A 121,828-nucleotide genomic window follows, 5' to 3' on the forward strand; every position below is an offset into this window, starting at 1 on the left:
GTCTCGTTGTCCTGATTTTTTCACACTAAAAATAATAATAATAATAAAAACTAGAACACATTTTAAAACTGTTAGCATTAAAGTAAAAGTCATTTATTTGAATTCAAATACAAACAGTCTCATCATTAAAAACATGGAAAGTTAAAAAAAAAAAAAAAACTGTGTTAACTTGAGGCTAGCTCCAAAAGCGGCTAATGAATGTCAGTCAAAGTGCTGTGTTAGTATTTTTAAATATTTCTAAACTTTTTAAGACTGGAAAATACCTGTATTCTGCAAACTGACTGTGAAACTCATAAAAACTAAGCTAAAATGAAGTATTTCCAGTCAAAAATTCAGTGGAAATCAGCAAATGTACTTTAATTTAACACAATAACTTAATCACATTTTTAAAAGCTGATTACGAAATACAACTGCAATAACTGTGCTTCAGTTGTGCGCCAGTGCTTATACAATTTAACACAATATTAATACTGTATCTGTGCATGCCCATATGGAAAAGATATATATAAATCTTATAAAGTTTGTATCTGTCTTGTGTGAAACTTGTATGAAAAGCATACAAGAGTGAAAACAGATATAAGATCCCTTGAAAAATTATATAATGAAATTTGTATGTTTTGTATACTTACTAAAAAAATATATGAAAGTAATGAGAAAGTGGCCACTTTCATGAGTAAATCATATATGTTTTTACTATTTCTTTTCCATATGGGTGCACCTTGGTAACCACACTTATCAGTGTTACTGAGCTTAGCACTCCACCCACAATCTAAATATGGCCACATTTAGATGTGTTTAAAGTTTTAGTCAGTGGTTTCATATGACAGCACAAAAACCTCTGGATGTTGTCATGGTGGCCATGTTTGTTACATTAGGTAACACAAAAAGCACTTCCATGTGACTAGTAACTCTATAGCATCAAAGCAATTTTCCAAAAAATTTGGTATTGTAGAAGTTTTCCTTCTTTTTCTCACTTGGATTCAGAAAATGAAGCATTTAATAATTTGTTTAGGTGAATCAAGTCTATAAAGTCATCAAGGCTTTATATACGGTGTATAAAAACTGATCTTAGACAGAACATCAGCTGCCTTTATTTACTTTGTTTCTTTATGTACAGCTATGTACAGGTTGTATACAACAGTTTGTACAAATTATGCATTTTGTTGACTTACTAAATACTAAATACAAGTTCTTAAAATAATATTTTTTTCATTAAAAAATGTTACTAAAATCAGTCTTCTTTTTCTTATCGTTGTTGTTGTTCTTGTTGTTTGGGCCTTGATGAAATATGAGGTTGATTAAGTCGCTCATTGAAATTGTTAAACTGATGACAACTCGTGAGCTGATGAATGCTTTTACTCTTCAAACTTTGTGGTGATACTCAGCAACTAAGGGCTCTTTACGGCAGCTGACTGGATATGAAAGCTAATTGAAGCCTGCAAAGCAGAGGAAGTCTATAAAAAGAAATCAAAGCTTCCAGCTTGCAATTTCCACTGACTAACCCGTCATTAAGAAATGGCAGTTTAGGGGATTTATGGAAGTTGAAACGAAATCTGGAACACCAAGAAAACTTGAAGGCATGACTGTATGCCTGCTGAGCAGGAAGTTACAGCAGCACCATGTGACTGCAGAGGTGCTGCAGGAAAGCTAAAGTGACACGAATGCTTACAAGTATGTTCATTGTAGCCTTGATATGATTTGTAAACAGGGTTTATTCTACCAAATAAAATATTATTTAAAATACGCACTAGAGATGGCATGATACCACTTTTTTATGTCCGATACCGATATCATAAATTTGGATATCGGCCGATACCGATATGAATCTATAGTGTGTTTTTAATCAATAAAACTGTTTTTTAAATATCTTGCTGCATTTTGTATAAGTTCATACTCAAGTTTAAAAAACAAAACAAAACACTAAAGCTATTCTGTTATACCTGTATGCAAAAAATACACTGCACCCAAAATATTTCATAGTTCAGCAAAACTGATCAATCTAATAAACTTAAACCTACTCCATCCTCCCTATTCTGGTATTTTACAGAGTACTTAGCAGAAATATTAAGCAACCTAACTAATAGGGTTGCAAATTCCCAGCAAAAAAAAAAAAAAAAAGGGAACCACCCCCCACCTCATGATGCTTAATCGATGTAATCAACTTTAATTTGATGTAGTGTGAAAAAAAATGCACAGAAATCAATTCTTTTTCAAGAATAATTAAAAAGATTCAACATCTTTTTTCAACAGAACTGCACAGATGGTATCTTCCCAAAGGAAAAAGTACTATAGCTTACTAGGGTATATTAGACTTAACAGTTACTATATACAGTAATGGACTTCTATACATTTTACATCAGATTAAAACTTTGGGTGTAAGATTCAGATAATTATTTATTAAACGCTAGATATTTTAAATGAGAATAAGAAAGAAAAGTATATCTTTGTGCCCCCCTTTTCCCTGTTAATGCCCTATCGGCCCCCCTGGCTAAACTTGCTAGATCCGCCCCTGCACAGTTACCAGCCGTCAGCTACGTAGAAAAAGATCCTGGTGTAGAAAGTAATATCAAATAAATTCTAACAACAGCTTATCAAGCTTAAACGTGCTGCTGTTGTTCAGCCGCTGGTTTCCTCTTTCTGGCGTGAAGTGGGCCAAAAACAAAGAAGAGAGACGGACTCGCGACAGAAAAGGCGATCAGCTGATCATTGAGCAGTTTCATGACTGAAGTAGCAACAGGAGAGGGAGGGAGAGAGAAGAGGCAGTCGCTCCATATATCGGTTGTTAAGCTTAACGCGGGAACGCTTTACAAACATTCAGAGATGAACTTACACACTTGCTTTACTTCTCTCTGGGATCACTTCCTCGGAGATGAAATGCCGGTTTGGTTGCCAAATACTCAACCAGACCACTGACAGGTCTCACACACCACAGCCGCTCTATCACGTGGTGCATACTGCTCGGTTATGAGCCGAGTTAGGCCATGTCGCAAGTTTTGTGAGGTGCTTGTTTGATATTTAATGGATCGGATTACATTTTTTATTTCTCTCCAATATCCGATCTAGTAATTTAGGTCAGTATCGGACCGATACCAATACGTAATATCTGATCGGTCCATCTCTAATATGCACCTCATTACCTCCCCCTAATACCATTGCCTAATTTTTGTGCCCTTTTTAAACTTTATATTTATTTTTATTGCTGGATCTTAACATACTCACTGTCCTTTAGAATATACTCAAATTGCAGTTTTACTTACTTAGAAGGTGTTACCTTACCGATTTGGCTGCCATTGATAAGGAATAATTTTCAAACAATTTTCAAACATAGCCAATGTTCATAATAACTGCTTCCAGCATGAAGCTGAATCCATACTGTTCATTACCACAATTCCTATACTTTCATTTAAAGAATCGATAGATAGTATTGTAATATAAATTTACAGTAAACTTTTATGCAACAGTTTGCAAAGCATTTGCAGTAATGGATGTTCATCTGCTAAATGTTCCTTGAGCAGCTTACATTTTATTTTAAACTGAATTTTCTGAAACTCAGAGCCTGGAGAACAAAAACTGTGTAACTGTCCAAATGCTTACCCACTGGACTGTACATTACGTAACAACGCTGATTTCTTTTTACTTTGTGTTTTTTGATTTTCCTACTTTTTTCCACTTAGACCACCTTTGACATTTTCACGCTGAGGTGTTGCCCACATCTCTTAGTGTTTTTTTTTTCTTCACAGCACAGATCCAAAGTGCACCAATGAAACAAAGTGTTATTCTCGCCAGTGGATGTTGTTATACCTCCAACTTTAGAGAACTGGCAGAAACAACAATGGGAGCAGTATACTCTATGCTGCCAAGCCTGGAGCTTGAAAGAAAAAAAAGCCTTCTCTCAGTCAAAGCTGTATATGTCTCTGGGAAGAAGTGGACACCTTCAGGTAATTTTCATCTTTCTCATAACTTTTCCCTTGTTTTTTATCTTTCCAGTTTCTTTCCTCGTGGTGCCCATTCAGAAGGTCATTGTTAAGTATCAAAACAGCGAGAATGTGCAAAGCACCAGGAGACCTTCAAAATTATACATTTTCTTTCCATGTGCACTCCCTGCTCGGGGGTCAGGGGAGCACAGCAGCATTAGACTCAATGTTATGTTCATAGAGGAGCTGCTTGATGATTCCCAGCCTTCTGACCTCTTTTTAAGAATTTTATAACACTAATTTGCATATATTTATACCAACATATGGCTTCTTGGAGAATCCCTAATTTAGTGCATCAGCCCCAGTCGACCCCAGTTTTTAGAAGAATCCTCAATTGGAGTAATTTAAAACATTTATTTTCCCGTAGTGTAACCTTCAGTTATTTTTTGGACTTGCCTATAGTGCACACAGATATTATATGCTAGTGACGTGTGTACTGTGTGACATGCAGCATTTCTCCTTACTAGCAGCAGCGCCTGCAGATTCATCAGAACATGGTCCAACATTCTGAATTAATAAACATTATGTCTGTCACACAAAAGCTAATATAGAATAGTGACAATTCAAATGAAAAACTGTGAAGGCTCACTGGTTCAAAGGTTCAAAGTTTACATATGAAAAAGCCCATATTAATCGCCATTTTGGGGCCTGGCATGGCTGCAGTAGTCACTGTTAGGTGGTGAAAGCAGAAAGCCTGATAGAAGAGATATTTCCTTGGTTATCTCTTTTTTTTTGGAAAGTTGTTTTTTTTTTTTGTTATTACTAATAGTGTGCTTTAAAATTACATGCCGGAACTCAATTTGGAGCATTGGAGGGATGATTGAGAAGAGTTATTCATTAAAAGACACAAGGCAACAGCGGAGTTAGTTTTTGCAGTGAGTGGAGCATTAACCAGTACTTTCTGCTCCCCCTACATTTTTCTATAAAGACTTTTACAAAATGCCGAAATGAAAACTGTAGAGCATACCAAAGCCCCAGTCTGTCTCTGTAGTGTGCAGCATACTGTAACAGCATGCTGTCAGCTTTTGTGTTTTAGTTCGTTCTTATTTTCACAAATTAAAAGAAGACACTGAAATCTATATAAAAATGCAGCTAGTAATGTTACTTAACTAACAATGTACATTTTGTGTAATAAATAAAGATAATAATGTTGTGTCAGGTGATGCTGTTTGGGGTTCTGAAGGTCTATATTTTTAGGATAACTCCTGTTAGTTACCCGCATCTGACTATGTGTCAAATACCTGCATCATCACACTGCAACAGAAACTTCAAAGTGAACTATAAAACCGAGAATGAACTGTGGCAGTTTAGGCAATGCACAGTAGCAATAGGTTTATATATGTTGGACTGGTCTGAATCTTATTCAGTTACTGCCCTGGCATTCATTCAATAAAAAAACTAAACTAAACTAAATAAAAAACAGATCAAATTCAACTCTGGTCATGTCCCAACTCCTGTCTGGATCAGTTTGGATCTCTTTGTAGTTATTTTTTCCAACACAATCTGTTTTCCTTATTTCAAATGGCCTATCCCCCAAAAGCTTTATTGAAACATTTAAAAAAATATACAAAATCCCAGATATTTGTTATGACATGTTTGCTTTTGCTAATAAAACTTTATATTCGTTAAAGACTTTGAAAAGGTCCCTGTTTGTTTTGTTTTTTTAAATATTATTAAGCATGTGAATCTCATTAAAAATAATTTGTCTAGTAATGACAAATAATTAAATTCTCTGTGAAACAGTCATGTTTCTACATAAATAGATTACATTTTTACTGAACAATTACTGAAACAAACAAAATAAAAAACTGTAGCAATAAAAACATTTTTTTAAGTATTGATTTTTTTTTACCCTGTATTTGATGATGACAGAATGGCTCTACTTGAACAATAATAAATATCTTCTTTCTTTTAATATTTTAAGATAAATATCATGGTCCATGATGACATATATGCATATTCCTCAGTCCAAAATGAAGGCTCTTCTCTTTATTTACCTGTTGCCATGGCGAATCAGAGTATCAGCGCTCCACTGATGATGGCCGTCTTTCTCTACTCGTGCACATGCCTAACTCAGGCTGACCATACTCGGAGCTGACTGAACTATCCTAACCAAAAACTGAACGTTACCTGGCAAAGGCGCAGGCGTACAGCATTAACTGACAACCTGCCTTATCAGTGAGCAGAGGCCAAAACTCCCTTGGAGACAGTGGGAGGGATGTCAGGAACTGAAAAGGCATAATAAAAAATAACTGCAGACTGTAGTTTTTGCATCACACCATCAGGATTTAAATGACATTTCACAAGGTATTAAAAAGATTTCAAATGTAACTTGGTAATTGCTTTAATCACACTCCAAACAGTACAGTTATGCAATGTGCTTTCAACTGAATGTGAAAATGTGATATTCTCACTGAGTCATATTTTATGTATAATTCTATTGTCCAATGAATGAAATCTTTTTTAGAAACTTCATGGTTGTACATTTTCTGTAAAAAATTAAATAAAATAAGAGAGAGACACCTAACAATGTTAAGAGCACATATATAAAAGAAGTGCAAACCATATAACCAGGAATAAGCAAAACATTTCTATACATTTCTAAAATGATAAATTCTAGAATAAAATACTATTTCTTAATATTTCCTGACACCATTTCTTTCTTAGGTTCAAAAATACAGCACATCGGGGTGTCAGGGTTGGGAAATAACTGGAGGTTTTAAAAGAAAGACAAGGTTATTTTCAAGTAGTCAGTAACTTCAGACTTTTAAAACGAGCAACGACACTAATTATATTGTAAGTAATTTTAAGTAGTGAGCAGCCTCGGGCTATTTTAGAAGAATGCACAATGTTTCCCCATCTCACTTTGTAATTATAGTGATTTTAGGGGCAAAGGCTGTATCACCTCCCATTTCATGTTGTAATTACACATTATTTTGGTGTGCGTGGCAGAATATCCACTGTTCAACTGCACTCTTATATAAAAAAGACAAATGCTGTTCTCCTTTTCCTCCTTTGTAAGGTGACATTACAGAGCACAAGCCAATATGGTTTTACAGTAATGGAAGCAAGATGGTTTGTTTTCAGTTACCTTTAATTAAAAGAAAAAAACTTTAAACAGACACGGCTGTGTGGATTTCTTGACAAATAACTGCTTTAACAAAATATCTTCGCTAATTAGCGTTATAACAAAAAAGAACAGCAGGAGCATGAAATAATCCCTTAATCCATCAAGAAATGAAAATAAATTTGGACTACGTCTTCATTTATTTGACAAGTTGTTTTTGTTTGGGGTATTTTTGTTTGTTTTATCTTGAACACTCACAACAACAGCAATGTTTTTGAAGGATGAGTATGTGAACAGTGTTGTGGAGATGGAGACGGCGTCAGACAGGGATGTGAGTTTGAAGCTTGAAATTGAAGGGCTGATGATGAATGTTGTCAGTGAGTGTGTCCCACAGGTTGTTGTCAGTTAGAAGAGAAAGATTTGGATGAAGTGGTAAAAAGATTCCCGAGAGGGGAGAGCGTGGTGATTGGAGTAGACTTCAATGGACTGTAGGGGAAGGGAAGGGAGGTGAGGTTGTTAGGTATGGACTTAAAGAGAGAATAAGGTATATGTTTGTGGATTTAAGGAAAAAATATATGGAAATCAATATATGGAAATGGCTGTGGTCAACACCTACATAAGCAAGAGAGAGGAACATAGGGGGATGTATAAGAGAAAGGTGCATGCAGGTGTAGAAGGTGCAGACTGAAAGAGATACAAGACTGCAAGGTTGTAGCTAGAGAGCATCGTATGGTAGTCTGCAGGAAGGAAACGAAGGCAAGAATTAAAGGTGGAAGTTGAAGAAGGAAGAATGCTGCGCAGAGCTCAGGAAGGAGTTTAAACGGGATCTAGGTGAGAAGATGACTGGGAAAGTACAGCTAAAGTGGCAGGGAAACTGCCAAGAAGGGGTTTGGTGTATCCTCTGGACTGAGGAAAGAGGACAAGGAGACTTGATTGTGGAATGAGGAAGCATTCAAAGGAAGAGGTCGGCAAAGAAAATGGGGACTAGTCGGGGAGATGAAGAGTAAAGACGGGTACCAGGAACTAGGTGTACTGCAAAGAGAGAGATGGCAAAGGAAAAGGCTTTGGTCACAAAGAATAGCCACTTGTTTCTGTGCTACCAAAGTGCTACCAAAGCTCCCTGGCTTTCATTCAAAATGTGTTTATCGTCAGCACCTGCAAATTAAACTACTTAAACATTATAAATGTCTTCAAGCTCACACTGAGGCCTGTGGAGCAGTACACACATTTATATGTGTATTTGTATATGAATATTTCACACTTTAAGGCTGCCCGTTTATTTAAGGGAGATAAACAAAATACATTGGATTTGTACATAATAATATCACAGATGATAAAGTCAATAGATTTTAAGTAGATGCTTGTGCATTCTTAGTCTTATATGTTGAATTGAACTATGTGATCTGTTCAAAGCCTCCCAGTCAGTGCTGTTGTGCAGTCTGACTGTACATGATGTTATTAGCACAAACACTTTAAAAGTGATCATTTAAGACTTCAGCAATAATACAGACAGCAATGTAGTTAGCAATAAAACAGTTTTATTGGGAATTAACTTAAAAAACAAACAAACATCTGTCTCCTATTTTTTGTCACACAGGAAAAAAGCATCAATTTCTGATGAGAAGACTTATTTCTTTTTTTTTGTTTGTTTGTTTTTCAACAGGAGAAGAATATCTCTAACAAGTTGATTTGTTCACATTGTCACATCTTAATTTTTAAGTGAAATGTGCACTTTGAGTTTATACACTATGTATATAAGGCAATCGTTTCCTTTTGCAGTATTTTTGTGTGGTTCGTTTTTCTATGTCTTAACAAAAGGGGAACAAAGGTGTTTAAGTTCACCTAGGATGGTTTGTTTTAATTTTCACATGGTCTTACTGAGGTGATGCGAATTAAAACATGCATTCCTTTTTCTTTTTCTTTTTTTTGGCGGGGGGGGGGGGGGGGGGGGGTGGGGGGGGGTGGGGGGGGTGCTGGAAAAGCTTGAAAAGGGACCTTGAAAGACCTTGAAGTGAATGATTGTGCGAGACACGTTAGTGAACCTCAGCTTTGTGTATCTCTAGCTCTGTGAATTTTCCCTGTGATTTCTGCATTAGCGTAACCCACCCGTGACCGACCCGATGTTTGAACCTTTGTGAAGAGAGTAGCGAGAGTGAATGTGATTCCCTCCCCGGACTTTCCTTTATGAGCCCCCGCTATTCCCCCACTGTATATATCTGCACCTGGTGACTTTGTAAATAAACGTTGTTCCTTGCATTGCACTCCTTGCACTCTGCTCTGCGCCTGAGTCCTACTACAGTCCATGACAATGTCTGAGGAACGAGAAGAAGTTTACTGGTATCAACTTTCAACAACAAGGGTGATGTGTAGAGCTATGGTGACTACATGGGGATCAAGTTTATGAACCACACACAGAAGAGAGGTGATGAGCAGTGAGTAGCAGTATGGTACTGCAGATGCTTGCTTTGAGAGTGCTGATGGAAATATACAGAAAAGCTCAACAAAACTTCACTGTGCCTTCATGGATCCTTAGAAAGCCAAGAGAGGAACTTTGGTACTGCATGATGAAGTCAGGAGTGTCTGAAAAGTATGTGAGGGTGGTGCAGGACAGCGAGACAGTGGTGAGGTGTGCAGTAGGAGAGACAGATGGGTTGAAGGAGAGGGTGGGATTACATCAGGGATCGATCCGAGGTCCTTGTTTGCAGTAGTGACAGGCTGGCAGATGAGGTCAGGCAAGAGTCTCCATGGACTGTGATGTTTACAGACGACATTGTGATCTGTAGCAAGAGTGGGGGGCAGGCAGAAGAGAGTGGGGGGGCTTTGGAGAGAACAAGCAACACAAAATACATGTGTGTGAATGAGAGAGTACCTGGGATTAACCATTCAATGCAACAGACAATGCACAAGAGAAGAAAGAGCAAGCTCGGTGGAGTGGGTGGAGACAAGTGCCATGGGTGATTTGTGGGAGAAGGATAGCAGCAAGAGTGAAAAAAAGACAGATGGCCAAGCTGGAAGTGGCAGAGCTGAAGATACAAAAACTTTTATTGGGAGTGACCAGAAATGACAGGATTAAACATGAGGTTGAACAGTTTGCAGACCAAGTTAGAGAGGTAAGACACCGATGGTTGAGACATGTGTAGAGGAGGGATAATGGATATACTTGACAGAGGATGTTGAATACAGAGCTGCCAGTCAGGAGGAAAAGAAGAAGACCACAGAGAAGATCCACGGATGTGGTGATGGAGGACATGCAGACTTTTGGTGGAGGAAGATGCTGGGAATAGGGTGAGTTGGAGGCACTATGGCGACTGAAGAAGAGGATTAATCTATGATTAATTTATATGGCTGTAGTTGGCATAAATCTTCTAACAATTATGTTGCTAAATACATTATGAGAAATATATTGTTTTGTTTTTTTAATTTAGTTTCACATGCATTCTTCTGTTCCCGCTCTTCAGTCATCGCATCTGTTTCTCATCAGAGTTGTCACCCATCTAAATTTAAGCACCAGCTCCAACATCCGGTCTGGACTGGATTGTCATCAGTAGTAAAGCAGTAATCAAATTCCTTCTTGCCACCTGTATTTTCCTGCGTTTTTGCTATGCTAACTCCTGAGAGAACTCCTGTTTGTTAGTCACTCCTGTCTGTCCACTCGCCAATGGTACCAACTCTCCGGGGGTACCTGACCGTTGGCTCCTCCTGCTGTTCATCTCATTCTCATCAAGTAACAACACTTGCTCTTCAAACAATCAGTTTCTGCCATGGACTAATCCTCGACTCTTCCCTCCCAGAGTCGTACTCCTGAGCTACCTGACCAGTTTTCCCAATCCATTGTCATTCTCAATGCCATACAAATAAAACCTTTGAGGTATGTTAAGGTTGCACTCTTGCTTTAGAGTCGGCAAACTGGCTTTGCCTTTTACCTTCAAGAGTTTGTAGTTTCCCACATGTTCAGACAACATGCATGATCAACCTAATATTGTTGTACTTTTAAATTTATAATATTTGAATTTGCTAAAAAAGAAGAAGAAGAAGAAGAAAAAGAAGAAAAAGAAGAAGAAGAAGAAGAAGAAGAAGTAGTATGATTTTCTACTTATCTGTATTTTTTAAACCAACTCCCAGTTTTGACCCATTCTAACCACAAGCTCATCGCAGTCAACATTCTTTATCAAGTAAAAAGCACTGCTTATACAGCACAGAAACACTGCAAACTTTGATGCTTGGCTCTTTGTTTTAAATAACTCTCTATATCTAATCTTGCAGAAAGATGCAATAATAACTGTATTTGGAAACTCACATCAATTTTTTAAAGAAATTACTGCAAAAGCAGAAAATTGAAGGGAGAAGAATCTTCCTCTTCCTTCCTTATTCCTGCTTTTGTCTTCATCTAAACAGGAAAAATTTGACTTGGTTCCATCAATTTTTGATAGTATTTTTTTTTCTTGTAAACCAAAATATGAATGCCGTTGAACAGTGTATATTTTACCATGTGCACCAAAATAATTTGTAATAACAATGTGTGCACAGAGCACACTCTTAAAATTACTGTGCACTTACAACATTACATAGAGCAGAAGTTATTTTCTCTAAACTACCCAAAATTTACTCATCAACTAAAATTACTGAGAGTAGAATTTTTTTGTTCTTATTATTCAAACTTGCATCTGTTTCTCCTTTGTTCTACTGAATGTCGGGGTAGATACTGAAAATTTTGGCCTAGTTTTAGAAAATTTCACGATAAAAGTTGTGAAATTGCACTTTAATTTTCAGCCTATATCATGAAGTGCCACCAAAAATTTCTTTTGACTTCTTTCAAGAGATGGTTGGAGATGCGAAGCTTCAAAGGGTCTCCAGCCATGGTTGGTCTACAGGCAATCGAGCAGGACTTGTGCTCTCTGAAACAGATGCTTGTGCATGCAGAATACAGAATGGTGTCATCACTCATTTTGCCACCTCACTTACTTGTAGATGAAGGTGGATGGAGTGTATGTGATAGCCTCATATCTCTGCAGACCTTGATCTGTCATTTTCCCAAACACAAACCCCCACTACGGTACACCTCTCCTCAACCAATCAGACCCCAAATGACCTTAATTAATGGAATCTCCCCACCTCTGTTTTTTCCATTAGTCTCCCCGAAGCCCCTGGATTTCTCCTATGACCATAAACATTAAAAATTCATATCTCCATCATTTTAATATTTAAGTCAATCAAATGGTTTGCATCAGATAAAACTAACAGCAATTACCCATGCAGGGACAGGAAAATGTATTTAGTGTGAGTGACAGTTGATAAAACATGAAGCTGAATGTCTGCAGGTTTTTACCTATTTTTATTTATTTTAAGCAACTGCATCTTCAAGGCATCCTTCACTTAAAAGTGAATCACTAGCACAGCTTATAAAGTAAATGAGATATCCATTCCACAGCTGCTGATGAAAGACTTATAAAATCTATTGGTTAAAGTGGCTTATACGATTAAAGTTTATCGATATTTCACAATGATGAGCCTTGCATTTTTAATTTCACTGACTGTTTTCAGCCCTGTTGCATTAAAAGCCTGAATCGCTGCTGTAATGCTTCATTTTCAGTCAGTGTCTCAGTGTAAGCAGAAATCAGTGGCAGACTGCTAATTTGTGTGCACTTGTACTCTGACACCGACAACAACATAATTCGTACTGTCTGAGAAGCCCGTGAAGAACTTCAGTTTGAAATTAGTGCATTGGTTAAAAAAACACGAGCAGTAACCCTGGCAAGATGAGGCTCTATTGTTTGTAATTTGCAACACAAGTGACCTCGTGGCCACTAAACCATCACGAGCATTGTGAAGCTCTGATTTCACAGATGAAAACCGAGAGACTAATTGGTTCATATTAAAGAAGTGTTTGCTGGTCAGGCACCTAAGTTCAAAAGATACACACTTCCAAATTTTAACTCTCAGTGGAGTTCTAATTTGCCTGAGTAAGACTAGAGCTGAAGCTAACAGAAGCAAGTGATCTGATTTTACTTAAGCTGTCCCTCATGCCAAGTACTTGGAGAGGCAACCAAGCAGTCAAAGCCTCCACTCAAGGACAAGGACACTGTGGACTGAGTGCAGCAAGGGAGGGGCCACCATAGCAGCCTGGAACAAGGTTTCTTGCTCTGGAAATACTGACTATAGGAGGAGGAGATATGTAAGCAAATGGAGGTATCCAGGTGTGCAAAGGCCATCGCCATCTGACTCCCTATGACGTCCTGTTGGCAGATCCCAGCTCAGCAGCACTAAAACACATTCTGGTTGGTGGAAAAACAGCCTCACTTAAGGCTTGGTGTTGGAGTATATTGCAGCCTAGCGCGAAATTGAAAAGTAGAATGTAAATGCCTTCTCTCCTAATCCATAATTTAAAGATGGTGGCAGATCTAAGCAGTTTCCAGTTATAATCTCATTAACCAACCTCACACAAACCTATGTAACCCATGTATATACTCAGCAGCCACTTATTTAGGTGCAGCTGTCACAAGTACCGCTTGTGAGCGCAAATATCTAATCTGCTAGTCACTTTCATTCCGTATGATGGTTTATTTCAGAAACTGCTGATCTACTGGAATTTCTCCACACGATCATCTTTAGAATTTACAGAAAATCGTTCAACAACAAGAAGATATCCAGTGAGCTGCAGTTGCATGGGTGGAAATGCTTTGTTGATGTAAGGGGGGAGAAAAGGTCAGACTGCTTTGAGCTAATAGAAATGCAGCAGTAACTCATATAACTACTTGTTACAACCAAGATGCCAAGGTACCTTGAAGCACATGAGCTACAGTAGCAGAAGAACATACCAGGTGCCAGTCCTGTCAGCTAAGAACAGGAAACTCAGGCTATGATTTGCAGGGCTCATCAGAACTGGACGGCAGAAGCAAGCATTGCCTGGTCTGATGAGTTTGCATGTTTTCTCCGTGTTTGTGTGGGTTCTCTCTGGGTACACTGGCTTCTTCCCAATGTCCAAAGACATGCAGTTAGTGGGGTTAGGTTAAGCTGAGTGCAAATGGTTGTCTGTCTCTCTGTTATAGTCCTGTGTCAGACTGAAGACTTGTCCAGGGCGTACCCTACCCAGCGGTAGCTGGGATAAGCTTCAGCCCCCCACGACCCTGATAAGGAAGAGGAAGAGAACGGATGAATGGATCCCTCCTGTTGTATATTCAATTCAATTCAGTTTTATTTATACACCCCAAATCACAACAACAGTGACCTCAAGGCACTTTATATTGTGAGGTAGACCCTACATTAATACATACAAAGAAAAACCCAACAATCACACGACCCCCTATGATCAAGCACTTTGGTGATAGTGGGAAGGAAAAACTCCCTTTTAACAGGAAGAAACCTCCGGCAGAACTAGGCTCAGGGAGGGGCGGGGCCATCTGCTGTGACCAGTTGGAGAGAGAGAAGGAAGACAGGATAAAAGACATGCTGTGGAAGAGAGCCAGAGATATTAGTGGTTCAGGTTGCTGGTGATTGTGTCATGCTTGCTGGTGGCCTTTTGGGCTATTAGTATATATTCTACAAAGAATTAAGGCAATTCTGAACAAAAAAGGGGAGTAAACCTGGTAACACTGTGTAACTAATGAAGTGACCTGAGTGTATTTTTGAGGTTATCATTCCTGAAGAGAACACAGGCCCAAGAAGCTCGGGTACATTAAAAATGATGCCAAAACAAAACAGTGTGGCTGGGAAGCAACTGAAGTAATCTGAAACGTGTTTGGAGTCACATCAAATCCAGGAGTTGGCATTGCAAGAGAAATATTGCCAACAATCTTTGTAACTTGTCAACCACAGATCCTGTGCAACAGGTAAACCCAAGTAGTTAACCTCTACTTTCAGCATACTCCTGTGAACGCTACCTACATGTCTGTGCTACAGAGTCTATGCAGTATGTGGCATTATATTTAATAACAGCTAGTCCCATTAAAAGGACCATTTAAAGTATATGCATTATAGATTAAACGATTAACATAAGTGATAATTTTTCAAGACATCCTACTGCTATTTATTTGCACTTAACCTCCAAATATTGCTTAAAACAGTATTCTGGACCCAGCACAAAGATATAATAGCAACACAGACACAGCACTGGTATGTAATCGTCTTATAAAGCTGCACATATTTGCAAACAGTTGCCCATTAGCACTCTTTCTCTTATGCTCATCAGCTAATGTCCACTTCCTGCTGCTGGACAAGAAGTGGACGGCAGATTTATCCTAATATTTTGGCTGAAAATAGACAGGACAAATGCGTAGAGGACAAAAATGCTGAACAATACCAAAGCACCTACACTTCTGGGTTATAATTAATTTTTAATTTGTATTTATTTATGTTTTTTTTTTATTGTGACTACATTGGTTCCCTTACATGCGCACAGCAATTGGATGGCTTTTACATAGTGATTAGTGCAGCTTTCAGACTGATGACCTAACTGTGTTCATACGCCAGGCGCAGACGTAAGTGGGGAAATGAGCCTTTATTATTAGCCCGTGTGTTTATAACGAGCATGTGATTGAATTTTTTCTGCAAACACTTTAAAAAGAGCTGTGGGAAATAAAACGCCACCAAAAACACAGTGATTTCGGATGGTTGCATCATGAAAACAATGAAACACAAAGTAGGCAACATCATATTTATAAACCAAGAGCCTCTAAAGCACCTGTGTGTGTGGTCCTGCATACACACACAAACACACACACACACACACACAAACACACACACACACACACACACACACACACACACGTTTGTTGTTGCTGTGCTTCTCAGTACAGTGAGCTAGAATCTTTATAAGGTTTTATGGTGATACATGGGCACAAAAAACAAACGCACAAAAAGTGTATTTTTTACTTGATGCATTTTCCTCGTAAACACATCGAGGTTTCTGGTGGTGAGTTCAGTGACCAGAAACACATCGATTCTTTCCTACTTTCCGTTAATCAGAAGATCACATTTACCCGCCTTCAAGCCCAGGCATGGGTTTATCATAAAAGTTTTTTGCACGCTACATTCTAGACATTACGTTACTAAAAACATATTTAGATGTTTTACGCGGCGTTTGTTTCTGAGTGCTTCTTCTTTTTAAAACCGACCAACCCTGTGGTTTCGATCTTTTTCTTTTTTCAATGTATTTATTTTATTTTTGCACTTAAATTACCTTAATTTGAACAATAAACATATAAAACGTGCATTTATGTCAGCTGCCTATAGGTTGGTGGCGCATTACCGTGCATCGATGGGTGTTTTCACGCGTCACCAGTGGGCGCTTCTTCCTGCGCACAAAGAGAGCAGAAGCCGTGTATGCGCACAATGTGAGAGTCTCCGCTCAGAGGCAGCGCTGTCCTCTGTGCTTCTTGGCAGCATCTTGTGGAAGTGCAGTTGGAGGAGGTCGCGGAACACTCTCGGCTCGGCGCGTATCGTCCTCGGCCGGCAAATGTACTTATGATTGTGGGAATTTACCGAGAGCACAGCTTACTGTTAGTCCCTTCCAAGCGAGCAGAATTAAGTGCAGAGCGCAAACACTGCTGGAGCAGAGGGCATCCTCTCTTTTTTGTTCTTGCTTTTTAAGAGGACAGGAGTTACTGTGAAAAAAAGGAAAATAAAGAAAATGAAATAACGTGTGTGAAACAACGCGTCTGACGGATAGTGGGATTACAATCACAGCAGTTTAATGAAGAGGAAAAAATCTGCATCCTAGGACAAGTAAGTGATCCTTGGAGAGCATCACTGCATACGTGCGTGTTGTCGCCCTAAATTTATGTGCATGCACATACCGTGAACTGTGTTCTGCTAAGTTTTGGTTTTGCAAACATGACAAAAATAGAAACAAACATAAGTTGGAAGGATAGAGCTTAAAAGCTCTCTTTCCTCTGGCGAGATGCCGTTGTCTAAATTTGTGCAAAGGGCACAGACGCCAAATGTGTGCGTGCTGATAGTAGGCACACGTGCACGATGCTGATGATTGCGTTTCTAGATGAGCCTCAAATGGGTTGGATGGTCCTACTGGGATTTGTACCGCTGGGGCTCATTTCCCTCATCTTTAGACAAAGTCCATATGGTGCCGCTCTGCTCAGTCACACAGAGAGAAACAGCATCAGGACCGTCCGCCTGGAGAAAAGCCTCTTTCGAACTTGTTAAAGGCGATGATATCCATCTCCAGGCGGAGGAAGGGGGGAAAGAGCATTGACCTATTATTTAAAATAGTTGCTTTTTTATTTTTCTGTGCTGCTGAGTTGTGCCTCCATGCCCTCTTAAATTATAACATTTCGATGATTTTTACCCTTTTCTCTAAAATTTTGCATACTCATGATAGTTGTGCCACACGGGGGATAGTTATTAGAGAAATGATCTTTAATAACGCGACTCCATCCTCTCTCTTTTAATCTTGTTTTCTTCTTTTTTTTTCATGCAAATCCAAATATTTGCCCATCGGTGGTCTGCACACAAGTATTCCCTTTCTTCCCACCCAGACTGCAATCGGACAGAATAGTGAACAGAAAATGCAGCCGGCTCTGCATCTTCAAAGTATCCTACCATTCAGCAGGGATTGGAATCGTTCTCCCCTCTATTCATGTTTATTTATGGCTGCTTTTCGCATAACTTTGAGAATAACAAGCAGAAGGCAAATGAGAGGTGAGACGTGTCTTTGAAAGGCATGCAGCGAATTGTTCTATAACACATAGCAGGATAGCAGTGCAAAGATGAGCTTGTGCTGTAGCACCGTTTGCTTTCAAAAACCCTTTTGATTGAACCAGAGTGGCAATTACATTCTACAGCCAGTTCCTTTACCTCTGGAAAGGCTGTGAAACGAGTTGAATAGTATAAGAAAAAATGTAAAGAGCCTACTTGAGTGTCTCCTGCTCCTCTTCCTTGACCTCCAGTCAGGTTTTTTTTTCTTTGCTTTTTTTTTTAAGGGGGGGGGGGGGGGGGGGTTGCTGCTGTATCTAGGATGAGGGTCTGGGGATGTGCCTGGCTGAGAAATGGATCGCCGCTCCCCTTTCTTCTAAGTGCACTTACTCTCTTACACCCCCCCCCCCCCCCCCCCAACCGTGTGTTAGGCAGCAGCTGAGGCATGCAGCCGTGTTTAACATTGGAGGGGATGTGTGTGTGTGTGTGTGTGTGTGTGGGGGGGGGGGGGGGGGGGGGGGGGATAGTGATTTTTCACTTGGAAATACACAGCTGTAAAATATCCTGTCCAGATGTGTATTTTAACAAATATGTAAACACGTAAAGGACAGAAAAAGTCAGGGGAGGTCATAACTGAATGTGAATTTTTTTGTTGTTTTTTGTGTGTGAAAAAGTCAACACTGAATGTGAAGTGCTTTCATGCCTCTGCTTTTCACTTAAGTGATCTTTCGTGAGTAGAACTCCTGCCTCCAGCTTTGCTCTTTGCTGTCCTCCAGCATTCAACCCTGACCTTAGCCACAGTTCTAACCGCTGCGTTTTATTCACACGCTCGCAGTGTGACATGTCAATCACATGTGTGAAGCTGCTGCTTTTTCTTTCTATCCTGCAAGGAAACATCTGAGCGTGTGTGTATGGAGGAGCGGGAGGGGTGTGTGTGTGGGGGGGCTTCTTTCATGAATGCTAATGTAGCTTTTGAGGCTTGGGTTTGGGGGGGGGGGGGGGGGGGGGGCAATTACACAAAATGCCTTTTTATTTGAAACCTTTAATGCATAATTTGCTATGGGAAGCACTGCTCACTCACCCAAGAGCCTAATGCTGAGTTATGGCGCAATCAATACCAAACAATTACCCCTTCTTTGCTTCTGTTTTCTTTCATTTTTCTTCCAAGTATTTCACTGCAGGCTGCAAAGTTGTGAAATGCAGATATTGTGCTTTGCTTTTATTTCTACATCATCTCGTTTTTCTTTGTTTTGAGGAACTATAATTTCTAAAAGAAAACCACCCTCAGCCTACTCGGGTCCTCAGTCAGTCAGAGTAAATTCAGAGTCGATTGTGAATTCTTCATTCACTGGCAAAAAGAGGCGAGCAGCTGTGGATTTAGATTGAGTCTGCCCCCGGTGGCACATCCTTGTTTCCCGGGTTCTTCTGCTGAGTGGATTTAATGGAGATGGCAGCAGATAGCCCTGAAGACAAGAACTACAATGAATAGATCATATAATGTAGTGAATCTATCCCCACTGCGCTCCGCTGTTTTGCATGTTCTGATATAGCTCTGCTGTGCATTTCCTGTGTATCGCATGTGATCTAAATGCAGACCTTGAGCTGTGATAGAAACTCTCCTTTCTTCCCTCCCTTATTAGATTCTTTTGCAATTATGCTGCCCTCAGGGGGGGAAATGGATGCCTTTAACCACCTCTCCTATCAATTATGCGCCAAACAACAGCCCCACTAACCAAGAAGTCATCTCATTTACTCTGGAATGCGTTTAGCCAATGACTTCCATTAGGTTTAGCTTCTGTGGAGGTGAAAGTGTGATGCCTCATTACATTTGGCAGAGCAATCGTTTGGCCATCATTTCGGCTGAGAAAGCTGAAGAAAGAAAATGCCACCTCGCCGCCACAAAAGCAAAGAAGTCATTTTTACTTTGCTTGGCATCCTCGCTATTGTGTTCTTTCTCTCCTAGATTTACTAAAGCTTTAGATGATCTTCAGCTCTGCAAGGAATGACACAGGTGCCGCTTTCTGAAGGTCAAAAGAGTTAAAAAATCGCCTTTATATAAGAAAACCGTTGGATGGTATTATGCAATTTTAATCTAGTAGGACTCAAAGGATTGGAGCATCGGGAGACACTTAAGCTTTGCACTGAGAGCCACTGAAAAACTGGGTATTGTGGAAACACATGCTTCTGTTTGCTGTTTTACATTTTTTTTTAAAGTTTTTGTGAATCAAATTCACAAAATACTCCAGGATGAGAATGTTATTGCAGGTTTATAAAGGTTTCAGAATGAAGCTGCTCAAGGACAGCTATCCTGTACTTGAGCAGACACTCTGCCATGTGCTGATCACAAACCAGAACATCTTTACTGGGAGATTTTTCTCTCAGGATGTTGAAGTTTGCTGGGATGATGAGCTTGAATCCTCAACTGGCTGCTAATACTACACTCGAACTGAAAAATGCAGCACACACTTTCTTTTCTTTTCTTTTTTTTTTTTGCTCCAGTAGAATCTCGAAGCGTATAATCCAATGTGATGGGGTTTTAGAGTGGCAAAACGCCCCCTTAAATTTTGAAAGACACCAAGGAAATCCACTCTGGATCTGGCTGCGCTTGCAATTACAGCAAACCGCGAACAATTACTGGCACCGGCACAGTCGAGCTAAGCCAGCTCTGGACATAAAGTTGTGATCAGGCAAATGGCATTATTTTGTCCTGTCTGTAAATTTGACTGTGCAGCACACTCCTCTATAAGATTATGTTGCCATGCCTTTCACATCAAACCCCAGCCACAAGCCTGTAGCTGATAGATCAAGTGAGCGGTTAGTATTTAGGTCTGTTTCAAAAAATTTCCAAAGATAGCCTAGGGTTAATCCACACAACAGGGTTGTGTTATAAGGAAGAGGGGTTGGGTTGAATTCTTAATCCTGAGAGGCGTATCACTTTCCTCTCACTGTGATGTAGGTCAGCGCTTGAGCAAAGCCCCTCCCGTGTCACTGATACTACAATTACAGCTCTCCATTCCACCAGCACATATGAAAAGTTTTAATGGCCCCTAACATCATCGATTACTAGATAAGGCAGAACGTCACTTCAGCACCACGTAAAGCAAAGGAGGCGAATAAAATGTTCCACCACAGAACGGCTTCTTATCACGGTAGATGCTGTGATATAAAGACTGGAATTTCCACTTTTGGCTAATTAAGAGAGTTAAATGTGAATCTGATGAAAAGTCCATAAAGCAGTCCCACTGAGTGAGTTACCAGCAATGACCTAATCCATCCAGCGATATTAAGAAGGGGAAATAAGCAATAAAGGGCCAGATATACTGTTTGTTCCAGTGAAAGCTCTCTTCTGGCATTACAAAAAACAACCATGGAGAGTTAATAAAAGAGGGCAATAAATGGAAAAAAGCAGCCTTTTCATTTTTTTTCTGTCCTTATTTTCTGTCTATTTGTTGGAGTTTGAAGTTTATTGCTAATTGCTGCATTATCTCACACTGAAAAAAAATCCCATGTCTTGCCTCATTTTGTGCTGGACATATCTGCATTATGCTTGGAGGAAACTGAAAGCCACTGAAAACAAAGCTGAACGCCAGAAGAGGTGTTATCGGAGCATATCGATTCCAGTAGGGCACGTTATTATTCATCTGCTGGAGTAAATCAAAGATGACCTGGAACCTCCAGCTAGAAGAAGTTGTGCTGTACCCACTGCGTCAAATCTTCTTTAGAAAAAGTCAGGCAGTGAAGTCTTAGTTTCTCCTAAGTGTTGAGCTTTTAATGTCATGCCACACACTGTAAAAATGCAAAATCCTCAACTTAGTCACATTCAGACTGTATTTTTCACACTTCAGCACCATGGACGGAGCAGGATGTTTCTCCCAGATCAATCATGTTGCTTCTGGAAAAAAGACCCCCTGATAATCAAGATTTAGCGAGGTCCTTCCATGTACTTTTGCAGTTGAACACGTCTTTCCCCGTGCGTCCTTTTCCTCGCCCCCAATGCCATTTCCAGTCCTTTTTGCAACCAAGCTGGACAATGCAGAGTGAAGCATTTTAGTGAAATTCTTTCATTTCTTCAACAACACCTCCAACCTCCCACTGCTTCACTGTCTTGCTTTTTTCTGGGGAAAAACGCAAACCCTATATTATGTTTTCAGATTACAAGTAACAAGCTGGGCCTGTGTAGTTACTAGTTTGCTCACACCCACCTCCGCTCTGCTTGTTTGCGGGCCCTTTGCTCTAGATTGCATTATTGTAAAGAACGGGCTACGCGTGTATCCATAAAAGGACGCATTGTTAGTAGATCACCTGCAGAGCTTTCCGCTCCCGTGGGCAGTTTTTTTCCAACTGTGGCCTCACGCTAATTTGCCCTGCTTAGTAAATCTGTTTCATGCTTCCACAAAGTTGGCGGTCTCGGAAGGGGAAGGTTTTAAAAAAGAATGGTCACAACTGGTGCATGAGAGGCTGAGATATTTTAGTCCCTCGTATGGGTCACTCTCCAGAAGGATCCTGCATTCCCCATAATGGAGAAAAATACACACTTTTAACACCAAACAAGCATCAGGCTCTCTTTAAACTTTTTTTTTTTTGTGAATAATTTCCTTGTGCCTGTTACTCCTTAAAATACACAAGGACTGTCCTTAATGCCTTTTTGAGGGGCTCCACATTTTTATTACAGCAGTTATTAAAAGCTTTGATTTCAGGGCTGAGATCGTCACTGGATTATAGAGAATTGTAACGTTAACAAAATCAGAACACAAACAAGTTTAATAAAATGCCTCTGCTGTGATTTCTTGAGCCCTACCATACAGGATTCTAAAGACAGATATTGCTACAGATATTGGTGATATAAAAGTAAAAATCTGAAAAATTGGCTGATAACTTTTTTTTGCTCAGGGGCACAGAACCTGAACAGATTTATTTAACATTTAATATGTGTAGCTATTTGAGGGTTATAAAAAAACAACTTATTTTATTGTTACAAGAAGTCACCGATTGCTCTTTTTGTATTTATTTATTTTTTATGAGCATTTTCAACAAACAAGCAAGTTGCCAATATGGAAGTTGCAGACTGCCCTCTGGTGGACAAATTACACAACATCAACAAATAACATGGTTGAAGGGTGTTTCTCTCCTCTCATCTAAACAGCACATAGCTGTGACAAAAAGCTCACTCGCTGTAGAGAGAAGTGTACCTTACTGAGTTTAATATCATTATGTCCTGCCCATAGATTTTTTTAAGCCCCTAAAAACTGAACATCACAAGTAGAGTTGCTAAGCAGGCAACTAAAAGGTAAACCGAAGTGTGAATACCATTAAAAATCAATACAAGCCCAAGAAATGAACAAGCCTTACTGACTAACTAATTAAGTCTACCTAACTAACTAATGTTATTAATTGCTATTCCATAGTAACTCCAGACATCACACATCTACAAGACAAAATGTTGGCTTATCAATTATTCAAAGGAGCTTGCAAAGAAAAGCGTCTGGACTTCTTTAAGTTGCTTGAAGACGTTTCACCTCTCATCCGAGAAGTTTCTTCAGTTCTAAGGTCAAATGGTGGAGAGTCCCAGATATAAACCTAGTGGGAGTAACCCCCCACAGAGGGACAACAGGACCCCCTGATGATCCTCTAATCGCCTGAGCCAAGGTGTGAAACTGGGTGTGGGTCCCAATCAGCCAGAGTTTCGGGTGTGTTCATTGTGAAACCTGGCCCCACCTTATCATGCGAATTCCTGAGGTCAGATGGCCCAGGATGTGAGTGGGCGTTAAGGCGTCTGGGAAGGGATCTCAAAACTGGATTATAGATGGCAGACAGTTGGTGTCGTAAACCCCCGCCTCTGTTCAAAGATGGTCGCTCACAGTGGGCATAGATGGCTTCTTTCACTCCTCTTTCAAACCATCTGTCCTCTCTGTCCAAAATGTGAACATTGGCATCCTCGAAAGAGTGTCCTTTATCCTTAAGATGCAGATGGACTGCTGAGTTGGAGTAATTAGGACCCTACACCACCGGGCAGAACATGTTCCCTCTAAGCCTGAAGGAAAAAAGAAGGAACACAAACATGTAAAGGAAGCACTCAAAACGTGCGGCTATCCTAAATGGGCGTTCTTAAAGTCAGCAAAGAGGCACAGAAAAGAAGACCAGACACCAGCGAGGGAGGATAAGAAGGACAGACGCAACAACATTGTCATCCCCTATGTAGCCGGTGTATCAGAGAAACTCAGGAGAGTTTTCTCCAAGCATGACATCCCAGTGTATTTCAGACCCAGCAACACGCTCAGACAAAAACTGGTTCACCCGAAAGACAAAACGCCAAAACACAAACTTAACAATGTGGTGTATGCTGTACAGTGCAGCGAGGAATGCTCAGACCTCTACATTAGAGAGACCAAACAGCCACTTCACAAGCGCATGGCACAACACAGAAGAGCCACCTCCACAGGACAAGACTCAGCAGTCCATCTGCATCTTAAGGATAAAGGACACTCTTTCGAGGATGCCAATGTTCACATTTTGGACAGAGAGGACAGATGGTTTGAAAGAGGAGTGAAAGAAGCCATCTATGTCCACTGTGAGCGACCATCTTTGAACAGAGGCGGTGGTTTACAACACCAACTGTCTGCCATCTATAATCCAGTTTTGAGATCCCTTCCCAGACGCCTTAACGCCCACTCACATCCTGGGCCATCTGACCTCAGGAATTCGCATGATAAGGTGGGGCCAGGTTTCACAATGAACACACCCGAAACTCTGGCTGATTGGGACCCACACCCAGTTTCACACCTTGGCTCAGGCGATTAGAGGATCATCAGGGGGTCCTTTTGTCCCTCTGTGGGGGGTTACTCCCACTAGGTTTATATCTGGGACTCTCCACCATTTGACCTTAGAACTGAAGAAGCTTCTCAGATGAGAGGTGAAATGTCTTCAAGCAACTTAAAGAAGTCCAGACGCTTTTCTTTGCAAGCTCCTTTGACTACGATGACCTGGATGACTGAGAACCTTCACAGACTTATCAATTATTAAGCATCTAGTTAGGGTAAGGCAATAGGATGGCACACGTCTGTCCTCTATTGTCAGTCCTGTTTTCACAGTTTCAGTGTGTGGCACTCATGTATTTCTCATGTTTTTCTTGTTGATCGAAGGAAATCTGATTTATGTATACAGAAATGAAAACAGTCACTTTGCTTACATTCAGTCGGCCACCAAAGTCTTTGTTAAAGTACGAAATAGCATTTTGTGGAGTGCTGGTACACAGTCTGCCAGCTCCTATTAATAGTCAAATTGGGAGAGAGATGTGTCTTTTGAGGTCAATCATTTCCTTCCTCACTTCTCTTTAAAGCAGCAGAATTGAGCTTGTTAGGCGGGATGAGAAACACACACAGTAAAAGAAAACATGCCCATTTAGCAGCTGTTTCTCTTCTTCTTCCTCTTCTTCTTCTGCGCCACCTGAGAGAGAAAAAAAACCCCTCTCACAGCTGGGTTGTATCCTCAGGTTTTTGTCTGCTGCTGCATTTCCTCACTTCCTCAACATTCACTTTACAGTAACTCAAAAATAATAGGAACCAATTATGGAAGTTAGCAGTGATGTAATCGTGTTTTCTTTTTGGTTTTTTGGTTTTTTTGCTGTTGAATGCTTGTCGTATTTGGATCAAAATGTCATATTTTAATCACATCCATTATTACTTTCCCTTCAGATTAAAACTCTTGTATTCAAGCGAGAGCATTCCATTCACAAGCAATTGGATGAGAGTCTACTTAGCCCTCGGCAACTAAAGATGATGCTACCATGGAAACAAATTGTTCTGCTATCAATCACCGGATGCCTTGCAGGTAAGGTATTTTACACGTATTGTATCTGAGTCTCACTGCACATGTTGTTATGGTTTATGTCACCACAAAACCTCTCCTGAGAAAGACTCATTTTTAATGTGTGTGCATTAAAGTACAGTCTTCTTATGTTCTTTTTGCATTTTTTTTTTTTTACATTCTCACAGCAGTGTTTTTTTTTTAAATAAAGAGGAAATAGCTGAGCATTTGCAAGTAACCTTAGAAAAATCTTCTGACCAAAAAAAGGTTACACTAATTAAACCACAGTCATTATATGTACAGTGTTCCAGCATGATGTCCTTCACCATTCCCTAGAGCGGTGTGCCCACTGCACGTTTTCACTACCCCGTCAGGGACATCTGGGAGTCCAATCCTATTCCTGTTTATGGCCTGTCCCGATCATTATCAGGATCCATGCAGTGAATCCAGACTCACATTTTAGCACAATCTACTTGCCACCGCGCCTCATTCTGCCCTTGTGCAGCCACCTGGGATTCTACAGCAGAAGCACAGAGACTCAGAATGTCAACCCTTGTTCAAATGACATTGTAAATCCCAATGAATGTTATTCAAATTGGCTCATGGGTAATTCACAGCCCTGCACCCAAAGGAGCGAAATCCAAGCAGCCTCACCTTGCTAGCGGACGAGTTTTTTTAACAGGGCCTGTAGGTGCTAGTTCTTATTCGGTGTTGTCATCACGCACCGGGAGCGTCTCGGCAGTCGCTGCGGCCGATAACAATCATTAATGACATGTGAAGCGAGGTGCTGTCTTGGTTCTCCGTTCTGGGACAATGAAGCAGCCACACGGAATAAACTCACACCTGTGTTGTTAGCCTGTGGGATGAATGAATTCACTCCTGCATTCGCTCACGCTACCATCATTTGTTGATAGATCATTCGGCAGCAATTGTTTTGAAACGTGATGCTTTTCATCCCTAATTTCACCTCCGGATTTCTCCAAGTCCTTCTTCCCTGTGTTCCCAAAGCACTGCCGAGAGCAGCCGTGACTCACCGCCCTGCCTCGTTACTCAACCTGTTTTGATTCCTTGACACATTTTCACCGATTAAAACCACATGTAGAACTGCTAGCCACGTGCCACAATCTGTTACCAGTAGGATATTAATTAGGCCTACACTGGCCGTCTGTTGACTCTGCTTTAGCACCAGATTGTGTTCAACATCCTTTCATTTTTGGCTGCTGGCAGATGAGCGCATCCTTATGGCCTCAATTAACATGCATGAGTAACATGGCGTAGATGTTCCGAAAATACAACGCCTCGCTTTATTTATCAACCCAGTCATACCCAAGCCATCGTTAATTACTGGGGGAATATGTGAAAACGGGCTCTCTGCATTAACTGTTGTTGACTTAGGCGCTTAACTTAAGTCCCTGCACTGTATTCAGCTGTTCCTGGCAAGTAATTAACAACCACCTCACTTTAGTTATATCAGTCAGCGAGCTCTGTTTGACTCGCTAGAACTCACAAATCTCTTAGCCAGCTAAATATTGCAATCAAAGCAGTAGGTGACATATTTTCCAGGATTTTTATTTACTCGCATAATCACATCCGGCTACAATATAATGATTTGTCACAAGGATAAAATGACAGAATGAAGCAGGGCCTTATGGAAAACTGGCCTAGTGTGTAGAACTTGAGTGAATTCGCATAAGTGCCTCGGCCATTGCTCTTTTCCTCATTATTCCAAGTGTCACACTCATCTGAAAAATGCAGTAGCACACAGAGGAACAGATAACAAATATGTCAGCATTAGCTGTTAATGCCTAACATGGGTAAGTAGGATTTACTCTCCTTGCAGCAAGATAAGCAAATAATGTACACAACACATCACGAGGAGTGTCCTAATGCATTCTTCTTTGTAAAGTGAGGTACTGCTCAGAGAATAGGAGGTAGTATACTGCATAGAGTATATTGAAAAAGTAATATACACTGAGTGTCAGAAGGTTCCTGTATTTCTGCAAGATTAACTATTTGCCCTCACAGAGATTGTGCTTCTTCCAGTATTTTCTCTTAAGGTCAAAGAGACAAATTTTCTAGCTTGTACAACCATAGACTTTCTCCCCTTTCTACAGCCTGTACAGAGGATGTCATATTTCAAGGGCCAAGATGGAGGACGGAGCCAAGTGACCTCATTTTACCAATCAACTCCCCAGACCACCAGGCTACCATTACGTGTGAGGCAGAGGGGAGCCCTCCTCCACAGTACAGGTAAATTACCACATCAAAGTGCCATTCCCCACAAGCCTCAGCTGTCTACCTGCTCCGTGCTCCACGTCTGCGTCGCGTGCTGAAAATCCAATCCGGCTTAATTGCTTGTGAACCTTCATTGCTGCTTCCACAGAAATCAAAGACAGTCCCAATAGTGTTGGATGCTATCGATTTGTTAGAGAACAACGTTTTCTGGACATAAATGCTCGAGAGAGAGATAAGGTGCCATCCAACAAGGAGACAAGCTTCAAAGAGCAACTGCTTAATTGAGCATCTGTTTCTAATTGAAAAAAAAAAGCTTATCTGTTTTTGGCCTGAGCTATGATGTGGAGTTGGAGTCATGGAGCCGCCACTGTGGTTGATGAATATGCTAACACCTAAGATACGAGTGAGGTTAACCTTATTAGTGATAAGATTTAAGGCATGGTGCGAAATGAAGCTGGCGATTTATAATATGGTGCACGGCTTAAGAAATCATTAGGAGAGAAAAGGAGATTTGAGCGACTCATTTGCACTGCAGATCCTTTGATATCTCTGTGGCTATTCCCTGGTGGTGCAGGGAGCCCGGCTTGAAAATGGCAGCTGGCTGTGTTGTTTTTTTTTGTGGTAGATTGTGTTTCAGAGCTTGGTCAGCACCATGTAGATGCACAGCAAGCAGAGGATAGAGGCAGTAACCTTGTGAGTGACATTCTGTTAAACGCTTACATTTCCTATAATGTGCGTGCACTGAAAACATGGTTCAGGCAGAGCAGCGGGGGGGGTATCACTGTACATGTTGTGCAACCTGAGCTGGGATGAAGGCAAAACCATCACTTGCATTATCTCACCCGCAACTTTCTGACATTCACTTGTGTTGTTTGAGAGGTTTTCTCTTTGGGGCTCTTTGCAGCAGTAGGAAATGCCATTGTTGTCAGGATGATCCGCAGTTTGTTCTCTAGCTGAGCAAGCAGAGGTATCATGTAATATTAGAGGAGTGGATATACACAGATTCTCACTGCAAGAGTGTATCCTCATTTTAAAGCTGCTCTAATCAATATTTTAAGTGAACAGTGGCTCATATGACAGTGTGTTATGTGAAAGGACTCATTTGTAGTGGCAGACACCCACAACTTAGGTTTACGCTACTAGCTAGCACCACAGTCAATGGACATAGCCTTTAACATTTAGCAACATGCCAGATCTATTTGTCATAGATATAAAACAAAGGCTAAGAGGACTAAAACAGGGTTAGGAGTTTAATTTCTCGGGAATCATAGTAATACAACTACAAAAGAATGCTAATGTAGCTGCTAGTGTGGCAAGTTTGCTAACAGGTTAGCGATAGCTTTGTCGCAAGGTAATATTTTGTTATTCATGTAACTTTTAGGTTGTTCTGACCCAACTGGGCCAAACGGGTAGTAACAGTGTTTATGAAGTAACTGTGTGTGTGTCTGTGATACAGTGGTCATTCATAATGTTTAAGCCTGATTGATACAGGTGTGTTTTCTAATACTGATTTTTTATGGGTAATATCAATTGTAATATCAGTATGTCAACATTCTTTATATATTTCTAAAAAAATAAAAACTTGTACAGGATTAGTATTTTGGTATACTGAAAAGGGAAAGTTATGGCATCTTTGGGTATAAACTTTGAAGGAAAGTATTTAACAAACTACTAAGCAAATGAACCGCCTTCTCAGAAGTGGCGAGAGTACAGAGCGTAGTGCAGACAATGTGATGACACAATGTCTTAATTACTCCAAGCAACATTTTTGTTATGTAAGTTTTCCTATCAGCAAATACTGAAGAGCAAACACTCACTGCTTACTTTAACTGTTTCTTAATGCAAGTATCTAACTACCCAATCACATAGCAACAACATGTGCTCAGGCAGGTAGACACACTGAAGTTCAATCTAAACATGAGAATGGGCAAGGAAGGTGATTTAAGTGACTTTGAACGTGGCATGGTTGTTGGTGCCGGATGGGCAGGTCTAAGTATTTCATAAACTGCTGCACTAGTGGGGTTTTTCCACACAGCCATATCTAGGATTTACAGAGAATGGTCCAATAAAGAGAAAATATATAGTGAGCGGCAGTTCTCTGTGAAAAAATACCTTGTTGATGCCAGAGGTCAGAAGAAACTACTCAGATCTGCTGTGAGTTGATAGGAAGGGATGAGTTGATCACCACTTGTTACAAGGTATGCATAAGAGCACAGTACATTGAAACATGAAGCAGATGGGCTGCAGCAGGAGAAGACCATATTGGATGTCACTGCTGTCAGCTAAGAACAGGACATTTAAGGCTACAGCTGAACAACAGAAGACTGGAAAAACATTGCCTGGTCTGATGAGTCTAGATTTCTGCTGCAACATTTGGATGGCAGGGTTGGAATTGTGATTTAAAAAAGATGAAGGCATGGCCTTCCTGCTGTGCATGAGTGGTTCAGGCTGGTTGTGGTTTTGTGATAACATGGGGATATATTTCCCCAGCCCTTCAGTATCAACTGAGTATTGTTTAAACACCACAGCTTACCTGAGTGCTGTTGCTTACGATTTATAGATCCTTTTATGACCACAGTGTACCAATGTTATGAACGCTGCTTCCAACGAAATAACGTGTCATGTCACAAAGATGACATCATGTCCAACATGGCTGTGCAGTCTACAAATCTGCATCGACTATGTGATGGTATCCTGTCAGCATGAAGCAAAATCTCTAAGAAGAGTTTCCAGCACTTTGTTCAATGTATCCCATGAAGAATTAAGGTAGTTCTGAATGCAAAAAGGGGTCCCAGTACCAGCAAGATGTAACTAATGAATTGTACTGCTGTCTGTAATATGCTAATATCAGTTATTACCTGCACCAGCAAAATCTTGGTGAACAGTCCCTGAAAAGACATTGATAGGTGCAAAGCTCTGTTTTCAGGCAGTTGAAACAACTTCTTTTTTCCCCCTTTCACTTTTCAACCAAATTATATGGGGTTCTGTTCTTTTTAATGTAGTTCTTAATTTGGGCAAAATTACACTGCATGAAAGGCAGCCCAGTTTTCAGGAACTATGACTCAATACAGCTATGACTGGTTGATCAATTTAAGCCCACAAAACAACAGCCGTGGACAGTTGGTGCTTGGTGGGTAATATCACCCTACGATATTGAAGATATACACCGCCCACATGTTCAGGAGTTTTGCTGATAAAAAGTCATTTTTATTGCCCTTTTGTTTTTATTATTTCTCTGATTTCAAATGCATTTCCTGCTTAACTCTACCCTACCTCGCTGGCGAGGCCTTGTGTGGCTTCTCATTTTCTGCAGTATCTGTCGTTCGCTAATTTTTCTGTGTTTCAAACCACTCCACTTCTGTTTGTAGAACAAAAACAACACAGATATCTCACGTTGTCCAATTTCATCTAGGTCAGTAGCTCTCGGAGTCACTGCCATCGCGTATTAATAAATAATGTGAAACGAGGTTTAAAAGGAAAAATTGATGTTTGAGTAAGCATACTCTGACCACTGTGGATTGACATTTTTGATAATGCTTTTAAAGACACTAGATTTTTGCCCTTAATGTTACTTTGAAGAAAGAGTCATTTTTGAGCTTTATTTGGGTTGCATCAGTTTTTGTGACACTGATTGTCCTTGACTTGTTTCCCTTCGGGCAAGGAGAGGACTTTTTTTTCTTTTTGTCCTGGTGATAAAATAGAAAGCGTAAATTCTTTGCAATTTATTTCACCAACACTGAAATTAGAAGCTCAAAACGTCCTAAATGTAAGCTGAAAGAAATGCCTTTAGGAAGTGGTCATGCTGTGACTTTCAGCAGACTGGGCATAAACTATATGCACAAGCCTACACACTGCCAATGAATAGTATTTATATAATTAGATATGCCAAGCGAGAGAGGGTATTACATTCAGAGCACTTAATTTCCTCAGTTACTCTAGCTATTAAGGAAATTCCATCAATTTGGTCTAATATCCATACAGAAAATTGGGCCACACAGTATTGAATCTGCCAGAAATGATGATGTTGTTAACCCTCATGAGCGAGCCTCGAATGTGTTTGTAGCAGTGAGTTTGTCTTTTCGATTAGTATTAGGTATTTCGGCTTTTCAGCATCTCGCATGGCGCTGGAAAACACCTGAGGACATTTAGCGCTTTTAAAATGATCAATTATGAATCAGATATTACCCGAATCAATTTCACTTTCACTTTATTCGCGGAGGCCAGATGTGCACAATGTGGTAGAAATCTATAGCAGGTTTAATATAGAGTGAACAGTCCAAGCCAAAAAGTAGCCTCTGCGTCATCTGACATGTCATCTGTTGTTGTTTGTGTTTTCTTTATTGTATTATCAGATGAGACACCTTTGGCAGCTTCGCGTGTCACCTGCAGTTTCTATGCAAGGATGTACCTCGCCTTCATCACCTTATCAGACACTTTCACACAATCCGACGAATCTTCTTTCTGCTTCTCTTCTGATCTAGCGCTCTCTTAAAATAGGCCAAGTTTCTGTTAGAAGGGACTTACTTGGCACCATCTTAACATTAGCCAACTTCTCTTGACACATGACACAGTCAGGCTGAGGGCTATTGTTGACCCCGTAAGACAGGCAGCTTTCACCAGAGTGTCATACTGACACTTCTTCCCCCCCTGGTTTCTTTAGGTCATGGGTCCTCTTCACTGGCGGTTATTGGTGGTTTCCAATTTCCTCCTCATTAACCTCCTCACTGTTAGTTAGTCGGGGCCTTTGATGTGTCACTTTTTTTTTTCACATCCTCCAATAACTGCTTGAAGTTGATATTAATAAATTATATTTTCTACAGTTTTATATTGCAATTACAGAATATAGTCAAAAGGTCCCACCCAACTGACCTCCGCTGACACTTGTGTGGCTCGGTACAGTATATTGGAACCAGTGGCGTAGACCAGCGGTCCCCAACCTTTTTTGCGCCACAGACCGGTTTAATGTCAGACAATATTTTCACAGACTGGCCTTTAAGGTGTTGCGGATAAATACAACAAAATAAAATGATACGACCAAGACAAAAACTGTGGTATTCTGTAAATATAATAATAATAATAATAAATGCGAATTCACTGTGTAATTGTGTAACTTTATTAGCAGCGTCCTCCTGAAATGCGCCAACAACATTGAGAGTAACATCCTCCTCTCTGCCCCTTAATGCTCTCTGGTCGCTATGGTAACACGTAAATATTTCTTTCAAAATAAGACACACAGCTACAATACGGGGGAAACCGAGTTAAACCTGATAAAAACCCCGAGAACCATAAATGTCACACCTGAGCCTCAACTCTCGCGGCCCAGTACCAAACGACTCACAGGGGTTGGGGACCGCTGGTGTAGACCATATTTACATAAGGCACTATGCTGGTAAAAGACCAGTATGCCACAGCAACTTAGAACAAGAACTTGTATTTTTTCTTCAGAGTCTAGAAATTCTAAAGAGACCAAAACAAGCACTCCGTTTGTCCATCTCTGAATACAATCTGATTTTCCTTTCTTATGCACCTCTCAACCAAAGCCCAGTGGCTCTTGCTGAGTCTGTAAATGTTAAATAAAAAGGCTCTCAAATTTACAGTTATAGTTTTTAAGAATAGCTCAGTAATTTCCCGAAACAGCTGGGCACCGGAAAGGTTGACTAAACAAGAGTAAACACCTCATTTGTTCAAGACCATTTTCAGCAGGGGATGAGTACAGCTTTGGCGAGCACCTGTGCATTTATGGCAGCGGGATTGTGGATCGATTCAAAGTAAACAGCAGTACCCATGTTCCCAGTCATAAAGGAACGTGTCACTCAGTGCATCGATGTGGGTCACTGATGCGTTTTTAATAGATGTCTGACAACAGAGGAGCTCTGCTGCACGGAGGAATAAGATCCATCTGTCGTTGGATGGACACAAAATACTCGTAACACACAAAACTGACAGAAAGAAGAAAATGTTTGGTGTCACCCGGCTCACGCCTGTAATTTGGGGTAAATCATTAGCAGCAACTCTCAGTGTTGTAGTGTCAGTCATGAGAGAAAGTGCTTTTGAGCCTTCGTGCTGTTGTCAGTTTGCACGGATGCTCAACAGTCACACATGGAAAAATCCATCACAGAAAAGACCCAGCAGAGCAGAATGCGGACTGGCATTACAGAAAATGGAAGGAAACCACTAAGTGAGGAAGGCAAGGATGACAAAATCTAAAAATAAACACTTCCTGACATATTTTCTCCTGTAATATACTGAAAACAGACAGATTGGTGAAATTTAGCAGTCATGTAGAGGTGGATTATTCTTCTAACACAGGACTGAATGAGTTGGAAAAAAAAAATCTGTGTGGTTGATTTAAATAGAACTTACACATATGTGGCAGATATGATAAAATGAGAATGCCTCGTTGTCATTTGTGTTTATGCTCATAATCCCAGTGAGTTATTGTCGCTAGCTGGCTTCATAACGCCTGATTTTGTTTTCAGCGCGCCGTTCCACCTTCACCTCGCCTACACGGTGAATATATGAACGGGAACCCTGACAGTTTTTCAGTTGACAAATAGTCCAGCGTAGCGCCAGAGCACACTCCGGGGCTCAGGGCGCTGCTTTATGAATACACCTGTCACTGTGTTTACTATGAATCTGCCGTAACACAGAATCAAGGGCACAGTAGTGATTGGAAAAGGGGAATAAAAAAAGTGCTTAGGTTGGGGTCTGCTATCATGTAATGCGACTTCGGGCAGATGCACGACTCTACCTTTGTTTACCAGTTGGAACGGGGTAACAGGGACACGCGTAGAACTGGGAGGGTGTGATTAGAATTCAGTCACAGATAACGGCACCGAATCGAGAAACTGTAACAAATAGAATCGATTTTTATCTTTTAGAGAGTTACATGCTCTTTTATAGGCTGAGAAAATTCTCTGAGCCTCGGGCTTGCAAAATCATTTCAAAAACAAATGGATGAACTGAGAGAGAGTGCAGCGATGTGGTCTTAGGCGCAGGTTAATTCTGCATATGTGGACTTTGATCGCGCTGCACGAGTATTCATGCTATATTATCTGTATCTACTAATATATCGCTAAGCTCACAGGATTTTGCACAGCAAAGCGACACTGATACAGGGCGATTTTAAGTCTGTCTGTGGTGTTACGTTCTTACGTTTGGCTCGACAGCAAAATGAACACCATTTTATTAAAAGGCAGCAGCAATAGCCTGCTAAATATAAAAGCAGAGAGTACCCTGGTCAGCAGTTGAATTTCCATTATCAGCTCCTAAGCCCTGCAATTGTGTATGTGTGAACTGCATGTGGTCTCGGTGGTCACTGCTGTCTCTGTGGGTGTCTGGCCTCAAGGAAAGCCAGGTGAGCCAGTGGTGCAGTATCGTCCCCGGTCTATTTGACGAGGAGACCTCATGCAAAATTGATGTGAACCTCAAGGTCACGAGGAGTTCATTCAGAGCATGCTCAGTCTGTGCCTGCAGCACACCGCAGCAAATAGGACTGTTCTCCTGGACTCTCTCTCTGTGACTTACTGTAAGCTCCTCTCTGCCTGATGTGATGTTGGATTCAGTGTGTTTCACTCAGCGCACTAACATTAAGAACTCTGGCTTGCCAAACTCTTTTACTGATGCAGTAAAAGAGTTTAAGTGTTTTATTGAGTTGCCAGGTTGGGAAGAAAAAAAAACCCTCTTTCAGCATGACTCTCTGTAATTCATCTTCTCCTTTAAATCCATTTATAACAACCTATTATCACTGACAGATACAGATTACTGTAAGAACCCATAACAAATCACTTACTAGAATTTGAAACTGAAGACTTGAACATTTTTTTGTCTTTTTCAGTGACTTACTCTGAGAGAACTTTTGCTCCCAGTTTATTTGACAGCATGAACCCATAGTTCACTTATATTATATTATCTCTTATATTGATACTTAATAACATCCATATGAATGATGTATTTTTTTATTTAAAACCGTTTATTAATGGATACATTTTGTGATAAAACGCAACACCTTTGCAAAATGTTGAGCTTTTACAAACACCTTACATTTATGACAGCTAATATGTGTAAAAGCTTTTATTAATAATCTAAAATTGTCAATCTGATTGATTATTGGAAACTGCAGACACGTTTATTATACATGTGATGACGGTTCATTCACACATATGGAAAGTAAGACTCATAATTTAACTGTCATTATTGAGTTAATAACATTAAAAACTCTTGGTCCTAGTTTATGTGTACTTTTATGTGTTAAAGACTAACTGCCTTTAATTTTAAAAAGCTGAAACATTCATTTTTCTTATGCTTTTATAAGTTAGAAACTATAGATTTGTTAATGTACAAATTAGAACATTTATTTATGTAAGTGATGCAATTTTGATCTTTCCTGACAACTTGATGTCATCATTTGGAAGAGTTCAATAAGGTAAAGTACAAAAACATCTGTAAAAGCCATTGTCAATAACAAAATGCAGTGTAACACAGTCTACATTTAAATAGTCGGTAGTTAAAAATATCGAATATACAAAGCATCAGTAAATTTATTAATCACTAATAAAATTCAGACTTTCTAAAAATGATTGTATATTATACAGACACATTTTTGATGGGCATGATCTGAATTGTCTATAAAATAGAGTGATCACTGATTTTGAATGGTGACTGAATGAATGTATGTAAATAAGTAAGTGATGAGGGAAATGCACGCATTGATTATCAGGTACTACATGCAGGAATTCTGCAGAAAGCAGGTGAGACTGAGACGTCTGTCACATTTTCTCAAATGAAATAAAATTCAAATAAACTGTAAAATAAATTTAACAGGTGAAAGTGGAAAATCTCACTATGTGCACATCCGAGGCCCACAAAGCTGTGACAGAGCACTCCATTAAGAGATAGGTACATTTCTACTTTCTTGTCCCTTTGATGTAAAGCAGTGCAGACTGGTTGGGTCTATAGAGATGTTTTGCACAGCGTGTTATGTGGATGTTCTTTCATATGTTTTCAGAGCTTACACTGTCACCATGGGAAAAGTTGCAAGAGCGGGCTCATTATTTAGCTCAAAATTGGACGGTAATGGCAAACACTGGCATAGCTGCATCCTGCAATGACTAAAGGACAGCGCATGTTACACAAGACTGTGCTTACAAGAAGTCAGCATCCCTTTTGCCCTTGTTGATATTTCCTTATCTATGAATCCCATACAAAAAAAAAGGTTCCCCAGGTCTGCTAATATCAAAGCTTGTCTCAGATGTTTGTGCAGCACAAGTGGGTGGGTGGCCTACTGATTGTGTTGGTGGAGCAGAGGCACCATCGCTGTCTGCTCCATGGGTGTGTGATCTGTCCAGGCTACCCACCTTCCTTTCCCATTAAGTTCAATCATGCTGGGTTGCTGCAAGTCTGACTAGCTTCTCATCCTTTGCCATTTAACCTCCTCTCACACATACAATAATCCTCCCTTTGGCACAAACAGAGGAAGAATTGGACAGTGGAGAATTCAAATGGAGGCATAAAGGGACATCATGAGCAAATAGTGAAATGGTAGTGTTTTATTTTGAACACCTGTGCTGTCAGATATATTCTTGGAAACCTGAGCTTTTTCAAGTTCAGGAAATTTAAAAGTAATATTGTTGGAACAGTGACAAAATCAGTCAGATTAAGTGACGGGCACAGACTGTTAGATGATAATACAGGCTACGAGATGAAAGACAGCTTCGTCTTTTGTAATCTGTCAGGGAGGAAACTGGGGAGAACCACGAATGGCTTTAGGAATATATGAGGCATCATCCTAACTGCCTGCTAGTTTGCCTAGGAAGGAACAGATGTATATTGATTTTTTTCCCCCCATGTCACTGGAATTGTCATTTTACAGTCCTGTTGCAAAGGCAGCATTACACATGGCATTAAAATATTTCTTTACTTCTAAAATAGTTTGAGGAACTCTGATTTTTTATCAGTGTTAACGCTCTGTGATGCTCTGTACCGTATAGGAGTTTTGCATCTCCTTGAAATCCAGTGAAATACATATGAAGTGTTTTTATTATTCAGCGTGAACATTATTCAGTGTTTCCTCTCTGATGGTAGCTGTGATTAATAGCTGTCACTTCCTGAATTCTGTTTGCATGACAGAGTGTCTCGTGACCTTTCTTTGAAGGAAATGGTCTGTAGACAATGCAATATGAAAGTGTCAGAAAGCAATAAGTCAGAAACACAAAAGCACAAACAGAAAACTAATTAGAAAGCACTCAAAGAATGCATAAATCTGCCAGAGCCGCACAGACCTTTACATGTGTAATTCTCCAACCACAAAATGTTTACACATTTTATTTTCCATTTATATTTCAATTTGCATCAGATTGCACACATTGTAGGCATACAGTCATAGTATTTCTTTTTCATTTACATCTACGCTACAAAAACTCCAATGTCTACAGCCACGATGGCTGCTTTATGAAGTTGTGCATATACTTTGCACAGAAGTAAATGTAGCAGTATAGATACATAGATATCTTCACAGTGGGAAAGGTATGACTTACCTGTAATCAGGATCATTTAATACCATAAAAAGTAGCTGTAAATCCAGATGACATGTGAGAAAAGTATTTAATTATATTATTTTACAGTTACTTTGCTGCCCCAAGTGGAGGAGTTCAAGTATCTCGGGGTCTTGTTCGCGAGTGATGGGAGAAGGGAGCTGGAGATCGACAGACGGATTGGGGCTGCGGCTGCAGTAATGCGGACGCTGCACCGGTCAGTCGTGGTGAAGAGGGAGCTGAGTGTAAAAGCGAAGCTCTCAATTTACCGGTCGATCTACGTCCCTACCCTCACCTATGGCCACGAGCTGTGGGTAGTGACCGAAAGAACGAGATCGCGGATACAAGCGGCGGAAATGAGCTTCCTCCGAAGGGTGGCTGGCCTCTCCCTTAGAGATAGGGTGAGAAGTTCGGCCATCCGGGAGGGGCTTAGAGTAGAGCAGCTGCTGCTCCACATCGAAAGGAGCCAGCTGAGGTGGTTCGGGCATCTGGCAAGGATGCCCCCTGGGCGCCTCCTGGGCGAGGTGTTCCAGGCATGTCCCACCGGGAGGAGGCCCCGGGGCAGACCCAGGACACGCTGGAGAGATTATATCTCTCGGCTGGCCTGGGAACGCCTTGGTATTCCCCCGGACAAGCTGGAGGAGGTGGCTGGGGAGAGGGAGGTCTGGACCTCTTTGCTTAGGCTGCTACCCCCGCGACCCGACCTCGGATAAGCGGATGAAGATGGATGGATGGAATAGTTACTTTGCTATTGATTACTTGATAATGTTTCATTGCATCTTTAAATTATGGAAACTAAATCTTAAACAAGGAACGCAGTCTAAGTGCAGGTATTTATGTCAGTGCTTTGTCAGGGTAATCTGATTTGACCAAATATCACATGACCAGTACTTTATACTGCATGCCAAGGTGAGGACGTCAGTATGTTTGTTTTTGTTTTGTTCACCTTTTTCACATGTCCAGATAAGATTTTAAGCAAACATCAGAAAAGCAAACCTTTTTTCTTTCCAGACATCTGGCTCGCAGACTTTTAAAGCGTACCAATCCTCCTCTGTGGAGGTAATTAAAAATGAGATGAAATAAAATCCACTTCTTCATGCAACTAGGAGAAAATCAATATTCACCACAGATGATTTGCTGGGTTTTGGAAATTTGCCTAAATTAACAGCAAAACAGAATCCTTAAATGAAGTCAAACTGAAGTCTACTGAAGTCTAAAGTGACAAGAAATGCTTTCTTTGTTCCTAACTCGCTGCAAAAGCTGTTCGCATTTCTGCATTAATAATACAGGGCCCTGGTCTTATTGCTCACCTTTTATCCTCGCAGCATGATGTGGGCGGACTGATCAAATCGATAAACGCTGCGAGTGTTCATCTCCAGGGGGCTCAGCTACTGATTGTGTTTGCGTTTTTCCAGATGGTCACTAAACGGAACACTCATTGATCTTGGGAATGACTACCGGCGTCACATGTCTGGGGGCAGCCTGATCATTAGCAACCTGGACAAGGACCAAGACACCGGGGTGTACCAGTGCACAGCTTTCAACACGTGGGGGTCCATACTCAGCCGCAGAGCCAGCCTTCAATTTGCATGTAAGTGATCCTACAATTGCTAACACATTCCTGGCATGGTTCTGACACACTTATGACATTCTAGCATCTCTTTGTATCTGCTGTCTGACAGCCTGACATGAGGGTAATATGCTTGCAGCCCAGGCCTTCCTTCTTTTTTTTTCATTTACTATTACGATTTCTCATTTAGATTGCCTGGGAATAGATTTTCAAGAGGGGAAATGGTAATCGAATGAAATGTCAGATACAACAAACACAGTGGGTGAGGAAGCTTCTGACTGCTTCTGAACTCCATTGATTCTCATTAGCGGTTCCAGCTCTGACAGCATCTATGCTCCATCCAAACTGCCTCATATTTCACCAAGTGCAAGCCTCTGTGATACAGACTTTAAAGCGGACAAACACAACTAACGCTTAAGAGGTCTTTGTGTCTATGCAATCACCAGCTACTTCTTTATGTGTAATATGCGCAGAAGACTGTAAGTGGATCAGACAGTAGCAGGACTGCTGCTATAGCAGCCTGCGAAGACAAAAGGGGCTGAGAAGTGATGCTGTTGGTTGTGGTCCCACCTTCCAGACAGGCAGTGTAGAGGCACCTCTCCTCTCTTGATCAGGCCTCCTGACTATTGATCATGTCCCAAGGATAGAGAGCCTTTCACTTCCTCTCAGGAGATGGACTGCCATTATCCCTACAGCTCAGTAATGAATCTCACTCGTGGGGACTGGGTGAAGAGGAGAACTGCTTGACATTTATTGTCTTGCCTAATGCACAGTGAGGGAGGTCTAGAAGATCAGCAAGGCTGATATTCAGTTTTTCCATGTAATGAGGCTACTGCCCTAAGATAGAAATGTCGTGCTTTCTTTTGCTTTGCTTAGCCTTCACAATTCAGCTGCAACCACTGTAAGCATATCCTCCCACAGCTCATTTTTACAATGTAAAAAAATGTTCCAAATTAATTTAAAATACTGTGATTTAAAAAGTCTGCTTTCATACAACCAAGGTCAAACTCATTTATGAGATCTGGGAATTCAGAAAAAAAAAGGCCACTTATATGATCACACCAGTGGTTTTGAATTACCATTGTCTCTTTATATCTGTATTTCATGAATTACATATTAGCAGAAGGGGATCTGCAGCAGTTATTTTCCTGTTTCAGTCTTTGGAAGAGCTGTGGCTTAAAAAATAATACAAGCTCCTTACGTTTGATGATAGGATAGATTTTATTTTTCTGCAGAGTTGATTTTTTACGCATTACATACATTCACAGGGGCTAAGAAAGAGTCACGCTGTGAAAATTGGCATACAAGACTCACTGACCATTGCTTGATTCTCTCCTGACAGTCAGAATGTGACACAGCTGTTCCTATTATTTAAACAGTCAGAATAAACTGCTGGCTTCTTTACAACTTGTCACATTGTCATGTTTCTTTCCTTGTCAGACGTTTTTTAAAGCAATGCTGGTGCAGACAGAGATAGAAATTGTGTCACTGGGTACAATTTTACCAGAAGCTTTGGAAAAATAGTACGTCATATGCTTAGAGACCAGTGCTGTAGTGCCTGAGTAGCAGGTAAAGGAGCTTACTCAAGAGCTCAGTAGGACACAATATATAACAGGGAATGTCTCTATGGCGCCGCCGTTGCCCAGACCAATCATCGTCGAGCTGTAATGGTCACTCTGTAATCTCTAGGCAAGCCATTCTCGTATGGCAAAGACTGATTCTGCTTACAAAGGAATCACTGAAGCTACAGTGAGTTTGGCCTTTAGCTTTCAGAGTTACAGTGTGTGGTCAGTTCACTCCAGTGAAGCCCATTATTCTTTTTCCCAGCAAAGAAAGAAGCACATCCCCTCCAGCACCGAGTCCAGCTTCATCTTCACCCGTCTCTGTGCAGTTTTGTAAGAAGAGGCGCCATCTGTTTCTCTTTCACTAAGTAATTATTAGTAAACCTCTGATTCACCTTCCCCTGCTTCTAAAGGTCCTGCCATTATTATTATAAACAGCTGTTGCCAGGCTTGTTGAGCAGTTGCATCCATAAATGTCTGAACCTTGCCACAATTTTTGTTCTTTTTGTTTAGTGGTTACAGTTGCACTTTCCAATATGTGCATATTTTCAGGTGTCTAATGTAGTTGTAGTTGATGCTCATTTGTAATACTTTGCTACTGGTAAGAGGCAGGGTACGTGCCTCTCACCAGTAGCTAAGGAAGAATGAATTTCTGATTAATGCTTTTCACTTTTTTCACACATCTTCAGATGCTACTTTGTGGGTCTAACTTAAAATTTCATCTTCAGCAAGTGATAAGCAACTCAATAAGACTGGGGACAGGTGATTGGCTCAGACATTGCATAACTGCACTTATTTGGCTTCAGACACTCCTGAGTTGGTTTTGAGTCTCTAAATATTTTGCTGCATTTATGTGAATCTGAGCCGTAAGAGCAGAACTGTTCACTTCAGAATGAATCCAGCTGCTTCTGTCTTCTGTCAGTGAGAACAGTGTCTTTGCATCACACTGCCCTCGCTGTGTTTTACACAGGATGTTGTGTGCTCGGGATGGTCTTCACAGTTTTTACCTACCTTATTTTGATAAAGGCTGATCTTAGTTTCAGCTGATTTGGTAAGATCCAATCAGGCCTTTCAATTTTTGAGACCGATCAGTATTTTACTCATCACTTTTGTGTTTTCTCTCACAAAGTCTTGGTTTTATGATTGAATTGGAAGAGAAACACCAACCTCCTGAGCTGAATAGTGAAGGGGCTTTTCGCCATGGAAAGGATCCTGCGGTTGTTTTCAGCAGACATCCAGGCCTTTTTATGTTGATGAACTCATTCTTTTCTCTCGGAATGTCCCAAACTGTTAATTTGGCCTCCCCCTAATGTTCCCACTATCTCTCTGATGTATTCACTTTGTTTGTAAAGCCTGAGGATGGTCCTTTTTTTTCCAATTGCATGCTCCTTTGACCACATGCGGTTTCACAGAAAAAGCTTCCAAATGTAATTGCCACATTTGGAATCAGCTCTAGTCCTTTTACCTGCTTAATTTGTGAAGAAATAATCCAGAAATTGGCCACAACTGTGGGAAAAAAAAATCCATGCGTTTGTTGAATTAAACATTCTAGGTCCGTATTCATTATATAAATGTTTTAGTGCACATCTACCAAAGATTTGATCAGTACGTACCACTGTACGTTTCTTGCTCCAACACGGTTCCTGAGAATCCTAAATGTCATTTGAAGATCGACTCTCTTATTGACATTTCTTCTAAAGACAACCTAGTGAGATCAGGATGCCTCTGTCTGTATTTCAAGTCAGCCATCTCCTCCTGTGGCCTTCTAAGTGTCCTGCCGTGACTTGGCTCTGTTTGATTTCACTGCGGTCATCAGAGAGCCGCTCATTAATCTTACCAACACTCTGTCCCACTTCTCTCCATAATCTTCCTTCTCCTAATTTCCCTTATCGGTCACACTGACTTTCTTTTGTTTGTGTTTGGAAGGCTTACTCCAGGCTGTTAGCCAGAGGGTGCAGACAGAGTACAGAGCGGACTGCAGCAGCTTCCCTCCATCAGTCATGAAGCCAGGGGTGGTTTATCATCCCAGGTTTAGTTTTTGTCTGCCAGCAACTGCTCATTCATTTGCAAGGGGATAGATAGTGCTGAGAGTATTGATGGGGAAGCTAATGCTTTTAAGTGCAAGATTACACCACATTTAATAATGATGTTACTTATTGCTGCTGGCACTGCAAACTGTCATTTGTCATGCGCGCTCACCAGTGTTTGTTCAGTCTGTGCACAGTATTTTCTTCTTTCCCCTGCTCGTTTGATCTTATTTCAGCCTAATCTCTTCCTAAAGTGCAGCGTTGCAGGGTAAACGTCACAGAGTCAGGTCCGTCTATTTCATCAGCACACCAGATGCCTTTGAAAGTATTGGAGGCTGTCATGAGGTGTCCCAGGGCAATCAATGATGCCCTATAAAGTCCCAATCTTCAAAATGTAGCATCAAAAACATGGCTCAGTGATTCTGTGAAGGGAGTTTGGGGAGAATTATGCCCCCCGTTTTCAAAACTATCTCTTTAAAAGTAACCCTCATGGATATAGAAAATCTTTGAATCACACTTTTTGGTCAATCTGACTGTCAGTCGTATTCTTTTAAACCGCCACCCACTTCTGTTTCAATGTTTTCTGTCTCATCAGACCTGGATAACTTCAAAACTCAATCAGTGAGGAGTGCTGTCAATGTGCGTGAAGGCCAAGGAGTGGTTCTTTTATGTGGACCACCGCCACATTCTGGAGGTAAGTTTGCTATATGTTGTTGTTATTTAAACACAGCTCATAAGAATTACCTCCACTGAGTGCAAACTGCAAACATTGATGAATAATTACTGCCTTTTCTTAAACGTAATCCAGTTTTACACCCATTAATGTGTGCACATGCTCTTAGTAATCATCTTAATGTTGTTTATTGAGAACACCTATAAGCCATCCGCACTTGGGTGCTTTTCTTTCCACTTCATTCAGATTTTTTTTTTTTAATTAAAGCCATGTTTCTCAAATTAGAAAGATATTTATTTACTTTCATTGAGAGTTAAATTAGGAAATAAATATACTTTTTCTTGCTTGTGTGAGGCTAAAGCCAGCAATTAGCTAGCCTAGCTTCAAACAAAGCTGGAAACAGGAAAGAAATTAGCTTGGTGATGGCTAAAAATGACAATATTTGGGCCACGGCACCTCTGAAGCAGCTCATTACCACAGTATAATGATTTGCTTAGTCTGTATAAAATGTTGTGGTTATAAAGGAGGTAGGGTGCCAGAATGATAACCTCCATAAAACCACAATTTCTCTTTTTTTTTTTTTTGCACTTGAGCTTTACAGAAATAAATATGCTAATTAGCGAGCTTCAGAGGAGCTAAGAGGTGTTTGCTTTGTTTTGTTTTCGCACAGAGCCAGGCTTCTGTCTTCACACTATTTACACTGGTGTCAAGCCAGCCTCCAATTCGAGACTTGCAGTCAAGCCAGCCTCCAGTTTGTTTTACGTTCCCTGTGTATTCAAAGTATTACGGGAATGGATGTGGAAACCGGATTTCAAAATAAAAGCCAACTTCGAGTGAATTAACAGATATGTTAAGAACATAATAACATATAATTTAGGCTTTTTTTTTTTTTACAAACTCTAATGTTAGATCTATATGACACAGCCTTGTACCCTAATTGTGCCCTGTCACTATCAAGGCCATCTTATTTTGGATTCCAAAGTAAAAGCCCTGTGAATCTTCATTTTTGAACTACTCTTTCAATGACTTAATAATGCTCTTAAAAGCAAAAGTCGTATTTCCAAATACTATTTGAACTTTATATCAACACTTTCCAACCACAGTCTTTTTACAGTGATACCATATCAATATCAAGTCAGTCTGATTTTGCCTTTCATAGTAATGGCCCTTTGAAATTGTCCATAATTGACTTAATCTTCTAACGATTCAAAATGCTCTAAAATGAAAAATTCTTGTTTCCACAGGGTAATTCCACCTTAGATCAACAGTATACAGCCCCACAGTGATACCATATCAATATCAAGTCATTCTGATTATGCCTTCCAAAATAAAAGCCTTTTTAAATTGTCCATAATTGACCTAACTTTCAGTGATTTCAAAATGTTTTAAAATGGAAATTTCCTGTTTCCACAGGGTAATTCCACTCCAGATCAACAGTATACAACCTCACGATGTTACCATATCAATATCAAGACATTCTGATATTGCTTTAAAAAATAAAAGCATTTTCAAACTGCCCATATCTGAGTTGCTCCTGGAACAATTTCAAAATGCTCTAAAATGGAAATTTCCTGTTTCCACAGGGTAATTCCACTTTAGATCAACAGTATACAGCCCCACAGTGATACCATATTAATATCAAGTCATTCTGATTTTGCCTTCCAAAGTAAAAGCCTTTTCAAATTGTCCACAATTGACCTAACTTTCAGTGATTTCAAAATGCTCTAAAATGGAAATTTCGTGTTTCCACAGGATAATTCTACTCCAGATCAACAGTATACAGCCCCACAGTGATACCATATTAATATCAAGTCATTCTGATTTTGCCTTCCAAAATAAAAGACTTTTCAAATTGCCAAGATACGACCTACTCTTTTAAAGATTTCAAAATGCTCTAAAAGTGAAAATTGCTGTTTCCACAGGATAATTTCACTTTAGGTCAACAGTATACAACCTCACGATGTTACCATATCAATTTCAAGTAATTCTGATTATGCCTTCCAAAATAATGGCCTGTTGAAAATGCCCATAATTTACCTAACTTTCAGTGATTTCAGAATGCTCTAAAAAGGAAGATTTCAGTTTCCACAGGGTAATTCCACTTTAGATCAACAGTATCCAACCCGACAGTAAAACCATGTAAATTTCATGTTGGTCTGATTTCGCCTTTCAAATTAATGGCCCGTCGAATTTGTCCATATGTGATATACTCTTTCAATTATTTCAGAATGTTTTAAAAATGAAAATTGCTGTTTCAACACATATTGGGTTTTCATTTTGAAAAGCAAAATCAGACTCAATTGATTATGACAGAATTGAATCATAAAGATGATGTAAAAGGAAGCTGAAATTGCCACTAGGTTGTAATTGATAGTACGTTTATATTTTAAGTCTGTGGAAAGATGTCATGGTTGGTTTGCAAGCTGTTTTGTAATTTCTTTATTTAGAATGACATCTTTCCACAGACTTAAAATATAAACGTACTATCAATTACAACCTAGTGGCAATTTCAGCTTCCTTTTACATCATCTTTATGATTCAATTCTGTCATAATCAATTGAGTCTGATTTTGCTTTTCAAAATGAAAACCCAATATGTGTTGAAACAGCAATTTTCATTTTTAAAACATTCTGAAATAATTGAAAGAGTATATGTCATGGTCCTGGGTCGGTGACCCAGTGTTTTTGGTTATGTACTTTTGATAGTTTTGTATTTTCTAGCATTTAGTGGTGTTCCCTCTGGTTGATGTCTTCCCTGCTTGTGCATTTCCTTAGTGTAGTAAGTCTCTGTGTTTAGTCCGCGTCTTTGAGTCTGTGTCATTACGTGTATGTGTTTCCTGTTTTACTTTGAAGGGCTCTGTCTTATGTCAGTGTGTTCTGTTTACGTTTCCCCTGCCTTGTCAGTTATCATGTATTCCAGGTGTGTTCCCCTCCTGTTTCCCATCCCCTGATTCCTGGCATGTGTATTTATAGTGTGTGTTACCGTGTCCTCGTTGCTGGTTCGTCTGTGTTGTTTCCCCTCGGTCTCCCTGCATGTATTTCCCCGGACCTCCCTGCACCGTCATTCCTGGTTTGTGTGTTAGTTTACCCAGTTTAGGTTTCAGTTTCATGTTCCTAGCGCCTTTGTTGTTTGCATTTTTGTTGTTAATAAACACTCACCTGCACCAGAGCTGCCGCCTTTTGGTCCTATATATATTCCACACGGCTTGCCCCCGCAAACCGTGACAGAACGAACCAGCCACCATGGACCCAGCGGCAGTCAATCCGTCCGAGGAGCTCCAGGATGACATCGGCTACAATGTGGAGATCCTCCTCGGGCTGTGGCTGGAGAATCCTCCGCACGAGCTTCGCCTCGCCGTGGAAGGTCGGCTACAACGGCTCTTTTCCGGCCTGCCATGGCTACTAAATTCACTTCCTCCGACCATACAGGCTTTTCTCCGGCACACACCCCACCTTCTCTCAGCCACTCCTGCCTCGCTGCCCGACTCGCCGGATGTGATCTTGCCCGGCCCGTCGGAGCCGTCTGCGGGGAGGAGACGCCGATCGCGCCGCAAGCGCGCCACCCCACAGCTGGATGTTCGGACATCTAATTCGCCGGCTGTGGTGAATGAGGACTGTTTTCCATTTGCGGACTGTATGACTGTTCATTCAGGGGCGGTGTTCTGTGCGGCAGATGACTTTGTGAACAGCATATCAGCTCCCCCGCAGCCACTCTTAGCCCAGTCAGCTCAGTCTCCAGTGCCACCCTCAGCTCAGTCTCCAGTGCCACCCTCAGCTCAGTCTCCAGTGCCACCCTCAGCTCAGGCCCCAGTAGCTCCCGTGCCGCCTGTAGCGCAGGCCCCAGTAGCTCCCGTGCCGCCTGTAGCGCAGGCCCCAGTAGCTCCAGTGCCGCCCGTAGCGCAGGCCCCAGTAGCTCCAGTGCCGCCCGTAGCGCAGGCCCCAGTAGCTCCAGTGCCGCCCGTAGCGCAGGCCCCAGTAGCTCCAGTGCCGCCCGTAGCGCAGGCCCCAGTAGCTCCAGTGCCGCCCGTAGCGCAGGCCCCAGTAGCTCTGGCTCCAGCATTACCGGTTCCACCCGTTCACTCCGTGCAGGGAGAAAGCCTAAGTCCTACTCAAGGTGCTTTTCATGATTCAGCCGCCATTGGCACTGTTTGCCGCTCCAGGGCTTCCCCAGAGGCTAGGTCCCAGTCCTCAGCTGATTCTGGACCCCTGGAGTTTAAGCAGCCACCTGGGAAGTGCCCCGTGTCAGTGCTGTCTGAGCAGGGCCAGTGCTCAGCACAGCACCCATTTCCTTCATGTCTGCCAGTGGACTCCATGCCTGCTGGCTTTGTGATGGCTTCTGCTGGAGGGTCCAAGGGGCCCGTCCAGCCTTCGTCTCGTATCTCCGCTGGAGGGTCCGAGGGACTGCTCCGGCCTTCGTCTCGTGTCTCCGCTGGAGGGTCCGACGGACCGCTCCGGTCTTTGTTTCCTGTTTCCGCTGGGGGGCCCGAGGAGCCCGTCCAGCAGCCTTCCTCGTCAGCTGGTGGTTCCGGAGAACCACACCAGCCTCATGCCTCGTCGGCTGGAGGGTCCGAGGGGCCCGTTCAGCCTCCTGTCTCCGCTGGAGGGTCCGAGGGGCCCGTTCAGCAACCTTCCTCGTCAGCTGGGGGTTCAGGAGAACCGCACCAGCACCATGCCACATCAGCTGGAGGGCCCGAGGAGCCCATCCAGCCACCATCTGCTACGCCAGCTCCAGCCTGTGCTTCGTCAGCTGCAGCCTCAGAGCCTTCGTCAGCTGCAGCCTCAGAGCCTTCGTCAGCTGCAGCCTCAGAGCCTTCGTCAGCTGCGGCCTCATCAGAGTCTTCGTCCTCGTCTGGTCCGGCCTCATCAGAGTCTTCGTCCTCGTCTGGTCCGGCCTCATCAGAGTCTTCATCCACGCCTGGTCCAGCTGCCTCTGCCTGTGCTTCTGCTACGTCTGGTCCAGCTGCCTCTGCCTGTGCTTCTGCTACGCCTGGTCCAGCTGCCTCTGCCTGTGCTTCTGCTACGCCTGGCCCACCTGCCTGTGCTTCTGCTACGCCTGGCCCACCTGCCTGTGCTTCTGCTACGCCTGGCCCACCTGCCTCTGCCTGTGCTTCTGCTACGCCTGGCCCTGCGGCCGCCTGTGCTTCTGCTACGCCTGGTCCAGCCTCTGCCTGTGCTTCTGCTACGCCTGGTCCAGCCTCTGCCTGTGCTTCTGCTACGCCTGGTCCAGCCTCTGCCTGTGCTCCTGTTACGCCTGGTCCTGCCTCTGCTTCAGCGTCGCCTGGTCCTGTGCCCTCCAAGCCTCGGCCGGTGCGCCTGACACTTGGGCGCCGCCGCTGCCTTCCGCGCGGCCAGCCCCCTGATCGCCATCGCCTGAGTGGCCGCCGCTGCCTTCCGCACGGCCGGCCCCCGGACCGCCATCGCCTGAGTGGCCGCCGCTGCCTTCCGCACGGCCGGCCCCCGGACCGCCATCGCCTGAGTGGCCGCCGCTGCCTTCCGCACGGCCGGCCCCCGGACCGCCATCGCCTGAGTGACCGCCGCTGCCTTCCGCACGGCCGGCCCCCGGACCGCCATCGCCTGAGTGGCCGCCGCTGCCTTCCGCACGGCCGGCCCCCGGACCGCCATCGCCTGAGTGGCCGCCGTTGCCGTCCGCACGGCCGGCCTCCCGAACTGTATCCACGTCGCCGCCGTTGCCGTCCGCACGGTCGGCCCCCCGAACTGTTTTGGACTCCTGTGCTGTCGGCCCCCTGGCCGGCCCCCCCGAACCGTTTTGGACTCCTGTGCTGTCGGCCCCCTGGCCGGCCCCCTGAACTGTTTTGGACTCCTGTGCTGTCGGCCCCCTGGACTCTTCTGTTTTGGACTGTTTTTTTTTTCCTGTGTTTTGGTGTGCTTCGTTTCTTTTGGTTTTGGGCTCGTTTTTTGTTTTTGTCTTTTGGCCTTCTGGTGCTCCGGTTTTGTTTTGCTTCGAGCCCTCCTTCCTGGGCCCCCGCCGCCCGCCCTGGTCGGGTTGTTTTCTGTTTTTTCTGGCTGTTTTTTTTTTTTTTTTTTTCTTGTTGGGCTGTCTGGAGCCAGCCTTTGGGGGGGGGGGTACTGTCATGGTCCTGGGTCGGTGACCCAGTGTTTTTGGTTATGTACTTTTGATAGTTTTGTATTTTCTAGCATTTAGTGGTGTTCCCTCTGGTTGATGTCTTCCCTGCTTGTGCATTTCCTTAGTGTAGTAAGTCTCTGTGTTTAGTCCGCGTCTTTGAGTCTGTGTCATTACGTGTATGTGTTTCCTGTTTTACTTTGAAGGGCTCTGTCTTATGTCAGTGTGTTCTGTTTACGTTTCCCCTGCCTTGTCAGTTATCATGTATTCCAGGTGTGTTCCCCTCCTGTTTCCCATCCCCTGATTCCTGGCATGTGTATTTATAGTGTGTGTTACCGTGTCCTCGTTGCTGGTTCGTCTGTGTTGTTTCCCCTCGGTCTCCCTGCATGTATTTCCCCGGACCTCCCTGCACCGTCATTCCTGGTTTGTGTGTTAGTTTACCCAGTTTAGGTTTCAGTTTCATGTTCCTAGCGCCTTTGTTGTTTGCATTTTTGTTGTTAATAAACACTCACCTGCACCAGAGCTGCCGCCTTTTGGTCCTATATATATTCCACACGGCTTGCCCCCGCAAACCGTGACAGTATATCACATATGGACAAATTCGACGGGCCATTAATTTGAAAGGCGAAATCAGACCAACATGAAATTTACATGGTTTTACTGTCGGGTTGGATACTGTTGATCTAAAGTGGAATTATCCTGTGGAAACAGCATCTTTCAATTTAAGAGCATTTTGAAATCGTTAAACGAGTAGGTCGTCTACGGGCAATTTGAAAATACTTTTATTTTGGAAGGCAAAATCAGAGTGACTTGATCTTAACATCGTATCTCTGTGGGGTTGTATACTGTTGATTTAAAGTGAAATTATTCTGTGGAAACAGAAAATTTCCTTTTTAGAGCATTCCGAAATCACTGAAAGTTAGGTAAGTTATTGGCATTTTCAACAGGCCATTATTTTGGAAGGCAAAATCAGAATGACTTGAAATTGAAGTAGTACCATGGTGTGGATGTACACTTTTGATCTAACATGGATTCATCCTGTGGAAAGAGCAAGTTTCATTTTTAGAGCGTTCTGAATTCTTTAAAAGAGGAGGTCGTATATCGGCAATTTGAAAAGTCTTTTATTTTGGAAGGCAACATCAGACTGATTTGATATTGATATGGTATCACTGTGGGGTTGGATACTATTGATCTAAAGTGGAATTATGCTGTGGAAACAGCAATTTTCCATCTTAGAGCATTTTGAATTCGCTCCAAGAGTAAGTCATATATGGGCAAATTGAAAAAGCTTTTATTTTGAAAAGCAAAATCAGACTGACTTGAAATTGACATGGTAACATCGTGAGGTTGTATACTGTTGATCTAAAGTGGAATTACCCTGTGGAAACTGAAATCTTCCTTTTTAGAGCATTCTGAAATCACTGAAAGTTAGGTAAATTATGGGCATTTTCAACAGGCCATTATTTTGGAAGGCATAATCAGAATTACTTGAAATTGATATGGTAACATCGTGAGGTTGTATACTGTTGACCTAAAGTGAAATTATCCTGTGGAAACAGCAATTTTCACTTTTAGAGCATTTTGAAATCTTTAAAAGAGTAGGTCGTATCTTGGCAATTTTAAAAGTCTTTTATTTTGGAAGGCAAAATCAGAATGACTTGATATTAATATGGTATCACTGTGGGGCTGTATACTGTTGATCTGGAGTAGAATTATCCTGTGGAAACACGAAATTTCCATTTTAGAGCATTTTGAAATCACTGAAAGTTAGGTCAATTGTGGACAATTTGAAAAGGCTTTTACTTTGGAAGGCAAAATCAGAATGACTTGATATTAATATGGTATCACTGTGGGGCTGTATACTGTTGATCTAAAGTGGAATTACCCTGTGGAAACAGGAAATTTCCATTTTAGAGCATTTTGAAATTGTTCCAGGAGCAACTCAGATATGGGCAGTTTGAAAATGCTTTTATTTTTTAAAGCAATATCAGAATGTCTTGATATTGATATGGTAACATCGTGAGGTTGTATACTGTTGATCTGGAGTGGAATTACCCTGTGGAAACAGGAAATTTCCATTTTAAAACATTTTGAAATCACTGAAAGTTAGGTCAATTATGGACAATTTAAAAAGGCTTTTATTTTGGAAGGCATAATCAGAATGACTTGATATTGATATGGTATCACTGTGGGGCTGTATACTGTTGATCTAAGGTGGAATTACCCTGTGGAAACAAGAATTTTTCATTTTAGAGCATTTTGAATCGTTAGAAGATTAAGTCAATTATGGACAATTTCAAAGGGCCATTACTATGAAAGGCAAAATCAGACTGACTTGATATTGATATGGTATCACTGTAAAAAGACTGTGGTTGGAAAGTGTTGATATAAAGTTCAAATAGTATTTGGAAATACGACTTTTGCTTTTAAGAGCATTATTAAGTCATTGAAAGAGTAGTTCAAAAATGAAGATTCACAGGGCTTTTACTTTGAAATCCAAAATAAGATGGCCTTGATAGTGACAGGGCACAATTAGGGTACAAGGCTGTGTCATATAGATCTAACATTAGAGTTTGTAAAAAAAAAAAAGCCTAAATTATATGTTATTATGTTCTTAACATACCTGTTAATTCACTCGAAGTTGGCTTTTATTTTGAAATCCGGTTTCCACATCCATTCCCGTAATACTTTGAATACACAGGGAACGTAAAACAAACTGGAGGCTGGCTTGACTGCAAGTCTCGAATTGGAGGCTGGCTTGACACAAGTCTATTTACAGTATTTAGGCTAAAATAACGAACATAGCACTGTTGGCTGTTAGCCTTATATTCAAGCACCTCCACACATTCAAGAAAAAAGATGCTTTAATTGTTCAAGTGAGAGTCTAAAATTGCATTTGATAAAGCAGAGGCTACAAATAGACGAGATAAAGACACGGGCTGCTCAGCCCGACTGCTCTGAGTGTCTGCGGAAAACTAAAAAAAATAAAACACAATGGCTGCTGCCTAGCTTGTCACCCTCTTGATACAATAGCTTGCACAGTGGAACAACCAATTTCCTTCACAAGCGAGCAGTTTGTAGCACAGCATTGTACAGCTGGTCTTTGGGATAATGGGTCAAAGTACTCTGTGAAATACAGTTTGACAGCTTTTCTCTTTGACACAGGTTTATATGCAGTTGGCTGTTGTAACCGTATCACAGCTGTGTTTTCCTGCATTTTCCGAAGTGAATGAAAGTAAAGCTGCGCAAGGCTGTTGTCCCTGTTTTTCTTCCTTACCTCTTTCCCCTTTTGCTCTCTTCCTGGCTCCCTCTCTCGCTGCTGTCCCCTCTCTCCACCCTCTTTTCCTTTTTAAAATTTGAAAGCGATGATGTGCCACATAACCTTGAACTTTATCTGATGCCTACAGTAAGAGGCATTCCCTTTAGTTTTCATTACACTTCATTGGCTTTGAATTCTGCACAAGCTTTTTCCTCCCCCTCCGTATGCATTATCCCAACACCCATTTATGAAAAATTAAATACAGTACCATTGCAAGCAGATGTTATTGTACTCCACCTTAGACATTTGTTTACTCCAAGGGCTTTTTTTTGGCACTTTTATCTTCCATGTACTGTAAAACCACTTGTGTTGTATTTTCTTTGTCGCTTAACAAAGAATTGCTTGGCAAAATGATATTACTGCCCGTTATAGACACATAGTTCAGCTCCAGGTTATGCTGACTATGCTGCCGCTTTTGCCTAATCAGAGGCAGCTTTGTATCTGCATCGCTGCACCCAGCTCGGACGCTCAATCCCATCTATGGGCTCCCCCCTCAGGGCGATTGACAGTCATTGTGTACACCTTTTGACTCTGAGCCCACTACCTTTGAAGTGGCTGATTACACAGAGCATCTCCTAACTCTTGAACGTCTTTGCAGTGTTTTCTTTGAGAAAATGCCACAGTAATTCATCACAGAAAGTCTCTCCTTTCTTATGGTAGACCTACCATTTGAAAAGGGGCATGACAACATATATTTGTGCCAATCCATCCATCCCTCAATCCAACCATTGACTTGCCTGTGCCACCCCTGAACTAAGGCGCTCAGGGACCCAGGGAATGGAGGCCATGTGCCAGGGGAGGGTCACTGACGCGTTGTAATCCATTTTGTTTCGCTCCCTTTCCTTAGCTCTCCCTTTTTTTTTCTGCACTGATAGCTGCTACAGTCACCCAGTCTTGGTATCTCCTCCCAAGGAAACTGAGATAAGGGAAGGAAAATGACATGATACGCTCACATTTTAAGGCCGTAGCCGAGTTCTTTTGATACAGCTGTTCCAGCGGGGGCCAATGCGACTAACACGTGTGAAATCAGCCGAGGTGTGAAAGTGGACCGCTGCTGCATAGTTCAACTGTCTTCCTTTCTCTTCTAGAGCTGACATTTGCGTGGATCTTCAATGAATACCCTCACTTTGTCCAACAAGACAGTCGGAGATTCATCTCTCAAGAGACAGGAAGCCTGTACATCGCCAAAGTGGAGCGCTCAGATGTGGGCAACTACACCTGTGTGGTTAACAACACTGTCACAAGGGAGAAGATCCTCAGCTCTCCCACACCACTGGTCCTCAGAAGCGATGGTAAACACTAAAATCAGGCTTTCATCTTTATGCTCATATGCCATGCAGCTTTAATCTGTTGTCAGACTTCTCTGCCTGAAGGCTGCATTCCCGGATTCATCATGATTTCAGCTCGTTAAGATCTAGGTTATAATTTAAGTTCCACATTTTAATTTCATTATAAAAGCAGGTAATTGATCGTACTCCAGCAAGGTGGTAGGACCTGCTTCGCACTCAACAGATAATAGCTGGGTTGTGAAAAGTCCATTTGGCTGGTGTTTATCCTCCTCCAGCTGAAGAATGTGGAACATTTATGAATTATTAATGCTATTAATATTTGTTTACAAGCTTTGATGACATAAAATGAGAAAGCTGTGACTGTCAAACAATTACAAGTGCATTATTACAAACAAGAAAAATCGAAAGGACAGCAAACGGGATTATTACCAGCCTAAAACTGAGCCGTAAGACAGCAACAGATGAGTTGTTAACCATTAGTAAAGACACGAATTCCAAAGCTTGTCTTTTTACAATGTGGCACAGAGTTACATAAAAGCCACTAATTTCATTTTGTATTCCAGCTGCAGCACAAAGCTTTTATGAGCTGGCTTCTTAGGTTGTGTTATTATCAAAATGCCACAAATATATTCTAAGTACAGAGGAAGATGCAGTTGCATATTTTGCATGTTTTCCTGAGAGTGTGTCAGCTTTATCACAGTCTTTTCTGACTTTTAATCTGAAAACATGAAGAGGACCCCAAATCAGCTTTTACTTAGAGACTGCCAGGTTGTGATTGCTAATAATAAAGGGCAGGCTACTCTCTCTGCAAGGAAGTCACTGACCTGTCCCGGTGATGTGAATGTAAATAAACTCCTGAATGAAGTCACATAGCCAAATGTTATCAATCTCTGCTAAATAAGTCCTTTTATAGCCCCCCTCTTAATCCCCCCCCCCTCCCCCCTCTTTTACAATGCCTTCACTGGTCACTTTGTATTCATATGCATAACATTTGCATTAGCTGCCCCGCTGTGTCATTGCTCTCTCTCTGCCTGATTCACGGTGCGTGTGAGTCTGCTGTTAATCACTGATGTAAAAAGCTTGTCATCTATTGTCTCCCTTTTGTAGGAGTAATGGGTGAATATGAACCCAAAATAGAAGTCCATTTTCCCGATTCAGTTCCAGCAGCGAAAGAATCAGCGGTGAAACTGGAATGCTTCGCTTTGGGAAAGTAAGTCACTGTATGCCTGTGACACAAACGTACCGCTACTCAAGACGATTTAAGAATGCACAAGCGTTAGCATTACTCATCCTCAGATTCATCAATCCATAGGAACGTATGAAAAAGACAAGGGAGCAGAAGTAAGAGTTCTTTTAAGAGCATCCGACAGCTTGGCAATCACGGATTGATTTGCAGGGAACGAGAATTCACAAAGCTTTTACTTTTTCTAACAACTACTTTTCCTTCTGTCCTTAATCACACTTTGATCAGAGCGAGTGACAGTTACAATCCTGGGAACTTCTTGTTTCTCTTTTACAGCCCCGTCCCAGAAATAAGCTGGAGGAGAACGAGCGGCGTCCCTTTCCCCAGCAAAGTCAAAATGAAGAATTCAAATGCCGTCCTGGAAATCCCTAATTTCCAGCAGGAGGATGCGGGGACGTACGAGTGCATGGCGGAGAATCGCAGAGGCAAAAATGCTGCACGGGGCCGTATTTCATTCCACGGTAAGTGAGCCGTTTCAAATCGAATGACAGTGAGGTGGAGGGACAAATGGAACATATATATCCACAGTTGTCCAGAAAACATGCAGATGGCCAGCAGCTTGAATCCCATTTGCTCGACATAAAACCTTTTTCTGCGGACGTTTGAGGCTTAATGTTGTTGAAATTTCAGAACAAGCTAAGGGTAGAAATGACAAATGGCTATTATTCCAGGGGCTTTAAATTCATTTCCAGTTAATATTCAGATCTGTTTACCATCCCGTGTTTCTCATTATGCTGGTAATCCACTTGTAAAGTTTAAAATTTGATTTAAATTTAAGCTTTAATGCCAGGCTGCTTTTATGGTTGTATGATTCCTGATGCAATTCTTTACTAATCCAGTGCTTCTATAATTAAAACGCATGTTTGAATAGGTAACCTTTTCATTTATTCCAAGCTAAACCTCACTGGCTCCAGACGATGGCGGACACAGCTCTTTCCATAGAGGGAAACCTCTTCTGGGAATGTAAGGCCAATGGAAAGCCTAAACCATCCTACAGCTGGCTGAAGAATGGGGAGCAAGTGATGGCTGATGTATGGAGATATGTTACATTTCTTTCCTTTCTGGCTAAAATTTCTTAGTTTCTAAATAGTTTCCAATTAATAACAAAAAATTGAGCTGGTCTGTACCAGAAATTGTAAATGCAATAATGTTAATATGCTGTGTGTATATAAGTAATGTATGCTAATGGGTACGTTAGCTAATGTATGCTAATGCAGACGTTAGCTATTCTAAAGCCAGACTATGCTTTAGAAAGCATCGATCCCCTCCCCACGCAGCACCGAGACAACTTTATCTGTTAAAAATGATGTGATCTGTCATCATCATCATGATCATCCTGAAAGGTCATGAAATATAAGTTATGTTAACAATTTTTCTGTTCGGTGTGTTTAAGAAGCAGATAAATAGTTTTCACCACTGCACTTCCTCATCTATGTCAAGCTTACCATATGCAGGTGCCAGGTCTCTCTTGGAAATGAGATTTTTAATCTCAATGAGATTTTTTACCTGGATAAATAAAGGATTAATAAAATGCAGAGTTGCAGTAATTGCTGTTGTGCCTTTGGATATAATAGGCTGGCCTTGCGATGGATATGCAGGACTCTTTCTCTTTCCTCCACAGGGCCGTGGACAAATTGAAAACGGGGCCCTTTCTATATCTTCGTTAAACCGTTCCGATTCTGGGATGTATCAGTGTGTGGCTGAAAACAAACATGGAATTATTTATTCCAGTGCCCAGCTAATGGTGTTAGGTAAGATCGCCTCCCTCCTCCTGCTTTTATCCTGCTTATCTGTCTATGCGTTTGATCATCTCCTAAGATAAAAACCAGCAGCCTGCTATAACGTACCTCTGCAATCAGTCTGTGCACGCATTTGATGTCACCATGGGCTTTGCCAGCAAAAATGTGAATCTGATAGAGTGTCTCGTTTTACTTTCAGTCATTTCACGTATTGATTTGGATACTACAAATGCATTGTTTTGTGGCATTGTGCATGCCTTCTCATGTAGACAGGGTATTGATTTATTTGCAAAGCTTTGATGACTTCCATCTGACTGGCTCAATAAGAAATTCAACTCTCTTGATACATGTGATGACACTTGAGTGTCCTAACAATGGCTAACAAAAAACTGATGAGTGCAGACAATAGTTTATGACATGCTTGAGGTGAATGGTGTATTCAAGGATGTGCAGCTGAAGGGTGGGATGACTATGGCGAGCTTTGAGACCAGTAGGCTTTTGTGCTGAGATTTCAGGCTGCTTTCTCTGAAAGCTGAAGGAGAGTTTATCTCAGTACAGCACGGTTGATCTGCAAAGGTTCAGGTTGCCCATATATATATTTTTTAATCTCACACCTTTCTCTGTTCCCCTACATGCAGCTTCACCTCCTACTTTCTCCAAAAGTCCGCTAAGGGCCTTGCTAAAAGCTCGCTCAGGCAGCGAAGTCACTCTTGAATGCAAGCCTCAGGCCTCACCCCCAGCAATTAGCTTGTGGAAGAAAGGGAATGAAATCCTGCAGAGAACTGAAAGGTAGGATAAAAATCCAAGTGTATATTACTGGCAGCTTTCATTCGCATTCACTGCAAGCTGACTTGTTTCAATAGTGCATTTGGCATTTGCGGAGATGCATAGAAGGAAAGGCTAATGAGAAGAACGAGAGGGCACCCACCAGGAAAATTGCAGATAGCTCATATACTGCGTGCCCCCTTGTGTGCAAATAGCTCGGTGTGAAGACTGAAGATGCTAGGTGGTCATATCAACACTGTGTTAAATATTTAAGAAGATAAAAGAGTAGTAAATGGAGTTCCCGCTCATCTTGTAAACTGAGGAAGGAACTCTAAAGTAAGAATGAAGCTACTGCACCTGTAATTATCTGTTTTATCATGACAGACAAAGAGTTACAAGGGCTTGATTGATGCAATCACCAAACAGCAGAGACGAAAGCTTTGATGCAGATCGGAGAGCAGTCTCAATAGACAAGAAATAACTCAGAACACAGGCACAAAGACAATGAGCCAACATCAAGTGTCGCTTTCAGTGGTATAAAGTGGTGCTTCATTTAGTTTGGTGCCCTTCTCTGTTGGATTTTTTATTGGATAAACCGGAACGTTTCACAATAAAGAAGCATTTAAAGGTAGAGAATTCCAAAAGCATGTCACGTTTCAGGCTTTTTGTCATCTCGATAGGCAAAAGAATCAAAAAGCTCAGATAGTTTCTAAAACCTCCTGTAAGTTATCGTACGTACATCAAGACTTTGGAACACACGCTCACACACAACAGACAGACTGAATACAAACTCAATACAAAGTCAAACGCAGGCATCCCAGTACAGGAAAGAAATGCCGTTTGAATCGCTCCCATGCTGCCTATTGAAGAGGAGGTCTGAAAAAGAACAATACGAGCAAGGCGTCTTGTCAAAACAGCACAGAGCCTCTTTAGTCGGCTCCAGATGGGAAGCTGCATGTATAGCGGCGGAAAATTGGTAGAATTCCCAAGCTGACTGACATTTAGCATATGTGAAGCCCACGTACTCTTTCAAGACTGGATGTATGCAGACACTGGAAGGGAAATGTTTACTCACATATGCAGTCACGCTGTAAATTGGAGCAGTGTTTAGAAAATGAATTTTGCACACATTTTCTCACTGAATACCACATCAGTTGAAAAATTGTTACAACCATCTGATTTCTATATAAGCTTATGTTTAGCTCATGCCTTGATTTATACATGTTTGGAGATAGACATCTTCTAAATAACTACAGATTTCTAATGACCCAGCTAGTGGAAATAATATAATAAAACTGTTTAAAGTGGGGGGCTTTGCATGTTATTTTTTTAATATCTAGCCAGTCGGTGACCTTTCAGCATGATAGGGGTTTCACACTGACCTCATCGATTTAAAGTCTTTAAATCTGAGTTATTTGACAAATCTTTGAGAATTTTATTATATACATGGCGATAGATGGAAACGTCATTACTATATACAAATCCAAAACAGAGCTGAACACTGTAGTCCTACTTTACAATCGCTATCTTACCAAATACAGTAAAAAGCCGCTCTCTTCTCAGGATTGCTTTGCTTCCAGATGGAACATTAAAGATTGCCAATGTAACCAAACGGGATGCAGCTAGCTACACGTGTATCGCTAAGAATCGGTTTGGGACGGCAAGCACAACAGGAAGACTGATTGTCACTGGTAAGTCTGGCCTAAAAGTCGAATCGCTCTCAGTTAATTAACCTTTTCACTGTCTGCTCCATCCCTTCTTTGTCATCACACCTGACACGCTTCCCATTCAAGAACTTTGATTTGCCTCTCAAGGCTTGTGCTAATTTTTGCAAACAATGGGTTCTTGATTTCAAAGAGAAGAAAAGAAACCAAAAAAACCCCGTAAAAAATCAGCATTTCATTCATTCCTGTTAAAGATTTTAACTCGGAAAATTAACTCTCGGTTTTTAAATGGAATAAAGGAACAAGACAAACTCTGAAACCTTAGGAAATACAAGCTTTCTTGGTGAGAGTTAAATAAGATAAGAGGCTATTATCAGTCATATGTGTGTACACTAATAATAATAAAGCTCATGCTGTTTCACTTTAACAAGTGCTGAATATGATTATGGTGGTTATTGAGCGTGCTGGTGGCCATGTTTAAATCGCTGCAAACATCCAAAATTAGATGACAAATACAGTTGTCCTTTACCAGCCACAACAATGCTGCAATGCAGCATTGTGCTAGGAAAGATTGAGTTACAGCAACCATCTGGACACTTGTTTGGACCAAGAACATGGCTAAAAACTTTAACTGTTGGATTTTGATGGGTCATGATCTTGCCACACACGTGTACTCAAACACATGCCATGAAGTGCTGAGCCAAAAAATCCTGTAACTGCTGGCAGAAGTTGTGACGATCAGTCTCGTCTTTCAGATCTTCTAACTGAAATTCTATGAAATATGCACTCATTGATATTTTTAAGGCAGCAGGCATTGTCAAGATTTCTATTCAGAGAAGGACTGAATGGTGAATCAGTGAGTTTGGTAAGACCACAACAAAACCAGGCAGGGCAGAATCCAGGGCTGATGTTATCCTGTACTATGGCGAGTTTTCTGCTCTTAAATGCTAAATTTGATTTGATTGTTTATGTTAAAGTAACTTCAAATAGCGTATAGTTGATAAGACTTTCCTTGAAGTATTTCCAAAATAAAAGTCAGCTTTTTCTTGTCCTTATTTTTATGTATTTGTTTCTTTCAGCTTATTGCGTGTGTTATCAAGCAAGGATATTGTAAAATTAATGGGCCTGGTAAATAGCAGCTAAAATAACAGTTAAGTAAGCAACAAATGCTTATCATTGATTTAGTTAAAGGTCATTATTTATGAGTGCAATGACATAAAACGTTCATGTAGTCCCCTATTTTTAATCTGTTGTGTGTGCAACTTTTTTTTTCTCATTACTTTCTATTCTTCTCATACGCTGACAGCTGAACCATTTAATGTCATGAAATTTAATTACTCTGACCTTTTGTCAACATATTCTGAGGCCCCCAATCCACCACAGTCACCAGTAAGAATGTGCTCCCATCTCAGTAATCCTGTTTCAAACAACTTTTTTTTTTTCGTCCAAATTGATCTAGGGAGATAAAATGTGAACCCGCAAAGTCATTAAATGTTACTAATGGACAAGCTTGGAATTTAAGTGCTTATTAAAATCAGAAAAAAAGCCACATTCATGGGTAATTTAATGACTGTTGCTCGGTTTAGCTGCGAATTGGAGTGAAATGGCAGTTGCAGGGGTCATGGTGGTGTTAGAGGTTTCAGTGGCAGAGATATTATCATGCTTGTGCTGTCATCTGTTGTCTGGCCAGAGCCCACCAGAATCACCATGAGGCCTACTAACATGGAGATTATTGTTGGCGAGAGCATCGTGTTACCCTGCCAGATTGCCTCCGATCCAGCTCTGGATGTCTCTTTCTCGTGGGCATTCAACGGCCAGCTCATCGACTTCCAGCGAGACAGCGATCATTTTGAAAGAGTGGGTGGGGTGAGTCATGTCGAGCATTAAACTCAGATATTTTCTGGCTACTTTGGGATTAATTGGGACACAGTGTGTAACGTGCAAGGGTATGCTCCACAGCCCGGCTGAGGGCTTCATAAACCCTAATAATACTCAAACGAAGAGATTTAGGCGAAGATTTGAAGGTTTCTCTGTGGTCAGTTGTGGACAGAATTTCAAAAAGGTAGCGATATCAGTTACAGATACCTGAATGGCGGTATCAGCTCTGTAATTGGGATCCTTACCTTTTGAATTGCCTGTGCGAGCTGCCATGTGTTACACCTCTAAAAATATATCAGTGAAATGCCATTTTAGTCTTACAGAGGGCCCTCGTTAATAAAGTCTTTATACTTTTCATCCCTTCAACTTCTAATTCCTGTACCTCAAGGGAGAACATTTTCTTATCATCTCCTTGCGCTGTAATTGAATTTGCATACCTATTTATGAATCTAGAGTCCCGAAATAATTAAGTAATGAGCTGGCTGGCATTCACCAAGGGCAGGCCTGGCACCAGTAAATGTTCATTTGAAATCCATATGCCTTGAAATATTGATAAGTGACGCCTTTTTATTATTTTTTTTGTTGAATATTTGTTCCTTTTGATGAAGGGCAAAGTTATTTGTTCAAAGCTTGTCAGTTTCAAATTGCTATGCACACTCTTTTTGCTTCACATACCGCCGCTTATCATCCGAGGTTTTAGAGTCTGATCACTGCCATTCATGTGGTAATAGTTGACATCGTATCTCAATACGCTCACGGTTTTGTGGACACGGCGCACTTGTTTCTTCATGAAAGCAAATGGCAATTACTAATGACATTGAACTGTGCATAGGCATTTAATGAGAGATAGTTTTCACAGAGTCTGTTTCCCCTGTCCAGAGAGATTACCAACCCCCTGCTCAACAGCTTCTGATGAATTAATTAACATAATTAAAGCAAATCTGCCTCATCACTTCCTTCCTGCCAAGGCAGGAAGCCCGCGACGCATCGCAAGCTCTCGGGTCGGCCAGGTGGCGGCTGACATTGGAAGGAGAATCAGGCATGGCGCTTCAAAACTGTCAGGGAAGAGGAGAGAAGATGAAAGGAAGGGTAAAAGAGAAAAAAAGAGCAAGAAAGATAGTCACTTTATCCCTTGGGCGCATAGAAGTGCCATTCGGCTCAGCTCTGCTTTGTCAGTTGCCTTAGAGAGGTGAAGATCCATGGGTGTTCATGCCCAGTCGCGGCACAGTGGAACTATGATCACTAGCCTTTGGAGGTGATGAGATCTACTGTGACTGCAGTGAGTCTTACCTGGCTCTCCCCCAGGTGACTAGTTTCTAAAGCAGCACACTCTTTTTCTCTGGCTGACATGCTTTGTGACAGGCCACTTCAAGAGGTGACTTTCAAAAGGCCCGACTCCCATCAGCAGTCCAAATGAGAGCGCAGTAATGTTGCCTGGATAAAGCGTATTAAGTCTGCTGACTTTCAATACTTTTCTTATTGCCTTTGAGCACCCATCAGAAAACCCCCAAACAATCAATCAGTTGATCCCCCCCAAAGACCCATCTGATGCCGTACAGTAGCAAGTGCGTGTCACGCTGTGCAAGAGGGCTCTAATAATCTCGCTTTACAAGATGATTGAATGACGCAGACATGCTGAAGTGTAGCATGATAGCTTTTAGGTTAGGTTGTTTCATTGCGATGTGATGAATGCTCGGCTAATTGGAATGCACTGAAAGAATATTTAAGCGAGCTATGAAGAGCTAAATCAGCTGCACAGTTTAGATTCGCCACGTACGACTGATGAGTAATTTTGTGCCGCGTTTTCCCACATGAATTTTAAAATGAACAAATACTTTCACGGATGCTGGAAAAAAAACTATTCTGATCGCTAACATATTCTGTCAGTACAGAGAAATGAGCTATGCACCGTACTTGCTAGCTGTTTTTAGGAGAGGTGTCTTTGTAGTCGAAAGCACTAGAAGATGTTAGGAATAAAGAATGATTTTCATTCTTTTTGAAAACAAAGAAAAATGCAGAATTACAACCTCATTTTTAAGGTAATTCTGCTTTATGTAGCCACACACAGTAACTCCCCTTTTCCAGATAAGAAAATTAACATTTGCTGCTGTGTTTCGCTGCATGTTCCTCACGGCCATCACATGCATGCAGCCCATGTGAAATAATATTTACTCTTTACACTGGGAGTTAGACTCATATCTTGCTTGAGCTTGTGTAATTAGAGAATAATTAGGATTGCTTTGCCAATTAGCTCGACTGTGTTTGTTTTGTGTGTCCTGTGTGTAGCGGGTAGTTGTTTACAGGGGGTTTGGAGGCCGGTTGGTTAGATAGTGCCTGAAGGACGGCCAATAGGGTTATTTGCTCTGAGTACATCTGCCATGTCAGTTGTTTGTGTTTGAAAGATGCAAAAATCAGCGGCCCGGAGTCGCTGTGATTGTATTGGATGTTATGAAATGTAAAAGCATCCCAGAGCCACAGGCTGGAAGATTAATTAACGCTACATCTCTTACTTAACCTTATTTCTCTCTTTCAGAGCATATCAGGGGATCTGATGATTCGTAACATCCAGCTGAACCACGGTGGGAAATATGTCTGTGTTATTGACACTGATGTGGAAAACCTCTCCACCTCTGCCATTTTGGTCGTCAAAGGTAAGAGAAGGGCCAGATTTCGGTTGCTTTTGTGTGAGCGCCGTAGCACGGCTACCACAGAGCGTGTGTAAAAGTATTCAAAGCAAAAAAAGTTTGACAGAAGGGTGCGAAACATCCCCGAGGCTCTCGCTAAAGATACACGATGGGGAAGCAAAAATGTCTGTCTCAGTCTGTAACGTCAGCTCCTGTTTACAATATATACTGTACTTGTTACTGAAATGCAGTAATGGTGTACACGCTCGCTCTGAGGTAGCTGAAGTAGCTTTGTTGATATGTGCCTGGTGTATCTGGCTCCGTGTACAAGCGTATCTCTGGTGATTTACATTGGTATTCCTGCCCTAAACAAACTCTAATAGCTGTCCCAGGTGCTTTGAGAAGGCAATGTTTATCACAGAAAATGACTGTAATTGGCTCATTTACACACCAGCAAAATATCATGGAAAGCATTTGAATAATGGAGCAGCAAAGCAAACGGCTATAACATGGTAAAGACTGAGCATGTTGTAGTCGCAAACACTCGCTTTTCTATTCTTTCCTTTTTCTACTTACTGATGTCTCCTCCTCATGAAGCACCTATTTCCTTTTCTAATAAACGATCCCATTCACTTTATCTTTCCACAGCCGGTGAACTCATCACTTAAGAATCCCACACTCGCACACATACACACACATAAAGCGTGTACACACCAAGGGCGCAGCCCTTAATTAAAGCGAGTGTGATGGCCTTGATATGTAACAATGTGTACAAGTCTTTATGAGCTTGATGAGAGGAGGCTTTTTTAAATGGGTGCTCACCTTGGGTTCACCCTCGTCACTGCCTGATTGATGCAGGTCCCCCAGGTCCTCCGGACAAGGTATCAGTGGAGGAAATCACAGACAGTACAGCACAGTTATCCTGGACTCCCGGAAGGGACAACGGCAGCCCCATCACCGGCTACATCATCCAGGCTCGAACTCCTTTTACCGTGGGCTGGCAGGCTGTAGACACAGGTACGCTGAAAAGAGGCTTCTGTAGTATTTATTTTGCCTGGATATTTATTTGCTCATCATTCAGTTGGAGTCCAGTTGTTTAGCGTTCAATTATTTTTCTATTAAAGAACTGAATTTCCACTTTGCAGTGCCAGAGGTGGTCAATGGTAACATGCTGACAGCCACGGTGGTGGGTCTGAATGCGTGGGTGGAGCACGAGTTCAGGGTGGTGGCACGCAATGCTGTAGGGCTTGGCGAGCCTAGCCCAGCCTCAGCCAAGACCAGGACGGAGGATGCAAGTATGTACATCAAAAAAATTAAAGCTACACACATTAACAGATATAAGCACCGATGGATCAGCTTTACTTTAAAATGTTCACTTTCTGGGACTCTATGTCTTCCTTGGCAAAAAATGAGTTGAGATTATAGCACAACCACAGAACTGTGGAAAATCAATTCTAAAAGTGACGCTTATTTTATTTGTGTTGGCGGTTTTTGATGTTATTGCCAGTTTGCTTGACGGCGGAGTGCTTTTTTTTTTTTTACAAAAACACTTGCAATGGTGTGATAGTGAGCTAAAGTTAATATGTCCAAGAAAGTGACTGCTATGCTACAGATGATTTCACAGGAATGAATACCACATACTTCATTAGGTAGAAACGATAAATTGCTTGATAATTAAACTTCAAATCACCCAATCACATAGTAGCAACTCAGTGCATTATAGCATTTTAGATATGGTAAAGATTACCTGCTGAAGATTAACCCAAGTATCAGGATGGAGAAGAAAGGTGAAACTGCTGATCTGCTGGGTTTCCCCACACATCCATCTGTAGTAGATCCCAACCAATATAGGGTTTTGTTTTTTTTTAGGATATCAATACCGATATTTGGTCATTTAAAAAATCTGATATTCCAATATATTCGATATATAACAGATTTCACCAGCATTGGTTATAGGGCTGGGTCATATCATACCGTTAAGGTTGGGCAACGATAAGAAAATGAAATATCGCGATAGAATATGCGCAGTGCCTTTGTTTTCATACAGACATGGCGGAAAAAGCATGTCGGTGACGGAGAATGAGAAGGGTGAAAGCGGATCGTTGAATGAAACGGATGTGCCAGAATTGGTTTGTAAAAATGCTGCAACTTCAGTGGTGTGGAACTGGTTTAGCTTTCGTCCGTCAGATACACAACAAAGCACTATTTTTGGTAGAGCATGCTAGCGGGCCGTTGTTATTACCGTGTTTTTTGGAAAATACGGCACACTTAAACACCTTTGGTTAAACTGTCAGCCAGGAATTTGCATTTGCACTGTTACATTTTTATATAACTTTAATGCACATAAAAAACAGCTGCTTGTTTAAGTGAAAATACATTGATGTTTTTTTTTTTTGCACTAATAAAGTTGTGGAGTTTTAAAGTATTTTGTCTAGTATCAATTATATCGTCAGTTATATCGTTATCGCAAATTTTCAAATGTATATCGTGATAAATATTTTTGGTCATATCGCCCTGCTCTAATTGGTTATGGTTAGTCATTTATTTACTCATTACCCTGCAGTGCTCGGATCAGCTGGTTAATGTTTTTGTGGCACTTCAAAGCTGTGTTGCCAACAGGGACGTTGCAGAATGCCCTCTAGTGGACAAAGTATGTAGTAAGAATGAACTGTGTTTCAACCCCCCTCTTCTTTACTTTTTACATTTTCATTTGTGGGAATTTATTGCGAATGATGATACCAACAGATAAGCAAATAGGTAATACTACCAATAGTATTCGCTCGTCTGTAAATTTGTCGGCCCACCAAACTGGACAGGAGTTTGGAAACGCGTTACCTGGTCTGAGGAGTCCGAGTTTCAGCTGCAGCATTCCAGTGGTATGGTCAGTTTGGTGTAAATAACAGCCAGCCCTCCTTGCATCAATGGTGTAGGCGATGTTGGTAAAATAGGGTGTGGGACAGTTGTTCTGGCAGATCCTGATCTCATTAGTAACAACTGAGCATCGTTTCAGCATCAGTTTTTTTGTTGACCATGTCCTTGTTTACCTCAAACTGATTTCTTGAACATGACAGGAAGTTCACAGTACTCAAATGTCATCAGATCTCAATCCAATACTTTGGGATGTGGTGAAACAGGAGATTCACATTCATGAATGTGCTGCCAGCAAATCCGGAGCAACTATGTGATGCTATCGTGTCAACATGAACCAAAATCTCTGACAAATGAATTAAGGCAAAGACTTAAGGCAGTTCTGAAGGCAGAAAGGGTTCCAAACCAGTACTAGCAGGGTGTAAATAATGAAGTAGCTTGAAAAACCAAGAAACTCCATGGTGTTTCCATTTGAAATGTTTTGAAATTTAGAGAGATACACAAGTAAAAATGAACATAAGGTTTGCGATTTACAAGTATTTATAGTGGTTCCACATTTTGTTGTGTTATCGCCTTATTCCAACACTGGTTAAATCCACACAAAATACCCCATAATAAAAAAACATGACCACAGTAATGCTGCCACCACCATGCTTCACTGTAGGGTTGGCATTGGCCTGGTGATGAGCAGTCCCTGGTTTCCCCAGACATGGAGGCTTGACATTCAGACCAGCAGTTCAATCTTCATTTCATCAGACCAGAGGATTTTGTCCTTCAGGTGCTTTTTGGCAAACTCCAGGCAGGCTGTGATGTGCCCTTTGCCGAGGAGTTGCTTCTATCTGGCAACTCTACCATACAGGCCTGATCGGTGGAATGCTGCAGAAATAGGTGGCCTTCTGGAAGCTTCTCTTCTCTCCACAGTACAACGCTGGAACTTTATCAGGTTCTTGGTCACCTCCCTGACTGAGGCCATTCTCCCTGATAACTCAGGGAAGACTCCTGTTAGTTCAAAACTTTTTCTGTTTACAGATGATGGAGACCACTGTGCTCATTGGGACCTAAAGTGCTGCAGAACTGTTTCTGTGCCTCAGTGCAGTCCTGTCTTGGAGGTCTGCAGACAATTCTTGAGCTCAGTTTTATGTGTTAAAGGCTGTGAATACTTATGTACATGTTATAGTTTGGGCTTTTATTTAAAAAAAAATTGCAAGAATTTCAAGCACATTATCACTTTGTTATTATGGGGTAAACTGTAAGGTTTATACTTTTTCTAAATATTATTTTGCATTTTTGCTACTGATTGGAGTAAAGTCTGACCTTGTCCTGTGTGTTTGCCCCTGGTCAGAATAGAGAAGAACTATCTGGCTATGGACCTTAGATTTTGTGTCAACTGGAAACGGATCCTTCACACTCTTGCTCTGTCACTTTACTAAAAATGAAGCATTTATAGGCTAAATCACTCGCTTTAGAAGTTCACTTTGTAGAAGGAACTAAAACAGCTTATTTCAGACAGAGGATGAACTGAGGCACCAAGAACGGAGGACTAGTCTGAACTGGGAATCATGGAAAGCTACTCTAGTAGAGTCAAAGAATATAGAGCATCAAATAAGCATAACGGGTACGCTTTAACAATTTTAAGGCTTCTTTGATGAGCCTGTCATTTTACTCTATCCTATGTTGCCCCGTCTCTTGAAAATAGCCCCTTTTTAGCCCCTTTGCAGACCTGGCGTACGTAGCTTAAAACATGCATCTTCTGCTTCAGTAGAGCAGCATGCAAAGCCTTAAAGTGTTACAGAAACTCTCAAATATTTTCTAAATCATAACATTTTATATTTTTCAGTTATATTTTTCATATAACTTTGTTTATATATAATGATTGTTTTATTGTAGTTAAAGTTGTAGGTATGGCAAAAAAAAGAAGGATATCAAGTCTGGGTAGGAAAAAAAAGGAATCTCAATTCCAAGCATTCAACCACTCCTGGGCTTCAAACACAAACGCTGCTTACTATATCAGGGCTCCACTTACGAAAGGATACTATGAGGACGTGCTTGAGTGCTCCTCCACCTACACTGTCGTTTTTTCCAGCACGCTGCAGTGCACAAACAGCCTAGTGGGAATTGAAAAGGAGTGGGTTGAGTCAAATGTCATTTGCAAAATATTACAAATCTTGGCTTGTGGTGTATGCACGCTGACATTTGGGCAAAGTCTGTAAGTCACTATTCTCTGCAATGCTTGTGTTTGCACAAAGTGGGGGATTTGTGGGGTGTAAAATGGAAGGCGAAGTATCTGCAGCTGGCATACTCGTCATAAGGTTACAAGTCGAGGCTTGTCGTTGAGCTTTGTAAACTGTGTTCTAATTGCTCCCCTTTGGGCTTTACCTCTCAGTTCCCGATACAGCTCCCACTGATGTTGGAGGTGGAGGCGGCACAAAGTCTGAATTAGTGATAACATGGGAGGTAAGTCATCTGTCACATTTTACTGTTCTCTCCATTGCCGGGTAATGGTTTTGCTTAATTGTGCAGAATTGAAAGGAGCAATTTTATGACCCCCATTAGAAGGAGACACCATTCATCTGGCTCAGCCCCCAAGTGCCATTTATTCCTCCAAAAGCAGGGATGGGGACACTTTCTTTAGAAAGAACTGTGCTCTTTAGCCACAATCACATATGAAAAGAAAAGATAAGGTAAAAGGCATTTGTGGAGGCTTCTAGGTGGTGGCAGCTGAGAAAGGGGCTGTGTCTGTTCACAATATCCCTTAGTCGAGGCACAGTGCAGGGACGGGCCTGTCTGTTTTTTTGTCTGTATGCGTTTTAATATCACTATAGTTTTGTGTTTTGCTCCCAGCCTGTGTCCGAGGAACTGCAGAACGGAGAGGGCTTCGGCTACATCATCGCCTTCAGGCCTGTGGGCACGGTCACGTGGACGCGAGCGGTTATCTCCACACCCGCGGCGCGTTACGTCTTCCGAAATGACACCATCCCACCCTTCTCGCCTTTTGACGTCAAAGTGGGGGCATACAACAACCGAGGCGAGGGGCCCTTCAGCTCGATCGCCGTCGTGTACTCGGCAGAGGAAGGTAGGGTACAGACTTCTCAGCCTGGCGGCAGAGAGTGACGCTTAAATAAGCTATAATCTCCCTCCTTATAACCATGACCTTGAATAGTAATCATGAAATGAGCTGCTTTTTTTCCAGTGCTGTTATTTCCTTCCACTCTCAAGCTGGGAATGCCAACTTGATATTAGTTATCGTGCTGGTAGATTACAGGAAATCCTAGCAGACTCTTACCACACCGCACTGTCAGGGAGGTATCCTGTTAATTGAATTTGCCGGGCAGATAGTCTTCCCTTATGTCAGTCACAGATCCCATTAAAAGAGAGCGGGGGAAATAGCTTTTCAGTGAAACTACAGGTCTATTTTGTGCCTTACTTCTTATTGCTATTAGTGTGTGTGATGGTGTTGGATGAGTCTGTGGGATTCTTACCACATTTCTGCTCTATTTCTGCAGTCCCCAGTGTGGCTCCTAAGAGGGTTAGGGCTAGAAGTGTGTCTGCAGCACAAATTGAAGTGAGCTGGGAAGCTCTTCCCACCATCCCTGAAAGAGTGCTTGGATATGAGGTACGAACTGCTACAAAATCATATTCTTTTCTCTCTTTTTTTATTTCCCTTTCAAATAACATGATAAGTGGGTCTTTCCCGGTGCCTTGTTTATCCGTCTTATCCATTATTTGTTTTTTTTTTTTAAATGAGTCTCTCTCTTTAGCTTATGATATTCTCCGGTATCTTTGCATATATCTCAGAAGAGATTTTGTTTAATGCGTTACCATCACAAAGTGATCGCAATACTTTGGCACCCCAACACTGAACCCATGAGAGGAAAATAAAAATCCCTCATCGCTTCAAGAATGCAAAGAAGGCTTTGCTGTTTTTAGTCTCCCTCCTCCTGTGCTCTTTCAGTATCTGTCACCTCTGGCCCCTTGCACAAAGCTCTGCAGTTGCCATAGTGCTGGCCACATTGTGCTTTCAGAACAGAGCTCAATTCTCCAAATGTGGTTCTGAAGTGGATTTGGGCTGCTGAATCTCAATAGGCCACCAACAGTATGGAAAGCAAGGACTACACGTGTGAGGCACTCAGCTTTTAAGGAGATGTTGTTGGGCTTGTAAATTCAGTCGACGTTCAGATTTAATAATCCTGCTGAAAAGATTTGATTTCTGATCTTTATTAAACAAATTGGAAATACAACAATTTATGGGCAATTGAAAAACAGGGGTATCCCGTAGGACAGGCTTCACATTTCAATTAAATGAGGGTCATTAAAGATGACCCACAGCAAGCGGCAAGTTTGCTTTATCAAATATCGCGTCACCTGCACCTCTAAGTGTTGGCTAAAAGCCTGAGGGAAAGTTAGCTCAGCATCTAGTTTTACAGACCTGATGCTTTGCTAAACTAAAGTATTCTTTTAAAAACAATATTCTCAAGATTTATCCATAACCTCTTTTCTTTAAGATCCACTTTCCTTAGACTTAGAAAGACTTAAGGCAGAATTTTTGATCCTGGGTCAGTGATCATATGGCTCTCTAGTGCCCTCTGTATATAAGTAGGGCGGCTGAGACTCAACTAGTGAAAAATGTATTATTCACCACCTCCTCCCCCTCCCTTTCTGTAATACAAACAGCATTTCAGATTTCACGATGGATTATGAATTTTAATAATGCAATGAAATGCACCACTTGAATCTTTGCACCTGGGAGCCTGACATTTTTTTTACCCTTCTTCTCCTACCAGGTCATGTACTGGGAAGATGACACCAAGCCTGACACTATTGGCAAAGTGCGCTTATCTGGAAACTACACGCTGGTTAATATCACAGGGCTGAAAGCAAATACGGCGTACTACCTGTCTGTGGCTGCTTTCAATACGGCTGGCCCTGGGCCACAGTCCGTGCCCATCAACAGCACCACAAAGAAACCACGTGAGTCCATCCCCAGATGCACATTGAAAGTATCTTTACATGGTAACCTTCAGTTTGGCATTGGACTGTCCTCACCATGCTGGGTGTTGCATTTGTTCAGCTTTACTGTTAGTGCTCAGACTGTTCCTTTTTCCAAACAGAAGTAGCCCTAACTGCGTCACGCCTGCAACAAATCCAGGAAGTCGTCTTTAGTTTGGCAAATCTGTTTAAACAGCCCCTGCAGGTTTAGACCACATTTGTGCTTATTTTTTCCTATCTTTGTATGCTCTTATGTTTTTTCCTTACACCTCTGAAACTGGTCATAGCCAAAAGCTGTCCCCCTCTGAGCTTGGCTCTGCTGGTGGTCTCTGCTTGTGGACAGTAGGGAGTCCCCACTCTCGCCAAGAGCTTGCTTATAGGAGATCTTTGTCTGATCTTTGGGGTTCTCTTCTATTATAAATAAGCTCCTCTGAGATGAACTGGCATTATAACAATATATATAAAAATATGTGAATGTATTTTGGAAATCTCAGAATGGAAAGAGCAGGAAAAACTCTATTCAGTACACAAATATCGATAACATGGGGATAAAAATAACAGAAAAGAAATTTGTATTCTCCTCATCAGATGAGCAGTATACAAAAGAGTAGTTTTCCAGTTTGCATTAGGACATCAAATTTGAAAAATCAAGCAGATTTCCTTTAAGAATCACTTTCTGATGGGTTGGGCAATTTTGTTTTATTCTTTTTACCCTCAAGCAAGTCGAGAGGATTGTTAGCCACTACCATGGATATGAAACTAACTCGTGGTATTCAAACTTGGATCCCGAGTCAGCGATTCATAGTCAATTGAAAAGTCAGTTCAAATATAAAGATAAATGTAATATATAAGGAACATTTATGTCAGTAAAAGAAGTGCAGTGTGTCCAATATTCTTTTTACTTTATCTTTGGGCCCCTGATACGACTGTGCCATATCACATTATGACAACGCTCACTTCTCTCAGGGTCCTGCTACTGCATGGCTCGGGTTATTAGCCAGCTAGCTAAGCTGTCGAGCACCAAGAAATATTAGAAATAATGGCATTAAACTTAAACCCAGCGAAATCTCTGTTAAGTTTGTGACACGGTCCTTGTGTCTCATGTGAGGAATCCCCAGAGTGTCTGAGAAAAAAAAAGAAAAAAGAAAAAGATAAAATAAAACGGGATGAACAGTCAGGATGAGGTAGAGCTTGCCAGTAGGAGTTTCCAACAACATTTTCTCCTTTGTTAGGGCTAACCTGACTCCAGCTAAATGACTCACTGCCTCTGAGATAGGTACAGTCTGGCCTTCCACTAGCATTAGTTTTGGGACACCAACAGTTTTCTCATATTATCACTAAGTGTTGTCTACAGTGCAGTTTATTGACTTTGTTGGAAATTCAACAAAAACCAAGAATTTGAATGTTTCTCCAGAAAGATGCTTTTAAAAAAAAGGCAACCAGCATATCCTCTGTATTCTTACTTCTGATTTCTTTTGTAGCTCCAGATCGGCCTCCGCTCAACATACAATGGAACATGATTGGCTCCACACTTACGCTGCACTGGAACCCTGTAGTAGCCATGGAGACAGAGTCAAAGGTCACTGGGTATTTGGTAAGTCCCACTATTTTGCAAAGCTGTGATTTATCTCCAGAAACAATAATGTTGGTGTTTGCATTAGCTCATTTTCCGGAGTCACTCCCCCTTGCCTCAGGTGATGCTGAAGAGACATCGCTACAATGACATCCTTACTGTGTTGACCAACCGAACCACTGCTGAGCTCAGCCTCTCAGCCAACGACAACTATCTCATCCAGATCAAAGCCGTGAGCGAGGGCGGCGAAGGTGTGGGAAGTGAGCCTATCCACATCCATAAATTAAGTGAGTTTCTTGTTTTTTCCTTTTTTTAACCACTGATAAATCTTACAGGTGAATTCATAATTTAGAGAGAGCATTAAATTTTTCTTCATTGCATCCTTTTCCAACCAGGTGTAATAGACAGTGCGAGAAAAGCGACCTTTTTAGAAATGCGTGCACGGTGTCATCCATCTCTGCCATTGGGTTATTATTCCTTGTTGACTGGCTGCTCAGCGCAGCAGCATATAAAGCAGTTCTGTGCTCCCATCCCGCTGCTGTGCAAAATTGTGAGGCAGCTCGATTTGGCGCTCTCCTCTTTTGATATGATACCAATTTTATCTTCTCGGGATACTTAGATAGCCTCTCCTGTTGAAAGGCACTAATAATGTAGATATAGGAAAGTGTCACGCTCGGTTTTTGATTTACGATGACTTGTCAGAAATTTAGAGGATAGCACAGCAGAGTGCGGGTTTTCTTCCTTTGAGTTGAGAGGTAGTTCTGGTTCTTAACGAGCTGCTCTGTGGGTTTTCGGTTGCAGGTATGGGAGCGCGGGGCTCGGGCGCGAGTCACCTCAGCCCGCTGTGTCACTCTGCAGTCCTCATCGTTGCTCTGCTCCATCTGGTGATCTTTAATCACAGCCGATGGAGTGCTCTCCCTCTCTCCCCCTCCATCCCTTCAGTCAGCCTGTCCTATGTTAACCCTCCACTGGACTGGCACAAGGCCCGGGTTTCAGCGGCTGGACTGGGGAAGGCTGGAAAAGACCGGACTGCGCCAAACTCTTAAAGAGACCGTGCCACTTCTTCTTAAAGGACCATCAGATAGAGATGTGATGATTTGCGTGCATGAAATCTTTTGGTATTTTTTCCAGTGTCATAAGTGCCACCGTGCTTTAGGTTTCATTTTAGAAGTTCTGATGTCTACATGACTTATCTTAGTATCTTTGGAGATACTAATGCCTTAAAACCGACTTTACATATATAGTCCATACCAAAGTAGGTAACAGAGGCTGCTTGTTTTACCCTATAAGAAAAAAATAAGTTATTGTCTCAGCAAATTGATATAATATAACGATAGATTGCATCCATACTTGATCATCTCACAAGTCATTAAAACCACACTTATCCAGTATTTGTGCAGCCTTTTCGAACAAAAACATCCATTGCAGGCTTAAAGTTCTACAAGGTTTTGTCAAATGTGTGAAAGATGAATAGCCAACTGATCAACTGTGTCCAAATCCCACTTAACCTGTGCACTCAAATAAACTTAAGACTGTTCAAGAGCCATAGGCTCCTGAGCTAAGTTCCCCCTCCCAGTACTCTGATAGATCGTGGCATTTTGCTGTGTTTCATGCTCCTCTAAATAATAAATACCTATCCACATTTTCAGCCTAGCAGAAAAAAAAAGCCCAGATTCCAGAGAATAGAAACGTTTGGTATTTCAATGTCGAGCAGATCCCATGTGTACTGTTCCTCCTCTACATTTAGACGACCTGTATACTAGATCAGTTCATCGTATCGAGAACATGTACCATCTACACCCCAGATGACCAGCTGGCCCGGTGCACAGTGGACTTTGGGATAACAGTGCCTTCGGTAGAGGTATATTAATTTTTTTTTCCTCTTTCTTTCCTCTTCAGAGAGCTTAGAAGAGAGATTCGTGTTGCAGCAGAGGTATTGTTTGCTTTTCTTTTCTGCAGAAATTAGTTAGAAAGGATAGGAACCTCGGCATGTAGAAGAACCCATTATCGGAAATGGTATGTTGATTAAATTTTCATTGACACACCGGAGCACCTACGACAAAAGGGGATTGGAAGCTTTAGGAAAGCCGCAATGGATTGAGATATATGACGGAAATTCTGGTCTCAGTATTTATGGTCTGTGGTATAATAAATGTATGACTCCATCCGTAGCATAATTTATGGGCTATTAAGGTATCAGAATAATTGATGCGAATACCGTGGTGAAAGAGCCCTGACTGGAAATGGAGCAAAAGGCATGGCTGTCATTTTACCCCCACCTCATCGCTGTCGGTTGGACACATACCAAGCTGAACATTAACAAAGGAACATTGCTGCTCTGCTGAGGGAGCTACTTTTCACGCCTTTTTATCATGTGGATGAGTGTGTCAAAAGCCACCCAAGTAAAAGCAGAGGTGTGATTGCTGGGGTCCTGACAATGTTCACGTGGAAGGATACAGTCAACCCAACTGCTACACATTACTGTGCCTTTGCCGAACACGGGGCTGCGTACGGTTATTAGCTAGAGACTGTCATCGTCTGCATTTTGCACTCTTTACTCCCCCTCCCTCCCTAAAGTCCCCACCTCAAAGTCGAATGAAAGCACAAGGAATTGATGCAAGGTGACTGGATGTCCTCACTTAAATGTCTGAGCAGGTGTGCGGACCCCAGCGGCCTCGTAAAAAAAGTCCGACATAATCAGGCTGTCCTATCCGCTCCTTGACTGGTTTCATAAAGCGCCGCGCTTGTTGATTAGACTGCTGCAGACCAGTCAATGGGATATTGATTTTCCTGCCCCATTATTACAGCTGTCACAATTCAGCTGCTTGATTGACTGATGGCCGTGTTCTTATTGCACTTGTTGTGTTACAGTCAGTGATGTTTCAGATGTCCTCCACTACTTTTCTCCCTATTGGAAGACTTCAAAGACATTCTTTTTATTTTCTGTTGTTGTTGTGTTTTTGGTTTGACTAGAAATCACTGTATTTGCTCCGCTTGTAGTGTACTTGTAGATTGTGACTTTGAATTGGAGCAGTGACCTGAAATTGATTAGCTGGTTTATTCTTTTGAGTTGCACATCAAAACAAACCCTGTCGTGCTCCAGCAGCAGTACTACTGTATCTTTCTTTCCAAGAGCAGAAAGGCCCGGTCACACCAGCATTTAAAACGGTGAAATTTCAGTTCCAGAGCAGTTCAGGCTTGCTTTGATCAGTGCAGTCACTTTTCTTGCCTTGAGTTAAACACGGGTGAATTTTTGGTGGCGCTGACATTGCTTACAGCATAAGAATCCAAATAGGGGGAGCTAGCCTGGCTAATTTACTCTGCTGCACTATCAACTTTTATTTAACTGCAGTATGTTTAAGTGTATCCTGCTCAACAAAAGATCTGTTTCTGTGAGCTTCAGTGGTGCGAATCCTCTCTCTTGCATAAACTGTGTGTCCTTAATGTCCCATTATGACAGTACTAATGACCTGGCAGTTTGCAATCTAGCTAGCTATTTTTTTCCCCGGGTTGGAGCTAAATTGGATGAGCCAGCTAAATACGTTTGTGATTTTATCTGATTTAAAGCATAAATGGATTCAGCAGGCATGTGCACCCACCAAGGCAAGGTGGGTGCACATGCCTGTTTAATCTATACTGTTTAATCTATAAGTGCTGTACAGTATACAGATACATCTATCTGTATTCCAATACTTAAATATGATGGACAGTTTGCAGCTATGTACTAAAGTAAAATTTAAAATATTCTCCTATGAAAATGAGTTGGACCAAAGTATCTGAAATTATAGTTCACGTACAAGAAGAAAGTGAGAGTCGTGGCATTTTCCTTTGCACATTTCGTGTTTTTGCATATTATGCATTTTGCTGCATAAACTTTACATGTATATCACATGATTTTTACTTTTGAGGTGCTGACCTTTTTTTTCATAGCTCTTCACTAGTCTGCTTTGATTGTCAGGCAAGTCTTTAATCATATATGTCTCCCTCTGGAGCCAATCTAGTGCCAAACCTTTTCTACCATTTGGTAAGTCTTCACTGAGTGAATCCTCGGAACAAGATAACAGCGTGGAATAAATAACCCAGTAGACAGAAAGCAGAAGGATTTAAGAGCCCTAGCTCGAGCGTGGTCCTAACTCCACAGTATGTCCAGTAATTCACAAACTGGCCAGTCAAGCTGTGATGCCTGTTTTATGAATTTGGTGTGCAGTTTTCTGGTGTGACCGGGCCTCAAAGCAGCTTGCGTGTTTCTGAGTGGTGTTAATATTTCCATTAATATCCAAATAAGGTAACCTCATTGCCAGATTGCAGGCTAAAAGGTTATTAATTTACAGTACGTAATTATGTGGCAGTTTCTCAAACTGCCTTTTATTTACATAGACGTAGTTGAGCCTAATGTGTAACGTCTGCTCATGTTCACATAAGAAAATTAAAGTATTGTTTCTGACCTTGTGCTATAAAAAATACTACAAAGTACAATCTGAAGAAATAAAGGGATTATTGGAGTGGCTGAAATGTATTGAACACAGAGCAACAACGTATCTATTTATATCCATTCAGTCATTTCAGTCAGTTTGGTTTTTTGTGGTTGTTGCTAGAAGTGCACCAGGTCCAGTGTATATAGCTTGCATATATTTCTTTTTTAAATATGGCCATCAAAGACAACCTTACTGCTTTTCTATAGTGTGTTCTCTGACCTTAATACTGGTGTATTAATCATTGATCTCTGTGAGATACTGACATGTAGAATGGCATTTTCATATTGAAAAGTAACTGTACTGTCTTGTATACTAAAATTGTGCATGTTAATCATTGTTTGTGAATTTGTGTTGAGTTTTTTTCTAAAACTATAAGTTAATAAAAATGTTTATTCCAGCTGCTGGTGTTTTCTCTTGCTTTTAGCCAGTTACTAACATACAAGGAGCTTTCTTTAATTTGGAATCCAAAACAAGGACCCCAGGGGGCCCCCGAGCCCTAAAGTGCTAGTGAATGTTTGGTAATTTGATTGATTGCATATTTGTATGAGAATTTGCTACAACAAAGTACAATAACAACTAAAAGGTCTATGTTATTAGCTGAGCTATTCCTGAGTGTTATTATTGTTGTTTAAATTGTTCTCAGCTAAATTAAGTTTTAACAGAATTACCACAAACTGACTAACACCAATAAAACCTGCATGGAGCCGGGATGTGTTTATTCCAGCTGGGATATTGCTTAGTTTCTGAATCTCAGGGCAAATTATGCAGTTGCAGTTGTCACTATGTGCAATGTGGAATTTTGCACAACAGGGTGCTGTAAACACTGCAAAAAAAGGAAGCGCAGAAGGGGGTCAACGGGGACCACTGTGCAAATATTTGCCCCAAGCATCCTACCAGGTTAATCCAGCTAGGTTAAATGATATGTAAGAAATCCTTTTAACTGTGGAAAAAGGGATATTTTTCTATATCAAAAATAGGCCTCCCCACAGAATTGGGATTTTGTCAGTAGAATTGAAGGAGGCCACATATAATGTCAGGCTGCCGTAAAGCTTTGTTGGATTAATGAGCCAGGGAGCACGTGTGTTGCCGTTGGCTGTTCAAATCAAACTCATTTAGCTTCACTTTAAACAGCAAACCGTACACGTTTGGACACCTGTTACACTGAAACTAAATTGTGTCCAGATGCTTTATAGCTGATTAAAGTAGCTTGATCATTGCTATCACCGTGCACTTCACATTGCCTTCAGCTGCTTGTAATGTTCTTATATGCTCAGGTTGCTACAACACTGGACCTACATCACGCAGGTTCCTTAGGGGGAAAGGGTCAGCTGATAACAAGAACAGGCTGTCAGAACAAACCACATTTGAGCTTTACTCTTCAATCATCAGTTGTGATATCCATAAACAAGCCTGCACTCTCCCATAGGTCAAAGCTGTTATTATGAGCTACAGTCACATTCTGAAGTTAATCGACTTCTCACTGTCGTGTGATGGAGTGCATCTCTGGCGTCAGACTCGTATAAGTTGTTTCAGGAACTCTTCCATGGGTCAGTTCAGACTGAATGGCTAATATGATCACTTAGTTGAAGACTTGTCGAGACAAAGCGACAAGCTCGCCATGAAGACTCCGAGGCGTTCGATTGAGGCGTCAAGACTTTGACTTACAGGGGTCGGCCCTAATCAATACTTATCACAATATGGCAAATGAATCCTTGATAACAGCATTTCAGCTAAAAGGCTAATGATTTAGTGCCATGCAAAACAGACATTTGGAAATACAATGAAAAAATGGTTCACTTTCTAAAACACAAGAACTCCAACTAAATTTACTCTAAAACTAAAGATATGTTATTAAATGCAAGGAAATTAAAGAGAGTTACACATTAGGAATCTTTCTAGTCATAAAATAAAATTTTATGACCCAGTTTTAATCCCAGGCCCTACATTTGTAGCACAAAAAAACATATAGATGCTGCTGTTGATAATTCACAGAGGGACTTTGCAAATATCAAGCACAATGTAACGAGTAATAAGGCGTTTTAACTTTACATAAATGGCAACATCATAGTAGTGCTTGATTAAACTAAAAAAAACTCCTTACATAATCCAAAGCAAGACGAGGAGAGAGCTTCTACTTTTGGGATTCACACATCGCTGGCAAGCAGGTCTTTTTAGTCAGTGAGATCTAAACAGGATTACTTTGTGCTACAGCAGTTTGTAGAGCAAAGGAGTGTTTCAGAACATAATCACCCGATTCATCAAAGCCCAGCTTTGCACTGCCTTCTCCGCTGTGCATTTTCCCCATCATTAGCCCGGCACAGGCACAGTATCTGTGAAGAATAGAAGTTCCTTTATTTTTGACCTGGGGTTGTCTCTAAGTAATAGACAAGCTGTGGGATTTGAACTCGTGCTTTTTCTTCAGAAAAGGTGCCTCATTTGCTTTCACCCTTTGTTGACCTCCATGTTTGAGTTTTACACTATTTATGAGGAACTGCCAATTATTATGCATATAAATGATCGCCACTGAAAATCCAGTTGTAATGAGATATATATGAATGCTTCTTTAGAGCAACACCGCTCGCGCTCTCATGGCTCCCTTTACTATTTCCTCCAAATTTCTTTCTTTCTGTTTTTTGTACACGTGACACAGCATCAACCAGAGGGCTGTTTCAGATTCATAAAAAATATTATTAAAGCAAAGGGTTTTTAAAACAAAATTAAAGTTCGCTTAACTTTTTTCCTAAATTAGCCCCAGCAGTAACACCATTGCACTATAAGCATTGTTAGTTTTGGCAGAACGCATTTATTCGAGCTGAGATGTTTATGAATAACTTAAGGTCACTTCATACTTTCAAATCTATCCCCGATTCAGTGTGTGTGCATCGGGATTTTATAATTAAAGTGCTCTGGTCTTTCACACAGAATCACTCATGTGTTATTCATGGCAAATGATTACAAAATTCAATATAAGTGTGCTTTCAAGTGACGTGACCTCTGCTTTATTTCAAAGAATCAGAGCGACTGATTGGTTAAAAATAAAAATAAAACAACTGCGCTTTGACGCAAGCCGCAAAGAGTCTCAGGCGTCCTTTTTTTGACAGGAGACAAAAGTTGCTAAATGAGATTCGTTTCATAGAGAGACAGACAGATAGATCTATCCATCCATACCTGCCACGTATTCAAGGCTGTGAGTGCCAATGGGTATCTTATTAATTAAACAAAGCGAAATGTCAACTTGATCACATATTCATCAAACAGGTTTTTGAGGGAAGTGCTAATCATATATATGTTTTTCTTATGGCAATTAACACAGCGGACATTGTTAAGGCTAAATGGCTATTAGCATAAAAGATTCTAAAATGATCCCATGCATTTGCAGATAAAGACTTCAGCCACAGTGAGTATTTATGGATTTCTTTTTAGCACCAGCACTGCTTTGTCCCTGGTCATTATAGACGCTCCATCAGTGTTCACTAATTAGGAGGGCGCCTTTCTTTACAGACGACAAGGGAAGGGACACAAGAGGGAGGTTTGGAAATTAATCATTGAGGTTTATTAATGAGGGGGTATCGGCCCTGTGTGGCCCAAGAACAATATGAAAAGGAGCGATCAGAGGCTAGCTCCATCCATCACTCTGGGAAGTGCGTGGAAGCCACCAGCAGAGTAAAGCTTTCAGAGGCTTTCAGAGGCAATCTTTAATGCGGGCACAAGTGAAGAAAGGAAAATCATTAACTGAAATAGCATATTAGCTGGACCTGATCCAATATTAACATTTGCTATTGTTTCTGTTTGAAAGCTCCGGCTTTTCATCACCGCTTCCTACAAATTTGATGGCGCTGCTTTACTTCGACTAGCAAATTAAGGAGAGATTCACCGATCGACCAGGAACACCCAATGGAAGGTTTTCAGCAGGGTTATTATTCAGTTATCTGTTGAATTTATAAACATACTGGAAAATGATGAAGGTGCCTGACATTTGTTTTGCTATATGGATCTGTTCCGCCTGCTTTTGTTTAACAAGGTAAAACGTTTCAGCTAAAGGTGCGTGCACAGATCTCACTTCTATTTCATTGTTTGTAGCTCTTTCCAATAGCACTGCACTTTATTTTCAGGTGTTTTTCTAAGAGAAGGTTGTGTAAATTACTGCAATTTAGAGAAAGAAACAATTGAAGGGATGGGCAATAGAAATTTTGCTACTGTCAGGGGGACTGTTGCTCAAGAGGTAGAGTGGGCTGTCTACAAATCAGCATGTCAGTGATTTGTTCCCAAGCTTCTCCAGTCAGCATTTCAAAATATCCTTGGGCCGTTGATACTGAACCCTGAGTTGCCTTTGATGCATCCATCAGAGTACAAGCAAACCTTACACGAAGGTATAGAAAGAGTGCTTATACGTGTGTGAATGGGTGAATGATGCTTGTAGAGTGTTTTGAGTACTCAGTTAGAGCAAGAAAGCATTCTATGAGTATCCTTCACGATACATGGTTTTTCTGCACACTGCAGTATAATGTGACTTAAACATAAGTCCCAGTTGTTGTGGATTTTTATAGGTGATGCACGATGATTTAGAATTACACTTAAATTCATCCCAGTCAGGCATGTGTGCCAACTCTAAATTCCCACTCTAATTATTATTGGTCAACATCAGCATTTTGGTAAGTTTGATTATCCTCCTGGGATTTAAAAGCCACTGAATTAGCTCAGTGTGTAATTCCACAATTCAGAAAGGATAGAAGGACGGTGACAGCACTAAAACCAGTGTGACCACTTTAAAAAAAATAAAGCCATTAGGGAAGAAAGATGGTATAAATGCAAATTTAAAGTTTTGGATTGTATTTAAGTTCTTAAAAGCAGCTTAGCTGCAGATTACTAGTAATGGAAAATGTTCCAAATAGGGGGGAAAAGGAAAAAGTGGAACACAGTCCCCTTCCAGTGAGGTCAAGCGAACCCAACATGGGAACGATGACTCAGAGTGGGCTTCAGCCAAACCGCCTTGACCAGCTCCCAGATTTTACTCTGAGGATAAAGTCAAGCCTCCTTCCAGGAAGCAGCCAGCAAAACCAGGAGACAGTGGTTGTGTGTTGGAGGTGTCTGTGGATACAGTCATCAGCACTGGCAAGTCCTGCATGATGCTCACAGGGCCAAATAGGTCACTGGTTATTATGTTAGCACGAAGGTTTTACAGCACTAATCTTAGGGCTGTGTAGCAAAAACTGTGACAAATCTTTTTTTAAAAAACATTTTTATATTTTATAGTTGAGCTGTGGAACGGGCCAACACTGGTATTTCTGATTTTTCAAGGTCAGATTGGACAAGCAGATTTCTAGCTGGAAGGCTTCCATTCCAAACCCCTGACCAACAGGAACAATCTTAGCAGGGAAAGTGGATGTTTTTCCTCCCTCCCCCAGTGACTACCCTCAAACTGGCCTTTACATAGACACTTAACCCCAGTTTGTCCCTGTGATGCAGCCCTGTGGCCAACAGCAGAGGACTGTGACTATGCCGGGCTGCTCCCAGCTGTGAAAGCTGTCGAATGAGTGGGCATGTAGCCTCTCTCCATAGATAAGGTACAACAAATTAGAAAACAAGGTTAGCAGATTCCTCTGAATGCTAACCACGTTCTGTTTTCAAAGGGTGACCTAGATCACCCTAGATGGGTTTTTATAAGCTCAAAATGGGACTGAGCAAGGACTTGGACTTTCAAAGGATGAAAAAAAAAACAGTCCCTTTAATCTTCTATAATGAATTTCTAAAGGAATAGCAATATCAAGAGAATTCAAAATCAGATAGAGAATCTGACATTTAACCTCTACTTTCATTTTAGAGCATAATTCAACTTTTTGTGAAGCAGGTCTTGTGAGAGAAAAGCTGATACTTGAGCTGGAAATAGTAGTCAACAATGGCAATCTAACCGTACAGTTGTGAACAGTTTACTTCAAGTGAAGTTGTCCAACAGCTTTATCAAAATGAAATGTGCCGATTGTACATTTTAAATCATTGGGACTTGTGGGTCTTAAAAAAACATATTTTCATGCAAAGATAATAAAGTAGTGCAACATGTCCTGACTCGTTTTGTAAAGTGAAAAACTTCAACCTTTAAAAAATTGCATGTCTCATTCAATAACCACTTGCAGTGCAAAGTGGAAACGATTTGATTCAAAGAAGTTTCTAGCACTTTCTTCTTGTATTAGTGAAGATCATTCGTGTATGTATTATTGTAGGGTCTACCTTACAATATAAAGCGCCTTGAGGCGACTGCTGTTGTGATAATGCGCTGTATAAATAAGACTTGAATAGAATTGAATTGAATTGCAATGGGGAGAAATGTTGGGCAATTTGGTGCAAAAAGGAAAATGGGGGGGAAAGGTGCAGCAACTTACTGAAATGTGCAAATATAAAAGGAAAGAGCATATAAGGCCAAATCAGAGTTTGTACAGTTCTAAGGAGCTGGACAGTCAGTGTCTGGTATGGCCACCTTTGTTCTTTAACACAGCCTGTGCTGTCATTGGGGAAAGCTTTCTTGTCATTTTGTTTAATTAGTCTAACAGTTAGACTTTCACTGTCTTTTGTTCTGTGCAGTCAAGATCTTAGACTGTTTCATTAATGTTGAGGTCCAGACTCTGGGAAGGCCGACCTGTGACTGTTGTACCTCTTTTCTTACCTCCTCTATACATACTGACAACAATTTGAAACAAACATTTTAAATTGTTGGATTACATTTTAAATTTGAAAACATCACCTGATCAGACCTGTTGCCACTGATTTTCAGTCCATTTAAAAAACATCTATAATTTAGCACACCTCGGCCTTTTCTTCTTGGTGTGCTCCTATAAGAACAGTTTGATAGAAGACCTTCTATTGAAACCTTTTCTGCCAGATGCAGAAAGGCCATTGTTTCATCTCACTGCACTTGTCCAGTTTCCTCAAAAGTTTCAAAGACATGCTGTACACCATGCAGGGATATGCAGTTTAGTTGTTTGGGAATTACCTTATTGATATAAAATACTATTTTATCAAACTGTTATCTTTTAGCTAGAGAAATTTGTTCACGTGTCTTTAGTAGATTCAGCCAAAGAAATGGGAGCAATGATGTGTATTTGTGGCAGGCTCCTAGCTGGAAAGCACCCAAACATACATTTTCTATCTGTTATGTGTCGACCCAACACAATTTTTACATTTTTAAGATGTGCCTTTCAGTTTACATCAGTTTGGTTTAGCCAGACTTTATCCAGTTCAGATTATGGAGTGGATAATAACTCACCTCCTGAGGTTTGGATAGAGTTTTGCATTACTTGTGGAGGTTTGTTTGTTTTTCTAATTAATTAATTTTTTTCTGCAGAACATCCAGGTGTTCATTCTCTTTTTTAGGAGAGCAATGGTGTAATTTGTTGTTTTGTTCCATTAACACCATCAGTTTTCTGCTAGTAGTGTGGACAGATATAATCAAAGTCCAGGGAGTTACCCTTGGGTTCTTCTTTCTCTTTCCGACTGAGGTGTGCTTTTTTGTGCGATTTCTGCAGGACACCCACTCCTAGGGCAAGCAGCAGTAGTTCTGAGTTTGATCAGCTTGTGGACATTCTGTCAACAAAACAAATGAGAGAATCAATAAATACCTTTGGAAATGCTTCTGTTGCCATTACCAGCTTCATGCATCTCTAAAGTCCTTCTCCTCAAGGTCCTACGAAAGTTGTTGTGAGGTATGGGTTCACCCCCAATCAGTCTTTGGGAGAAAAGCAAACTTTAACACTAACCACACACTTTGTATGCCTTTACTTACAGAGGGCACCTCTACAAACCACACTTGCAGTCTCATTTCCCTAATTTTAACTTCTGGGGAAGCGTTAACATGGTGGGCTTTTTGTAGTCTGATTGCTCAGCTTGCTCATGCGTAGTCAAGTACAACGGTTCTGTTTTCTTAGTCAGATTGTGTTTGTAATGACTAAGATGAAGCTCAGCAACAGTGTATGAGATATTCTGGTAATTCTAAAGGGTTCACAGACCTTTTTCTTTTTTTGAACTTGACTCAGAAATATAGAAAGATTTAAATTAGAAGAGTTTTGCACAGTGTGAGACATGATGCAAACTGTGGTCTTTAAGGCCCAAGAATTCAACCTAATCACTCTCCAGCCTCTTCTTTCAGAGCTTTTGCAGTCTATAACAGCTTCACGCTACTTGCACACCCACAAGAGATCCTTGTCAGGAAATGTAAACAGTCCTTGTCCTGCCTTTGTTCGAAACTGTTCTCACATCACGACTTGTCTGCAATTACCTGCTTCATCCTGAGCGAACATCTCTTCATCTCTTGTCTCCTCTGCGTCTGTTTGAATGGCATCCTTGTCCTTTCTCGCTGCGATGGTGTCAAGTCTTTCCTTTCATTTGCAGTCTGTTGGATTTTCAGGTTTGCTTTGAGGAAGCGTGTGTGTAACTAAGACATATCTGTTTCATGTTGTTAATATGCATTATTTCTTAGTTTATTACATTGGTTCTCCTTTGTGTCATTTGTCTCTGTCTGTACATAGACCAGCCTTCTCTTGCTCCTTTTTATCTTTTGCTGTTTAAAGGTGTTTCCTGTGACTGGGCATCCATGGATGGGGACGCCGTCTTTTGCATTGGCGCTTAAGAGGTAAATCTGCTATTTGGGATATAACTGGAAAACCAAACACTATCTGTGAAATAAATATCACAAATAATATCCAGGATATACACTGGGCCTGTCTGTAATTTAATGTGTTTCATCAGAGTTCATTGTTTCCAAGTATTTCCAATCAGTAGCTACCTGAGGAAACTTATAAGTAATCAGCCATAGCTGCCGTATGTGTTGAGCCTGGATTCATCATTAGCCTGCAGTGGATGAACAGAGGCAGCTGTCATTAATGACTGTTCAAACAGCTTAATTAAACATGATATTTAATATGTAACAAGCAGCCATATGCCTGGATTCTCTCAGATTATATGTTATAGGTTAGTGGGAGAACACTTTTTGCTCTTCTGTGGGAAACTTCAGTCTTTTGAACATAATATCAGTGTAGAAGTAAATGTGTGCATCTGAAAAAAGGAAAGGTTTGAACTAAAGTATTGGATATTTATTAAATATATACCCACGGCTTTTATTTCTGAACTTGTTTAATGACATCTTGGTAAATCTTTTTTCATTATTGTTTCCACTGCCGGCTTTATTGCAGCGCACTGCATGGCAACAAATTATTACCAGTGCGCACACCTTGGTGATCAAGACAGTGATAGATGATTTTTTTTCATGCTTTATAAGTTTTTTTCCGGTAGCGTGAATTATTTCCTGCTAAAACAGCTTTTAAAGAAAGGACTATGTCAAAGTTCAAATAATAAACCTTAATTAGAGATCTTCCTCTGGATCCTGAAACTAAATTACAAATAGACTTGACATACAGAAGACACGTTATGCTTTTTTCTGTATATTTAAGTGGAATTTCCAAAGCAAACATGTAAGTTTATTACACGAAAGCAGGACAAATGTATACAAATTTCTCTTTTCCACTTGAATATAACATCCATCCTACATTACTGCCCTACCCTTTTACAAAGAAAGTACTTTTCACAATCATTTTTAAATTGATGTATTGTGATGTATTAGAATATGTTGGAATAGCAGCTCCTCTGCACAATCTTCAGCAGAAAACGTTATAAGCAACTTTTCACTTTCGTCATGTCTGTCCTAAAGGGATTACTGGTGTTTTATTTGAAGAAAACTTGCAAAGCCACATCCTCTAGGTTTAGCTTCCTTTTTTCTTTTGCAAGTGATAATAACAGTAACACCTCATCTAGAATTATAAATTAGGTAAGGTGGCAGGTGACAGTCCTTGTCTGCTGCTTAGTGCTTGGAAATGTATAATTAGTCTAAAAGCTTTGATCTGCTTTTGAGCTTTCAATCTGCTTACTGTTGGAAATGTACTGTAACTGTTATATCTCATTTACAGGTGGATACAAGTATAAAATTGGCACAAATACCTTTCTATAATGACTTTTCTGATGAAGCCCATTAGTCATTTGAAAACTCAAGGTGGTAGCCATTTTCACATGGCTGTAGACAAAGGCAACAAAATAGAGTTTCTTCACATAGAGTAAAGATGAAGTAGTAGTTACCATGCTGAATGATCTTAGTGTTAAATAATACACGTTCAGTCTGAAAGTACTTTTTTTTTTCATTTTGTTTAATAATTTGCAAAGGGGGGTTGTGGGGTGCAGGAAAACATGTCATTTAAAAAATATCTACATTTTGCTTTAGTCACGTCTCTTCTATGGATTCCTTACACTCAAAAAACCCATGAAATCCCAAAGGTGTTCTAAGGTTGAGGTCACAATTCTGTGCAGGGTAGTGTAAGTTCTTTCACATCAAACTCGCTCAACCATGTCTTTATCGACTTTGTTTTGCACTGGTGTGTAGTCATGTTAGAACAGGAGAGGACATTCCCAAACTGTTCCCGCAAAATGCTGAAGCATTAATAGTTTCTCGCACTGGAACTAAGAGGTTGAACTCCTCAAAAACAACCCCATACATAAGCCCCTCTCCACCAAACTTTAAACTTTGCAAACTGCAGTTAGAAAAGTGCTGTTCTCCTGGCAACCATCAAACCAGACTCATCCATCGGGTTGCCAGAGAGCACATCTCCACTGCTCTAGAGTCGAGAGGTAGTGTGCTTTACAGCGTTGACACTTTGCGTTGCACTTGGTGATATAAGGCTTCGATGCAGCTGGTTGGCCATGGAAACCAATTCTATGAAGCTCTGTAATCTGAAGGCCACATCTGAGTTTCTGTTGTCCAGAATCACTTTCAGTTGTTATAATACCACTAACAGCTAACAGTGGAATATTTAGTAGTGAGTAAATTTAACACCTGGACTTGTTGCACAGGTGGCATCTTACCACCATACTAGGCTGAAATTCACCGACCTCCTGAGAGCGATCCATTCTTTCACAAATGTTTGTAGAAGTCTACATGCCCAGCTGTTTGATTTTATACATCTGCGAGTGTGGAAGTGACTGGAACACCTGAAATCAATGATTTGGATGGATGAGTGAATACTTTTGGCAATCTCATATATTTCAGCTGCATTTTATTCAAAATTATTGCTTTGTGCTTACTGAGAATGAAGAATCTTTTTATATATATATATATATAATACAACAATACAATCTTAGAATAGCATGCCTATTATTCAGAAGTGGTTTCATCCCCAGCACTTGCGTTCCTATGCTGAAGTCTTCTTAGCAAGATACTGAACCACAAATACCCCTGATGCTCCCATCTGGAATTTGCAAATGTGCATACATTTTTAAAAATATATCTGTGGATGCAGCTTGCCGGATAAGAAGTACTATCAGTGCTAGGCAAGAATAAAAGAGGTGCTATGTAAATTAGAGTCTGTTTCTCATTGCACTGAACTGAGAGAGGGCGGAACACAGAGAACGCTAACTAACTTTACAAACTCAGTTAACAAGTTTAACAAATAACAGAGTGGTGAATCTGAGAGAGTAATCATTGCATCAAATTCATTAAATACACCAAGCACCTGAAATTAATTTAATTGAACTGGAAGAAATATGACTGTGCATGAATGTTACATGTTTGAACCTTGGTATATGTATCATAGTGCTGTAAAAGGATAGTCTCTCAACCACTATTCAGCTGGAATTGTCATCAGGCCTTTGGTGCACATGAAACACACACTATGTTTCGATGCAGTTGTTTTGAGGTTTTTTGTTATAAATGAATGACCAAAAGTATTTAAGACTAAAGTAAAACCTCTTAAACGTATCCTGGGATTTAAATTTTTTAATAAAAAGATAAAGATGGTGGTCAAACTAGAAAATAATAATAATAATAACTGAAATGGTCAAAATTTGGCTGCACAATTTGTCCAATTAATAACTCCAGAAGGATAAAACATTTGGTGCCTGTGGCCACATTTACAGCCTCAGCTACATTTAAAGAAATCAAAAATCAAAGAAAAGCAATGAGAATCATCAATTATGTAAAAGCGAAGGAAAGTAAAGAAGCTAAACAAAAACCAAGAAGCTAAAAGACACTGAAATGTGACCTGTATCTACATAGATCTGATGTAGATCATGAGAGTCAAACATTTACACAGTGGTTACAGCTGTAATATTCGTACACGCTGTGGAACTGTGAGCGAATGGCAATAACTGACAGCTGAAGTGATCATGTGTACATGATTAGATTAACAATGCCTTTCTTCTTCTGTCACTGTCTGTTATCACTGCTAACGTTGTAGAGAGCAGTCTTCACATGCTATTACATTCTTGAGGAGCTGCAGTAAAACAGCAGATTACAGTGAGTACATGCTAGTTTGCGGCACTATTAAATGCCTCACAATGTACACAAGACAAAAACAAGAACGTTGATTCATTAATAAGAAATGTGACTTGTTTATTTATATTTATACATATTCTGATGCACTGACTGAATTTTCAGTGCTCCGGGTGTGCTTTAAAATAACTGATCCTCAACATCGGTAACTTCTGTATTTGCAGATCACTTATCATCCAAACCCTCGTAAAATCGAAATAAATAAACAAATAAACCTGCATCTCCATCATGTCACTGTGACAATAAGCCAAACAGACACACTTCACTATCACTGTATCTGGATTCAGGCATTGGAACAGCAAGACCGCAACATCACCGAGAAGTGATGTCTGACATTAGAGCATTGCTCTCTGTGATGAAGTGAGTGATGTCCTCATTGAAAAATAATAATGATAATAATAATAAAACATGTTGAAGAAAAATAGTTCAGAATGCTCTCCTGTCACTAATGACTCATATTCACTGCTGATGGATCAGCTCGGCAAATATGCGGGAATATGAATTATGAGTCAGCGCAACACGTGTTCATGCGTGTTCATGAATTTATGCAGCACATACAGTGTGGCGCTATGATGCTGCATGCATCATAGGAAGCCCTTTGCACAGCCTGTTACTGTATAACGTATGTGGATGTCAGCTCTCAGAAATGCGCACGGAAAATGTGAAAAGGCATTTAATTGAGCAGCTAGCATAAAAGCAGAATTTGGCAGATGACATATGTTAATATGTCAGTTGTTTTTCTGCTTTGTCATTTGTTCTCTTGCACACAAGCCCGGAGCAAATTAAATATGTATTTGAATTATTTGAATTATACATTTGTATCTGCGGAACGCTAAAGCAATGGATGGTGTGGGGATTACCATTCCTAAACTAGTGTTATGTTGAATCAGCTTCATTTAGATACTCTTGAATGATCATGATAATAAATATCTTCCAGGGAAACTCCCACGTCTTAGTGCAATAGTCTTGTTTTAGGTCACTGGATCTCAGTCTCCAGTGTCTCATGATTTTGTCTATAACTTGGAGTGGTGTTGCAGATAATATCTTCAGTGTGTTTCCGGCGTTCATACTGCCCTCTGGTTTGCTAAAGAGCGGGATGTCAATCACAGAGCCTGATGGTATAAATGAGGTCTGACACTGGGCACCAAAAATGCCTGAGCTCCGTGTAGTTCATACACACTTCTTCATTACAGCTTAATTAAGACACTCAAACACAGATGTGGGCTCTGTGGGCTGATGCTGTGAAAATGCTCTGTTAAATATACTCAGAGGAATTATTTCGCTGTAAGAGGGACACGGTGGCTTTGTCCCTTTTGTATGCATCTGCCAAAACGTGTATATCAGAACAAATAGAAGGCTGCTGCAGCTGATAATTGTGAGATTCAGCTACACCGGGTCTGATGATCTCTCACGTCTCTAGGTTGTGGCAAAAGGACGCCGCAGTGTGATGTTGCGTATCATTACACTAATCTAATCCCCAGCTGAAATATAATTTGTGCAAAAAAAAAAAAAAAAGAAGAAGAAGAAAAGAGGTTATTATATGTGTCCCACACATCTAATGCATCCTAAAAGCCCAAAGCCGACTGTACTTCCTCAGGAGGCTGAGGTCTTTTAACATCTGCAGGAAGCTCCTGAGGATGTTTTACCAGTCAGTGGTTGCTGGAGTACTTTTCTATGCTGTGGTGTGCTGGGGGAGCAGCACAGCAAAGAGGGACTCATCCAGGCTGGAGAAACTGATCAGGAGGGCTAGCTCTGTGGTCGGCATGAAGCTGGACACTCTGGTGACAGTGGCAGAGAAAAGGACATTAAAGAAACTGATGGACATTATGGACAATGCTGGGCATCCTCTGCACACGGCCATAAACAACCAGAAGAGTCTTTTCAGTGACAGGTTGCTTCTCCCCAAGACAAGAACTAACAGACTTAAAAACTCCTTTGTCCCACACGCCATCAGACTGTTTAACTCCTCTCTGGAGGGGAGAGGGAGGGGAAACAGGAGGACAAAGGAGGGGGGAACAACTAAGCTGTAGTGCCTCTGCACCTCACTGTACAATACCTTGTGCAATACTTTTTGTAAATAGTCAACAGTGCAATAGACTCAATACTTGAAATGTGCAATTCACTTGTATTTTTATTTTTTATTCCTATTTATTCTATTTATCCCCTTTGTATATTTTATTTATATTTGTTTCTGTATTTATATATGTGTGTGTGTGTGTGTGTGTGTGTGTGTGTGTGTGTGTGTGTATATATATATAACAGTTCTGTAACTGTAACTTTGGTCGTTGCTGTGCTTTTTTTGGAAGTCGAATTTCCCAGAGGAACCCACCCGAGGGATTAATAAAGTTCTATCTTATCTTATCTTATCTTATCTTATCTAAATAAAGCATGAACTGAAAAGATATGTCTTAATTTTCTTTTGCACAGTGTGAGAATTCATGCGCAGGCACATACTGAGCCGCTGTGGAAAGCAACATACCAATTATTGGTGCCGATATCATGCGACGGGGAGGCAAGGGTGAGTCGATCATAGCTAATCTAGTTCATCACAAGGGGGCTCCTCTGCGGGGCTTCCTTGATCAGATGCGAGTGCTTCGTGGCAGGACCTGGATTTAGTGAGGCCTGTCGGGGCAGGAGAATGTGAATTACGGCTCAATGTTCCTCGACAGTGCTGAGCCGGTGGCTTCATCTGTTCTGACAGGCTCTTGACTGTGTGTGATGATGAGAGACAGCTCCGGTTGGTGCTTTGCACCGGCTCTTCAGCTGACAATGTGAATTATGGAGACCCAAAGGAGCAAGAGCATGCATCAGCAGACCCCCACTCCTATTAATCCTTCTCCCAAAGGTTTCGCTGCAGAGACCCCAGAAATATCGCACACACACATACACAATAGGTACGAGTGCATTTTAAATCCCCCCCGCCAACACCACCTCCTATGCATTTTTTAATAGATTCTATGTTTTTATTTATGTTTATTTATTTGCAATAGAAATATGTAAGCAGGCAATCATGGACTACATATAAAAGATGTAATCCACTCGTTAGTGAAGTGCTACTGAAGCCTCGAACTGAACGTTTTCACCATCGGCGTCTTGTAGTTTTGAAGCTGGATGTGACAAGGCAGACCTGACTGAGAAAATCAGTGGCACAGTAGCTCATACTGTATGCTACTGTCCTGTCAACGTAAGTATATAAATGGGTCTTTCTGACTGAATCATGAGACTAGACTTACCAGAATTACCATCATATTGTATTCAGTAAGACTGAAACTATTGACTAAGACCATGAATGGTTTGCTCAGGTCACAACCCAGCAGAGCTGAGGGCCATTTTCTAACAGGAATCTATAAAGAGTACTGTGCAGAAGTCTTGAGCCACCATGTACTTCTAGATGTTTTCCTTCCAAGGAGCCAAAAATGTTTACAATTTTAAAGTGGTCTAGAGCAACAATTATCCAGGTTTTCTGAAAACCTTTCAAAGTTCTTCTTTGGACGTTGGCTGCTTTTTCACTCATTTTCACTTCTGTCCTTGCACCTGAGCATTTTCAGAAAAATGTTGTTGTTTTTTAGCTACGTACACGAATGTTTCATAACATTTCATAACTTCACCTGACTCAAAAATCAAACATATAAATTGACAAAGAAGCTGTTTCAAACTGCATATTTAGTTACTTTTGCAGCCTGTTGCAAAACTTGCATAATTTCATTAGTTGTATCCATTGGTTCAAAATCTCTGCACACCTGAATGAATGACAGGTACATATGAGAAAGAAGAAGAAAATGTGAAGTCTCCACACACTTTGTAACTTCTTGCTTAATCCTATTTTACTCAGTCACCGTGTTTTCTCTAACTGAACTTCATCAGGTATAACACATATTTATTATTATTATTCATTATTTTATTTGTTTTTATAAATTAATTGGATGTATGAAAAAAGCCAACATAACACAGTTTGCCTAGCAAAAATTAGCTTTTTTTTTTTAACCAATCAGCTAATTCCCAAAGAGCTACAGGCTGAAATCACAGCAAATGTTAGCATGGTGTGCAGTGTGTCCTTAAAAAATCTGAGGAAACTGAACAAGTGGAGCATAAAATATGTGGCAGGCCTAAAAACCAGTACAGCAGATGACTAGTATCCCAATCATAGTCATAATTGAGCTTCAGTTAAGGCAATTCAAGTTGCTCATATTCAGCTTAATTTATATAACACTAAATCACAACAACAGTTGCCTCAATGCTCATTACAATTGTGTTTTTGCTTGTTTCATGTTTCAATAAATCTGCTCCTTTTTCCCATTTTCTTAGCAAAACATAAAGAAATAAGGAGCGACTCAAGTACTGTAACGCAACACGTTCTCACTCTCGAGGCGTACGCTAGGTCAGCCATCCCCAACCTTTGTTGCGCCACGGACCGGTTTATGCCCGGCAATATTTTCACGGACCGGCCTTTAAGGTGTCGCGGATAAATACAACAAAATAAAACTAGTACTGGTACCGAAAAAAAGAAGATTTATTCATAACACACGTGAAAAGACCCAGGAAAACCGAGTTAACGATAAAAACGATAACAAAATAACGCTGAAAACCGATAAAAACCCTGAAAACTATACATTTCACACCTGAGCCTCAACTCTCGCGGCCCGGTACCAAACGACTCACGGACCCGTACCGGTCCGAGGCCCGGGGGTTGGGGACCGCTGCGCTAGGTGACAAATCGTCAGCATGTTACACTTCCGGGCACTCAACACAAATGACGAGATCGAAAAAAATGAGGAAACATGAATCAATCTACACATGTTCGTGGATTTAAGAAGTGGGTCGAACTCATATTTTGAGTTAGCTTTTCTTTTACAGTGGAATTAAACCCAGTGACTTTTCTTAAAGTCTTCATACTTGAAGCTTATTGATACTTGGAGCAACTCTCAAACTCTCACATCAGCGTTTTCTTTAAGACACATGCTGAAATGGAAAACTGTCAGAAACTAAAACATATTGCCTTTCAAATGAAGGCCTACACACTCTTCCTGGCATTTTGTTTTAACAGCTTTTCTATTTGGCTGTTGGGGTGGATACTAACTCCACACTAATGCCACTCTTAGATGTTTCACTGGTGACCTGGTGGATGTTGAGAAGCCCAGCTCCTTCCACCAGATTTTAACATCAATCTCACAAACTCACCACAGAAATTGATGGTACAGTATCTGTAGCCTAGTCTTATTTAACAGTGTACATCATGTGTTTCAGTTTATTTCAAAATCCATTAAAGCAGCAGTCTCGTGGTTCTGTCCATTCCCAGAACCCTAAATTGAGCCTCTGTTGAAGGAGATATGAAAATTGAGCCATTTGAGAGAAAAGCTCAAATCCTGTTGCGTGTTCAGTGCTAATCCTCCCTTTGGACTGTAAATGCACCATAGAGCTTAGAAAAACACCACCCAGGCTGAACCGTGATGTACAATCTCCAGGAGACAATGGAACTGGTGAGTGTGTTTTCTCATCTCATGTCTCTGCCAAGTTCACATACCCACACACACACACACACACACACACACACACACACACACACACACACACACACACACACACACACTCTCTGTTGCCAACTGCATCCCTTCCCCCGCCCCCGGCCCTCACAACCCACCCACCATTGCAAATAACTGTTATATGATAGATTTCGATGCTGGGAGGTATTGGTAAGAACATATAGAAAACAAACAAACCTTATAGGAAGCATCTTGCACTCGGGAACTGCTGAGTGAGGCGGTGAGTAATTGTGGCCAAGATGATGTTTGCTCTTATCGGATATAAAATAGATCCATTGTATATATTGAAATGAAAGTTAATTGAAAGATAATGTGAAAGTTAATGGATGCTGTATTACAATACTGGGAACCCTTAAGCAGCTTGCAACAGTAAATCTGACCAGCGCTGCAACTGAGACTATCCTGTTGCACACATGCTGGCGGCTAATCTTATTACTTAGAAAGAGCAGTCTCCACTGTTGGCATGTTGTCTAAGGTTACCCCCTCCCTCCTCTTCTTCATCCTCCTCCTCCTCCTCCTCGGAGCACACACAGAATGTGTTACTGTTGAATATATCCATTTCACTTTCAGTACATTTGTACGTGTCGATAGAGATCTTTGCTCGACTCTAATGAAGGCTGCCATTGATTTTATATTCCGGGCATGCTGTGTTTTCCAAGATGTCAGATCAGGATGTTCCAGCATTAAAATGGATATTGTTGCACTAATCAGAGCAACAACAATTTTGTGTGAACAATTGCAAGCTGACTGGAATTTGTAAAGTCTGTGGATTTTCTTACGCTGGCTTTCACACTGGCTACATGTTAGTTTAAAAGTTGGAGTGAAGCTTTTTAACCCCCCCCCAAACATTACAAATATGCATATCTCCTTTTTTCCTCTCATCCTCTCATTGTTTTGTTGTGTGTTGTTCCGAGGCAGTATTTGCTTAGTGTCGGGCACAATAAATTTCCTGCAGGAGAATTGTGTAGTCATATCATCGGGTTTAACCTCTGCTCAATCGAATAAGTTTCTGCACCAGGATGGACACGTTATTGAATTGACAGCTCTGCATCACTTCCAGCCAAACTTCCTACTTTTATACACCATTATATGCATTTGATTCCAACAAAATTTCATTACTTTAATATCACTCACATATCTTCCACTCAGTGTTTTCACACAACATCAGCATCATTTTTCATTATCCACCACTACTTGGAGGTCCTCCACCCGACTCATAAATACTGCCGAGTATTCAATTGCTGTCAGTCCGTCCGCTGCCTTATAAATATACTGCCACTACAGCACAGGGTCACACGATTCAGAGGGAGTGCTCAGAATCTCAGGTGGATTTCCCTGTGAGCGAGGAAGAGTGTGATTGCTGCGGCTCCTGATACACCGACACAGGATTCTCTTGCTCCGGGGTGATCTGTGCAGTAGTCTCACAGATGCCACCCACCAGCCTTAAACATGTAACTCGGATGAATTATTAAGACTTTAGCAAAAGCAGAGGGGGGATACAAGCAATGTGCTGTCACAACAGGTCTGGCTAGTGAGCTAGTTTGGTTTGACAGAGGAGCAACAACACAGGTGTCCCTTGAGCCCTGGCATTTAAAAACTGTGTGTAAACTACATATAAATGGCTTATTTCGCACCCACAGAATAGGGCAAATAAAAGACAATTTGAAACATGCATTTAATACTTTCTGTGGTGCACAAGAAAACCCAACCCAGTATAATCCTTTCCAGCTCCATGCTTTTACATATGGGCTCTGCTGATTTGTCATTCTCACACTGGGATTTGTGCAGCCCATCGGTTCGTGTACTTTACATCAAATTAGCTCCCTCCATTTTATGACCTCTTTCCCCTTAAGCCAACTTTCTTCTGATTGGCTGCTCAGTGTAAGCAGGTTTAAACAGCAGGTGAGTGACCCTATGATGTTGTTTTGTTCCATCCTTCTCATATCTTCAAGTTAAACCAAAACCAGGAGCAGTTCAGAGGCAGAGGGAGTAGTCTGCAGAGGGTCTACACTCCCTGTAGACTGATTCACTCTGATGTTTGACTTCCTGCCTTTCTTACCAGCCATGCGGAGCTTGACGGCTTCTATAGGAAACAGGACTGATGCTGTATTAAGTGACATGGGGCAGAGAGCTTCTTCAGGTGCACTTCTAAAAGGGCTGTAATGGATTTGTTGGAATTGCCAGCATTTCCTTAAATGGGTGTGATCAGCTCTGGTGGTTGAGGAGGAGAGCTTACAAAAAGATCTGTGTGCATGGGACTACCATCTCAGGAAGATCCCTTATACATTTTAGGAAGATCCCATCACTGAGATCACACAGATCCAACAGTAGAAAGAGAATGAATGAAGCTGAGTGTGCAGAACACTTTAAACCTCTGTGGGGGTTTTGTGCCATAGAGACTCACTGGTACAAATACTGACTTAATTATGCAATGCAATAAAACATATATTTAACAATACTACCATGATAAAGCATAGATCTTATAGGGATTTTTATCTTCATGCAGTCAAAGCTGCATATGCAAACTTTAGAACCATGAGCTAAATGTAGACTAGCTCTACATCTCCTAGGCATGCTGAGTACGGTTTTAGCTAAACTTGTACACATATATCTCTTTATAACCAGCATTCTTAATGACCAACTTGAACGGTACTCGTGGTAGTAAGAAAATTGTGATGCAGGTGTTTCCAAACTTCAGTCTTTATTAGGGAATATGCAAGAAACTCTAAGGAGAACATAAAAGCTGTTTAAGTTCATTTATTACCATCAAAAAGCAGCAAAATATGACACGAAAATATTCACTGGTGACTGATTGAGACTGAAAATTAGTCATCATAAATTATATTACTTAAGCTGAGATTTCCACCAACTAAAGGAAAGGCAGGAAGAAGGAAGTGTGTAAAAGTGTTAAAAAGCTTTGCAGTTTATATGTTTTCATTCAGTATGGATGCAAGATAATTTTATGGAGAAAGGCAGCTGTAGCTACATCAGCAGACTGGGTCTCAAGTTGTGTTTAGCAGCCAATGAATGTATCAGAAAAATTGGATAATGCGCCCGAAAACTGCTTTCTATTCACTGAGATGAAAGTTGCTCGTTGGATGCTCAAAAATCTTCCTCACACTTTTGCATTTTGGGGCACGCAGATCATTAATCACACTCCAGCTGGCTTTTAGCTGGCTGACCTCCTGCTGGCTTTTGCATGGCCATGAATGGGATAAAATAATTTAATCAGGCAGCTCTGGCATGGTCCACTGTGAGTCACATGATGAGCAAGGAAGTTCCAAAGCACCCAACAGCCACTACACTAAAATCATTTCATATTCTTGCTCCGTTCTTAGGGACTTGATTAGCATTTAGGTAGCAAGTAACTTTCCTAGTGTGAAAGACAGCACTCCTCACTCCTCAATGTCACGATTCCACACTGAAAACATGGCAAGGTGTATGAATGTTAATGCTGACACATTTAAATGTTGTGCCCAAATTAATTCAAGTGAGGGCCAAATGCAGTGCAGTTGCCTCTCTCTGGTGCCCCAAATGGAAGCTGTGTAATCAAGTGAAGACCAAAGACAAAGAGGTCCAGATATCGCCTTTTCTTTCCAGAGACAAAAAAGTGTTGTCCTCCTCAACGCATCATTGCAAATATAGCCATAAAATGACAAATCTCAACATCCACCAGAAGCTTACATGCAAATTACAGACGCTAAACCATATTTCTTTTTGCCTCACTTTCTACCATCCCAACTTTTTTACTTTGCAAACTTAAAACAAATAATGTGCGATACATTGTTCTTTACTTCAACCACACAAAAGAACAAAACATATTTACGATTGTAACCAGACTGCATTTTGTTAGCTCCATTACCTCGCTGCTGAATCTTGTGCTTCAGTGCAGCTGCCATATTGTTACGGGGTGGCCGTGTCTTGGAATGCATATTTAAGGAGGCAGGAGGTCTGTTCACAACATAACTCGCTGAATTTTCAACCAAGCTCACCCTTAAAAAAAAAGAAGATGCTTAACAGTGAGTGCTTTGGTGTGCTTTGGTACAGTAAGTAAAAAAAAAGAAAAAGGAATTGCCAGAATATGTTTGATGATGAACCCAAGAGAATAAAACTTTTACTTACTCACATTCTGTCCCGCTGAGTATTTTTTCCAAGCACATTTTCACCTAGAAGGCAAATACGATCAAACAGCATTACTAGTACATGCCATGATGATGCAAAGCTTGCAGTGTAAACACCTAAAACCAGTGTACAGTACTGTGCAAAAGTCTTGCAGCATCCCTCATTTCTTTATATTTGCTTCCAAGGAGCTTTCTTGCACCTAGGCATGCAGACTGCTTCTACAAACATTTGTGAAAGAATGGGTCGCCCTCAGGAGCTCAGTGGTACCGTGATAGGATGCCACCTGTGTGACCAGACGTGAAATTTCCTCACTACTAAGTATTTCACAGTCGGCTGTTAGTGCTAGGCCATGTAAAATCACAGAGCGGGATCAGCAGATGATGAGTCACATAGTGTGCAGAGGTTTCCAACTTTCTGCAGTCAGTCGTTGAAGGCTTCCAAACCTCTTGTGGCCTTCAGATTAATTTAAGAACAGTGCGTAGAGATCTTCAGGGAATGGGTTTCATGGGTGAGCAGCTGCATCCAAGCCTTTGAACAATTTCGTCCTCCCAACTTTGTGGGAACAGTTTGGAGATGGCTCCTTCCTGTTACAACATGACTGTGCACCAGTTCACAAAGCAAGGTCCATAAAGACATGGATGGGTGAGTTTACTGAGGAAGAACTTGACTGGCCTGCACAGAGTCCTGACCTCAACCTGCTTGCACGCCTTTGGGATGATTTAGTCCGTAGACTGTGAGCCAGGATTACGGTGTCTGACATCAGTGTATTAGCAGCCTGACACAAAAACACATAACTTGTTCCAATTTCTTTAGCTGGCTCTATGTAAAAAGCTAAAGATAACACAATTTGACAGACATAAAACTGCAACGCATTACACGCCAAAAACTTAGTGTGTAATGTGTCCTAAAAAATGAGGACACTCAACAAGAGGTGAACAGAAGAAGAAGCAGCAGGCTTTAAAACTAATCCATAGGAGATGAAGTATAGGTGACAGTCATATCCTTAAGAAATGGCAAAAAGAGATGCATGTGGCCCTTCAGCTCATCCAACTACTGTTCATTGAAGCCTCATCAGGGAGGAGAAAAGGCTGCGATTTGTTAACATGTGAACTGGACTGAAAATCAGTGACATCAGGCCTGATGAAATGAATGCAAATATGAAACTTTTAGTTAAAATTGTCATAAATATGATCAGCACAAGCAATGACAATCTGCAAAAAAAAAAGTGTCTGAGGTTCTGTAATGGTTTGGGGCTGCATTTCAGGCAGCTGTGTTGAGGATTTTGTCAAAACTGATGGAGTTATGAACAAAGAAAGTTGCATACCCATTTTTTCCACCGTGCAATACCATCTGGGAAGCATCTAATTGGCACTGGATTCATGTTTCAGAGTGGCAATGATCCCAAATGTACTGCTTTGCAGAAAAAGATCACATGGATAGAAAAACGCACAGTGGAACACTATCAGTCATGGATCGGCCTCCCCAGAGCTCAGACATCAACATTATTGAAGCAGTGTGGGATCATGTTGGCAGAGAACAGAACAAAGGGCAGCCAACATCCAAAGAAGAGCTTTGGAATATCCTTTAAGAAGCCTTGCGAAATAATCCTGAAGAAGCCTGAATTCAACTCTGAACTTGTAATTTCTTTAAGCGGTGCTGAGGAATAAAGGGGGTCAAACCACATATTGACTGTTAAGCTCTGCTTTTAATCTATACACTGTATTTCCACGTATATTTCAACATTTCTAGAAATCGATTCATCCATTTCCCATTTTCCCAGCAAAATATTAAGAAATGAGGGGTGACTCAAGACATTTGCACTGTACTGTATGCATCTGAATGCTATCCAAAATATTCTAAAACCCCAATGCATTTTTTCTTCTCAAAGTGTGTAAGCCAAACAGATTTTTATCTGCATAGTAAGTGCTGGTAAAATCAGCAGTATCATCGCCACATTTCTTTGCTCAATGCAACAGGAACTCTGAATATCTCAGCATGAAAACGTTGCAGAAACTTGTATTGTATAATATTCATGCTGGATGAGAGTCTTACCTTTCTCTTTGAACTGTTAGTTGATAAAACCCCCACAGAGAGCATGCACAACACTATGTGAAACTTGCTTCCTGGCATATGCAATTTTTTTTGTAACTATTAAAAAAGTACAACATAATGTGGAAGCGTCTTGCTGAGAAAGTAAACAGTTCATCAGCAGGTCAGTATTGGGAACTGAGCTGCGGTACAGTTTGTGTTCTTACACTCGCCGATCAATTGCCTTTTTCACTGAAGAAATTCAAAGGTCAAGCAAAATAGACACAAAAGATTGTTCCAAACTATATTGTACTGCCGTCTGAGTGATTTGGTACCACTTAGTTTTCTCCTATATGTTAGGAGTGTCAAAAGTCAATAATTGTGCCTGCAGACATTCCAAATAAGGTTTACTTTACAACAATACATTTCCAAAAAGCATATCTACAGTTTTTTTGAGACCGAGCTGAGGACTTTGGCAAACTGAACCGAAACAGACTTTTCCCCAAAAGTCAATCAGCATTTATTTTGTCATGGCTTTCCCCCCTTTTGGCAAATACTGCTATTGTCGCACAGGACTCCCGAACCTCACTGAGCTCTGAATACAGATGTGGCCTGTCTATCAGAATGGCTCAGTCAGCATTATTCCTGCAGTGCAAAGAGACCTCGTCCTTAGACACCAGCCCCCACCGCACCTCACCCCAAGTATTCCCTAATAGCACTCCACTTGATGTGTGAGAAGCACAGCTTGTGGTAGACCACAAAGCATTGAATCATTGTTTGCTGATAAAACACTCAACACAGTGAATGCGTACAGGGAGTCCATCTCCAGAGTGCCAGCAATGACTGCAGATGAGACCGAGTGGCCTGTGCTGGTCGATTTCATTACAGGCAGATATAATGGCATTGTGTTTACTTGAGAGAACGGCAACTTCACTGGATAGTATTCCCCAGGTTTCATTTCAGATTTCTTAAGCCGGCACAGCCAGGGTTATCAACAAATAGGATTTTAGGGAGGGGGGGGTTGGAGGTGGGGATTTGGGTTCATAACTATAAAAGGATAATCGGATGACTTCTGCAAGAGTTGCTGGTGAAGGCCTCGGGTGTAGTAATTGGACTGGCTTCCCAAATAACGTGCAGAAATCCAGTATGGGGAGTAACGGTTTGATGTGCGGCCTCGCTTCTGTTTCAATTTTCTCCATGTCTTGAAACACCATTCCCTACCACAGTCAAACTCATAATACAGTAAATAAAGCCCATTGCTGTGACCTTGTTTTATTTTACCGCACAATGCCAGGCTCCCAGACTCTGATGAGACAAGGGTTTTCAACAATTACCTATCAACAAGAGATGTGCACTCAGATAAAAATAGCACGCGGTACAGCCGGCGCTTGTTCTGCTGACTGAGGAGCTACAGGCAAAACAGGCTGAAGTGAAGACTGTCAAATTAGGCACCAAATTATGCATTAGATAGCAAAAGCATGGCTGGTGACTGGTGTGCTGTAGAGCAGCACGAGTGCTCCGAGAGGTGAGGCTGGAAGGTTGTCTCCTGCTGTAATGGAGCTTGACAACCCTGTAAAAGAGCAGAGAGAAGAAAAGCAAATCTTTTTTACCTTTTATCTACCGCTTGGCACAAAATTAGAGTAGTGTAGCTTATATAATCCCTTATATTTCAAAGTTAGAACCTAAAATACTGCGTAGTGCTGTGTATGGGTGCATTTGGCTCTTTGAGGTACAAGAAGCTCCAGCTACACTGCTTAGATGTGCAATAGTTTAACTAATAAACTATATATGGCTTAATATATGTCGACCGCCCTAACAAGCAGAACTCAAACTGCCCCACCCAAAAATAAATAAATCTTGAAACTTAATCTACACATTTTTACATTTATTTTTAGAATCCACCCACTCCAATTAAGTATTCATGACTGCTCCCTACTCCATTTCTGAACAAGGTTCTTGGGGGGAAAAGCAACTGATTAGTTACCCTTTTGGCAATAATAGTCTCTATAGGAATTTCAATCTGCCTTCCTCGTACCTCATAGCAGCGAGGCAGTTCCGCTCAAGGTGATGAATGACTTGCTTTTAGTAACTAAGGTGGAAAATCCTGTTTTAGTTCCCCTAGATCTTGGTGCAGGTTTTGACACAGACGATCATTCACTCCTACTCTCTGGGCCAGTGCATCAGTGCCACTGCTTTAGGCTGCTTTCCATCTGCCGCACAGAACTTTATCTGATGCAGTTGAAGAGTTCAGGTCAGCTCTGTGGTTTCCTCCATGGGTCCATTCTTGGGTCAGCTATTTTCCCGATATATACTCCACACTTACTTTAGGTCACATGGTATGAAAGAAGAAGCAGTGTGTACTGACACCGCTCTCCACTCAAACAAACATGTTGTCTTTTTGTTTTCTTGAAAATGTGAATTTGTGGGTTTGTTATAAGGATGTGTAACTATTGCTAATTGAGTTGCTGCCTACCTTGGCCAGCAAACAAAATTATTAATTTAAAGAGTTGTAATTTCCTGGTGTAACAAGGGAGATGGCTGAAGGCATCCTTGTATCATTTAGACATGGCTCAAACCACTTAAAACTGGTTGGGATATTGCAATCGCGCTGTAGATGTACAGACAGTGGTCCAATCCGACTATCATGTACAATACATGTTTTTATTTAAACAACGGCCGTGCATAAAATCCGTATAATTGGTTGCATGATGCATGGTTGCATCATTCTGTGATTGCAAACAGAATGATGACATGCACGCACGCCAAAAACACAACCTCTTGGTACCAAATGATGCAGTTGAATCGGTGTATGGATCAGTAAAATAAGAAATGGCATACAGATTGAGAAATCAAAAATCGATTTTTTTCTTCCCTTTCTTACTCATCATGATTCTGTTTTCTTTATTTCATTTCAATCTAAAACAATGATGGTATTTTCCAAGTCCAACAAGGACATCCAGGCAACAGATGTTGAAGTTATGCATCCAAAATCAGTGCAACTTTTTTTTTGGAAATATTTTTCAGCCAAGACTAGATATGAAGAAAAGATGTGCGTTTTACATCATTGATGTTCCCATTTTGAGTCCTGGACTACAATGGAAAAGTAACCAGTATAGTTCAGCATTAAAATGCTTCAGACCTGGACTGACAAACTTCATGCTAGATGTCTTACATAGAAAAAGTACTTACTCCCTTTGAAAACAGAAAAGAAATCATTGTTCAATCTCCCAGACTGTCCACAGACCATTAAGACGATATCTGTACTTATGCTGCTTTTGCCACCTTTAAAGTGCCGTTCGATTCATTACACGGGACAGCTCTCAGACTCACCCCTGTGAGTGATATGAAAAGGTTGGATGGTCATCACTTGCCTCTTGAAGGCATCGGCATGTCGTCATTTTTCAGCCTTTGCTGTCCACGTTTCTAAGATGTCTTTAGTTTAGTCCAGAGCTTATAATCATAACATCACAGGATAGCCTAGCTTTGAAAACTCCCTTTCGGCAACAGTGAATATGGGAGAAAAATGGTTTCCAGCGCTTTGTATTAGAGGCATTCATTGCTCCAAGAGACTTGTGTGCTCATTTCTAGTGAGAGAGAGAAGAAAGAGAGAGAGACTGTTTTAATTACAGTGGTTTTGTTTGTGTGTATAAAGGCTGTTTTGAGAGAGAATGATTTCATTGTTATGGACTCCCTGAATAATTAGACTGTAGTCCATCTTGACCATTTTACCTCGCTAAACATCTACAAATACACACAAAGATAAGAGAAGCCCCATTTTAATCTTACTTCACTGCACTTTGACTGGACTTTGAAGTATTAAAATGCATTGTACATTTGACTGGCAGCTCGCCATATCTCAGTGATTTTACCTACTTTTGGGCAATGATATTCTCAGACAGCACACTGCTGGAGGCAGATGCATAATACATTTGTGTTTACACAAAGAGATAAATAAGCACAGGCACTTTTCTTTTATGAGCTTTAGAAAGATAACGATATGGGTATGTTTGGCTGCATTTTTATAAATCTCAATCATTGTGGGAATGAGACGTGCATCATTCCAGTTTTTCACTTAGGTGTTGATGTGGCTTATTTCAGATCTCATTATAAACTCCTATTATGCATAGCTGTGGCTATTTGCAAGCATCTGTATTAGCATTGAATCAAAATGCTGTCAATCTTTTGTTGAAAGAGATATGAAATATAAATTTATAAAATAAAGTATTTAGTTAAAACCTTATCACAGGATAACTGTGATAACTGAAATGTACGGCTCAACCGCATCTTGCTGGATCGTGTATGTCAATACTTAAAAATTTGTCCATATTGGAAATCTTATAAACACATATTTTATATGTTCACAGTAGAAGGCACAAAGGTGTAAATTTAGACAATTAATTGATTGAATTTGATGACATCAACAGATCTCAAAAAATTGGGACAGGTTTAACAAAAGGCTGGAAAAGTAAGTGGTACTAAAAAGAAACAGCTGGAAGAAGATTTTAGAGCTAATTAGCTTAATAGACAATAAGTCACTGGGTATAAAAAGAGCATCTTCGAGAGGCAGAGTCTGTCACTGATTTGTGAAATTCAGAATCATTGCAAATTCAGATTTCTCATGTAAAATTCTGAAGACTTTGAATATCTCATCATCTAGGTTTGGTCCTAATGTAGCACTATGCAAAAATAGACATGGTTCTGTCGTGGAAATCGTTGCATGTTCTCAGGAACAAAGGGACGTACTGTTTGTGGACACCGCTCACCATGTCCTTCCTCAAATGCAGGTTAAAGCTCTGTCATGAAAAAAGAAGCAGCTAAGTGTGAACAGGATCCAGAAATGCCATTTTCCATGGGCTAAAGCTCATTTGAAATGGACTGAGGCAAAGTTAGAAACTGTTCTGGGCCCAGACCAATTTATAACTTTAATTCTTTCTGGAAAACATGGTTACTGTGTTCTCCAGACCAAAGAGGGGAGAGACCATTCTGCTTGTTATCGGGCTCAGTTTAAACATCTGCGGCTCTGATGCCTATGGAGTTGGAAGCTTGCACATCTGAAAAGACTGTGGTGATAGGAATATATAGGTTATACAGCAACATACGCTCACATCCAAATGCCTGCATCAGTTACATATGCATAGCTTTATGGTAGAAGTGCTGAACTGGTCTTTTTGCAGTCCAGACCTTTCTCCAACCGAAAACATCTGAATTTGATGAAATACAAAATATGACAAAGAAGACCAGGCAGAATTCCAATCTCAGTGTCAATGCTGTTCTTGGTAACGATACTTCCGACTGCCATCAGATCAATTACAAGCTCCTCCTTTCATTTTTAAGCTGATCCATCATCTTTCCATTGATAATTCTCACCCCCTGAGGCAAGATTTTTTATGGTGCTCCTGACTGAGAGTGATTTATCCTTCTCTCATTTCCAAATAATCGCACCAACAGCACCAAGCTTCTTTCTGACTGTCTTGTAGCCCATTCTAGACTCAACAGGTATACAGTCTTGTTCCTGACGTCCTTTGACAGCTCTTTGGTCTTGCTGATGATAGTGAAGAGGTTGGAATGAAAGAAACTGATTCTGTGGACAGGTGCGCTTTATACACATGATGAGGTGAGATCAGGAGTATCTGTGATCGACAGAGTGAATGATTGATTGTATGCTGTCAGCTGAGAGATATAATCTCTCCAGCATGTCCTGGATCTGCCCCGAGGCCTCCACCTGGTGGGGCATGCCCGGAACACCTACCCAAAGCTCATGACCATAGATAAGCATAGTGACATAGATCAACTGGTTAATCGAGAGCTTCGCTTTTACGCTCAGCTCTTTCTTCACCATGACAGACCAGTACAGCGTCCGCATCACTGCAGCCGTAGCGCAAATCCGTCTGGCGACCTGTCGCTCCCTTCCACCCTCACTCGCGAACAACACCCCGAAATACTCTTCCACTTGAGGAAGATACTCGTCCCTGACCTTGGACAGAATCTCTTGGAAGAGGGGGGGCCTTGGCAGCCCTATCCCGGGCAAGGTGAACTGTACTCATATGGGTTTTTGAATTGCTCTCTGTCTGGTCCCTCACCCAGGACCAGGGGAGACCATACCAGGGGCAACCCCCCCCCAATATATACAAACCTCTCCATCACAATAAGGTAGCAATTCACAGAGGGGATTTCACTCAATAAATGCAAATCAATTTATACATTTTATGTGTTTTTTGTGTTGATGTCTGTTCATTACAATTAGAGACTTAATTTCTTTGGAAGTGAGCAAACCTGCAAATTTGGCAGGGGATCAAATTATTATGTCCCCCACTGTATGCCTGTTTAAGAAAGATGAAATCACTGTAAAAATGACTTAATATGAAGTCACATGTAAATTCTGCACATACTGAAGGTTATTTAAACAGAGTGCGCTGAAACACAATTTAAAGATAATATTCTTTTCCCTTGTAACCTTTAATTACAAAGATAGTCTCAACAGGTTTTCAGTATTTCCACATCATTAAACAAGAAATGAGAGTGATAAATTACCTCCATGGTTCATTACTGTTCTGACTTTGGCTGAGTTTCTGACCAAAGACAATGGAAAAAAAGGAGGATTGTATTCTGGAAAAAAAAAACAGTTTTCCTAATAAAACAATATCACAGTGTAGCCTGTGCAAGAAATCAAAACGTATGGACGCTTTCCAAGGACTCCCATCACAAATCTGGCTCTCTAGGACACACACACAAAACACAGTAGATCCTTTGACTTGTAAAGCAATTTATATAAGGGTCAGCTTAACGATTCCCAATCATTGTCTTTTTCTGTGTATGGAAATTGACATTGCAATGGAGATGGAGGGCCGCTGTATAATAATTGCATCACTCTGACTCAAATCAATACTTGGATTTATGAGCAAGTCTGCGACATATTTTTACTCTCACCTCGAGTCTGGAGGGCACTTTAATTGGTGAAATCTATTCCTCTGATTAGACATAATTCACATTGGGCATTGTTTAATTCACTTGTAATTAAGGAGCCGAGTAAAGAGACAGGGCTGTTTAATTAATTAACACTTGGATGCCTCACATGTAGATAAAATCTGCAGCACGTTCCTCCATTTATAATTCAGAGGCAAAAGTGAAAAATTTTCTGCTTGTCCCAAAAGTGATAACGTTTATTCAGACGAGTTGCAGTGTCTTAGACTGAAGATCATATTTGATCTTGACAAGTAAAATAAGTCATGTTAAGAACCAGCTGAAACAGGGTTATAATTAAAGTTTAATGCTAAACTGCATCTTCATGGCTAGACTGCTTAACGCAGCAATCTAGCCATGAAATCTGCCTCATGTAATGACCCTGGCCGCACCCAGTAACAGCATGTGATCCGTGCTATATGTGCAGATGATAAATGGAATGGAATTCATGTGCAAATGCAAATGTAGCTGGGAGAAAAATCTAAATGTGATGTGACAATCACAGCTGGGCGGTTATTCTTGGTAGTGTGAATATTGTTAGTACAATTAGCAAGGTCACCAAAAATATCCCAAGGATGCCATGCTGTGCCTGTGTCACTTGACTTGCATGTTGTTGCCAAACTCCCAGGAACTGTGCTGGACTGTGAGAACACAGTTAGTATTACAGAACCATGGGCCCAATAGACTTTTCCTTAAATGTAAAAATTAAAATGTTTATGAATGCTCACCAGAAAAGTGCTGTAACTGCTTGCCTTCCCCTCATATGAAAAAAGATGAAGAGATACTGCAAAAAATACTACTCCATTATTAATCCTCAGTCACCGAGCTGACCCCCTGAGCTTTACATTGAAATTCTGACCTACATAACTCACACTTCAGTCCAAATAGGACACAAATTTTAACCAAACTGAGTGTCTGATGATGACCATCAAAATTAACATTTTATATAACATGTTGCAGGTAGCCATCATGCCATTTAAGAGTATTTCAAAGTATTACAGCATTAACCTGGAGTAACCTTGCATTAAAAAAATCTAAATGTTGATGATGACTATTTGAAAAGGTAACTAAATATTATTGAGCAGCAAATTTAATACATTGTGTTATCCATGACAACAAAACAGTAACCTGAGTACTTTAATGACTTACCTTGTTAAGCGTTACCCCGTAAATGAAATTAATGAACAGTTGCACAACTCTATAAACAGCTGGTGGGACCATCAGTCCATACTGGTGCCTCTGAAGAGGAAAACAATGAGTGTGATGAGTCATTCAAAGAGCACCTGTCTATCCACAAGACACTGAAAAGAATCTGTAGAAAATGGGATATGTTGACGTCATTTTTCCATTTGAGAAATTAACAGTGTCAAGAAGTACACCATTACTTTGATGATGTTTTCAGCTCTTGTGCAAAAAAAGCTCATGTGCATTATTAAATAACAGTAACAACACAGTCCCAGAGAAAACCCCAGTGAACCCAGATGCTCCCGTGAAATTGGTGACAGTGGGGAGGAAAAACTCCTTTTCCACAGAAAGATCTCTGACACAACCAGACTGAGGTAACGGCAGTTATATTCCACGACTGGTTGGGGGATGAGAGGAACAAGAAGACAGAAAAACAGAATAATAAATAATTCCAAAATTCATCCATTTCCTTCTTTTTATTTATTTTGTGGTCGCAGGAGGGTCCCACAGTGTTATACTGAATGCTGTTTGTTATTTAGCCCACTCTATTTATATTCATGTTCAACAAAATACATCTCTCTAGGTACTGCAATATAAACTGCAGCCTCTAAAATGATAAATTAGATCAACACTTCCTTGAGACATTCATAACTAAAACAGAACACTGGTTTTAGCCAGATGTGCCCAATAAAAATGTCCAACGCCAAGGATAAAATGATGCTCTTTACTATTAAAATATCCTGATTCTATTCATTCACTGTTGTGGCTGTTGGATGATATTCTCACATCTATGTATGTTAAAGGTATTTGAAGGCCCTGTAATAATGGCTGTATAGGTTCTCAGGCCTCCAGATCAGGGAAGTCGAGAGCTTGAGATAATACACAGCGATATCCTTGTAACCGTGTACAACAATTCAAAAGAGTGATACAAATATTCTGAAATCAGGTCCAAAAATACTTGAATAACTCATTAACATTTGTATGCTTGCCTGTCATCCTCTCATATGAAAATGCTACTCAGTAATAAATCCTCAGTCAGTGAGCCTGTACCCTGGAGATGATACACCCTGCATATATAGACTTACATAGACTGACAGAGGAGTCCCACTATGACAGCAGTATAAACTCAGCAATCTGCAATGTTGCTAAATGCCTCCCCATTATCCTAGCTCCATTTCTGGGAAAACAGCTGAAAATCTCAGCAGGAATAAATCAGGGATAATGAAACAAAGGAAATTAAACTCAGTACAAGGCACACAAGATAAGAGACTATCAAAATAAAACAGGAAGTAACTACCACGGAGAGAAGGCTTAACAGGAAACTCAGGGAACACACGGATAAAGTGAAACTCAAGGAATCAACAACTAAAAAAGACAAAATGCAAAAGTAAAAAGAACTAAAACTGACCTTGAAGACATAATAAGAAAAAGCCCAGAAGCTCTAAAGTTATCTTCAAGATTTTTAGGGAAACTCCAAGAGCAAGCATAATATCCCACTGTACTTCAGACCGAGCGATACCCTCGGAAAAATATGGTTTATCTGAAGGATAAAACACCCTAATACAAGCTTAACAACACAGTATATGCTGTGCGGGTCAGTGAGGAGGGTGATGACCCCAAACTGGGAAAAACCAAACCACACAACAAACGCATGACACAACACATTGTAAGAAGATTTGAACATTGGGTTTGAGAGGAGTATGGAGGGGTGCATCTAGAATTATGGCTTACACCAGCTAACACCAGTCTCTCACTGTCGTTCTCTAAAACCTGAAAGAGAATTATGGATTTGATCAACTGGTCTCTGAATGCTATTGACACCCTTTTTTCAACGAGAAGTCTGGGTTCGGGAGAGCCCGAGTGCCCTGGAGGGACTTTCCCTGCCGGATACACAATGGACGGGTGGCAGAACTGGAGGATCATGTGCCTGGTGGGACTGTCGATCGAGGACGCTGAAGATATCTACCTATTCGGAACCATGATAACAGGGTTCTTGCTGATCGGAGTTGGCTTGGCCCTGGCTTATCGGAGAATTAAGAGAGCGGAACCGGCTGTTCAAACCCCCCCAAGGCTGCCCGCTGGAATTGAAGCGCTTACAGCTGCCATGAAGACTCAAAATAACACCATTGAGCGTATATTGGGATACATCAAAGAGAGGCCTGCTCAAAATGAGACCCTTGAGCGAAAGTTGGATCACATCGCAGAACGGCTCACTGCAGTTGTGGGGTCTCAGAATCACAAGAATGACAACACCACGGACCAGAAGTTTGATACCATCATGGGGAGGCTCGCGGTTCTCCAATGGGAAATTGAGAGACCAGTGTCGGAGTGTTAAAGAACAGCTTTGAAATTCTCCTGAGCTGCTCACATAAAAGAAAAATCAACAACATCAACATGCGGACACCACGGCGCCAGCTGCACGGGCCCAAGGCTGGAGCCGAACAAAAACTCCCTGATAAGGACTGTGTGATGACTATTCTTCCCATCCCATGCAAGGCCACCTGGGTTGGCTAGCAGACTGTTTACTTAGCCTGATAGGGTGAAGGACACTGTCTCAGCTGAACTATGGACACGCACACACATACATGGGAAAAGCAATCTTGTACTTTTCCCATTGTAGTGTACATTTCAGTGGTTTTTCTGTAATGCAACCGTTCTCTGACTTGTATCCCCATGTGATGTCTGTGTTGTGTGTGTAAGGTCGGGGGGCGGGTTCATTGCACTGCAGTTTACTGCATGTGGCGAATAAAATTTGATGATGATGATGATGTTCAGTTGATTTCGTCTTCTGCACTGAGTCTAGAATTGAGCCTACAATGTGCCTTACTTAGAGTCGATGTCGTTGCCAGCATTAACAGTTCTGGCACGCATTATGTATAAATTTCTGTCGTGTCCCAGTGTTTTAAATGCAGTCCCAGCCATAATGGGAGCAAATAAAATGCTGTGACTTTTTTTCCTTTGTTGTGGTCAGTTTTTCCCATATTTACCCCTTGAGTTTTTTCCACATTTTTGTACATTCCCTCAGGTCCATTCTCAGGACTCACACCCCTGCCTCAGGTAACCCCAACAGCTCAAATGATGGTGGGGTGAGGCAATTTCTTCCAGAGATGCAAATGAGCCACCCATTTCCTCACACCATTTGTGTCCCATTAATTTAACTACCACTAGGGGTTAAATACATGAGACTCTCCATCATCCTCCAACAATCTCCATTGTTTTAGAACTGAAGAAGCCTTTTTTTTAACCACCCAAGAAAAGAAAATCAAATACCAAATCCAAGCAGAATACATTTAAATATGATGTTACATCATTATGTTATGATACCATGAAGTCATGGTAAAAGAGAAGAATTTGACTTTGACAGAGAAAATCAGAGTGCTACCATTTTGTCCCTGATCTCTGCACATGAGCTCCATTTTTTTTTTTTTTTTAAATTGGTACTGATTTATATTTATGTGATTTTGAAAAGGTTCTGACAGCGTGCCAAAAACACAAGACGGGGCTGTACTTCAGAGGGCAGAAAAAGAGATTCTCCATTACCGTTGAAAACTACATTTCTTTTTGCTTGTAAATAATTTAATGTGAGATAAGCTTCTGGGTTTGAAGCTTGCCTCTGCCAGGTCTCGCGCTCCCCTTGGCCCACTGAAAGACTCGGCTTGGCCCAGTGCAGTATGACACATTTCCCATCCCATTAAAATGCTCACTGAGATTTTAAAGCTAGATAAAAACAGCAAAAATCAATCTTCAGATGATTAACTACTAACCATTTTCAGCTGCAGTGAACCAAGTAATGTGCACTTTTTTTTAAAATTGCATGCAAATGTCGATTCATACTGTTTAAGCATCGTGTGAACATTTACCCTCGTTAAAGGATGAATCAACAGAATGATGGCTGGTGGGATCAAATGCTGAGCAAAGAAGGGGTTAACAGGGCAGAGTGCAGCTGTTATGCGGCTGTGACCTACTAATGATGTTAGTCAGTGGAAATGACTGTCAATGTTAAAGTAATATTCATCACTGCTGCTTTAAATGATAACTGTCAAACATGGTCAATCTTTTTTTCCCCTCGTTTCATCCCAAATGCTGCATCCCTATTAAGACTGCATAATTCTCCAGGGATTGCTTTTTCTAATCATTCCCATTACCAACACCCGCACATATTTGTCATGCAGGCTGCAGCATGAGCCCAATGTTTAGGCATTACGCTGCTAGCTCTAGCATGCATTAGGATAACTGGTATTCCGTAAATATTAGTCTCGCAACACATTTTCAGCTTGAGTAACTCTGTTCATATTAAGAGGTGACAAACAGATGGGATGTGCGAGCTGCAGAAACAGACAGGCTTAAGGCTGTCAAATCAAGTCTGGGAGAAGTTGTAATGCTGCAGCCTACTCTAAACGATCCCTTAATCAAATAGAAGGAGTGATGCAGCTCCATCTTTTCTGCTTAGAGCATCGGAGGAGAAGCCACACTGTTTAATAATCTCCTTATTATCAACAATAAACAAACTGTGTTAGATAATTTAAATTGAATTTCTTTCAACCCGCAATTCAAAATTGCCAAAGTAAGTGTATCAGCATGAAAATGACTTCTGATAGTTCCATTCTTAAGGATGTGCAATTTTATAACTATGACAACTCGAGTTCCAAGTGATGACAATAATACAAGTAGTAATGATAATAATAATGGCTGCATTTATTTTTTTAAACAGGGAGCAGGGGAAATTAAGCACAGCTGCAAATTGTGAAGTACCGTAGGGTTTATTTATTTTTATTATTTTATTTTTTGAGGCACAAAAGAAGACAAAACAACTTCAAATACAAAGAAAAGGCAATGAAAAAAACCAATAATGAAAGTAGTAAAAGCAAAACCAACACATGGATGTGACAAGATGATTAAACTGTAAAGCGACAACAAAGCAGCCATTAGACAGAAAGGCAAATGTAGAAAAACTCAGTGCTTCTCAACTTTAACCAGAATATGAATTAAACCAGCAGACCAGCTTTTTTCAGAATGAAAACATTGATTGGTTGGTTGAAAGTTGTTACAAGATAAAAATGTATTCTTTAACCAGTCTAAAAATAAAACAATGTGAGTTTAACAACAACAAAAATCTTTCTGACTGTTGAATGATGGACCTTCTCAGGTTAATGGGCAATAACAATCCTCTTTTTTCCACCATCATTACTCATGTCTTCCCATCTTGGCATTGGTAACACACACCTGCATGCCCCTGAACAGCAAACTGCTAAAACCAACTTAATTAGTAGTATTATATATAATACATCTATGAGACACATACACACAATCATATATATTATATCTTATACAGACTACCAAAAATTCAGCTAAGATTGTCTATTCCACAAAGCTGTAGCACACACAGAATGCTCACTTCATTATTTTTGCTTCCCCTGCTATGAGACATCACAGTATCTCAGGGCAAATAGGTAAATAGCTGCGCTTCCATCCTCCTTCACCCATTTATAAACAGAAACACAGTAGCTTGCTCAGTACTTAGCAGTAAACTGAGATTTCACGGATTTGCATCATCATTTCAATTGTAAAAAAAAACTATAATTATAAGTAGACCAACTGTTCAACTGTGATCCTCTGCACTCAAGCCTTGCAGATTTTAATTGGAAACCTCTAATCAGCAACTATTGTGCACCTGGGACCCCAGGTGAATGCAGTTAAGTAGATGATAGGATATAAAAGCCTGCGCTGTGAGTCATGTTGAAAGAAGTATAACCAACTTACAAAAATGCAACTAACGTCTGCTGAGGTTTGTTTTTGCACCCTTTGAGGTTTAGAAATAATTATTTAGCACGTGGGTCTTCCAGAAAATTAGACATATGCATTCCTCTGATTCTAACTTGTAATTGGATGTAAGACTAGAGTTGGCTTTGTGACAGTTAAAAAAAAAATCACCACCTGAGCTTCAGTACTGTGAGAGATATTCCCTTTGCAATTGCTACAGTTTTTCAAATTATTAGAATTTTTCATGCCAAATTTGAGGTAATTACCATTCGAGGTGCATAAATGCTGGATATCTCTGTCTGCTACACTCACACACACATACATCATCGGGCTGGCAACATGTTACTGACCACTGTTACTGATACCCTCCACAAGAAGGGCAAGCCACAGAAGGTCATTGCTGAAAAGGCTAGCTGTTCACAGAGTGCAGTAATGAAGAATATTACGGACAGTTGACTGGAAGGATAATGTGTGGGAGGAAAGGATGCACATGCAACAGGGATGACCGCAGCCTTGACAGGAATTGAAAAGCCAATTCAAGAAGGGAGACATTTACAACAGAGAGCTTTACGGGGACCTGACGGTGTCAGTAATGCGACAGTCGCAGATCCTTGGCTGAACACATGCTTGTGTGGGGATGTGGATGCACTAATAACTCAGGAAGCCATGATGAGACAAAAGTGCCTGGGCTAAGGAGAAAAAGAACTGGACTGCATGGACTGTTCAGTGAGGATGATTTGAGGTACTTTGTATTAGTCCACTGTGTTTTATCAAGTCCAAAGTCAACGCAGCCATCCTGCAGAAGATTTCAGAGCACTTCATGCATCAGTCTGCTGACAAGAACTAGTTGTCGTTTTCAACATGCCTACTATCAAATGGTTTGCTGACCCTTCTAAACAAATTTGGAAATCAGAAGACAAACAGAAAGCCACTATCAAAGCAATTAAAATTAAACCCAAAAAAGAGTTGAAATATTTCACTTGCAATGAGTATAGAAGGGTTGAATTAAATTATATTAAAACTGCACTCGTTCTGGTTTATTCAAGTAATAAAGTTTGTAATAAACATTACAATGAGCTGTTCAAAGTGCAACGGACGATCATAGACAAGTCAGATTAAATATTATATTATAATTTTGGTCATTTTCAGAAAATCTTTAAAAAATTTAGTGTTACCTGTACACTGCTTGTAGATACCTCAGTCATGGCTTGTGACATGCTGTTGCTTGAAGATTCGTGCCAGACTTTTGTGCTGCCTCTGGGTGTCTAAACAAAGACGTGCCAAAACAAAGAAACTGAGAAAACTAAGATGAGAAGGTTCTAAATATGCAGAATTTTATACAATGCATCAAAAGATCCCTCTTTAGCTATAGACAGCACCATGCTGAGTTAATGTAATTATCAGAAATACAATGTATCGTGTGGTTATTAAAGTAATATTCTAAATATCAGTGATACATATCTGACATTTTACATGGACCAAACAGGAAACTTGATACATATGCATCAGGAAGTCCAGACTTCCTTACCAATATGCTAGGTTCTTTGCCACATAGCTGTAGCCAATGTGGCATGTATACTCATGTGAAGAAAGTTTTTCACTGGACTGGAAAAACTAGTAAATCCTTCATCTTGATGCATGCTCAACAATCCAAGTAAGGAAATCCCAGGAAGTTGATTCTGTTCATCTGGACACAAAGTTTTCTTTGGGAGAAATGTTTCTCAGCAGATTTCTCCAACCTTTCGACTATGACAAAACTTGGTCCGTCCCAAGGATCTGGTACCCAGGACAAGACAGCAATACACTGTACACAGTTAAGATTCAGAGGATTGCACTGAATCATACATTGGGAATGTATGTACCAAACAGCCTGAATAAGTGGATGGCACAACACAAAAGAGCTTCCTCATCAGACCAGGACTCTGTCATCTATTTACACCTAGAGGCTAATGGACACTTTTTCAATTCAGGATGTGCACATTCTGGACAGTAAGGATTGGAGTTTGGAGTCAAGGAGGTCAACTGACCATCACTGAAAAGAGGAGAGGGCCTAAGAGTACACCTTTAACCATCTTACAGTGCTCTGATTGCAGGCATTCCCAAACTCTGAGTGAAGAGTACTCATGGCCGTTGACTAATGGTCATCACAATTGGCATCTTAACAACCACGACACCGAGGTCATGATTCATTGTTACGTAGTGGTACTGTTAACAAGGTTGGGGAAACCTGCAGTCAAATGACACTGAAGAAGCCACTTGGATGAGTGATGAAACATTTCTCCCACTGTGGCACCAGCAGAGATGGGCAGTAATGCGTCACTTGTAAGTAACGAGTAAAGTAAGGGATTACTATTGCAAAAACGGTAATTAGATTACCGTTACTTTCCCTTAGGAACACTGCGTTACTGCGTTACTAAAACCGTGATTTTTTTTTTTTTTTGTGAGAATGTCTCACGACTGTGATGTAAGCGAGTGCGCCGGTCGTGACAACAGCTGTGTGCAGATCAACAATGGATCATATATCCAGTGCGGGAGAGAGTATGAGCGTGCAGCGTTTAAAGCGTGGAAGTACTGACCTTACTTTGAGTTTGATTCCGTAAAAAGTGACGAAAACATTAGTGTCCGTCGTGCGTGGGAAGAAAACTTCTTTTTCCAACCAAGCACCGAGTGCGCTACGACGTAATGGGAAATTCACAGAGAAGCTGGTGGATTCTTCAACTGACCGCTGCGGCACACCTGCACCAGGGTAAACCTCCGCCTACCCTACTCCTGCTTTGCAGGTGAAAATAGAGCAACAGGACCGCTGAGTCTTTGACTTTCTTTATTTTCTGCTGTGTTTTACTTGCATCTATTTGAAAGAGTGAGTGTAAACACACACAAAAAAAATATTTTATGTGCTGGAATGTGCAGAAAATAGGTTTAAATATTAAACAAATTTCTTCCAGTCAGAGAATGTTGCATATAATTATTATTTGTTTTTGCTTGATGCATAAAGTTAAAAGATTAAAACTAAAAAAAAACGTTTTAAAAAGACACTATTCCATTTGATTACATTTTGTATGATGGATTATGCAGAAAAAGTAGAATTGGGCTGAAAGATCTATCGCTTTATCACCTATTCAGGTTCTAAATCATGTTTTTAAAAAGTAACTAATAATTAATTACTTTTGAAAATAAGTAATCAGTAAAGTAACGGGATTACTTTTGGGGGGGAAGTAATCAGTAATTAGTTACTGATTACTTTTTTCACACCAGTGGTACTGGTATTGATTTAACTGGATTAAAATTAGAGTAAAACACCACTTAGATTAAGTCTCCCTGAATAAAGTACAATGAAAATATGTAAGTTCAAGATTCTAAATGTTTTGTATGTGAACAAATCAGTGGTGAAGTGTTATAATGGGCATTTACAAGTAAAAGCCCCTAATTAGTCTTGTAAGGAACAAGCTAGTACAAGACTGAATGGAGTGCTGAATGAAAACAATGTAACCCAGGGTGTTACACTTCTATTTACAAATGTAGCCACTTGCTGAAAAATGTAAAACACATTTAGGGCTTGCGTTCCTTAAAACAGGCACCAAGGTCCATATGTGAGAGAAATGACAGAATTCTCCTAATTTTCCAACTACCTGCAGCCTGCCTTCTTCTTAGTCAACTGAAATTCACTAGCAGATGTCTGATAGATAAATATATAAATGAAAGGGAGGTGTGAAGGCCGTGCTTTGGTTCTGTCATGGCAGATGTATCCTCATTCATGCACGGGGATCTATTTTGGCAGCACGGATGCAGAGCTCGCAGGGCTTTGGAAGCAGGAGTTCTAGAGTCTGATGAGAGACTATAGAGAGAAACGGAGCAAAGGAGGGCTCTTATCGCTGGGCTGGCAATTAATCCTTGTGTGCCGCACTCCCACATATACAGTACACTACTCCTGTGTTTCACCCTCTAATTTACAGGCTGAGAGACAGCAGGTGTTCAGGACAAAGTAAACAGAGGGGAAGTTGGTGGGAGGGTTCATTCGACCTGCTCCAGCCTGCTATTATGTGGCTCCCTGCTGGACTGAAAACAAGGAGCCACCTCTCTTGGTATGCAAAACCTGTTTAGCCTTTCCCGTCTAAGTACTAGGCCGGGGTCACACTTCCAGGGTAGGCTTCGCAAATGTTGTTCTACCCCTGAGGCATCAGCAAGCAAGAAAATTAGAAGACACTTTGTGTTTTTCACTGTGTTCCTGTGGGAGAGATGGGTGACTGCCATGCTGATCTTATCTTGATCTCCTCGGCCAAAATCAGTCCATTACTTCAAACAATAGCTCACCCTCTCCCCAAGTTATGGTGCAGCACCTTGTTTTCTAATTAAAACTCTAAGTGTCAGCTGGGCTTAGTAGTTGTTGTTTTTTTAATTTAATAAAGAATAAACAAGAGTGTGCTGAAAACAAACACGACGAACAATTAATATTTTAGTCATCTTTTAGCATTTCTGTTCATTACGAGCAAAGAAAAGCATAAATGATGTTACAGTACGTTACAAGACTTTAACTTGGTGAATAATTTGCAGTTTCATGATCTAATTAAACTCTAATGAAACCCATTTTTTGCCACCAGTTTTATGCATTTGTTGTTTTGCATGTGTTATGTTTCTGGAGTGTGTGTGGAGATCTGTAACACAATAATCATTTTCACGTTTAAAAAAGTCACTACTATTAATGAGGTTGTTACAAAGATTATATATTACATGTCCAAATCTTTTGACGTAACTAAAAGCAATCAACTAAAAAACTTTCCTATATTCATGACAAGAAGAGAGCGCTGAGGTTTAAAGAGCATATGTTAAACCCCTAAATTACAGCAGTTCCATTGTAAGCTGTGCTAGAACAGGCCATTAGAGTTGTGGCATCAGCTGCAGAAGCTGTATATTTAGCATACTGTCAGATATCATCCCATTGGACTCCTTACAGCTCCTTGCAATGGCCTTTAGCACTGTTTGAACTTTCTCTCCATATGCATATTCTACATCATTGCATGTTCTTGTTTCTTTAGACTCATTCTGGCTGACATTTCTACAAGAGTCACTCTGATGCCCAGTATTTTTAGCATGTTGCTCCCAGAAAAACTCAATAGTTGGCACTTTATTTCCATGCTGCAGTTACAGTGTTTCTGCTCAAAGACTTTGCTCTAATCAGTCCTTTAACTTTGTCATTTGGATGACAATGTTGGCATGCTAGTGAAATGTCAGACTGACCCACATTATTGGATCACTAGTGTTTAATTACTGCTAGAATCTGATT

General features: G+C 40.9%; 1 protein-coding gene and 1 long non-coding RNA gene across 2 annotated transcripts; one reads left to right on the plus strand and one right to left on the minus strand.

The window, feature by feature from the left end:
- Positions 1 to 16,161: 16,161 nt before the first annotated feature.
- On the plus strand, positions 16,162 to 78,988 carry cntn3b (contactin 3b). The gene is made up of 23 exons (XM_086291370.1): positions 16,162 to 16,761; positions 25,377 to 25,512; positions 27,603 to 27,738; positions 39,671 to 39,846; positions 44,010 to 44,108; positions 54,576 to 54,779; positions 55,884 to 55,986; positions 56,296 to 56,480; positions 56,914 to 57,050; positions 57,641 to 57,770; positions 58,397 to 58,547; positions 60,087 to 60,214; positions 61,878 to 62,053; positions 64,599 to 64,716; positions 65,548 to 65,706; positions 65,835 to 65,984; positions 69,941 to 70,011; positions 70,399 to 70,630; positions 71,061 to 71,170; positions 72,339 to 72,525; positions 74,025 to 74,137; positions 74,238 to 74,403; positions 74,918 to 78,988. Exons 2-23 carry the CDS (start codon positions 25,458 to 25,460, stop codon positions 75,160 to 75,162), a joined length of 3,231 nt encoding a protein of 1,076 aa, XP_086147496.1. The 5' UTR covers positions 16,162 to 16,761; positions 25,377 to 25,457; the 3' UTR covers positions 75,163 to 78,988.
- A 21,801-nt stretch (positions 78,989 to 100,789) lies between these two features.
- Positions 100,790 to 110,843, minus strand: LOC147329937 (uncharacterized). The gene is made up of 3 exons (XR_015129226.1): positions 110,752 to 110,843; positions 105,973 to 106,226; positions 100,790 to 104,212 (listed from the first exon to the last, which is right to left on the minus strand). It is a non-coding gene; the product is annotated as an uncharacterized LOC147329937 (long non-coding RNA).
- Positions 110,844 to 121,828: the final 10,985 nt, after the last annotated feature.

This window comes from Aulonocara sp. 'chitande type north' Nkhata Bay, linkage group LG5 (genome assembly GCF_057382095.1).
Source record: "Aulonocara sp. 'chitande type north' Nkhata Bay isolate Kocher_YH1m ecotype deep benthic linkage group LG5, A_spYH_male_GT1.1, whole genome shotgun sequence".
NCBI classification, from domain to species: domain Eukaryota; kingdom Metazoa; phylum Chordata; class Actinopteri; order Cichliformes; family Cichlidae; genus Aulonocara; species Aulonocara sp. 'chitande type north' Nkhata Bay.

Bases quoted from the DNA above. Each gene is read 5' to 3' on its own strand.
- cntn3b (XM_086291370.1), top strand. From the start codon at position 25,458: ATGATGCTACCATGGAAACAAATTGTTCTGCTATCAATCACCGGATGC. The intron at 57,771-58,396 runs GTAAGATCGCCT...CCCTACATGCAG, and splicing joins TGCCCAGCTAATGGTGTTAG to CTTCACCTCCTACTTTCTCC. The intron at 58,548-60,086 runs GTAGGATAAAAA...CTCTCTTCTCAG, and splicing joins ATCCTGCAGAGAACTGAAAG to GATTGCTTTGCTTCCAGATG.